This window comes from Myotis daubentonii, chromosome X, assembly GCF_963259705.1.
Source record: "Myotis daubentonii chromosome X, mMyoDau2.1, whole genome shotgun sequence".
Classification (NCBI taxonomy): Eukaryota; Metazoa; Chordata; class Mammalia; order Chiroptera; family Vespertilionidae; genus Myotis; species Myotis daubentonii.
In genome coordinates, this window is record NC_081861.1 from 27,146,439 (window position 1) to 27,290,617 (window position 144,179).

Consider the following 144,179-nt stretch of genomic DNA (forward strand, 5'->3'; position numbering starts at 1 on the left):
AGAACATGAAGATATATGTGAGACATAAAACAATTCCAGTTCATCCATACACTGTGATACTGTTAAACAGAATGTGAGGACTCTAGTTGTACTGATACCTTGTAATGCTGTTCAAAGAAGACAAGGTGCAGGACTGTAGGTACAGCATGATCCTACTTGTGCTGAAAACGTGTTTGTTATATATGCACACGAGCATTTAGAAGACTACACATCAAATACGGAGGAGTAGGCTTGTAGAAAAGGGAAATTTTCATATTTTGCTTTATATATCATTGTATAGTTTAATTTTATACAATGAAGACATTACTTTTTAAAAATTGAGGTAAAATTCACCCTTTTAAAGTGTATGATTTGTGGGTTTTAGTATACTCACAAAGTTGTATAACCATCACCACTATCTAAGATGTTTTCATTACCTCAAAAAGAAACACTGTACCTGTTAATAGCCATTTCTCATTCCTTCCTCTGCAGCCTCTGGAAACTACTAATCTGCATTCTGTCATTATGGACATGCCTATTCTGGACATTTCATATAAATGGAATCATATAATATATGACCCTTTGTGCCTGGCTTCTTAGTATAATGTTCCCAAGGTTCATCCATTTTGTAGCTGGCATAAGTATTTCATTTCTTTTTATGACTAAACTAGAAGCCTGGTGCATGAATTCGTGTACCAGAGGGGTCGCTCAGCCTAGCCTGCGGGATTGCTCTAAAACCGGATCTCCAACATCCCCCGAGGGGTCCTGAATTGCGAGAGGGTGCAGGCCAGGCCAAGGGATCCCACCGGTGCATGATCAGGGCTGGGGAAGGATGCAGGACGTGGGCCAGCTGGGGAGGGACCGTGGGAGGACTCCAGGGCATGTCCAGCCCGTCCCACTCAGTCCCAATCGGCCAGACCCCAGCAGCAAGCTAACCTACCGGTCAGAGCATCTGCCCACTGGGGGTCAGTGCATGTCATAGTGAGCAGTTGAGTGGCCCTAGCATATCATTAACATATTATGCTTTGATTGGTGAACAGATGACCGGACACTTAGCACATTAGGCTTTTATTATATAGAATGTGAATTTTTAAAAAATATATATCTTTCTTGATTTCAGAGAGGAAGTGAGAGGGAGAGAGAAACATCAATGATGAGAGAATCATTGATTGGCCACCTCTTACATGCCCCTTATGAGGGATTGAGCCTGCAACCCAGGCATATGCCCTTGACCAGTATCAAACCCGTGACTTTTTAGTCCACAGGCTGACACTCTATCCATTAAGCCAAAACCGGCGAGGGCTAGGATGTGAATTTTATAAATAAAAAATCTATAAATAGCTCTGATTTTAAAAATACTTATAAACAGAAAAACCTTACCCTTTTGTACAAATCCCTTTATAAAAACTCAGCAGCTCAAAATCCAGTGTCCATATTAAACTACAGTTTATTTCTATTGCCATGTTCCTAACACTCCCTTGAATATCTACTCCATCAGGTCCATTTTATCCAGCTGCATCTTCTCTGTCTCCCTGCCACTGCCCCTACTTCCAATATAAAAACACATTTATACCCACAGAGAGGTAGATATAGCCAAAGGTATAATCTGAATGTCTATGGATGTCTTATCTTTTGACAGGACCCAGATCTGAATGACTGACTTGACTTCAGTACACTAACCATATACAGAACATGTCTTCTATAGTGTGGTATTTTATAGTTTTCGTCTTCTGAAAAAAAGTCAAGAATAAAATTTTTCCTTATGTCCTTAATGTAGTTATGTCATTATCTTAATAAGGCAAAATTATGTAACATGGGTTGTAAGTAAAGCAGCACTGTGTCTAAATAAGACTCCAATATATAAATACTAGAGGCCCGGTACACAAAAATTTGTGCACTCGGGGGGGAGGGGAGGTCCCTCAGCCCGGCCTGTGCCCTCTCGCAGCCTGGGACCCCTCAGGGGATGACCACCTGCTGGCTTAGGCCCGCTCCCTGGGGGATTGGGTCTAAGATGGCAATCAGGCATCTCTCTGGCAGCCCAGCAGCCCTTGGGGGATGTCCACTTGCCAGTGGGGAGCAGGCCTAAACTGCAGTTGGACATCCTTAGCGCTGCTGAGGAGGCAGGAGCGGCTCCCACCACCACTGTTGTACTGGCAGCCATCAGCCTGGCTTGTGGCTGAACAGAGCTCCTCCCATGTGAGAGCGACCTGAACACCAGAGGGCAGCTCCTGCATTGAGACTCTGCCCCCTGGTGGTCAGTGTGTGTCATAGTGACCAATCATTCCCAGTCTTTCTGCTGTTAGGGTCAGTTTTCATATTACCCTTTTACTGTATAGGATAGAGGCCTGGTGCACGGGTGGGGGCCAGCTGGTTTGCCCTTAAGGGTGTCCTGGATCAGGGTAGGGGTCCAGCTTGGGTGCCTGGCCAGCCTGGATGAGGGGATGATGGCTGTTTGCAGCTGGTCACACCCCCTTCAGGGTGGGGGTCCCCACTGGGGTGCCTGGCCAGTTTGGGTGAGGGGCTGAGGGCCGTTTTCAGGCTGGCGGGTGACTGAAGCTCCCAACCTCTCCTTTTTTTCTTTTTCTTTTTTATTCTGGGATTTATTTACCTTCTATGGCTGTCACTGGAGCTGAGAGTCGGCTTTAGCTCTGAGGCTCGGCTCCAGCTCTGAGACCTCGGCTGCTGAAAGCAGGTATCTGGATTTGTTTGGCTTCTATAATTGTAACACTGTTGCGGTCCTGCTGGCTGAAGCCCGGCTGGCTGAAAGCAGGTTTCTGGGGATGGTTTTGCTTCTATAATTGCAACATAGTTGCTTAGACTGCAGCTCAGAAGCCAGCAGCGGCAGGCGGGGAACCTTGGCTTCCTCCATCACTGGAGCAAGCAAGCCTCCTGTTCGCTTCAGCTGCCTGGCTGGCGGCCGCCATCTTGGTTGGCAGTTAATTTGCATATCTTGCTGATTAGCCAATGGGAAGGGTAGCGAAGTTACGGTTAATTACCATGTTTCTCTATTATTAGATAGGATAAGCTGGATTGGGTCCTGGCCAGGTGGCTCAATTGGTTGAGCTTCAACTCATGTACCGAGAGGTCACTGGTTCAATTCCCAGTCAGGGCACATGTCTGGGTTGGGAGCTGGATAGTCAGTAGAGGGCATGTAGGAGGCAGCCAATAGATGTCTTCCTCATCGATGTTTCTCTCTTTCTCTCCCCCTTCCCCCCTCTCTCTAAAAATCAGTAAAGCAAATATAATTTTAAGAAAAGATGTCCCAGCCAGCATGGTTGTGGTTGAGTGTTGACCTATGAACCTGGAGGTCACCATTTGATTCCTGGTCAGGGCACATGCCCAGGTTGTGGGCTTGATCCCCTATGTGGGGCGTGCAGGAGGCAGTCGATCAATGATTCTCTCATCACTGATGTTTCTATCTCTCTCTCCATCTCCCTTCCTCTCTGAAATCATTTAAAAAATATAAAAAAATAAAATAGAAACAAAAATTTGAAAAAAAAATGGATTGGGGTTTTCTCTTACAAAGACAAACTGGCCATTTGCTGGCTGTAGAATTCTCTTAGGAAATTCTACCAGATTTATGTTTTGGAATGTCCTCAGCAATTGCTGATGAGTGCAGCTGAGAACCAAAACAAAGCAAAACACCAAACACAACAACCCAGCTGTCAGTAGTTTAAATTAGCTAAAGAAAGCCACATACATCCCTTCTCCATAATTTTATAGTGGTAATTAAAATGAAACTAAATTATGGATTTTACACACACACACACACACACGCATGCATGCACGTTTGCACAAACCACTATTAGGTAACATTTTCAGAAAAGCACACCATCAAAAGTTCCATCATTAATCAGAACCTACTGCTTGATATTTTCCCCCCTCTTGAGTAGGAAGGCAGGTTGGGAATTGTGCGTATAGAATGAGCATATTCCACTAATTAAAACTTTGATTTCTGCCTGAATATGATCACCTCAATATATGAGTACGGTACTAGAAGCAAGCTGTCCATGGTAAAGGGAGTAAATTTAAATCTATAAAGTGAAATCCCTTCATGACAAAGATATTAATTCTGTACCCTTATTACCAATCTGATCAACTATATTAGGAATTTTGGGTTATTTTCAAAATCACCTTTTAACTAAGTTGTAGAAGATGTGATTTAGGCCATAGGTACTAGTATCTGAATCCATCCTATCTAATAAAAGACAAAAGGGTAATTGACCATACCTTTGCTACACTTCCCATTGGCTAATCAGGGTGATATGCAAATTAATGGCCAACAAAGATGGTTAATTTGCATATGTAGGCTCCAAGGTGGAGCGAAGCCAAATGTACCCAAAGCCTCAGCGGAGCCAAGGCCTCACGGCCCAGGGATCAGTGGAGCCCCAAGGCCTCATGGCCCCAGGATCAGCGGAGCCAGGAGGCCTCACGGCCCGGGATCAGCGGAGCCGCGAGGCCTTATCGCGCCGGGATCGGCGGAGCCAGAAGGCCTCACCATGCCAGGATCAGCGGAGCCGCGAGGCCTCACACCCCCGGGATCAGTGGAGCCGGGAGGCCTCACGGCTGTGGGGGGGCTCTAGCCGGAGCCCAGCCAGAGCGAAGGCCTGGGTCCCGGTTGCCAGAGGAAAACTGGTGCCAGCAGCCAAGGGAAGGGAAGGCCTATTGCACGAATCTCTTCGTGCAACAGGCCTCTAGTATTATAATAAGAGAACTAAGATGTAATGCAGTTCTATTGTATTTGAAAGATTGCTGTCTCTCCATGATAAAACCTTTTATGTTGTGAAACTTTGAACTAAACTCAAATTCAATAAAGCAAGACTAAAAGGAACACAATACTATTGCTGTTACAAATAAGCTTCATTATACCCTTTCACAAAAAAGACATACATACGAACATGAAAGTCATAACTCATTTATTGAATGAATAGTATATGCAATACCAATAAAAGGAAGCTAGTGCTACAAACTACAATTTTGAAAATAAAGCCAATATAACAGGAACAAAATATACATAACAAGAGAGGAATGTTTGATTTTGACCCCTAATGCATTCCTTATCTTTACAATTAACCTAAATGTCTGTTAGAACAAAACTGTATGCCTTGGTCTAACTTGAACGCTTTTAAAAAAAAAGCAACATTCTGGAAGAACACTTTTCTTTTGCTTTGAGATATTTAAGATTCACACATTTGTTCAAGTACATAGATTCTGATTCAACAGTAGATCTATATAGCTTGTTATTCTCTTAACATCTTGAGTAGCATGTACTCCTGAGCAAGTACTATCTGAAATTCTAAAATTGCTGACTTTTGAAATAAAATGTATCAGTTGTGGGTTTTTAATAAATTGAGATGAAAGTAAAATTCACTTCCCACCCCTCACCCCAGGAACAAAGAGTTCTTATTAAAGTATAGAAACTCAAGTCTATCTTTCTACTCTAAAGAACATTTCTTACTAACATTTCTGGTAAGGCAATAAATGCCCCAGAATAATCTTCAATATACGCTTGCAAAGATTACACTGTTTAATATCAATAACAAAAACAAAACAAAAATAGGAAAAAAAGGAAAAAAGAAAAGTTGCTTTAAAATTTCAAGCTAAAATATGCGTAAAACACAGTCATGGCAGTATTTTTTGAAATGATGTAAATGTCATATACTTATCAAATAATGTCATGCTTATTAAAACTACAGTTAAGGACTTAAGAGATGAACAGTAAATACACTGCTGAGGTCCATTTTTCTAAATATTCATACCACAATGTACTACCCAGAAGATGATGATGCTACTTGGGAACATAAGTACTGTACAATTTTTACATTGTAAGGCACTTTTACTCAGCATGTGACAAATATGGATAGAAAATAAAAATATCGGAGGTTTACAATCAAAGTTGATTTTTTCATGTGACTTCAATTTACATTTCAACTTTTAATGAAAGACTATTTAGCCAATCACACCACAGTGAGAAAAATAGGTAGCCAGCCACTTACCTAGCCAACCAAAAGGTAAAGTGCTATTCTGGTTGCTAGTGGCAGAGAAAGGGTTGAACAAACTCATACAAAATCATACACTGGATTACATAACAAATCCACCAACTAACAGCTATAGTATTTGAAGTTCATTACATGATTATTGACTGGCCATTATTACCCCTGGCACCTTCCATTTTTCCTAAAAACATCATTACAGTAGTTGTCCAAAAATGAAGGTGCTCTATTGTTTCATGGGTAAATCGATGGCATACAATGTAAAAAGGATCTAGACACAGTGATTCAAAGATTTAAAATAATGAGTTTCAAGCTGCTGTAAAGAAATAAAGTACAGATCCTTTGGGAAAAGTCACATAGCTTGGTAAACAAACATCTTGATCTGTCGTTGCACTTCAAGTCATGGTGAATTTTGTAAATTCATCACATACACATAAAAAAATCCAATGGCATATTTAGAGCAAGAAGAGCAAAACATATAGGGAGAGCAACCCACTACTAAAGCTAGTTTCTTTCTAAAAATAATAAAAAATGGTTAAAATAAAGCAATCATGGAGTCCCTTGATTTAAGTAAATGTGTGAATACACACTTGACAAATGTGTCTTTAAGGGACTAGCAGTTAAAAAAAAAAATCAGTCATTAAGCACAGTGTAATTTTCCACCTGTTATATCTTAAAAATGGTTTCCCATAAGATACAAAATATCTTGATGCACAGTCATGTTAACATGATTTTTTTGTTTGCTAATTTGCTTTAATGTGGTAGGTTAACTAATCATTCAGAAATCCCTACCCTTGATAATGAGGTGTTATGGTAATATTAGGCAGATCACAACTAAAGTTTTTGGTTTTGCCATAAAGAAATATATAAATGTGCTTCAGAAGATAAATGGAAGAAAGTATCACTAGCTAGAAATGCCAGTGTGAAAATCCTTTCTAAAAGGCTGGATTCTTAGGCTTTGAGAAACAATCCTGATGATCCATAAAACAACGCCGAGCCCTACTAGAGGAAAAGCAGGGCACAAAAGCCAATTTAATAGATAAGCAAAGCACTGAATGAAAACATTAAAAAAATATTAAATAAAGTTTCTAACATAGTGGTCACAAAATTAAAAAATAAATACTGTTTAATGCAAAGACTGTTTTTTACTCTTAGAGCACATGAGACCTCCTTACATACTTTGGGCCAATATATGAAGTGTTCCACACAACACGGCACTTGAAAGGAACGGGTTTCAGACATGGTAGCTAAAGTCCTTAGTGAGTGGTAACCCTTTAAATCTTAAAGAGGTTTAATTTGCTGTTGCCAAATGTTAGTTTAAACTTGAAAGGATCCAATAATTTTGCTAGAAGCTCTTTGTATAACATGAAAAAAGAAGAGGTTTACTGTGAAGAGGATTTTGGCATAAGCACTGGAGCTCATAGCTTACAATCACCAGTTGCTTGAGTCCATGCTGGTCAGTGAGAACAACTTTACAGGAATCAAATGAAATGCTTTAGCACACTTCTTGGAAGAAATATTTAGCAGTTGCTGTCAAAGCCAAGAGAAAAAGAAAGTTCTCTTCATTTCTAGCCTTCATTACTTGAGTGTGAAAAAAAATTCACAAATTCCCATGTGTTGCGACCAGAGGTGTGTTTGCACTGTAAAGTGAAATTTGCTTATGCTTTCCCTTGAGTATGAATCCACTAAACAAACTCAGACACTCTAAACAGAACTTTGTTCAGTACAGAAATATAGCTTACTTCATTGCAATATCTGCTTTAACTGTTGACACTATACACAGGGTTAATAGTGTTTCAATTGCTTCCCAGAAACTGCAAACTACAGCTATGTAATATCAACATGTCAAACTCTGCCATCTAGTGAGGAAGGCTCATAAAACAAACAAGACGTTTTTAGGCAGTTCAATGAAGGATCTAAGAGTTGGGCAGTAAAAAGTTACAAACCCTTTTTGATTTTAGAAAACAGTGAAAAGAGAATAGTAGTTATGGATGTCTTATTCATTCCCAGTTTTCTAACTCTGTCCCATGAACCTGTTTAAAAGATGATAAAAAAATGTAAAATATGATGCTTGAGGGGAACACAATAAATATAATGTTATTGAGGAGGGAGGATATTTTACTGACTTGACATTATAATTACATTTATTGGTAAAGTAGATAGCTTGTTTTTACTGTTACAAAATCTGCTAGTTTAAAAAACTATGCAAGCTCACACAATCCTCAGCATTCTAGTGACATGCTCAACTAAACATAACAGCATTAAAAAAATCATACCGCACACCATTACTTCAACATGTTTTTATCAATGTGTATTGTATTCTGACAACAGATCCGATATAATTAACTTTCATACCTAGTTTCCATTAAGTTGCTGCTGAGTTAGTCGTTGCTGATCAATTTCTAATCTTCCCCGGCTTTTACTCTCTCGTTCCTCATCTTCTTCATCTCTTTCATCATTTCCACTATGATTTTTACAATATAGTCTACAATGATGAAGGATAAAAAATCTCAAATTGTTTTGCTTCTGTTCATGATAATATATTTATGTCATTAGTGGATGAGGTTGGTGCCCATTTAAAATATGAGTTTCCTCATTCACCCTTAAAAACACTTCACAATTAATTACATACAGGTCCATTTCTATCTAAAAGATAGGAAAGTACTCTATTAATGAGATATTAAAAGTTCATCTGAAATAAAACCTTTGGTTTAGGATAAAAGCTATCAAATAAACCCAAATATAAAGCAATTTATCATTTTCCCCAATGAAATTAAAACCAAAGTTTTTGATATAAAATAATATTGCATGTCAACTGTAATTAAAAATAAAATTTTAAAAGAGTTTTAAGGCTAAAGAAATAAAAACGAAGTTTTGGCCAACTTGAAAATATCAATTTTAAGGTATAGAGATGAACACTCAAATTCTGTAATGTTTCATATTCATTATTTAAAAGCACATTCCAGGAAATTATATATAACTAGAAGCCTGGAGCATGAATTCATGCATGGGTGGGGTCTGGCCGGCCCGCCTTGATGGAGGCTGATTGGGGCCGGCCAGGGAGAGGAGCTGCGGGCAGTTGGCTGGCCAACACATCCCTGATGGGGGTAGGGGGCCCGCCAGAGGGGAGGGGCCGTGGGCGGTTGGCCAGCTGGGATGAGGGGCTGTGGGAGGTTGTGGGGGGGGGGGGCAATTGGGGTCCCCATTGGGCTGGTTGGCTGCCGCAGTGTACATCATAGCAATTGGTCATTTGGTCGCTTGGCTTTTATATATATAGATTACTTTCTGTTCAAGATCTCATGTGACAATTTTATTCAAACTCTTCAAATGCCTTTTCATTATTAGTGCCCTGGTCTTCATTAGAATAACTTTATGGATCACCTGACAGTTTTCCAGGAACTACATTTGGCTATGTCTCTTTTAATCTAGATTGGTTCCTCTAAAATATTTCCCCTATGATACTCTTTTGAGAAGAGTTAGATTAGATACCTTGTCAGCTATACCACACTCTGGATTTGTCTAATCGTGGTACTGTTATTTGGTTCTCCCTCACACCATATTTCCTATAAACTGGAAATAAAGCCCAAGGGCTTGGTTAGCTTTAGGTTCAACTTTTTGTATGCAATCCTGCATACTTCAGGAGGCATGTAATTTCAGAATGTTCCATTTTAGTGATGCTGTTTGATCATTTGGTTAAGGTGGTGGTGACAGCCAGAGTGATCCATTGTAAAGATAGGTTTTCCCCTTTAAAATTAGTAAATAATCTCTGAAGTGATACTTTGACATCATGTAGTTCCAACAATCTTTTATTTGGACTCAGAAGATACAGTATAACTGAAATTCTTTGTTTTTTTTTATGAAAATGGCAATGCAGGTGATTTTGGACCAGGATTTAGGCCACTTTAATGTATATGTACCAATATATATTTTTTTTATAGCTAACCAACCCTACTATAATCAAAGAATGGGCTGATCTGAGCTCAGTTTTAGGTAAATTACAATCATGTGCTGCATAACAATGTTTAAGTCTATGACAGGCCACATATAGGAAGGTGCTCCCATAAGATTATAATGTAGCTGAAAAATTCCTATTGCCTAGTGACATCATAGCCACCATAACATCATAATGCAACATATTCTTCACATTTGTGGTGATACTGGTGTAAATAAACTTACTGTGCCGCAAGCTGTATAAAAATATAGCACATAATTATGTACAGTACTTAACAATTGATAATAATAAAGGACTTCTACTGGTTTTTGTATTTACTATACTATACTTTTTATTGTTAATTTAGACTATACTCTTTCCACTTATTAAAAGAAAGTTTGCTGTAAAATAGTATGTTGTATTACGCAGGCAACTGCCTCATCATACATCTCATGTTTACAGTGTCTCTTGATTGCATCATTTTCTCTTGTATTGTTTTGTAGAGTAACATGCTGTACAGGCTTGTAGCCTAGGAGCAATAGGCCATACCATATAACCCAGGTGTGTAGTAGACTATACCATCTAGGTTTGTATAAGTGCAGTCCATGATTTTTGTACAAGATGAAATTGCCTAGCCACCTGTTTCTCAGAACATATTCATGTCCTTAGGTGGCAGATGACTGTATACAGGATGAGAAGACAGAATAATTCTTAAAAAATGTTCAGTGGATGCCCTCTTGTGGTCAGCAATGGATAAAAGATGATCATATAGGAATTCATCAGCCACAAATGATCTAGAACTGAGTTTAACATGAGAAGTTTCTAACATGTACATAGAATAAAAGATAGGCATGGGGTTGTGGGGGAACAACAATAACAACTGACTTCTGACCTAGTTTTGTTCATTACTCCTTTATTCTCAAAATTTTTCCAAAGAACTATGGAGAATTTGTACTCTTCAAACACTGCACATTGGGAATCATGAGTTCAAATACCAAGAGTGAGATTCCTACATATTGCAGCTATGAAGTATCTTCCCCAAAATATAACCTGAATATAATTAAACCTCTGAACCAACTTATAGTTTATGGGAAATATGGAGGGGTAGAGAAATGAGGCAATAGCCTCATTAAAAAAGCAAATAGAGCCCAATTGGCCATGGCTCAATGGCTGAGCGTTGACCTATGAACTAGGAGGTCACAGGTTGATTCCCGGTCAGGGCACATGCCCGGGTTCGATCTCCAGTGTGGGGTGTGCAGGAGGCAGCCAATCAATGATATTCCCTCTTCACTGATGTTTCTTTCTCTCCCCCTCTCTCTCCCTTCCTCTCTGAAATCAATAAAAAAATATTTTTTTAAAAAAGCAAATAGAAAAGTATAGAATGTAAGACTTTTAGAGGACAACTTATTGAGGTTCTTCAACAAGTAGGGGCAAAAGTTGACATGGAGCAGAGATTTCTCTAAATTAAGAGAGACTTAAGTGACACATCCATCAAATGCAATGTATGTATTGAGATTTGAGCAAAGCAAATCTAAAAAGATACTTTTAAGACAATTGGAGAAATGTGATCTGAATATGAGATGATGCGAAGAACTTATTTTAAAAAGTGTGACAATGGCATAGTGATTAAGTAAGGAACACCCATATTTTAAAGAGATGCATACTGAAGTATATAGGGATAAAATAACGAAATCTGGGATTCTGCTTTAATATACCCCAGATCAGTGGTCGCTAACCTTTTGGACTTCACGGACCACCAGTGGTCCGCAGACCACCGGTGGCGACTGCTGCCCCAGATAATATGCTTTAATCTGGGTATATTAAATCATAGATGAAACAACTATAACAATAACTTAGTACCCCTGAGATAGGGAGTTCATGTGTAGGATTCTATTTTTGTATACTTTCGAAATTTTTATAATAGAGTTTTATCTAAAAGGATAACCCCTTTGTTATTAGAACAAATTTTAATCTTTTTATGGGATTATTTTTCACTCAAGTACTATTTCCCATGGGCCCATTACATGTCCTTCACCAATCTAGACATCAAGGCCACAACTGTCGATTGGACAAACAAGATCACTGCTGTCACAGAACTTACTTTTTTATGGTGGGAGACTGAAATTTAAAAAATACATATTTAAATAGTTTAAAAATATAATAAAGATAATAAAATAGGATTAAAAACAATCATTATATATGAGGGGAAGCATGGGACTTGGTTGGAAGTCTGTAAGGAGGATTCTTCGAAAGGTCGGAGGCCTCTAGGGGAACCTTGCCAAAGGTGGCAGACCCTGCCTTGACTGTTCCAAACAAGTCTGAGCCCGTGGGTGCTTTACTGGAATCTTTATGTTTAGACCCCAGACGTCCTTGCTTAAAGAACACTGCAGATGCATGTGTTTTCTCAACAATATTTACCCTGCTGATAGCATTTAGAAGTTAATTTTAGTTCAAGCTGTTGCTACAGTAAAAGCCTACAGTAAAGGTGAACGTGGCTGTCTGGTTCCTTTAGCCAGGCAGTCCCTTAGCCCTCTCTTTCACAGAAACATGTGTCAGAGTAATCATTCATCCAATCATTTATCCGTCGCTCAGGGTCTGCTAGTCAGCCCTGGCAACTATATAATCTTCCTTTGCCCTTTAAATATAAATATATTCAGGATCCAGAAAAGGCTGGTAAATAAAACAAGCCACACAGAATGAAGCCACTTCATTCAGAAATATTCCTCCTTGTATTTCCTATTTGTCTATGCTTCTTTCCCTAAAGTACTGTATACATACGGACTATCATTTGAACTCAATGGTCTCTATGATAAAATAATCTGGAATCCACATAAGTAGATTTTAGAAACAAATTTAAATGTAAAAAAAAAATAAAAAGAGCCATTCAAATCATCATGGATCCCAGTGCAAATATTTTTGTTTAGAGATGGTCACTGCAACATGGTTTTCTAATAGTTAAAAAGTAAAAACTACCTAAATGTCTAAGAAAGGAGTTGATTAAACAATCTGATATACCCATGCAATGGAATATCATGCAACCATTAAAATGGTGATGTCAAACTAATGTCACAGAAAAAATGTCTTGGGGATAGTAAGTGGAAAACAGATTATAAAACAGTATAATAAAATCTTGTTTTTATAAATATGCACACATTTATGATCACACAAATGTCTGAAGAAAGTATTCCAAGATTTAAAATTGTTATTTCTAGTGACAGAATTAAAGTTGACATTAAGTGTTTTTCCTTATCTATTTTTTTCCAAAATAAAAACAGGTAACTCTTATAATAAAAAATACCTAAATAAAATTAAAATATACAAATTCTTCATATATCAAATTTTAGATGTTTAAAATGGGTCTGTTATTTTAAAATATTAATGGCTACTTTAAATAATGATGTATTACTCATAAAACTATCCAAATACCACAGTATAAAAGAGACTATAAAATTGCCTCTTCACCTCCATCCCTCTGCAATGAATGAGAGGTAACAACTGTTTACTAAATAAACAGAACATTTTTCTATGTAAGTGAAAATATACACATATATTGTACACATCTACAACTTATCCCCCCCCTTACTCTATCACAGAAATACCTCTTTACAACTCTACACATGGAGCTACTTCATTCCTTAATTGTGGCATAGTATTCCACTAAATGCATGAACTAAAATTTATTAAGTCTCCTGATGAACATTCTGGTTTATTTTATTTTGCTATTGAGGGTAAAAGATTAACAAAAATCTTTTCCCTTTCTGCATGAGAATTTCACCTTTGGTTAACTCTCTGGCTCTGTTCCACTGGCAACTTTGAAAAATGGGTATGTCAACTATTTCACTAAGCTATGTTACCCTCAAATTGGTAGACTCTATCTTCATTGGGAGAATTATAAATATTCTGATAAGAAGCCATCCTTGGTCCTATTTATGATATAATCTGAAAATTACCTATCCCTATATAACTTATAAGAGGCACTGGCTATGATGTGGTATGAGGCTTTTAAGCCAAGGTGGTGGATCCCATGACCACTCCATGTGGATCAGATCTTATTAGTCCTGAGCTATACTGCTATTCTGACTACTGCAAGGACTCCCACGGAAGTGGAATATTTGATGTTACCCTCCTGGCATGCTACCGTTCCTGTCTTGAGTAGACTGATGCCACCTATGGTAACCTGGTCAGTCCTTAGTATAGTTGATTCTAAAATGTCCTAGTGCAGTGGTTGGCAAACTCATTAGTCAACAAAGCCAAATATCAACAATACAACAATTGAAATTTCTTTTGAGAGCCAAATTTTTTAAACTTAAACTATATAGGTAGGTAAATTGTTATTAACCTAATTAGGGTACTCCTAAGGCTTAGGAAGAGTCACACTCAAGGGGCCAAAGAGCCACATGTTTGAGCCGCAGTTTGCCGACCACGGCCCTAGTGGATATGGCAGTAATCATTAACAATAATACAATGACACTCTTGCACATATATCTTTGTACTATATTATCTGCTCACTTCCCTGAGATAAATCCCTACAAATAGACTAGCAGCAAATGCATTATTTCAAGGTTTGGTCTCCAATAATAAACTGCTCTCCTAAAAAGTTGTACCAATTTACATTCTACCTGAACATCCCTTGAGAATGCCTGTGTCTCTAGAACCTAGCTAACAGTAGCTAATATGAATCCTACTAATCTTTGCCCATCTGATAGGCAAAAATTGCTAAGATCTTGTCTTAATTTGCATTTCCTTAATTACTAATAAGGTTGAACAGCTTTTCACACGCTTATAACCAACCCATGGCTATTTCTTTTACATTTCTAACTAGTTTTTATTGCAATTGTTTTTAAAAATTCACCTCATATGCATTAACCTTACTGAGCAATTAAGTTTAATAAATTCAGAGTTGATTCCTTTGGATTTTCTTGGTAGACAATGGTATCAAAAACACCAACAGCTTTTTCCCTTCACAATATTTATTATACATTTTTCTTCCTATTCTTGTTACACTGGTTTAACACTCCAGAAGAACACTAAAAACAATGTTGGTAGTTGGCACCTTGTCTTGTTCCTGATTTGAATGAAAGTATGTTAGTGTAGTGGTTTTCAATTAGAGGTGAACATGAGAATCACCTGGGGAGTCACAAAAATACATAGTTTGGGTCTCTGCCTACTGAATTTAAATCTCTGAGGGTGGGGTCCAGGCAAAGAACATTTCTAAAGAAGCCCCTATCCACCCCCAGGTGATTCTGAGGCTCAGCCATGAATAAGGACCATTGTCCCTTTAACAGTAAATAAGCTATCTGCTGTTTTTCTCTCATAAACATTCTATTAAGACTCCTAGCTTATCAAGAGCACTCTTGTTAAGTTTAAAATTCATGGATATTAAATGGTATCAAACATTCTTTCACTATCCACCAGGAGGTGATAGGATTATTCTTTATTAATTATAATGGACCACATTAATATACCGCCTAATTTTGAACAGTCTTTAAATTGTTAGAAAACAGCACTTGATTTTATAATATTTTATTTAGGATTTTGGTATATATATATTTATAAAATGGTCTATTGTTTTTTTGTTTTAAATGTTATTTTTTGTCAATTTTGGTGCCACAATTATGCAAGTTTCACAAAATGAACCAAGAGGTTTTCCATCTTTCGCTTTGTGCTGGGTGGACCTCTTTAAATAACACTGGAATTATTTGTTCCTTAAAGGCTTTATAAAACTCACTTGAAAATCATCTGTGCCTTTATTATTAAAGAAGGTTTTGCAAATTTTATAGGTTAACACTCAACCACTGAGCCACGCCAGCTGGGCAACTGCAAATTTTATAATACAGCATTAGCACCTCATGCAGAAACTCAAATGACACGGTGATTGTTTATGTAAATTGTTTTGTACACAAAAGAGTAAACCCTGAGTCACTGGTTCATTGCATACTGAGAATGTGAGAGTAAGGAAGTGCTTTATAATTTGCACAGGCAAATAAAAAATTCAGGGATCCTTACCAACTTATTCTCCATTCAATTAAATACATGGAACCATTATAGATGCACATTGATAATACTAGCCCAATGCAGCACATGGAAGACCCATAAAAAAGAGGGTAGCTTATAATCTCAAACCGTCAAAGTTTACTCTTTCATCATTCTTCTGTGAGTATCTTTTGACTTGTATCTTCATAACCCTATCCTATTCTAAGCTCCCAACAATTGTCACCTAGACCCTCAGCAGTAGCCTCCTAACTCACCTCCCCATTTGTACTCTTGCTTCTGCCTACAACACTTTCCCAACACCCCCACATTCATTTTCACCCTTCATATCTCAGTTCAAGCACTATGTCCTTAAGGAAATTCCTAAACACTCTCCCACTATGGACTAGGTTAGGTCCTCCTTGTTATGTGTTCTCACAGGGCTTGGTAATGTATCCTTTATAGTACTTATGTAGTTTGTAATTGTGTACTCAGCTATGTGGCCAAAGAATTAATAGGTCTCTCTCACTAAACTGTAAGCTTCATGAAGGCACAATTCATGTCTGTTTTGATCATTATTGTATGCTCAAATCCTGGTACAATGCCTGGCACATAGTAAGCATAATATATACAAGTTGAATGAATGCTAATTCAGGGATGCGTAGTTAGAGGAAAATGCTATTTGCAGTACTCATTTCTTATACAGAGTCCTCAGCATTCTATACTTTGCTAAATACCACCTAAAAATAGTGATTAAGTAAACTAATGCCATCTACTTAAGGGCAGTTACTTACTGACAATGGAAAATGGACAATTGTTCTCTTACTTGTAAATTCCTCGTGACATATTTTCAATGTATTTAGCTTTGTCTTGTACTCCACAGTGGTAATGGTAAGTCTTAACACAGGCTTTTATTTCACATCCAATAGTAGCACCGGGCTGACTGCAAAGTGTACATTTCTGTTTAAGGGAAGAGAAAGAATAATCATAAGCAGTATTTCAAACTCTATGCAATCTCATTTTTTTCTATTTTAGCCATATTTCAGCCAAACATTCCAGCTTACAAAGAAAACAGCCAATTTTCTATTAAAAAGTAATGCACTGAACTTATATAGCAATATATCAAATAATGCAGCAATTTCAACCATACTTTGATAGTCTTTCTAATATTAAGTCATCCCCTGTTAGAGATATGACATATAGACATAAATTAGACACCTCTTAATACCGCCAAACACAAAAAGAATGGTATTCTATATTTTAGTGGTCGGCTTCTTTTCTTCCCTGAGATCAGTTCCTTTCCTATTATGGAATGAGAAGATAGGGAAGCAATTCCCCTAGAGAGGGATTGCTACCAAGTAGGCAAAAGGGCAGAGGGACACTGAAAGAGCTGAAGTATTTTCAAGACCTCGATCTGGCCTAGATCAGCTTTGCCTTAAGAATGTTAGAGATTAAAAGGTGACTGATGACAAAAGGATGTCATAGTCAAAGAAATTTGAGAAATGTTAGTTTTAAACAGATTGTTCCATGGAAGGACTTCCCACAATGTTTTCTCCAGGAAGGAGGGTACAGTAAACAGTTCCCAAGTTTACTGAACTCCAGATACTCTTATTTTTGGAGGGCTGGGGGAGCATCTTGATGGGCTAATTTCCTTTGGAGCACACTTGGGGAAATGCTAGGTTATTGCTTGCCTTAACATTCAATAGTGCAGAGGTAAATAAGTTGGTCAAAAGAACTGAATTATTATCCCTATTTGGACTTTAGCTATATCACACAACAACATTGCTCTGTATGATATGATGAAATGATTTCCCCTTTTTTAGTCTATACATTGTTTTAAAGAAGTTTCATTTTTAAAAGTGTAATCGAAGTATAAATAAACTGAAATTGATTTAAATGGAAGAGAGAACATCAACAGTCTTCACGCCTTCAAAAGTGTGAATTAAACTTCAAAAGTGTAATTCCCCAAACAAATGGTCATTCCTAATGGATTCAGACAAAGATCATCAATGTTTGAAACCACTAGATGAAAGACTGAAGGGGAATTTCAAAACAGAGGGATCAGACTCACTGCCTGAATGCAAAGATCAGACATTATGAGTTGTCTGATGCGATAAAATATGGATGATATAGTACCACCTGTAAAGTAGTTCTTACCCCCCAAAATGCTGAAACTGAATCTAATCAAGACTTTACATCTAACTTCATTTTAAAAGAAAATCTAGCAAATAGAGGCACAAGGTAAATGGCATCATGAAAAAGCAAACAGACAAATAAAAGCATGTGGGATAGTCTACAAGGCAATTAAGTTTCTTCAACAAGTCAATGGCATACAACAAAACCAAACCAGAAACAACAAACACAGGGAAGAGGGTGTGCCCTGGATCACTGAAGGAATGTATAAAAACCACATGTAATGTATGAGCCTCCTTTGGGTTCTGATTAACGCAAATGAATTTTAAAAAGATAGTTTTGAGACAACTGGGGAAATACAAATACAAACTGGGTATTAAATGACACTGAGGACTCATTGTTAATTTATAAAGAATAATGACATTGTGGTTAGGTAAGAAAATGTCCAACTTTTAAGAGATACATACTGAAATATGTAGAGGTGAAATGATATCAAGTCTCAGCTCTGCTTTGAAATACTTCAAGCAACAAGATTAAAAGGCATAGATGAAACGAGTGCCGCAAATTCTTGATAACTGATGAGTCAAGGTGATGGATAGACGTGTGTTACTAATCTTTCTAATTTTGATATGTTTGAAAATTTTCACAATTAAAAAAATTTCAAAAATTAAAGTCATTTCTAGAGGTAATTGCTTTCTTAATGAAAAGATTTTGCATTCCATTGATATTTTATAATATTCATAAATTGTAAAGGAATGATGAATAAAGATGCCAATATTACTTAAAGCTATTTATTAGTAATTCAGTATACTTAAAAACATGAGACTCAGGCCCATTTTAAAGAAAACTTTAAGGTTTTGATAAACATTTTAAGAAACATACTATGTATGTGAACTTTAACTAAAAAGAAGGCTCTGAAAAAACTCTTCCTTTTATAAAAAAAATGAACTACAACATGGGAGGTTCTCAATGCTCTATTGGGGTTTTGGAATTTTTCTTTAGGCAAGCTTAAACAATATTAACATTTTAAACTTAATAAGTAGCATTACATTCACATCATTTTTTATTAAAAGACTCTCAAATACCCTGAAAAATAAATCTCATTATAATTCTCTTAAGTAATGAAGTTACATAGAAAAAGGAATAAGTTTCAGTAACATCATCATCCTTTATTATATTACAAATAAGTCAAATAGATACTGTGCTTTAACTACTTTATATTACATTTTTTGATGGCTGGATAAATTTAGAACTGTTCTATAATTAAAGCAGAACATCAGAAGAGAAACGTTGCATAGCATAAATATAAAACCACAGACCATTCTCTTTCCTCGCTTAATCTCTTGCAGAACAGTTTTAATATCAAAATCTCCAAATTCTGCTCTTGATGTTGTTGTGAGCTGGACTGTGCCAGAAGAAAATAACTAGAGAAGAAAAAAATGAAAGAACATTTAATATTCAGAATCCTTTTTAGAAAAAGATTAAACATAATAAGAATGTATTACATTATTTCAATGTCCTGAGAAAGAGGACTTTTCCTTAATAATCAATTACTGATTCAAATATTTTTAATATATTACTATGTCTGATTGAAATATAACCCAAAATAAAAAGAATGAAATAAAACTAATGTTGCCAGTATGGAGCCAAGATCAAATACTTTATTAAACAATGTAGATTTCAACAGTGTCACACTGTCATCTCAACTATTACATTTAGACAAAGTTTTAAGAAATAGTTTCAATTGGCAAATTTCACCCATTGATGCAGATCAGTATTACCTGAAGATTTCTTTCCCCCAAATAAGACATGTTTGGGATCTACTCCAGAGATACATATTTTGGAAAAAACTCCCAGGTAAATCTAATATGCATCTCAAGTTAAGAACTTCTGGTATAAATAATATATATTTTAGAACCTAATCATATATGGGATGAGTAATTCAACACAATCTATCTAAATAATAAACATTTATGTGTATTTATATTTCAGACCTATAACTAAGGATGCAACGATAAGATATAGTTCTTATCCACAAAGAATTTAAGAGTCTATTAGGGAAGAGAGGTTCATAAATAGCTGCAATACAGTGTATGAGGTATAATAAGAGAGGCATTTACTTGGTTATAGTGGAGACTGAATATATCTTTCATAACAAGTTTATAAAGCTGAAAGTTTTACAGTTTTGAGTTAATTATAGATTATCTAGAATATGATAAGTATAATCAGAATTGATTTAAATCCTACTAAATTATAGAGGCTACATATTTTTAAAAAGCTGAGTTATGAAGATGTGGGACTGCAGGATAGCCTATGTAACAAAACCCTAATATGCAAATTGACCAAACAGCAGAACGACCAGTCACTATGATGCGCACTGACACCAGGGGGCTGATGCTCAATGCAGGAGCTGCCCCCTGGTGGTCAGTGCACTCCCACAGGGAAAATGCCGCTCAGCCAGAAGTCGGGTTCATGCTAAGGAGCAGCGAGCCCGGCTTCTGGCTGGCAAGCACAGTGGCGATGGCAGGGAGCGGGCCTAAGCTGGCAAGCGGACATCCTCTGAGGGGTCCTGAACTGCGAGAGGATGCAGGCCGGGCTGAGGGATCCCACTCCCCCTCTCCCCCCCTGTGCCAGGACACAAATGTCGTGCACCAGGCCTTTAGTACTATTCATAATTATAAAATACTAATGCTGGGGGGAAAGTGCCATACTTGATTACTAGCTAAATGCTTTTCAAAAAACTTGGGTTTAAAAGCACATAAAAGAAACTATGCTTACCATACACTTATAATGTGCAGCTGCCTTCTTGGCATTAAATATATGCAGCTTTCCTCTTGCTTCATTTTCTTCCTCCCCTACATGACAAAATCCACATTTAGGCCTGGTGTCACTAGGGCTGCTTCTGTGTGGAGACCTATCTCTCTGCAAATGAAAAGAGAAAGAAACTTTTTTAAAAAATCCATGAAAATATGCTATTAGTAACCTCAAGCTTAGTTAACATTTCAAATGAGGAATTTTACCTATAAACACAGTTTAAATGAAATATTCATAGTGCAACAAAAAGTAAGAATAAAGCATTTTTCTACTTACATAGGAACTACTTTCCATTTCATCTGTTCCATGGGAGGATGTGGACCTGGTATCTTCCGATAGCCCTTTAAAATTAGTTTTTCGTGGCCTTCCTTTGCGACTTTTCTTTTTACTTTTAGGTGATGAGGGCTCCAGTTCATGTTCATTAAAACTTTCTTCTAAATCAGCTGTTTAAAAATGAACAAAAACTATACATGGACCAATCTTAAAATGAGCATTAGTTCATGAGCATTAGATCATAGGTTTCTCCTTAGAATAAAACTGCCTTTGGAAATAAGGAGAAATGGTCTGTGATATGTTCAATATAGCAACCTAAAGTTTCACATAAATGCAAAAAAATCAAACAAAAATACTTTTATTATAAGAATTGAAAATTATTTCATTGAACTTATAATTCTATAAAAATGGGTTTTGTGATCTTATCTACATAATTCAGTAAACATCTCTAAACTCTGATAAATTAATTTTTAGAATTAGCTCATTTTTTTTTTACCATAGGTTTCAGAGTCTTACCTCACACTGTTGGTGAAATCAGAACTTACCTAGAAAATAAACTTAGAACAACTTGGAAAACTAAATGAACATAAAGTAGGTATATCTGTGCTGTATAATATAGTAGCTACTAGCAACATGAGACTTTTTAAAATTTAAGTCATTTATAATTAAGTAGAATTAAACCTTCAGTTTCTCAATTGCCTTGAAAACATGTGGCAAGGTGTGTCTCTAATGGACATCACAGACAGAATGTTTCTATCACAGAAAAGTCTACTGGACAGTACTGCTCTAGACAGCTAGTTCTGTAAACTATCATGAAAATGAAATGATCAAATTTAACAAGGAAATCATCTACAAATGAACTAACTGAACAAGTAATTAAACAAGTATCCTATCTAATAAAGAGGTAATATGCAAATTGACCATCACTCCAACACACAAGATGGCCACCCCCATGTGGACACAAGATGGCCAGCAGGGGAGGGCAGTTGGGGGTGACTAAGGCCTACAGGGGAGGGCAATTGAGGGGGACCCAGGCCTGCAGGCGAGGGCAGTTGAGGGGTGACTAAGGCCTACAGGGGAGGGCAGTTAGGGGCAACCAGGCCAGCAGGGGATGGCAGTTAGGGGTGACCAGGCCAGCAGGGGAACAGTTAGGCATCGATCAGGCTGGCAGGGGAGTGGTTAGGGGCAATCAGGCAGGCAGGCAGGCTGGCAAGCGCTTGGGAGCCAGCAGTCCTGGATTGTGAGAGGGATGCCCGACTGCCCTTGAGGGGTCCCAGATTGGAGAGGGTGCAGGCTGGGCTGAGGGACACATATCCCCATGCACGAATTTCATGCAGCGGGCTTCTAGTTAACTATAAAAGGAATTTCTAACGTAAGCAATAGAAAAGCTATGTTGTAGGTTAGCAGTACATACTTTAATGGATTAAACAAAGTATATGTAGAAATTTTAGAACTGCATTTCCCAGCAATTTGAAAATAATTTCTACCATTAATGGAAGGTGTTTCATTTAGTTATCCACTACAAATATTTTATTTATTGAAGGCCTACTACATATAAGACAATGTATTTAGTTCTAAAAAGGTATAAAAACCAAATGTTCACTTGACTTGGGGTCAAACTACAGAAACTTTAAGGCACAGAGCTAATACCTTCTTCATTTCTTTTGTACCATTAGTTATTGATTATAATTCCAGGGACTAATTTTTTCAATGAAAAAAGCATATCAACTTCTGTGCAGATCTTTCCTAATAAATACAGTGGGGCCTTGACTTACGAGTTTAATTCGTTCTGAGACCGGGCTCGTTAAGGAGCTTGTTAACTCAAATTACTCTATCAACTCAATGCAAAAAATCGGCTGAGAGACAGCTGGTATCTCAAAAAACTTGTTAGTCGGGACACTCATAAGTCAAGGCCTCACTGTACTTGAAAATTTTTATTTTACAAATAGAAGCATATTTATTATGATTTTTTTAAAAGGGTAATTTGTCCTGGTTGGGTGGCTCAGTTGGCTGGAGAGTTGTCCTGTACACCAAAAGGTTGTGGGTTTGATTCTCAGTTAGGGTACACACCCAGGTTGCAGGTTTGATCCTTGGTTTGGACAGATGCAGGAGGCAACAGATCAAGGTTTCTCTTTCACATCGATGTTTCTCTCTCTCCCTTCCTCTCTCTTGAAAAATATATTTAAAAAAAACATATTCTCGCCCTAGCCGGCTTGCTCAGTGGATAGAGCATCAGCCTACGGACTGAAGGGTCCCAGGTTCGATTCCGGCCAAGGGCACATGCCTGTGTTTCAACTGAAGGGTCCCAGGTTCGATTCCAGCCAAGGGCACATGCCTGGGTTGCGGGGGTTGATCCCCAGTGGGGGGTGTGCAGGAGGCAGCCAATTAATGATTCTCTCTCATCGCTGATACTTCTATCTCTCTCTCCTTCTCTCTTTCTCTCTGAAATCAATAAAGAATATAAAACAAAAACAAAACAAAAAAAACCCATATTCTCAGGTGAGAATTAAAAAAAGAAAAAGGTAATAAAAGGCAATTCAATTAATATACCTAAATATATAAAATTCAGGAATTGAGAATTTTAGACTGTTTGCACAACAGTTAATAAAAATTTGCATCAATACAATTTTACATAACTATTGTAGGATTTGAGGGAGAAAACAAGGGGAAAATGTAAAAGTGGATAGTATTTTACAGGCAATAAGACAAATTCATGTGAATAAATCTCCTTGTGAAGACACACAAGTCAATTAAAGATATCTTCTGATCTTAACTCTATAGCAAATTTCATTATCAGAACATACCACCTACTTTAAACACTCAAACTGACAATTTTCATACAGAATTTAATTAAAGCTGCTAGAATTACTTACACTGGCTAAAAATTAAAAATTATTAAAATGAAATATCATAAACAAGTATTTCAATCATTCTGATATATCACATCTGATATACATAATATTCCGTTTATAATGAAATAATCACTAACATTATAATAACACTATATTAAACATCTATAAAGCAAATACTCTGACTTCATTATCAGGCCAATATGTTTAGTTTTCCACATGGCATATTTATCTGTCCTAAATATGGAATCATTCAGTATAAAATTTTAGAGGACTTCATAACAGCAACAGTAAAAAACAAATCACAATTGATAGATTTAACTTTCAAACTTGCGAAAGTAAAAAAACTGATAAAATTATAAGGCAACTGAAAAAATATCTGCTGTACCTATGACAAAGGATTAGTATCCTTATAATATAAGCTCTTAAAGATTGACTCCAACAGAAAAATGGATCAAACACATGATTAAATATCACAGAATATAAACATGCTTTTAGAAAGTTTGACTACTCTAGAATCAAACAAGTATAAATTAAGTGACATATCATTTTCACTTCTCAAAATAGCAGACTTAAAATAGCTGTAAAAAGCTACAATAAACCCAACAGCGTGTTAAAAATTTATATATATAAGAGCCCAGAGACCAGAATGGCGGAACGACCAGAACAACCAGTGGCTATGAAGCGCACTGAGGCAGCCAACCAGCCTTATCCGAGCCCTGACTGGCCCTCCCCACAGCCAGCCCGGCCCCTGATCAGCCCCCAACACCCTGATCAGGGGTGGTGCTGGCCAGCCAACTGCCCACAGCCCCTCTCCCTGGCTGGCCTCGCCCCGATTGGCCCCCTCATCCTGATCAGGGGCAGGGCCGGCTGGCCAACTGCCCACGGCCCCTCCCCCCCGCTGGCCCAGCCTGATGGACCCCCATTGGGGCAGGCCGGCAGACCCCACCCATGCACGAATTCATGCACTGGGCCTCTAGTAAAAATATAAAGAAGCCCCACAATAATGTTCAGATAGACCATGTTTCTGGATGAACAGGATCAACAACAGAATGGTATCAGTTCTCACTAACCTAATTTAACAAAACTCCAATAAAATAAAACTTATAAATTGATTCCATGGAAGAGTAAAAATACAATTCATAAGACTATCTTTAAAAAAATCATATATGTGTGTGTGTGTGTGTGTGTGTATGTATATTTTAGAAAGAGGAAGGGAAAGAGAGAAACATCAATTGGCTGCCTCCCGCCAGCTCCCTAACCTGGAATCGAACACACAACCTGGATATGTGCCCTAACAGGGACTTGAACCTGCCTTCTATTGGTGTGTGGGACGACGCTCCAACCAACTGAGTCACACTGGCCAGGGCAAAAATACACTTTAAAGCAACAGCAGTTAAAACAGTGGCACAGGAAAAGTTATCAGCAGAAGAAAAAGCAAGATTGAAAATTGTCCCATAGAAATTGCATTTGAATTAAAAACTACACTTAAACCTAATCTTTTCAAGCATGCTCTCTTTCCACTGTTATGGTCTTTTTAGATTCCCAGTAAGCCTCACCACATATATTGAAGTAAAAGAAATTTCATAATCTACACTAATAAAAGAGAAAAATGGTAATTGGCGTACGACGCTACCCTTTTCATTGGCTAATCAGGGCTATATGCAAATTAACTGACAACTAAGATTGGCAGTTAATTGGCAGTTAACTCCTGCAGTCCCTCCCCAGTTAACTGCCAACAAGATGGCGGTTAATTTGCATATGTAGGCACAATGCAGGGAGGCGAAAGGGAAAGCAGGAAGAAGCCCCCTGCCACTGACAGTGATCAGAAACCCAAGGGGAGCTAAGAGCTGGGGGACAGGGCAAAGGCGCAGAGAATCAGGCGCCTTTGCCGCCCTGGCCAGTGATAGCAGGAAGTAGGGGTGGAGCCAGCGATGGGAGCTGGGCACGTCGAAGCTGGCAGTCCCAGAAGCGAGGGGTCCCTTGCCTGGGCCTAAAGCGGAGCCCACTATCGCAGGCCCACTGCAGCTGTGGGTCCCCACTGTTCGGGCCGGACGCCTCAGCCAGAGGCGTCCTGCAGGGGCAGGGGTGGAGCCCGCACGATCGCGGCACCCCCCGCTGCCACTGCAGGTCCCCGCTGGCTGGGCCAGACGCCTAGGCCAGAGGCGTTAGGCCTGGGCAGGGGCGGAGCCTGCAACCGCGGGGAGCTGGGGGTCCCCTGCCCAGGCCTGATGCCTGGGCCAGAGGCATCAGGCCTGGGTGGGGGGCAGAGCCGGGGATTGGGGGGATATGATGGTCCCCTTGCCCAGGCCTGAAGCCTGGGTCAGAGGCGTCAGGCTTGGGCAGGGGGTGGAGCAAGCGATCAGAGGGAGATGGGGGTCCCCTGCCCAGGCATGATTCCTGGGCCAGAGGTATCAGGCCTGGGTGGGGGGCTGAGCCGGGGATTGGGGGGATATGATGGTCCCCTTGCCCAGGCCTGAAGCCTGGGTCAGAGGCGTCAGGCTTGGGCGGGGGGTGGAGCAAACGATCAGAGGAAGATGGGGGTCCCCTGCCCAGGCATGATTCCTGGGCCAGAGGCCTCAGGCCTGGGCGGGGGCCAGAGCCAGTGATTAGGGGGAGATGGGGGTACCCTGTCCAAGCCTGACACCTCTGGCGGAGGCGTCAGGCCTGGGCAAGGGGCCGATCAGGTGATCGGAGGGTGATGGGTGTCTATGCCTCTGGCCGAGGCTTCAGGCCTGGGCAAGGGGCAGAGCCAGCAATCGGAGGGGTCTGGGGGTCCCCTGCCCAGGCCTGACGCCTGGGCCAGAGGCATCAGGCCTGGGCTGGGGGCAGAACCAGTGATGGGGGGAAATGAGGGTCCCCTGCCCAGGCCTGACGCCTCTGTCAGAAGCGTCAGGCCTGGGCAAGGGGCCGATCCTGCGATTGGAGGGTGATGGGGGTCAACGCCTGAGGGCTCCCAGTATGTGAGAGGGGGCAGGCTGGGCTGAGGGACACTCCCCCCGCCCCACACCCAGTGCACAAATTTCGTGCACCGGGCCCCTAGTAATAATAATAAAAAAATAGACCCATGTACATATATGAGGATCCAGACCAGTAGTTCTCAACCTTCTGGCCCTTTAAATACAGTTCCTCATGTTGTGACCTAACCATAAAATTATTTTCATTGCTACTTCATAACTGTAATGTTGCTACTGTTATGAAGCGTAATGTAAATATCTGATATGCAGGATGGTCTTAGGCAACCCCTGTGAAAGGGTCGTTCGACCGCCAAAGGGGTCGTGACCCACAGGTTGAGAACCGCTGATCCAGGCTATGATGATGGTCATTTGAAATGAGTAGGGGAAAGACATAATGGCACAGTTGGCTCTACATTTAGAAAAAATTGAGATTCATTTCTCATACCACAGGAAAATTAGAGATGAATTTAAAAATCTGATCATAAAAAAAAACTATAAATGTAACAGAAGCAATGAAGGAGAATATTTTTTATAATCTTAGGGTTGGGACACCTAAGAAGCCATAAAGAAAAAGATTGAGAGATCTCACTAAACTTGTGTGGCACAAGTACCATATACCAAATGCAAAAACAAATGATAAACTGGGAAATCATTTGCATTTAGTGACAGAAGAATAATCCTATATAATAAAAGGGTAATATGCAAATTGACCCTAACAGCAGAATGACCGGTGGCTATAACACGCACTGACCACCAGGGGGCAGACTGTCAATGCAGGAGTTGCCCCCTGGTGGTCAGTGCACTCCCACAGGGGGAGCTCTGCTCAGCCACAAGCCAGGCTGATGTCTGCGAACACAGTGGTGTGGCGATGGCGGGAGCCTCTCCCGCCTCCTCCGTAGCCTAAGCCGCAGTCGGACATCCCCCAAGGGCTCCCAGAGGGATGTCTGAATGCCAGCTTAGGCCCGACCCCCTGGGGAGTGGGCCTAAACTGGCAGGTGGACATCCCCCGAGGGGTCCCGGACTGCGAGAGGGCTGAGAGACCCCTGCCCCTGAGTGCACGAATTTTTGTGCACTGGGCCTCTAGTATATATATATATAAAGAACACTACAAATCAACTTTAAAAAGACAAGCTTCAAAAAATAATAAGCAAAGGATAGGAACTGGCAAATCACAGAAGAAATATAAATGACTTAAAAAAGGTAGCAGAAGCCCAACCTTACTAGTAATAAAATAAAGGAAATTAAATGAGATAAGTAGGAAATTGGGTACTCTCATACACTGCTGGTGGCAGCATAAAGTGGGTACATGTGACAGTAGTTATTTCCAATGTTAAACGCATAGACCCCTTCACCTGGCAACTTCATTTCTAGGACTCTATCATATAGAATCATACACACACACACACACACACACGTATAAGGGAGATCAGTTTTATATATACTTGTGAAAAATGGATATAACTGGTTTTTGTTAAGAGAAATCCTTAAATAAATCGCACTTCTATTTATTTTAGGGGACATAACTTAAAAAGAATGAGTTTTATCTGTATGCACTGACGTGAAAGAATGTCTGTGATATACCACAGAATGACAAAAGCAAGTTGCATAACATTACTATGTATACTATGATGCCACTGTTTTTTAAAAGTATTTATCCTATATAATAAAAGCCCAATATGCTAAGTATCCGGTCATCCAGTCAGCTGTTCAACCAATCAAAGCATAATATGCTAATGATATGCTAAGGCCTCTCAACTGCTTGCTATAATGTGCACTGAACATCAGGGAGTAGACAGTCGATCGGTTGACCAGTTGCTATGACATGCACTGAGCACCTGGGGGCAGATGCTCCAACCAGAAGGTTAGCTTACTGCTGGGGTCTGGCCGATCAGGACTGAGAGATACAGGCCGGACATGCTCTGGAGCCCTCCTGCAGTCCCTCCCCAGTTGGCCAACCTCCTGTGTCCCTCCCTGGCCCTGATCGTGCACCGGTGTGGTCTCTTAGCCTGGCCTGTGCCCTCTCACAATCCCGGACCCCTCGAGGGATGTCAAAGAGCAAGTTTTGGCCAGACGATGGAACGACCAGTTGCTATGATGTGTACTGACCACCAGGGGGCAGATGCTCAACACAGGAGCTGCCCCCTGGTGGTCAGTGCGCTCCCACAAGGGGAGCACCGCTCAGCCAGAAGCCAGGCTGACGGCTGGCGAGTGCAGCGGTAGCGCTAAGGATGTCCAACTGCCATCAGTCAGACATCTCTGAGGGCTTCTGGACTGCAAGAGGGCACAGGCCAGGCTGAGGGACCCCACCAAGTGCACAAATTTCATGCACTGGGCCTCTAGTATGTATGTGTGTGTATGTATATATATAAGATTGTACACATGTAAGATTATATACATATAAAAAAGGCTTTGGGAAGATATACACCAAACTGTTATTACTAGAGAATGTGATTTCAGGGTGAAGAGAGTAACTTCTTAAACTACTTTAATTTTAACAGTACTATTTTTTTAAATTTTACTTATTTTTAAACTTATTTTTATTGCCGAGAATATTACAGATGTTTCCTAATTTCCATTCTCCACCCAGATCTCATCCTACCCCAGGCCTTTACTGCACTGTTATCTGTGTCCTTGGGCTATGTATATATGCATAATTCTTTGATTAATCTAATTTTTTTAAACAATGGGAAATTTACTACCTTTGTAATTAAAAGAATTTATAATATCCAATGTGATGAAAGGAAGAGGGTAAAGTCATTCACTGTTGATGGGAGTATAATCTAGCACAATCTTTCTAGAAAGCAGTATGGGAACCTTAAAAAGATTGAATCCTTTGACCCAGTGATTTTACTTTTGGGAACTTATCCTTTAAAAAAATTAATTAAAAATGCACATGAAAATGTGAGTACAAATCTACTCACAGAACCTTTGTTTAAATTTTTCATGGTTACTTATTGGCTTTCTTTTCCCAATTCAAACTTTTAAAAATGTTTTAACCTTTTATAAAATACTAGAGGCCCGGTGCACGAATTCGTGCACCAGTGGGGTCCCTCAGCCTGGCCTGCGGGATTGGGCCGAAACTGGCTCTCCGACATCTCCCAAGGGGTTCCAGATTGTGAGAGGGCACAGGCCAGACTGAGGGACCCCACCGGTGCACGATCAGGGCCTGGGAGAGATGCAGGAGGTTGGCCAGCTGGGGAGGGACCGCAGGAGGGTTACAGGGTGTGTCCAGCCAGTCTCGCTCAGGTCCCAATCAGCCAGACCCGAGGAGCAAGCTAACCTACCAGTGGAGTGTCTACCCCCTGGTGGTCAGTGCACATCATAGCGAGCGGTTGAGTGGCCTTAGCATATCAGTAGCATATTATGCTTTGATTGGTTGAACGGATGACCAGACACTTAGCATATTAGGCTTTTATTATATAGGATTTTTTTTCTTTCATCATAAAAGATCTGCATAAAAGAAATAAAAAAATCTTCCTTTCCACCTTCCAATTCCACCTGTTCTGCACTCCCAGCTGACACCCTAGCTTTCTTGCTTCCCTTTCTTCTTACAAACTCTCTTCCCTCCCTCTTAAGGTAACCACTGTTACTGCTTCCTTTCTCAGTCTCAAGGGTTGAACCTGGTTTTGAAACCTGTATCTGTCATAGACTTTGTGTCCTTAGACGTGAGACCTACCTCAGAGGACTCTTGAGTTAAATGAGTTAGTAGTTCATGGAAAGTACTTAATTCAGAACAGTGCCTGGCATATAGAATGCTATCAATAAATGTCAGCTACTATTTTCTCTGTGTGTGCAAATGTGTTTTTAAAAGGATGTACATCCCTAGCTGGTTTGTTTCAGTGGGTAGAGTGTCGGACTGCAGACTGAAGGGTCCCAGGTTCGATTCCCGGTCAGGGCACAAGCCCGGGTTTCGGTCCCCAGTAGGGGGCATGCAGGAGGCAGCCGATCAATGATTCTCTCTCATCATTGATGTTTCTAGTGCGCTCTCTCTTTCTCTCTTCCTCTATGAAATCAATAGAAATATATTTTTAAAAAATTTTAAAAAAGGATGTACAGACAAATGGCATTCTAAGAATACTGTTCTGTATCTTGCCCTTTTCCACTTCAGATATGAATTGGAAATACTCAGAGTTTTGAATATACCATATATGCTATGCAGTCTGCATGCTTTATCTCATTTGAGCCTCACAACAACCCCATGAGGTTGTATCAGTCACCATACCCATCCCCCACTTTATAGATAAGGAAATAAATTCAGAAAGGTTAAATAATTTTGCCCAAGGTCACAAAGCTAGGGAATGGCAGAGCTGGGACAAATATATGTCAGTGAGTTACTACATGCTGTTAAAGTGGTAATACCTATTGTCATAGAAATACATATTTCAAGTTAGAAAGAGAATAGTTACACATGCTTAGGTATGCACAGAATTGCTCTAAAAGGATACATAAGAATCTGATAGTAGTGGCTGATTTTAGCAAAGGAATTTGGAAATTGAGATGCAAGGGCAAGGATGGGAGAAAAGCTTACAGTGTACTGCTAATTTTTGTACACTGTTCCTATACCTATTCAAACAAATTAATTTGATAAAAAATAAAACCTTACCTTGCATTCACAGCTGCAAACTCTAAAAATCCAGGTTGATAAGGTAGGTGACAAAAGAATATTGTCCTCCTTCTATGCCGCACCAATCCTCCCAATCTTTATGAGCACAGCCCCCAGATGTTTGTCACTTCAGAATGGCCAGGTTAGCCTTCTGATTGCCCCTATGAGGCACAGGAGTGACCAATTTACCAGGAAACTAACTCTCCTCCTAGTATTATAAAATCCTATCTGTCCCTTTACCAATTCATTTCTCCTTCCTAATCAGTATTTTGCTCATCTTCTACCTCCTTGGTTTAAGCTATATTTCCCTCCCCATCCTAAATTCTCACATCAGTTAAGAGTATGAAGAAGAAAGAACCCCTGGACAGAAAGTCAGAAAACTGCCACTTACTGGGTCTTAACTTGGTAAAGTTACTTAACATTCTCAGGGCAAAGCCTTGCAGTATATCAAATGGCAATAATTATTAACATCTTCCTGAAAAGGCTGCTTTAAGACAATGTTTGTGAAAAAAAAATGCTTTGTAAACTATAAAATTCAATTCAACTGTTAATTATTACTCTTGTTATATCTCAAGTAGATTGTAAGCTCCTTGTCCACGGGAACTACTTTTCCAAATTCCCTAATGTGCCCACACCTAGCAGGCACTCAATAAATGTTTGTTGGATTTTTTTAAGAGAAAAAAAAAAAACACGCCAAACATTAACACCACCGCTGCTTTGAATCTTTAGGGCTCCTACAAAAGGAAGACTGAGGTCGCTTGCCCTGTCTTCTCCAGTGGAAATGTTATGTGCATTTGCTCTGCATTCTCTATGTCACTAGTAAACTCTGAATTCTGCTTTTTCAGTAAAGATATCAGATAATTTTTTTATTTTATGCATATATATATATATATATATATATACATATAAATACATAGCACAGTAAGGATGCTAAAATGAAATATGATGTTTGGCATTTAATTCAAAATAATACAGATGGAGGAAGTGGGTGGGGAGTATAGATGAAACAAGATTGACCATGAACTGATGACTGCTAAAGCTGGGTGATGGGCTTTGTTTCAAACACACTCTTGCATATGTTTGAAACTTCTTACAATGAAAGTTTGTGAAGTGTGCTAAATCAAAGGTGAGCATAAATAATGCCTGGCACAGCACTTTGCACTGCACATGGGTAGTCAATAAATCTGGTGAATCCATGAAAGAATATGGAGTCAAATCTAATAAAGAGCACAAAATGAATACATTACTAAAATTTTCCAAGTTAAATCACAAATGCAATTTAAATGCTATTATCTTCCAAGGAAGAACACATGAAAAAAAATGATTGGCAATAAAGGTGGGTAGTTTTCAAGGAGTAATAGCATAGAACATAGTATTTACTGAGCAGTCACTATATTCCAGGAACAGTGCTCAGAGCTTTATATGCATTACTTCATTTAATCCTTATAATAATCCTATGAGGTATTTTTATAATCACCACCTGAGGATATGTTTATTGAATTTTTTTAGAGAAAGGAAGACAGGAGGCAGAGAGAGTGTAAGAGGAAGGAAGTTGGAGGGAGTGAGGGAGTGGAAAGGAGAGTGAGAGAAATATCAGTGTGAGAAGGTTGCCTCCCATATGTGCCCTGACTGGGGATCGAACCCGCAACCTAGGATTGTGCCCTGACCCAGAGTCAAACCCAACCACCTTTTGGTGTATCGGACAACGCTCAACCAACTGAACCACCCAGCCAGGACTGAGATGGGCTTTTCCCCCAATTTTACAGATATAGTATCTATGGTTCTAAGGGATACTAAATAACTTGCTCAAGATCATGTAAATAGTAAGTGGTAGAGAAAAGATTCAAATACAGTGGGGCCTTGACTTATGAGTGTCCCGACTAACGAGTTTTTTGAGATACGAGCCGTCTCTCGGCCGATTTTTTGCTTTGAGTTGTGAGCTAAAATTCGGGTTATGAGCCAGCTTCAGATACCCCACCGCTAGTTGGCGCAGCGAATGTCACAGTGAACGCTACAACATCAGTCCAGCATCACGTGTCTCACTCGTTCACTTCTTGATTTGACATACGAGTAATTTGAGTTACGAGTTCCGTCACGGAACGAATTAAACTTGTAAGTCAAGGCCCCACTGTAGAGATCTGATTTCAAAGCCCATATTCAACCAGTGTATGAAACTGCCTTTCTAGTACTTCATAAATCTATTTAATGCTACCTAATTTAAAAGGTTTTGAAAGACTTTGACACCACATTAAAATTTCCCTTAAACTCCCACATAGTAAAAGTAGTGAAGATTTGAAGTTGTAGCATACTCTAGAGAAAATGAACAAGGGAAAGAAAATACTAAGGAAATATTAAAGTATGCAAAGGCTTTGAATTACACAAATGATAACATACTTTCAACATACTTCTAACAAAGCTTCTGAATTGTCTTAGGGCAGTGGTTCTCAACCTTCTGGCCCTTTAAATATAGTTCCTAATGCTGTGGCCCAACCATAACATTATTTTCGTTGCTACTTCATAACTGTAATGTTGCTACTGTTATGAATCGTAATGTAAATATCTGATATGCAGGATGGTCTTAGACGACCCCTCTGAAAGGGTCGTTCGACTGCCAAAGGGGTCACGACCCACAGGTTGAGAACCGCTGTCTTAGGGCATCCACCAGGTCTCTGAAAATCAAGGTCAGAGCCTCCAAGGTTAGACAGAAACAATTCCTTTACATTCTCTCAGAACATGTGGGATTTTATGGTCACTATAATTGTGGCACTTATCACTTACAATACCTTTTTAGGTAATTTCATACTTATTAAAATTTGTAAAAAAAATTTTCTATATATCCTTTACCCAAATGTTAATATCTTACCACATTTGCTTTAGCATTCATTCTAAAACTTCATATACTTTTTTTCTGAAAGATTTAAGAGTAAGAAGCAAATGCGATACCCCTTTACCTCTCTAAGTACTTCCATGTGTTACCACTGTATTGTAATCAGTTGGTCACATATCTGTCACTAAATTGTGTCCACCCCACCCTCAAAAAACTGAAACCCTGTTTTATTTATTCATCTTTCTCTACTAATACTCAGTGCAAGAGAAGTTATAGGACAACTAATTATCACCCCAAATAAGTGACATGGTAAATACCGTGCTTAGATTTAAGCCAAAGAAAATAAAGAGGTTACAAACATTTCTTGAACACTCATCCCATGCAAAACATTATATATTAGGTAATTTAAAAAAAAGAATAAAGCACAAGTTTGGCTCTTTACAATTTCAAGAACCTAAACTGAGCTTAGGTTACATTTGTGACGATGATAAATCCTATAAGTAGGTCCTCGGGTTATGTCAGAGATCCATTTCTACGGAGCAACATATTCACCATAAGTCGGAACCCAACTACATAAGTACCTACGTCACTCACCTGGAGCACATACAGAGTAGTAATGAAGTGAAACAGTAAAAAAAATTTAAAAGAAAGATAAGAATTCCTGACCTTTACTTGTGGTAAATTAATAATAAAAAACATAAAGCACATATGTACATATGTCGAAATGACGGAAGTTTTTTTTATAAATAAATGGGAGATGGCGACGTAACCATGAAACGATGTACGTAGAGTCCGTAACCCAAGGACTGCCTGTACATTATTACTGTGAATGACTAACACTCAGCATCTATTCTAGATACCACTTTTTATCTCAGCACAGATTACTTTGCTCAATATAAATTATTAAAGACAAAGGCTTTAACCCCTTAATGAAAATGTTTTTAAAAGAACCACTATTCAGCCCTGGCTCAGTTGGTTGGGAGCCATCCCATGCACTGAAATGTTACCAGTTTTATTCCCGATTCCTGGGTTAGGGCACATACCCCAGGTGTAGGCTTGATCCCTGGTGGTGGGGTGGCAGGGTGGTGGGGTTGGGGGTGTGGGTGGACTGTAGGAGGCAGCAGATCAATGTTGCACTTTCACATCAAGGTTTCTATCTCTCCCTTTCCCTTCCTCTCTCTTTCTGAAAATCAATAAACTATTCTTTAAAAGAAAGAAAAAAACTATTATTCATGTCATCATAGTTTCTTGTAGGAACTCAAATACTTAGTGATGACAAGCTATCATATTAAAACACTTCTATAAAACAGACAGTAGCATCAGTTACAAGGTAGAGCTATTTGCTATTATCTATGTTTGACATTTTTGAAATATTGCTTTAAAAAAGGCAAAGAATATACCTATTATCTAAACACAGGACAACAAAAGAAAAACATAAGGTGTAGGATTTAATTCTGGTTATTCCTGTCCATTTTAATTTTGGCTGTTCCTGGTCCACAGACTATGCTATCTTCTTCCCCTTCTTGTTGCTAACAATTACCAACTCCCAATCATTCTGCCTCACCAATCAGACTTTCTTTTTAAAAAAAAATATTTTTATTGATTTCAGAGAGTAAAGGAGAGGGAGTGAGAAACAGAAACATCAATGATGTGAGAGAGAATTATTGATTGGCTGCGTCAAAACCCAGGCATGTGTCCTGATGGGGAATCAAACCATAACCTCCTGGTTCATAGGTGGACACTCAACCAACTGAGACACACTGGCCGGGTACCATTTTGTTTTAATTTCCCCAGGTCAATGTTAGTTAAATTTCCCAAGACCTCGCCATTCTTCCTTCAAAATGCATCTGTCAAGTCCCATTTTTTTCTATCACCATTGCTACTGCCTGGAGTCAGGGTCATATTTCCTCATATCTGTACTAGGGCAACATCTTTCTAAATGATTTCCTCTCCCTGCCATACCAGCAGTGCACCAATCAGACTTTCTTTAGCACACAATTCATAGCCCTTTTCTCCATCTCAACCCCTGTCATCATCCTGGATGATTTCAACTGTCCAAATGGACAACCCCAGCAAAACCTAACCAGTCAATTCTTTGATCTTCAATAATGTCCATTAACCTTCCAATCCATATAATCATCCAAAACAATTCTGCCTCTGAAATAACTTTATCACACACTGGGACCATAAAAGCTTGCTTTCCCAAGTACTTTCATTCTCATTGCTCTTCAACTTTGTCAAGACCTCCAGGCTATAATTCCTTCCTGTTTTTCTTTTCTTGCCTTCACATCCCTATCTTAGATTTCTCTCTTGCAAATACCCTAAATTCCCTCACCCCTTTATTTCTTTGTTGAGCCCACTAAGCAAAATCAGGATTCTAAATTAAACAAATAGCCACTTTCTCTATGCTACACCCAGGATCCTGAATTGCTGGAGGAAAGCCACACAAACTGACTGATGATATCACTATGTAAATTCATGGTTACCAACCTCAAATGGTCCTTCAACAGTCTAGAAACATTACATTTCTCTAGGCAAACTTCCTCTCCTGGTCTTCACAACTATTCTTTCAAAGCTTTCTCCTTGGGGGGATAAGGACAAATGTAATACCTTAATCAATAAAGAAAAAAATAAACAAACAAACCAACAATAAAACCTTTTCCTTCAACTTCCAAACATCATTCTTCTTTCTACAGTCTCCCTCAGAGTGAAAATAGACTGGTAGGAACTGCCTATCCTCTTCCTTAATTCCTATTACAGTGTAAATATCCTCCTATTATAGGACAATTGTTCCACTTCTACAATGAATCCTCCTTCCTGTACCTCCAATCTCTTCTTGTCTATAGGATCTTTTCTCGTAAGTATTTATGTATCAATTAACCACCCCCTCTCAAAAAGGCCAATTAAATGAAAGAATCCAATCTGAAAAGGCTATATACTGTACAATTCTAGCTATATCACTTTCTGGAAAAGTAAAAACTATGGGAAGAATAAAGAGATTCTAAAATTTAATATTTCAAAACACAGTTCATGTTATGTCAAACTAACATGATAGACTGAATTATACAGTATTTATCATTTTAAGTATTAGCAAAGTAGGTATTGAGCCACAGATGGCAAATGATGAAAATGCCACAGGTACCAATTCCTCTTTGATGTACAGACTAGTACAGTACAATTTTCAAACAAAGACAGTCCCTAAAATTCAACCTTATAAACTCCCATCATAAATTACAATCATAAAGTAGAACATGTTTCCCATTAGAACAATGAAATAATGGGAAGTTCTGCTTTTGACAAAAAACAAATAAATATAATAACACTAGAGGCCCGGTACACAAAAATTTGTGCACTCGGAGGGTCCCTCAGCCCAGCCTGTGCCCTCTTGCAGTCTGGGACCCCTCAGGGGATGACCACCTGCTGGCTTAGGCCCACTCCCCGGGCGATTGGGCCTAAGCTGGCAGTCAGACATCCCTCTGGCAGCTCGGGAGCCCTCAGGGGATGTCCACTTGCCAGCGGGGAGCAGGCCTAAGCTGCAGTTGGACATCCTTAGTGCTGCTGAGGAGGCGGGAGAGGCTCCCACCACCACAGCTGTACTGGCAGCCTTCAGCCTGGCTTGTGGCTGAGCAGAGCTCCCCCTGTGGGAGCGTACTGACCACTAGGAGACAGCTCCTGCATTGAGCATCTGCCCCCTGGTGGTCAGTGTGTGTCATAGTGACCAGTCATTCCCAGTTGTTCTGCTGTTAGGGTCAATTTGCATATTACCCTTTCATTATCTAGGATAGAGGCCTGATGCATGGGTGGGGGCTGGCTGGTTTGCCCTGAAGAATGTCCCAGATCAGGGTGGGGGTCCTGCTGGGGTGCCTGGCCAGCCTGGGTGAGGGGCTGATGGCTGTTTGCAGCCTGGCCACAGCCCCTTCAGGGTGGGGGGTCCTGCTGGGGTGCCTGGCCAGCCTGGGTGAGGGGCTGATGGCTGTTTGCAGCCTGGCCACAGCCCCTTCAGGGTGGGGGGTCCTGCTGGGGTGCCTGGCCAGCCTGGGTGAGGGGCTGAAGGCTATTTGCAGGCTGGACACAGCCCCCCGTGGGGACCCTCACCCCATTAGGGTGTGGCCATCCTAGGTGAGGGACTGATGGCTGTTTGCAGGCTGGCCACAGCCCCGAGCTACCCAAGCTCCCAGTGGAGGCTGGCTGGAAGCAGGTATCTGGGATTTATTTAGCTTCTATAATTGAAACTTTGTTGCCTTTTGCGGAGGCCACAGCCAGCCAGAGCAGGCGGGAAGCTTGGCTTCCTCCATCATTGGGGCAACCAAGCATCCTGCTTGCTCCAGCTCCATGGCTGATGGCCGCCATCTTGGTTGGGTTAATTTGCATATAGTCACTCTGATTGGCTGGTGGGAGTGGCCTGGGTGCAGCGAAGGTAGGTCAATTTGCATGTTTCTCTTTTATTAGATTAGCTATTCAACATAAATGAATGTTATAAAAATCAAAGTTCAATAAATATGAACTCTGTAATGCTTTACTTTTTTAGTGTGCTTTCTTTTTTTTGGTTAATCTGAAAAGGAAAATGGCGGGGGCGGTGGTCTTGCAACCTAGTTCAGTATCTGGTTAAAACTGTAGTCTTAACTTCCCCACTCTGACTAACTTGGGTGGAGCTGCAGAACCTAACCCCAGTGCCCCACCAAGACTGACTTGGGTCAAGCTGTGAGCTGTGGGGACCCTCAGGGGCCTGCCACAGGAGGAGATATATAGGTCAGAGCCTCCCCACAAGTTCAGTTCAGGCTTTGGATCCGGAATTCCCCTGGATTAGCAGATCTGTGAAATAAAGGTTAAATTTTCCTCTCCCAGAGTGCTGGCTGAGCATTCTCCCATCCATTCTGCAACAACAAATCCTCACCTGAGGATATTTTTCAATTGATTTTTAGAAGTATTGGAAGGGAGGGGGAGAGACACAGAAAGAGAAACATCCATGTGAGAGAGACACATTGGTTGGTTGCCTCCTGCAGGAGCTCTGACTGGGACCAAGGATTGAGCCTGCAACTGAAGTACATGCCCTTTACCTGCCGGGAGCCGGTCCATCCTTGCTGTTTCAAGGGACCTGGCATATATGGCATACTGTTCTTTATATGTTTGCTCACCTTCTTGGCGCTGTGTTTTAACCAAGGTCACCTCTCCTAGAAAGGTTGAATCCCCAGGTAGGGATTTTCCCCTGAAGTTAGGGAGGGAATAAAACCCCTCAACTAAGTGCCAGGCTGGTAATTAATCCCTTTAACTATGAACAATCATGCTTAAACTACATAATCTTTTCTCCCTGGAATGGAGATAAGAAACGCCCTAACCTTTGTAATAGAGATTGATAGGATTGAATCAACTGGTATAAATACAGTTGTAACAAGACAGAAACACACAGAACTCAGAACACAGAACTGAGAACACAGGGCTTGGAAGAGAGGACCAAGAGAGACAGAGCCTAGGCACAGAACCTACACAGAACGTTCTCTAGGGACAGAAGAACTTCGCTGGCGAGAGCATGCCGGAGGATCCTGGACAGGGACTGGCCTCGGAGCCTGGAGGCGGAGCCTGGCGAGAGAGCATGGCAGGGGATCCTGGACTGAACCTGACTACAGAAATTGGCAAGAGAACCTGACTAGAACCTGGTGACTGAACCTGGCTGGAGACCCTGACAAGTGAACCCAGCTATGATGATCAACTGAACGCTATCTCTGTATCGTTCCTTCTTTGCCGACCCCGTCCACACCTTAGGGGACCCCTGGACCTGCTGGGGTTGGACCCCGGCATTTACCAGAATCAAACAAAAGATCCTTAAGTCTGCAGGCCAATGCTCTATCCACTGAGTGAAGCTGGCTAGGGCTGTAATACTTTTAAATTGTCAAATTATGCTTCAAGTTCTACAATTTGAGTATAAACACAATGTGTATAAAAGTACACAAAACTCAACAATCGAATCAATTGTATCAAAAATTTGAATTGTAGTAATCTTGCCAGTTACATTAAAAGAAAATTCATCTTGAAAAGTATGTATTTAGATAGTTCTCATTAATATGTTTCTCAAAGCATAAAGTGGTCAAAATTATTCAACTTTACATAGTCTGCAGTGACTTTCCTCCACCACTAGATGGTACTATCAGCTTCAGAAATCTAAAGAATAAAAGGGGAGATGTCTAAATCATTTGCTGCCATCCTCAAATTTCCTGCCTCAGTATGCTCATATACTTGTGTTCATCAGGTCATAAGTCTCAATCCTTGGCTTGCCATATATGGTCACTACAATCTTAAAGGGAATCAAATAAATACACTGTTAAAATCTGAAGTAGAAGATGGGAAAGCTTACTCTTAACTTTTCACAAAAGGTTTTCAATTCAATTCTAGAATTAAGTAAGGAAGAAACTGAAGAAAAGCACTATAAAAGTTGCCCTTGCCGGTTTGGTTCAGTGGACAGGACATCAGCCTATGGGCTGAAGGGTCCTGGATTCGATTCCGATCAAGGGTACTTGCCCAGGTTGCAGGCTCAATCCCCAGTAGGGGAAGTGCAGGAGGCAGGCAATCAGTGATTCTCATCATTGATGTTTTTATCTCTCTCTTCCTCTCCCTTCCTCTCAGAAATCAATAAAAATACATTTAAAAACAAAACAAAACACTATAAAGGTTTATCAGTTGCACTTTAGCACTTCAAAAAGTTTGCTATTGTTTTTCTAATCTGTTTATGTTAAAAACAAGTTTTTGCTAACGACTGTATTTTTAACCAGCACTTTTATTTTTTTTTAATATTTTTAATGATTTCAGAGAGGAAGGGAGAGGGAGAAAGAGAGAAACATCAGTGATGAGAGAATCATTGACCAGCTGCCTCCTGCACGCCCCCTATTGGGGATCGAGCCCACAACCCGGGCATGTACCCTTGACCGGAATCGAACCCGGGACCTTTCAGTCTACAGGCCAATGCTCTATCCACCAGCGAGGGCTAACCAGCACTTTTAAAGTATTTGGACTAATCTGGAGTCCAGAGTAGAAGTAATACCAGTTTGTATTTTAAAATCAAGTTCTCTAGAACCTGGCTAGAGAACCTGGTTAGGCTGATGATCAATTGAATACTGCCTCCGTCCACACCTTTGGGAACCCCTGGACCTGCTGGGGTTGGACCCCAACAGTATCCAGCGCCTACAATGTATCAGTACAATATCCAAAACACCAGAGCAAACAGCCGGTATGTGAAGAGGGAGAACAGTGGGTATAACTAGACACAGAGATAACCCAGACATTTGAATTAGCAAACAAGGACTTAAGGTTACTCTTATAACCATGACAAAAAGAACCTGCAGGAAAAGAGAGTTGTAATGGTGGCAGACAGGGGAGATTTCGGGTGATACTAGTATATATAAAGGAGAATACAGGAGAGAGATGGAAACCGGAGGGAGGAGGGTGGAAAAGTGCCTTAAGAGATACATCAGCCCAAAGCAACTTGTGGTTCCTGTTGGGATCCTGACTGAAATAAAGCGACCGTAAGAACAAAACAGAAAAAAAAAAATCAAGTTCTAAGAGATCAAAAAAGACAACAAATACCCTAACACTGATAATTAGGTAAATCTTTTCTTTAAAAAATATTTTTTATTGATTTCAGAGAGGAAGGGAGAGGGAGGAAAGAGAGATAGAAACATCAATGATGAGAGAGAATCATTGGTTGGCTGCCTCCTGCTCGCCTCACACAGCAGATCAAGCCTGCAACCCAGGCATATGCCCTGACCAGGAATTGAACCTGTGACCTCTTGGTTCATATGTTCTGTGCTCAATCACTGAGCCATGCCAGCTAGGCTGGGTAATTCTTTATAAAGAAACAACTTCCTAAAACAACAGGCTCAAACTATTCTAATTCTAAGCAACATGTTCTAGGAAACTTAAAAACAAAACACTTTAAAGATCATTAATCTAAATGGAAGGATAGAACAATATGAGATGAAATTTAAGCCTTTTTATATTACACTAGAGGCCTGGTGCATGAATTCATGCATGGGTGGGGTCCGGCCGGCCCACCCTGATTGGGGCCGATAGGCCAGGCGGGCCAGGGGAAGGGAACACGGGAGGTTGGCTGGCTGGCCCCACCCCCTGGTCGAACTCCGGGTAGAACTCCTGATAGAGGGGACAATTTGCATATTAGCCTTTTATAATATAGGATGTAAAAGTGTCAAAGCCACCTGTTTGAAAAAGTTTAAAACAAGTGAGAATTCAATTTGAGAACTGTCCCATACCTTTTAAAAACCAAGTATAACTTGGCTAACTTTACATAAAAATAATTAACCTGGTCTTGTATAAATTTAAATAAAAAGAAACTATAAAGTAATTTTAGGTTTATATTTAAAACTTGATTATTTCTTATCAACATGTCTGTATTTAAAAAAAAAACCAAGTACTACAATGTAAATAAAAATTTAACAGAAAGCCCGGTGATGACAAAATGTACTAGTATCCTCAGTTCACATTTCTATATTAGACAGTAGGCCAATTATTAACTCTATAATCCACTAAAACATTTATATAAACACAGAAATCCCTAACCATTAGCTTCATTTGATTAACTCTTTACAAAAAGTTTAAGATAAAGTTTTTTAAAAAATTCAGATCTTTTTCACTATTGTACATTAGTTTATCCTAATGCTTTTCTTAATTCTTCAAAATGTATTCGATATTGAGGTACATCCAATGATAAAAGTTAATATAATTTACTCATATTTTACTCAAATTTCTTCTTGCAATTGACAATTGACTGAATGACGTACCTTCAGAGTTATGTGCAGTTTTCTTGTGTTTCCTGCAATAAACCCTATAAAAATGAAGAAATTAAAAATTATCAAGTAAACAAACTAAACCCATTTTTCAAATTTAAAAAATGAGGAATACACTTTACCCCAATTACAAGCTAGATTCCCAAAACCTTACTATTAAACTTTATATGCCATTTCACCAAGCATTAAATTACTTACCAAAAACACTCTTTACGATGATGAAATATTTTGAAATGGGGAAGTTTTTTAAAAAAGCCTAAAGAAAGTATAACTTAAAAAATTTTAAAGAGAAGTTGAATAATTACATGTAAATTCCTTGTGAAGGTTTTTCTCGTATTTGAGCTTTATCATGCAATGCACAGTGGTAGTGGTACGTCCTGTGACATGTTTTCACATCACAACCAATTGTTGCTCCAGGACAATGGCACAAAGAACACATCTACAGCAAAACAATAAAATATTATTAGTGTGTGATTTTGCTAAGGCAGTGTGATATCAGGTTAGAGGCATATTAATCTCTGTCAAGGAAAACAAATTGGTTAATGAAAAGTTGTGTAACTTAATGCTATTTTTCTTGGGTTCATGCCAAGAAGTAATTCGAATACAATTCTACCAGGGGTGCTTTTTTCCCATGTTAAACAATAACAAAATTAATGGAATATTAATGTCTATTGTTTCACTGTGGTCAAGAGAAAATTTGAAATGTTGCAGATAAGGGATGTAAACTGTATAGAATTAAGAACTATTCACAATCCAGATCTTCCTAGAAATGTAAATTATAACTGGTGAAAATGCCTCATACCAGAAAAAAATTTCCTTTATATTTCCACATAATCAATGAGAATCTTTGGGAAAAAACAACCTTCACATACTATTTGGGAACCTGGTAAAATCAATTTTAAGTGAGGGAAGGAAAGAAGACAAAAAGAATTAGGTAGATTCTAAATGCCTTAAGCTCTAAAAATATTTTGTGATGTAATCTGTTACTTACCTCTTGCATTATGAATTCAAACAAATAGATAAAAGAACAGATTCTTTCAACATATTTTAATATACCTTACCTTATGACTTTATTGAATAACTCATATTGTTTAACTAGCTCATGATCTAAAACTAGGAAAAATTATTTTTAAAAAGTAGCATAACAATTATGTAACAATGATTGTTAGTGGTTTGATTAACATATTACAATATATTGTGCAGAGTGGCCTTTTGATAAGGCTATCTTCTAAGCCATAAATGCCATGCCAAAATAAACTCATAATAAGGTAAATCTTAAAAACTGCTCATTTGTTTTTAAATTGCTAGATACCTCATTCAAAACTGTCCTTATTCCTCTTTATTCATTTTAACATAAATAACATTTACCATCCTAATTTTAGATTACTTGGCCCTAAAGCAATTTGATTTACCAAGAGGCTAATATAGATTCCAATAAATTTTCTTGTGTTGCTCTAAGCAAGTCAAACACTCAAAATCTTTTTCCAGCTATCATTCAAAAAATACTCATATATAAGTCAGAAACAGAAACATTCTCAATACAGGTACTTCCAAGAAAACATGAGGGCCAGTGTCAATTATTAATACTAGTGAAATACTCCACTTCCTTAAATAAATATAGAAACTTTTAGTAAATTACATTTCCTTTTTTAAAATATATTTTTATTGATCTCAGGAAAGGAGAGGGAGAGTTAGATAGGAACATCAATGATGAGAGAGAATCATTGATGGGCTGCCACCTGCATGCCCCCCACTGGGAGTCGAGCCTGCAACCTAGGCATGTGCCTTGACCAGGAATCAAACTGTGACCTCCTGATTTATAGATCAGTGCTCAAACACTGAGCCATGCTGGTGGGGCAAGTAAATTACATTGCTAATCAAAACACATAGACTTATTATAGAAATTTTGGAAAACACAAAAGAGCACACACAAAAGATGAAAAATCACTCATACCAATCAAGCAGAGATTCTCTTTAAGTGTTGAATGCTTATGTGAAAGTATTTTCCATGTAATTTTGTATGTACCATTTTGCGAACTGTTTTTTTCCCCCGTTTTTTTTGCAACCTGTTTTTTTTAACCTAATAAATCGAACATTACCCCATTTCATTAAAAACTCTACTGCAAATAGTTCATCTTGAAATTACATCTAAAATGAGTTTGCATAAGTACATTTTGAAAAATGTATTAAATTCAATTAGCAGGCAAAAATGAAAGGAGAGATATTATTAAAAACTAGAGGCCCAATGCATAAAATTAGTGCAAGCTCAGCCCCAGCCATCGAGGCAGCTGCCTTTGCCTCAGCCCCCGCTGTCATGGCTTCATCTGGAAGGCCATCCAGAAAGATGTCTGGTTTAATTAGCATATAACACTTTTATTATCACAGATTGTACTAGGGGCCCGGTGCACGAAATTCGTGCACTGGAGGGGGGGTGTCTCTCAGCCCAGCCTGCCCCCTCTCACATTCTGGGAGCCCTCAGGGGATGTCCTACTGACAGCTTAGGCCCACTCCCTGTTCCTCTTGGGGAGCCGGCCTAAACCGCAGTCTGGCCTCCCTTTGTGGGAGGCGACTGGGCGGATCAGGGGAAGGCACCAGCCCCATCACCCCACTGCTGCAGCCACTGCCAGTCACCGCAGCCACCAAGGTGTTTTTATCAACACAGACTCCAGTCCCTTCACTATGAAAAAATGACAACTTTCTTTAGGCATTTTCAAGATTTGTCTTTCATAGGATATGACATTTCTTTCTTTATTATTTTTTTTTTATCCTCACCTGAGGATATGTTTCCATTGATTTTTAGAGAATGTGGAAGAAAAAGGGAAAGACAGAGAGAAACATCAAAGTGAGAGGAATACTTTGATTGGTTGCCTCCTGCATGAGCCCTGACCTGGGCCCCAGCCAGAGAGGAGCCTGCAACCTAGGTACATGCCCTTGGTCAGAATTGAACCCCGACCTTGCGGTCGGCAGGCCGAGGCATTATCCACTGAGCCAAACCAGCTAGAACAGGATATGACATTTTCAAGATGTGTCTTTCATAGGATATGACATTCCAGCAGCAGACCTTCATTTTTTTCTCCAGAAGTGTGGTGGAAAGACCCTAGATCACCTTTTTGGATTCTTATTACCCAAGTTACTAAGAATATTACCAGTGGCATACAGGGAACTTAGCCAATGAGCGGTCAGAAAAGGTGTTTCCTCTGTAGTTCACTCCGATCGCCGGCTCCACCCCTGCCCAGGTCTATAGCCTCTGGCTGAGGCTTCAGGCCTGGACAGGGGACCCCCCAGCTCTCTCCGATCGCGGGCTCTGCCCCTGCCCAGGCCTAACGCCTCTGGCCAAAGCGTTAGGCCTGGGCAGGGGACCCTTAGCTCCCTCCAATTGCCAGCTCTGCCCCTGCCCAAGCCTAAGGCCTCTGGCAGAGGGGTTAGGCCTGGGCAGGGGCCCCCTCGGCTCTGATCGCAGGCTCAGGCCCTGCCCAGGAGCCCCTGGCACAGGCCCTTCCTAGGCTGCTCAGGGCCCACACGTGACCTACCTCGGAGTGACCTGGGTGCCCGATGATGTTCTCGGGACCCAGGCCACTGGGCACTTTTGCATGCAAATTAACCACCATCTTTGTTGGACTAACTTGCATACTCTCCTGATTGGCTGGTAAGCATAGTGGAGGGACAATTTACATGTTTGTCTATTATTATAGACTAGAGGCCCGTTACACAAAGAGATTCGTGCAATAGGCCTTCCCTTCCCCTGGCTGCCAGCTCCGGCCAGAGCCTTCAGTCTTCGCTGCTCCAGCCGGAGCCTTCAGTCTTGGCTCCGCCACTTCGCGTCTATGTATACAAATTAACCACCATCTTTGTTGGGTTAATTTGCATACTCTCCTGATTGGCTTGTGAGCGTAGTGGAGGGACAGTCAATTTACAGGTTTTCTATTATTAGGTAAAACAGTGTACTGTGATCTGGATTAAAAATGGCGGCAAAAACGGCATGGATGGAACTGGAGAGCATTATGCTAAGTGAAATAAGCCAGTCAATAAAGGAAAAATACCACATGATCTCACTCATTCATGGTCAATAGAGACCATTATAAACTTTTGAACAATAATAGATACAGAGGCAGAGCTGCCTCAAACAGATTGTCAAACTGCAGCGGGAAGGCCGGGGAGGGTTGGGGGGCAGGAGGTAGGGGGGTAAGAGATCAACTAAAGGACTTGTATGCATGCATATAAGCATAACCAATGGACATAAGACACTGGGGGATAGGGGAGGCTAGGGGACTGTCTAGGGCGGGGGGATAAAATGGATACATATGTAATACCCTTTGTAATACTTTAAGCAATAAAAAAAAAAATTTAAAAAAAAATGGCGGCAAATTGGAAGGATGCTGCAGGGACATGCTCCCAGGAACAAGCTGGAATTACAACTGAAATATGGAAAGGCTTCCTGATTAATCAATGGAAAACTCACAGGAGAGAACCCTGATACCCAAGGACTGAAGGTGGAGACCACATAGAGACTGGTAGGAGGGGCGGAGGCGCAAAAGGGCTGGCTGGGCACCCACAGACAGCAACTGAAGTCCTGGAGAGTTATCTCAGTTGTGGGGGTTGCCACTGAGATCTAATCCCAAAGCGGGTTCCTCAGTAGAGAGCACCAATCTGAGGAGGGTACTCACATAACATCTAGCTGTGAAAAGCTGTGGAGAGCTGTCTGCCAGGGAGTGGCAGCTGAAAGTTCGGGCACCCTCTTAAAGGGCCAATGCACAAAAATTCCCAGTGGAGCCACCCACCTTGTGCTCTGGCAGAGGGAGGGTGAAGTGGACTGGAGCTGTGAGGGCAGAACCCAGGACTGGGAACTCGGAGGATAGAGCTCAGAAGGCAGATACCCCAAGTTTCCTGGGCCGAGTCATTCCCTCACAGAGCGGAGGACATCTTTCCCACATAGATATCTGCCTTGCCTGGGGGAAAGGCAGTCAATACACCCTATTGGAAAACACCTTGTCCTGAGGCCACTTAACAGAGTAAAAGTAACAATTAGCCTCCAGGCAGAAGCAACTGCCCCACCCTGTTGAAAAAACTCTTGCCACACCTAGGGACTACTGCCTGGGGGCAATTCAAGTCAGAATCCTATTAGTCTGTAGGCAGAGGTGGTCTCTGGAGGCTGAGTCTTAGCCTGATCCAATTAGTCAGAAACAGCCTTTAATACTGTCCTGCACTAGAGACTGAGAGGTGTAGAGCAGGGGTCCTCAAACTTTTTAAACAGGGGGCCAGTTCACTGTCCCTCAGACCATTGGAGGGCCGGACTATAGTTTAAAAAAAACTATGAACAAATTCCTATGCACACTGCACATATCTTATTTTGAAGTAAAAAAACAAAACGGGAACAAATACAATATTTGTATTTGCATGTGGCCCGTGGGCCGTAGTTTGAGGACCCCTGGTGTGGAGGAACTACCTAAAACATAGTTACAAACCCAGACAACCAAAATGAGGAAACAAAGAAACATCCCCCAAATGAAAGAACTAGAGAATTCTCCAGAAGAGATAAATGAAGCAGAGATAAGAAATTTATCTGAAACAGAGTTTAGAATAATGATCTTAAAAATGCTGAACAGTATGAAAAAAGATATAGTAACTATAAAAAAGAACAGTCTGAGATAAAGAATGACATAACACAAATAAAGAACACATTGGAAGGAATACACAGCAGATTAGGGGAAGCTGAGGATCAAATCAGTGAATTAGAAGACAGAGTTGAAAATATCACTCAATCAGAGAACCAAAAAGAAAAAAAACAATTAAAAAACAGAGGACAGCTTAAGGGAGCTGTGGGACAATGTGAAACGTAACAATATTAGAATAGTAGGTGTGCCAGAAGAGGCAGAAAGGGAGAAAGGAATAGAGAAGGTGTTTGAAGAAATAATGGTAGGAAACTTCCCTAACCTGGTAAAGGAAAAAGTCACACAATTTCAGGAGGCTCAGAGAACCCCAAACAAGAAGAACTCAAACAGACTCATGCCCAGACACATCATAATTAAAATGCCAAAAATTAAAGACAAAGAGAGAATCTTAAAGGCAGCAAGAGAAAAGAAAACTGTTACCTACAAAGGAGTTCCCATAAGGCTGAAACCTGATTTCTCATTAGAAACTCTACAGGCCAGAAGGGAATGGCATGAAGTACTCAAGGTAATGGAAAGCAAGGATCTGAGACCAAGATTACTATATCCAGCAAGGCTATCATTCAAAATAGACAGTCAAATAAAGAGCTTCCCAATTAAAAAAAAAGGCTAAAGGAGTTCATCTGCCCAAAGTATAACCAGTTAACTACAGCAACTTAGGGCTGATACTTTTTTTTAACTGAGAAGAAGATTGCCACTTTGGTCAATTTCTCTCAAGGAAGAAAAGAGGAAGACATACCAATAAAATGTTTTCAGAGAGTGAAAATTCTTTTCAAGTTTAGGAGCAGGAATTTTTCTCAATTAGAATTTATAGGATCTATTTTATACAACATTCATAAATAAACAAATACCTTCTTGCATATGAAATTCTGGCAAGGTACTAAAAAAATAGCAAAAATTATCCACAATAAAACTATAAATTTTAAATCTGTTTGTGTATCTATGAATACAAAATGGGAACATAATTATTACCTATAAGTCTACTATGTTATATTCCAACCCCTGAAATAATTTTCCCCCAAACGCCTATGGGACTTAAGATACAGTATTCATGTTGGCTCTTATCATTTTACTTCCACATATAGTTTATTATCTTTATAAATATATAGATTTCTTCCATTAATTATGTCTAGACTGGATTTTTTGGAAGACTAACACTATACCTTACAAAATAGTTAATTTTAAGCTTACTCTGTTATTGAAGACTTTAATATCTTAAGGCAAATCTTTTCTCATTCACATTTCTAATACCTGCAGATTTGGCATAATTATCTTCAGGTATGCCTGCAAATATTTAAACAGTCTGATCTAGGATTTGGAGAAGAACAATCAGTTGAAGCGGCACAGAATGAGTAGAGGCAAGAATATTTGGGGGGAAAGATTAGCTCTGTTAATAAACAAGGTCAAAAATAAGGAAGAGAGCCCTAGCCAGTTTGGCTCACTGGATAGAGCATCAACCTGGGGACTGAAGGGTCCCAGGTTCGATTCTGGTCAAGGGCATGTACCTTGGTTGCGGGCACATCCCCAGTGGGGAGTGTGCAGGAGGCAGCTGATCGATGCTTCTCTCTCATCAATGTTTCTGACTCTCTACCCCTCTCCCTTCCTCTCTGTAAAAAATCAATAAAAAATATATTTTAAAAAAATAAGGAAGAGATAAATATGTTAGGAAACCAGATATGTGGAACATTATGGAAAATACAAAAAAAGGACTTTATTTGAATAATAGGGAAATGGGGCCCTCCACCACAGCAAGGCAGCAGTGGTGGGACCTGAGTAATGTTATCCTGTATTCCACTTTACATAAAACATTTGCCCTCCAATTTGTCACAGTCCCTGCTGAGCCCTCAGCAGAATGACTGTTGGTTGCCATTTAATGTCATGCTTGCACTTTACCCATGGCTCTCTCAAATGTGGAAAAAGGAAAGTTAACCTGACAGAAACATGTTTTTCAAAAACAATGGTGGACCCCTTCCTTCCTGAGAAAAGGTCTGTCCCACATACCTAATATTTACTGAGAGCTAATTACCTGTCCCCAATATAGGTATGTCAATTCTTAGCTTATCCTGCTTGTATCCTCAATTTTAAGTTCTTGATTTAAATAGAGGTAAAAATTTCTTTGTTGATAATTTGTTTTACTCCTCTATTCAGTTTGCTATCTAGTAGACCTAGTAAATCTCAGTAATCAATTACCTCTTCCAACATGGGGAAAGTGTAAGAAAAGGTCCCATTTTATTTCAGATGTTTGAATGTCATCTTTATATTATGGTTAGAAGCTATACTATCTTTATTTTTAAATAAAATTATATATACTTAAGGTATACAACATAATGTTCTTTTTGGGTGCTTTAGTTTGGTCAGTCCTCACCTGAGGATATTTTTCCATTGATTTTTAGAGAGAGTGGAAGGGAGGGGGAGAGACACAGAGAGAGAAGCATAGATGTGAGAGACACATCAATTGGTTGCCTCCCACATGTGCCTGGAACCAGGGCAGGGTCTGATCCTACAACCAAGGTACGTGCATGCTCTTGACCAGAATCAAACCCGGGACCCTTTAGTCCAATGGCTGACACTCTATCCACTGATCCAAACAGGCTAGGGAACATGATGTTTTACTATACATATACATAGTTGAAATGATTATTACAGCCAAGCTAATTAATGTCAATTTTTTATATAGCTACCATTTCTTGGTGCATGTGGTGAAAGCACCAGAAAATCTACTCTCAGCAAATTTCCAGTATATAATATAGTATTATTAACTACTGTCATCATGCTCTACCTGAAACCTCTAGACTTATTCATCCTACATAATAGCAACTTTATAGCCCTTGACCAACATCTCCCTAGGTTCCTCATCTCCCCACCCCTGGTAAACACTGTTCTGATGTCTGAGAAGCTGTACTATGTTAAGATTAGGTTATGCCACATAACCAGAGTCTTAAGGAGCTGAGCCACTCATGAAAGAGGAACCAAGTCACGCATGAGAGGAGATAACAGAAACTGAAAGGACCATGACTTAGCTAAAAGTCCCACAGGGGCCGAAGGCTGGGACATACCTTCTCCTCAGTCAATTGAACCAGGCAAGAATTGAAATTCAGTTTGCAAAAGGAAGAAGTCTTAAGGAATAAAAGGAAAAATACTGCTTTCTCAGTAGCTAAGGAAAACTCATCTAAGACCACAGATAGATATAAAGTAAAACTAAAATAAGATCAATATCTTCTAGAATAGGGAAAAAGAGAAGGCTCTTGGGGAAAAGCTGAAATCTGATGGCTAGATAGAGTCAAGGGAGAGAGGGCTCTCTAAGATTTAGATTTGCCCTGATTAATTGCTCTATATCTATGATATACATCAGTAACTGACCACAGTATATAGATATAAATAATTCTCACAGCTAAGTAGTTACTGCTCTCAAGACACCTGCTCCAAGAAAATGGCTACAAATGTTCAGAGAATGTTCTTGAATCTGAAGGCAAAGAAAAAATACCAAAAGTGCTTGGAGTTGGAAACAGGGTACATAGGATATTTTTATAGGAAACGAGACAAAAAGTGAGAGCAGTTAACCTTACACTGGTGTTTGTTTTTAATAAAAGCAGCACAGTGTAGTTGGGGCAAGTTTTCAGAGCTGCCTAAAAATGCTCTTAACTCCGGGTTTATTGCTTTATTTATAGTAATACCTCACATATCCAACACAGAAAACAGAGTAAGTTCTGAATTATCTAGTTAACTGACAGTTATCCCATTTATTTGTTAAAATTTTCTAAAAGTAATACCATTTAATGGGAGGGTAGAACATGATCTTATAACCATTTCTGGTTTATCATTATAGCTACAATCCTATCTAATAATAGACAAACATGGTAATTGACCATACCTTCGCTACGCCTCCCATTGGCTAATCAGCACGATATGCAAATTAACCACCAACAAAGATGACGGCTAATTTGCATACTGCGGGCAGGGCAGGACAGTGCCATCACGCCTGCCCTGCCGCCATCTGGGCCTGCTATCTGCGACCCAGGGCGCAGACCCGGGGCGGCCAGGCAGGGCAGCGAAGGCTTGAAGGGGGCTCCGGCTGGAGCGAAGGCCTGGGTCCCGGGTGCTGGAGGAAAACCAGTGCCGGCAGCCAGGGGAAGGGAAGGCCTATTGCACGAATCTTTTCATGCAACAGGCCTCTGGTATATAATAATTAAGTCTAAATATAAAGCTAGAAAGCAAAAATAAAATCTGAAAGCTGTCAAAGTCACTGAAAAGTAAAAAACCTGATAGATTAGGACCTTAAATTCCAAGTGCTTCTAAAATAGAGAACTTCTAAAAATTACTTATTTTACTAGAGTAACAGACTAAATCCAAGCAGTTACTGAATAAATCTTTTCAAAAGTCTTTTGGAAATTGGAGGGCAATGAACTAAGTCTATTAAGTTCTTACTTAAACTAGTCTCCTGACCTTGCTCTGAATATCACATACTCCTATCCATATTTATGAATCATCATTGACAAGAAGTAAATTCCCTTATTGGAGCTTTTCAAGATTCTTTTTTCATCTGAAAGATCAGACAGACTTTTTCTGAGCTCAGATCATTAGGTTTAGGTTCTTTCTAAGGTGTAAGTCTTTCATGCTAAAATATACGCTAAACTGTGATGCTGTTGCTATACTTCATTTGTGAAGAACCCCAAATATCCATTCATGCTTAAGTACCGAGTCACCCCCTCAAAACCAGACATGGACTATTTTTTATTATTGGTTTGCATTCTCCTCCATTAGCACAGATAAATAAGAAGTAATTATATAATGAAATAAATTGACAGTATTCCAAATTACAAAGAAGTATTAAATGAAGGCAAAGAAAAAAATGTTTGAATTAAAAAAAAATTTAGCTAATTCAGTAATAGTCAAAGACCTGATTTTCTCCATCATTAGACTTCAAGTTTCTCTTTGGACTTCATTCATTCTCCGTAATTACTTCCAAAGTAAAGCAAAATTGATTTTAATATAAACAATGTAAAATACCTGCACACAAGTTAATCTGCATGTCATAATGAGAGCTTTTTAAAAAAATTCACATCTATATGAATACATTAATGATTCATGTACACTTAGTTACATAGAAAATTTACCTGTTTCCCTGCAAAATACCTTAAGGTGGAGTCCTGCAAACCCAATCCAGACCACCACCTGTTTTTATAAAGTTTTATCAGAACACAGACATGCTCATTTTTTTGTGTACTGTCTGTACCTATGACTGAGACCATATGGCTGGCAAAGCCTTAAATATTTATCTGGTCCTTTACACAAAGTTTGCCAACTCCTATCCCAAGGCAATGGTCCATGCCCAAGAGTGTTCATTAAAAGTCACTTGGGACCTTTTGCAAAAGATACCTGTCTGTAATCCCCTACCTCCCCTTTCTGATTTCATAGTTGGCTAGGTACCACTGTTGGTTAGTAACACTATTAGTCACCTTCTGCTCCTTTGTATGCAGTTAGCAGTGCTAGCATTTTTACACTGTGGGTGCTCCATTTTGTCCTTCATTAATGCTAAATGAGCCACACACTGTAAACAGCACTACCATTCAATACTTACTTAATACTTTAACCACTTTTTCCTCCTTGAAACTATTCTCCCTTTGACTTCTACAGCATCACTTTCTCAGTGGAACACATTTCAAATGTCACTTTCTATGAAGCCTCTGCCTTCTCAGGTAGAATAATGGCGCTCTTTCCCAACTCTCCTGTGGCATTCTTCAGATATTCCTAAAGCTAAACTATATTCATTCATGGTTGCACCCAAAGTGTTTCCATTTGTGCACGGTACAAAGTAGACACTCAATTAAGTATCTAACAAATGAACAGATACATGAATTCTAGATGCAGGTCTTGACAAATAATATAATGCCTATGTAAACAAAAATAACACCATACTGGATGAGTGAAAGCTGAAGAAACAAACAAAACTCCCATTTGAAGCATACACTGCTCTCTACCATCCTGAACAAATAACCAACCTGATTTTTCCCTCTAGATTTCTCTCCTTCTTTTTCAAACTGCTGGAGCTGCAAACAACACTAAAACACAGATTAACCAAAACAGGAATTTTAGGCTATACCATTACTTCCGTGGTCAATTTACACCTAGCTCATTATTAAGGCTTCACACTATTATCCAATTGAAGCTCTCTCTTTCAAATTCAACCAACAATTAATAAGTGGCCATTATTTATTAGAACACTATTGAGCACAACTGAGACATCAAGCACTGTGCTAAGTGTTTTCCATGCATTATCCTCACTTAATCCTATGCTAAGCAAGCAGAATAGTTTCTATTCCTCCAGAGTTCACAGATGAGTGGGGAAGAAAGGCTTGAGAACATGTAACAGATACAGTGTATATTGTTAAACTTTATGACAGAGGTAAAAGCTCAATAGGACTCAAAAAACAGAGAAAACTGATCGAGGAGATGAGTAACATGAGCACATATGCAGCAGTAGAGACAAGCAGAGGATAACTGGGAAACTGAGAGGAAAGGGAATGAGTTAAGGAATCGAAAAGGTGACTTAAGATATGACTTCTGAAGGGTACGGTGAGGCCTCTGGATATTGCTTTCTATGCAGTAAGGAATCAGGAAGATTTTTACTCAGAGAGTGACATTAGGTTTTAAAAGTAGAGATCAAATAATTACCAGTAGTATGTTGGAAGGGTGGGAAGAGGAAGACTGCATTTAGGAGGCCATTAAAAAAGAAAAGAAGGCAGAGACAACCCAGAAATAGAACCAAGTGACAGATGTGTAAGTATAAAGAATTGAAGGTAAAGAATTCGGAAAGAGAATCAGGTTTCAGGGTGGGGAGTTAACGAATATTGGTTTAGACAGGTTGAGTTTAAGATGCCTGCATGACAACTATGTATACCAGACAAATATGCAGCCATTCTCTTCCATTCTCCACAGTGACTACTGTATATCACTTATATCCTGAAAAATAATGCATTGTCCTTCCCCATCCCCTCCAATCCAGCTGAAATTCCTTTTTAATATTTAAAGACCCTGCCCTAGCCAGTTTTGCTTAGTGGATAGAGCATCGGCCTGCGGATTGAAGGGTCCCAGGTTTGATTCAGGTCAAGGTCACATATCTTGGTTGCAGGATTCTCCCTGGCTCCGGCCCTGGTCAGGGCTCGTGCAGGAGGCAATCAATCGATGTGTTTCTCTCACATGGATGCTTCTCTCTGTCTTTGCCTCTCTCTTCTACTCTCTCTTAAAATCAATGGAAAAATCCTCAGGTGAGGATTAAAAAAAAATTTAAAGACCCTGCAATCATCTCACATTACTCAATTCCAATCCACTACTGCCAGTCTCAATGACCCAGTCTAATATACCTAATCTGTTTCCTTGACTTATCCCTTTTTCTTAACCTTACGATCACTAGGAGGCAGTCTTAACCACCTAAATAGGCAAGAATCCTCACCCATGGGGAAATTTAAAAAGTGTATACTATAAATTGTCATATATGCAGATTCATGACATGCCCAATATCTAGATCATAAACTCTTGAAAATCATGCATACTTTTTCTCTGAGGTGCAGAGCACTCCATTGGTACTGAATAAATAACAAAGTAGTGGGAGTGCAGGAGGCAACTGATCTATGTTTCTCTCTCATCAATGTTTTTCTCTCTATTTGCCTTTTTATTTTCAGGGGCTACAAAAAATATCTTGAGTGCAACACAGAATCAGAATATTCTTATACAGTATGTGTATACAGGATTTTTGCCCTAAAAACAGTAAGTTAATGCTAATAACAGAATATATTAATATGAATCTGATTATGTCCTAAATGAGGTACTATGTCCATCTCTGTTAGAAAACTCCTAAGCTCTAATCATGACATTTTTAAATGTGGTATTTTGTTAGGTAGCTTAAAATGCAGGCTAGTATAATCTAATGATTAAGAATTCTGGCCAAAACCGGTTTGGCTCAGTGGATAGAGTGTCGGCCTGCGGACTGAAAGGTCCCAGGTTCGATTCCGGTCAAGGGCATGTACCTGGGTTGCAGGCACATCCCCGGGTTGCAGGCACATCCCCAGTAGATGTGCAGGAGGCAGCTGATCAATGTTTCTCTCTCATTGATGTTTCTATCTCTCTCCCTTCCTCTCTAAAAAATCAATATAATATATTTTTAAAAAAAAAAAAGAATTCTGACTTTGTAGTTAACTGGCCCTGGATTCAAATTCCAGCTCTGCCACTTACTAGCTATATAATCACGGCCAGGTTACTTAATTTCTCGAAGCCTCAGTTTCCTTGTTTGTAAAGTGAGAATGAATACCTTCCTATTTCAGTGTATGATTATGAGATTAAATAGGATCATGTACTGAAAGTACTTATCCCAGTCCCTAACACATTTAGTGTTCAATAAATGTTAGCTGTTTCTACTATTGAAAAAAGCAGGAGAATATTCAGAGGATTTCTTAATACATGTGAGTAAAATTTAGTTTGAAAAGGGGAAAGTTTAGGAGTGACCTGAGGATAGTCATGAGATACATGAGGAATTTTTCATTTTAAAAAAATGTTTTTATTGATTCTTTAGAGAGACAGAGAGGGAAGGAGAGGGAGAGATAGAAACATTGATGAGAGAGAAACATAGATCAGTTGCCTCCTGCACTCCCACTACTGGGGACGGAACCTGCAACCTGGGCACAGGCCCTGACCGGGAATCAAACCCGTAACCTCTTGGTGTGTGGGACAACATTCAACCAACTGAGCCACACTGACTGGGCGAGAATTTTTTATCCTATATAATAATCCTCTATAATAAAGAGGTAATATGCAAATTGGCCATCACACCCTCACACAAGATGGCTGCCCCCATGTGGGCACAAGATGGCCACCACAAGATGGCCTGCAGGGGAGGGCAGTTGGGAGCAACCAGGCCGGCAGGGGAGGGCAGTTAGGAGTGACTGGGCTGGCAGGGGAGGGCAGTTGGGGGGGGGTGTCATGCCTGCAGGGGAGGGCAGTTAGGGGCGACCAGACTGGCAGGGGAGGGCAGTTAGGGGTGACCAGGCTGGCAAGGGAGTAGTTAGGCATCGATCAGGCTGGAAGGCAGAAGTGGTTAGGGGCAATCAAGCAGGCAGGCAGGCAGGCGAGCGGTTGGGAGCCAGCAGTCCTGGATTGTGAGAGGGATGCCCAACTGCCCTTGAGGGGTCCCAGATTGGAGAGGGTGCAGGCTGGGCTGAGGGACACCCCCCCCAGGGCACAAATTTCATGCACTGGGCCTGTAGTTTTTAATAATAAAAAAACAAATAGTTCCTTGATTGGAAAAGGATCTAGCATAAATGGCTTTAAATTAAGCAAGATGGCCCAGCTGAAGTGGCTCAGTGGTTGAGCATCGACCTATGACCAGGAGGTCACAGTTTGATTCCAGTCAGGGCACATGCCTGGTTGTGGGCTTGATGCCCAGTACGGGGCCTGCAGAAGGCAGCTGATCAATGATTCTCTCTCATTACTGATGTATCTATCTCTCTCTCCCTCTCTAATCTCTGAAATCAATAAAAATATATTTTTTAAAAAATTAAGCAAGATACTTGAGTTATACAGAAGGATTAATTTCTCGACTCTGAAATTTGTTATATAATAGTGCTCCTGTTTCAGATTGCTTGGGTAGAATTACAATTTCTTGATATATTTAAGAATAGGACAAAAATCTTACATTGGATGGCTTCTAGCAGTCTTGCCTAGGAGTAAGGAAGGAGAATGAAATAGCCTTTTGAACTCCTTTTGTTCCTAGAGTCTGTGACATATCTGACCCAGGTACTAATTAGAACAGTAACTATCTGATGTAGATACTCTTTTTTTTAACATATATTTTATTGATTTTTTACAGAGAGGAAGGGAGAGGGATAGAGAGTTAGAAACATCAACGAGAGAGAAACATCAATCAGCTGCCTCTAGTTTTTTTCTTTACTTTTTCCTTTGTAAATTTGTCTAAGTAATAAAAGGACCATAAATCAAATAGGAAGGGAGAGAAAAGTGAAGAACTTCATGTAGGTAGATAAGCTACATATAAACTAGATAATCAGCGTCCCTAATTGAGTTTTTAAAGCATTTTATCCCACTGGGGATGTGCCCGCAACCAAGGTACATGCCCTTGACCGGAATCAAACCTGGGACCCTTCAGTCCGCAGGCCGACGCTCTATCCATGGAGCCAAACCAGTCAGGGCTGATGTAGATACTCTTAATGATCTCACCACCAACTTCATCCAGAAAGAGTACATTCTTCAAATATACTGCTTTCAAGTGTCTCCTTAAACAAAATGAAAATAGTGGCAACTCATAATTTTATTTGGAAATTTGCATTTCTTGGCTAGATGGTTGGAGAATAAGAGTAGGTGGTACAGATGTGGTGTCTCCATAAGGCTTCAATAGGAACTGGAAACCATTCTGGAAAAATATATATCTGTCTTAACTGCAAAAACAGAGTCTCAAATTATAAAAACCTCAGTACTCTGCCAAATTTCTCCTGGTCCACCTTGGGGCTATATAGTTAAAGGTGATGTAAAAAGAGATGAATACATTCTTGTGGAATGGTTTTTCCTCCCCTGATCCTTGTGGCAAACATGAAAACCTTGGAAATTTGCCTTTGGCAGCATGAACATAGAAACCACACAACCATACCTACCGCTCTACTGCAACCTCCCATCCTCTCAAGACTCACCCATCTGGCCACCTATATCACTTTCCTATCAAGCCCTAACCGCTTCTCTCTCTACTTTTCTTTGGGGCAAGTGAGCAACTCTGGAGCCAACACCAAATATAGACTAGAACCTGCCTTGAAAGCACCCAGGGACCAGCACTCCTGTTTTCGATTATTTTCAATGAGTATTCATGACCTACTTTTCACCTAGAAATCTAGATAAACAGGAGCCAGGACAAATAGGCTCACAGGATAAAATGCTTTAAAAACTCAATTAGGGACGCTGATTATCTAGTTTATATGTAGCTTATCTACCTACATGAAGTTCTTCACTTTTCTCTCCCTTCCTATTTGATTTATGGTCCTTTTATTACTTAGACAAATTTACAAAGGAAAAAGTAAAGAAAAAAACTAAAATTTGATATTTTGGTTACTTGATAATACTTCATATAAAATGATATAATGGAAGGAGCAAAACTAAAGGCTAAAAGGAGACTTCAAAATAATTTCAATGTTAAACATATAAATGCTACTCTAGTCCTGTCCCCTATGTAAGTTATTTAAATTTTGACATTGTGGGAGGAGGAAAAGGAGCAAAATTACATACTCAGGCTCCAAAGTTCTCTCCTCCTGCCATTATTCTTCAATGCCAGATGCCCACAGCCTCAACATGGCTTCAAAACACCTAAGGAAACTCTGTATATTTTATAGCACTTTTTGTTATGCAACATCACTGTTTAGTAAGCAGTGATACAGCATTATCTGTTTACCATGGGTGAAAAAATAAGTTAATGACTTATCTAAAGTTACATAATGTATCAGTGGCAGAGTTATTTAAAAAATAGGCTCCGTGACTTCCCAGCCCAGCATGCTCTTCATTAGCCTATGATAATATTAGCTGGACCTTATTATTTAAAATTAATACCTAGAATGGTGGCTATTATTTATCAAGTCCTAACCACATGCCAGGCACCATGTTTAGTCCTGTATAGTCTCTCTCTTAATTCTCACATTATCCCTGTGAGAAAAGTACAAGGACTGTTGTTATCTTCTTTTGGCAGGTGATGAAAACATGGCGTAGAGAAGTAAATAATTTGCCCAGGGTCAACCAGCTAATAAGTGACAAAGCTGGGATTCAAATACAAAACTTTTACTATAGTTTGTGGTTTTTATCTCCAATATTGTTCCACTCCCTAGATCAAGGAATAAGTTATGTATAACTCACTACACTTGAGGAGGGGGGAATCAACTCCATACACTATACCATTAAAAATTAATCAAAACAACTTATAATAGTGAAACCTGCACAAAGTTCTGATGCTTTCTTCACACACAGTCCAAATAGATTAAATCTCCATTGAATTTACCAATACTGCCAGATGTATGCTGCTGCTTCATGTAAAACTAGGCCATATATAAATATATATATATCTAAGTGACCATTATGACCAAACGACCAGCCGGTAGCTATGACGCACACTGACCACCAGGGGGCAGTCGCTCAACGCAGGAGCTGCCCCCTGGTGGTCAGTGCACTCCCACAGCCAACCTCCTGCGGTTCCTCCCCCTGGCAGGCCGGCTCCGATTGGCCCTGATCGCTGGCCAGGCTGAGGGACCCCACCCATGCATGAATTCGTGCACTGGGCCTCTAGTTTGTTACTAATATTGTAACAGTAGGGACCAAAACTGTTCCTGCTCTAACTAGACAAAAAAATTGTAACAAGTCAGGATGTGGAAGCATTTTCCAGACATTTCATAGTGCCAAGGAATAAATAATGGGCTGATAAGGCTTACAGTACACCCACCATCAAGTAAATAGTATTCTTTCTTTGTATCTGATTTTGTTTTTAAGGATGAGGAAATAAAAACATGCTGTTCTGGTTCTCAGGTCAGTAAGCCACAGTAACATGAAATCTAAAGCCACATTTAAACAAATAAAAATCAAATTAAAATGGAGCATTCTATTGGTATGTACAGTTTTGGGAGTGGGGAAGATAAACATTTTCAGTTAAGATCTCATTACAACAAAAATAGTCTGACTTCTAAATTTCCATTTGTGCCAGTACTGATTCTAGGATTTAAGACTATTTATCTTAAAGCAAATCTCAAATGTTATCCTTGAACTTCTTCATATTATTTTTTCTAATACTAAAAGATTGACTACTTTTCAAAATAATTCCTGATCATCAAAATGATAGCTTCCACTTCCCATCAGATTCTTTGTGAAATGAGATTACTTAGTTCCCAAGAGCAGAGATATATGTTCTGTCAAACCCATCTTTAAAATAATGAAACACTTCATAGTGAAGCTACTGGAGGTACATTTACAGATGCAATTTCACTAAGGAGTTCAAAGGAGAAAAATAATCAAATGAAAAGAAACTGTTTTAATGCAAACCATAATGTATCATAAATATATCAACTGAAATGACACTACTTTTCCAATAGAACAATATAGTATCTTGCCAATCTGGTTACTGGTAGTGAAGACAGCTATAGGAACATTACTCTAGCATAGCTTCAGAAAAACTGTAAAACTCACCAAAAGTTATCAAAAGTCATAAATGCTGGGTTATATACCTGAATCACAGTTCAATACTTTGTTCAGCAACTGCTGACATTTTTCTGTTGAAAGATTACTGCCATCTTCATTTGTAATGACAATTACTTTATGATAGGTGAAAACACATCAAAATTTAATTGTGAAAATATACTTAAATGAAAACTTTAACACATAATACATTCAAATTAAGCAAACTGCTTGTTTTCTAAGTCAATACAGCCTCCAAGAAGATTTTAATTATTTTTTAAAAGAACAAAAATGAATATTGATTCACTTCTTTTTTTACATTTGCTATTTTTAAATAAATTTATTGGGGTGATGCTGTTTAATAACATTATATAATTTCAAGTGATCCACTCCTTTTGTTAATTGGTAAGTTAAATCCAGCCTTGAAATTTGCTGATTTGGGGAGAAAAAAAGACTGCAATTTAAAATTAAATTCAGTTAATAAGGTAATACACTTTAAAATACGCAATTTCTTTACTAATGAGCTTAAAATAAATTTTATTCGCAAGAAGCAGAAATACCAACTTACCAGCTTCGTGCCTCTTTTAATTTCCTTTTGGACATCTTCAATAGAAAATCCACCAAGACTCTCATTATCAGAGTGTGATGATACCAAAGCAGATGAAAAGAGCTATAAATTACATTTTAAAAAAAATTAAGGTTCATATATAAAGAAATTACAGTGAAACAGTGAATAAGATGTTAAACTTAAAAGGAAATACTCTTAAAATTTAACTGAGTTTTTCTTCATTTTTTTTAGAATTCAGGACTATTCATTGTTAATATTCTTATGGCTTCAAGTCTCTCCGTTGCTGCTGGTATACTTACCATGCACTTATGGTGTGCTGCCACCTTCTGGTTTTCAGATATTAGTAACTGTCCACATTCCTTGTCTCTATTTGACTTACAAAAGCCACATTTGCGCTGTCTTGTAGGCCCTTTTTTCTGTTCAACTGAACTTGACATGATTTTTAAGTTGCCTTTAGAATGCCACTTTATAAGCCCCAAGAAATGCTACAGAGAATAAGAAGAGCAACAAAATGGTTAATTTCATTTAAAATCAGTGTACACATAGTCAGGTAAGTTGTTTAATATCGTAATTAAGTTCTAATATATGCATTTTAAATGGCTTTTTAGTGATTTTAGACAAATCACTATTAAAACTTAAGATGCCTCCATAATGAAAAAAATATGTATTTATGTATAATTTAATGAAATTCAGAAAAATCAAACCACTCCCAAATTAGGGGATATGTGAATTAGAACTATTTCTGCCTGGATAAGTAAAAAATGTACAATGTGTGATATTAAATCCATCATCTGCTGACAAAATTAATGCAACATATTTTTCATGTATAGGCAGATGCTCCTTCAAAGAAACAAAATATTATATATCTAAGAAAAGAACAAAAACTACAACTACACAATGCCCAGAATGAACAGAATTCTGTAATTCCTTAAAGTTTACATATTGGTAAACAAGAAAGAAATAAATGTACTTAATGATAACTTTGGAACACTTATTTTTAAACTTGAATTATTTTCAAGTTAAAAATCATGTATATGTCTTTAATAAGTTAATTTTTGCTATTGTATTCCATTTTTAAGTAAAGAAAAAAATTAGGCTTATAAAAGTCTATTCAAAAATGTAAACTTTAGAAATTAATTATTTATAAAAATAACTGTATTATCTGACTCAGATTTACTCCAAAAGTCTGCTTATTAAAGTTGTAAACTAAAAGTAGCATTCTAAATACAATAACTTTCACATTTACTTAGTAATATTGTATAAAGGTAGGAACATATTTCTGAATGAGTCTTAAATTCAGTCAAACTATAATTATAGGTAGGATAGTCAAACAAAAAAGGGAAGAAAAGCTCTAACATAATAAGGTTTCAGATTTAGATCATCAAGCTCAACACAGATTCTTCAGAAGTATTAAACAAATGTAAAATCAGTTACTTGATTTGTGTAGTTTTTCCAAATCAGCAGAACTAAGCAGTTCAGGAACCAGGTTGCCACAAAATAAATCGCAATGAATAAAATCTCAAATTTTTGTCTTAAAATTTACTATATTTTTCCATTTTTGATATATTTTAATATTTTCATAATACCATGTTGAAAAAACAGACTCACTAACACAATATTGTAGCTTTCTGAGATGCACTTACCAAGAACAGTAACACTGGATGTCAGCAAGGTAGTAGGTACAAACCATTTAGCACTTGAATATATAAAAATGCAGATACTTAATCAAAATTTAAAGTGAAGCCACAAAGAGTTCTTATCAATTTATATCTAGATTTTTCTTTTTAACAAAACTTCAAAGGCCCTGAAGGTCTCTGTGTAGATGGGTTTAACAAACTTTTAATGCCAATTTTAAATACCTCAGTCTTCCAAATGGCATAAAATGGTACTGTATTCACAGCACTGGTTATAAACTGTGAAACTGATTGAAAATAGGCAGCAAATACTTTTAAGATTAAAGGAGAAAAAAGAACATAACAAAGAAACAAAAGAAACAAAAGAGGAAGTGTGTTTGCATTTGATCAGGCAAATATGTGTTCAGTTGCTTTATCAAGAATATAGCTGCCAAAATCTTTAGAATTAACTATTCAAAACACCAAATTAATAAATAGCATCAAAATTTGCTATTTGTGTTCTAAATTAGTGTTTTTTTCTACTATGCAATAGCAGGCACTATGAAACCATTGTAATACATTCAGCATTTCTCCCGCTCATCCTTGGCCAGTTGAAAGGATGGCACATTGTGAATCTAATTTGTACAGGCATCATTAATGTGTAATTTCTATACAATGGTAGCTATCATAGGATATAAAATCGGCTTAAGATAAAGAAAATTCCTAAAGTAGAAAATCACTTTTTATTATTGAGATTAATTCTGAAAATGGTACCCTCAAAATTTTATCCATATTGAATTCTGCCTCTTTCAGTTTATAAACAGGTAAATTTCTCATCCTAATTTTGAGAACCTGCTTTTCTGGCTATCAAATATCTCAAATTCCAAGAGATGAAAGGTATATTTTATTTTGCATTCAAAGATATTTTGGTGTATTTTTTCTGTAATCAGTATAAATATAATTTGTAAAATGAACAGAAACACACAAAAGTGCACAAAACCAATAAAAAACTTTCCCCAATGTGCAATGACTGAATGGATTTTTCCACTAAAATTCAAATAATGCATCTGTGCACATCTTGCTAATTTTTTTTCAGCCTCCTTATAAAACATGAAGTGGAGATCATCATGGAAACAATGAGTCCTAGCAAAAATGTCTATCATAAAAATATAGATTTTTATCTAATGCTGTCACATTTGTGGTCTTCTAGTTAAGGAGAATAAGGGCATTCCAAGGACCAATATTAAGGGGTTCATAGTAATCCACACAGCTACATGGCATTTTAATTTTAGTTTAAAATGTTTTTCATGGCATGCAAAGATCAAAGTTTGATGCCTTCACCCAACAATGAAACCTTTTCCATAAAAGAAACATCACATTATAGGCAATGTTATAAAGCAGAAATAAAGAGGCAAAGATAATAGAGGTGAAAAGCAATTTAAATGTCTGAAAAATATAAAAGCACGATTAGTTAAGCTGAAACAACCAATGCATTTCTGATTTTCCAAGATGCTGTGAAACACCAAGGTAGAAATAAACTGAAACATCAAGGAGAGCATTCAAGAGCTAACTCGAGAGCACATTCAATGTCTGGTATCTGAAAGACCATTTTCACAGAAAAACACACAAACAAAAACTGCAGTACCAGAAGATCAAACAATTCTACACGCAAGCCAGTTGAAATATACAGATCAATATATATATATGTGATCCCCACAAAAGCAGTATTTATGTCAGGAAAGTTACAGTGGAGAGAAATAAACGAATAAGAAATGAACCGGAAGGGCACCTGAATTTGGTTGCACGATATTACATGCTTCGCACTGCTTCTTGCGGTTATTCAAAAGGAAACTGAAGGAATTTTCCAGTTGTTTCAAACCCAAGGGTAGAGAAAGAATTTGATCTGTATGAATAAGACCTGATATTAAGTCCATAAGCCGATGAAAAGAAAGGGTTTTTCAATTACTAGAGGATTTTTCAACTTCCACACAGAATATCGAAAGGAACAAATTTCAAAAGAACGCCGTGCTGTTCGTGCATATAATAAAGGATAGTACCCATAACGTACCGGATCCTCCCCGTTATTTATTCAATACACACTAGACTCCAAGATCTCCTTCTAATCTAGCGCTAGATAAACTCGCAAAACTATCTTCCTCTAAAGCACTTTAGCAGGTTCCTTTCTGTCGTAAAGTCAGGGTCCCCTAACTGTCCTTTTCCAATCCACCAGAATCCAGGAAAATATCATCCTACCACTTTCCTTAACCCTCCTCCCCTAGGAGTTCGCCCTCTAAGTCTTGGTTTCGTATCTGTTTCACCCCTAATCCCCCCCCACCCCGGAGTTTTTCCTCTTTCTGTAAGGCTAACCTTCTTGCCATCCTAACAATTCTTCCTCTTACTCTTCCCAAACTGGGAGTCTCCCTCCTTCCCAAATATGTACTAAGCAACGGCAAAGACTAGAAATACCCAGTATTTTTCCTCCCTAAATGTTGCGCCCCCTCCCCCGAAGTCTAGACTTAAGCCTAACCTCTCCCTTATCTCCTCTAAATTACTTTTCTCAGCAGCCTCCAAGCCAAGTGCCTTCAATGAGCGGCGCTTCTGGGGTCCCCGACAATAAAGCGAGACCACCAAGATTCCCCCTTAACAACGGGCAGGGGCGGCGGCCTGGCTACCGCCATCCTCCTTGTCTTCTCCCGCCAGGCATAGAATGGGGGGCCCCAGGGTACTGTGGGGACTCACCGGCGGGGCCCAGAGGCGAACGGCAGGGGAGAAGCGCCAATGAGGGGAAAGAGAAAGAAGTCGATCTCGGTTCTCCAGCAGCGCCTCAGAGCGGGGCTCTGTCGCCGGAGGTTGTTTCCTTTCATTCGAGGAGACGAGCTCGCGGAGTGCCCTTACGTCGCTCCCCCCAGCACGCAACGACTCAAAGGGCGTTATACGCCTGAACGCGCCGCGGGTTCTGATTGGCTGTAGTGAAGGGACAACTGAAGCCGCAGAACCACAGCGCATGTGCACCCACCGCCCCCAGTTAGGAGCTGGGCAACAGGCCCCGCCTCCTGCTCGCGCGCGCGCGTACCTTCTATTCTCTGGTCCATCGCTTAGCGAAGTGTTTGGGTCAGGATCCGAGGAGATACAGAAAGAGATTCAAAGCTGTGGGTTGGGTGAAGAAGCAGCAGGGTTAGGATCAGAAACCACTGGGTAGGGATCCTGGGTGACCAGTTTTCAACAGTGATTCATATGGGTAGGCCTTATCCCTTGCACTTGTTCACCGAGGCCTTTTCACATCCATTATTTCATTGTACTCTCATGGCATCACTTTGAGATCCTCCGTCCTCTCATTTTACTGCCAGGAAAGACTGAGAAGCTCCTAGCGGAGTCTGTCTCAAATGCAATCCTTGGGTAAATCATTTTAATCTCTGTACCTTAATTTTCTGTCTTTAAAATGGGGATTAAAAAAGTAGTATCTAATGGGTTTATTCTGAGGAAGAAATGAAATAATCCAAGTGTGTATTAGCGTCCCTGGCATATAATAGGCCCTCTATAAATGCTGACATTATCATAATCAGAAAAGATCCGTGATTTTTTTTTTTACAACTCACACAGGTAAACCAGACATTTAAACGAAACACTTACCTCTTTGATGTATGAAGCAAGGATGCTTGGGTTTGAATCCCAGCTCCCCCACTCTAGCTCTATGAGCTTGATCACGGTGCATTTCTTCTCTCTCCCTCAATTTCAACAAGTCCAAATCTCCTAGGGTTGTAATGAGAAATTAGAGAAATGAGTTAATATATGTAAATTACATAGAATAATACTATGTAATAATATTATTACATAGAATAATATAGTATGCTCTATATAAGGGTCAGCTTTTATTATTTTCTACTTGGCTCACTAGTGCAAGCCCGTGGTTTAAGAGAGGGGGGAAAAAGCCCTAACAAACAAATGAAAATGTAAAGATGCCCTTTAAGTAGCTACTTTTCCTGACAGAAGGGGAGGCAGTGGCTTTCCATTGCTTTGATACAATGTTGTTTCATACTTCATATTTTCTCCTGCAATGTCAGCCTTAAATTGTAATCCTCAAGGAAACAGTAAACACATTGGGATAACACTGTATCCCATATAAGCAGGTACTCATAGTAGCAGTCATTTAACCGCATGGTACTCTTACCCTTTTCACCCAGGCCCTGTACAATGAAAGGGAGTGGCTTGAGATTTACCAAGACCCAGAATGTATATTCAAACATTTACAGTGTATTTGAAAACAGGTCCCTGAGTATAATTTTCCACCGGCTTTACACACTTATTGATGTCAAAATGAGACTGATGATTGTGTCAGTAACAAAATGTAGTGCCTATCCACTGGGTTTTTTTTTTTAAGATTTTTCCCAACACTCCCACATTTTGCTATCTTTTATTCATTCTATCATCCATGCATTCATTTCAACAAAATTTGATTCAATAAACATCTGCAAAACTAATTTCCAAACACAAGAGAGACGTAGATTGACTCCTGACCTTGAGCTCATGGTCTATAAAGGCAGACAGAAAAACAAACAAATACACAGTATGATATGATAAATGTTACATTAAAGGTGTGTGCCTGGTGTAGACATCCTCTGCCTATTACGTACAAAGCACTATGCTAAGGTACAACACAACAGTGAATAAGACACAGCCTTTGTCCTCACCTCTTTACAGTCTAACAAGAAAAAGACAAATAGCTACCATAGGAGATGGACTGTGGTAAGTGCCTTAAAAGTTGGAAACCCCAACTTTTTTTAGTTTCAGACCCCAAGCCTGATAGCCAGTTCCAATTAGCACAACTGATAGATGCAGCCTGTTATTTCAAGGGCTACAGGAAGGAGTCAGATTGTGATAACAGGCTCTTAACAATGCCTGAGGATATAGCATAGGATCTTTTAATCTCTTATTGATCTATCACTACACTCCTACCAACACTCTTCCTGCCTTTTTCTTCAAGCTCTAGTTATCACTTACTGTACCTCATTCCCAGCAAAGGCCTAACTTCCTGACTGAGTAGGGCCATCTGAGCTAAGCAGTATCTTCTACACCCATCCTTTTTTGCTTCCTTCAAGACTCACAGAAAGAATTGTCCTTCTGATTTTTAAAGCTAAAGCTGTGGTTTTAATCACATCTCTTCTGTGCTCTGGAAGGACTGATTTCCTACTTGTTCCCTGCTCCAGCAGCATCAATTGCCTGGCTCTTGTTTGCTTTAAAACACATAGGATTCCTCTACCTTCACTGCCAGACTGTGTTCTTTGCTTCCAATTGCTCTCTGATCACTCATTCAGCAGGCATTTGCAGATATTTTTTGTATGCCAGGTATTATGCCAGACATTGGGGATTTGGAAAGGAATAAGACAGTTCCTGCCTTCAAGGAAATCTCAGTCTGAGGAAGAAAATCGGGTATTTATAATGAGGAAGAAAACAGAATTTCAGTACAATAGGTAAAATGCTATAATAGAATTGATGAACTTGGTCCAGAGGAAGAGGAAATATATCCCTAGAGAGGAAATGCTTTGAGTTGGGTCTCGCAGGACAGGGTCAGGCTCCACAAAATCTGGATTTCATCTCTACCTTTGCACAACATTTCTCTACCTTCATTCCTTTTTTTTCTTTCTTTTCTACCTTCATTCTTGACATCTCTGTTACACTGAACATTTTTTAGCTATGTCCTTGCTCTTAAACTTTCACTTACCTCAGTTCCTAACAAGGACTCTAACCCTGGCTCTCTGGTTGCTATTTAAGTCTCTTGGAGGTTTCCCTTCTCACTTTATAATACTAGCTTTGCTCTAGAGGAGTCTTAGGCCTTCTGGTGGTCTATTGTTATTCCACCCCAGGGGTTCTTAAACTGTGGAAGTGAGAATTACTTGAGGAGCTTGTTAAACATACAGATTTTTGCATTCCCCTCCCCCCAGTTTGAAGGTCTAGGTGCACGAATCTGCCTTCTCAAACTGCCCAGCTATTCTGATTCAGACTGTTGAGAACCACACATTAAGAAACTGCCCTCCATTCTTTGTGTGTGTGTGTGTGTGTAGAGATTTATCAATTATACAATCTCTTGACTTCACTGTAACCTGTAGACAACTGCTTAGCAACTGCATCTGCTCTGCTTAGATCAGCCTGTCCTTGAACTTCAATCACTAAGACCAGTACAAGCAAATTCATTCTCTCCAGCAACTAAAAAGTAATTCCTTTTCCCATCTTCAGTGTTTCCATGTAAAATGCCGCTGGCATTCCTGCTTCTGCTTAAAGCAAAGGCTAAACCTACCCACATGCCTATGACCTCCCTTCTGGCTGTAATCAACAACAGTGGATCATTCATTCATTCATCAAGTACATTTTGATCACTTATTATGTGATAGATAAAAATGGACATGGTCCAACTTGATGTAGCAGCAGAGACAGACCTTAATCAAGTAATCACATAAACAAATATAAAATTACAACAGTGACTAGCGCAAAAACAAATACTGTAAATGGCATTTAAATGGAACCAAAGTTTATTTGCATTTTATATACTGGGCACGTTAAAAATAAAGAATAAGAAATATTAAAAGTGGATGGATTAAGCATTTTAAATGTTTCTGTGAAAAATAAAATAAAATTGCCCTAGCTGGTTTGGCTCAGTGGATAGAGCATCAGCCTGTGGACTGAAGGGTCCTGGGTTCGATTCCAGTCAAGGGCACATGCCCAGGTTGCAGGTTCAATCCCCAATAGGGGTCATGCAGGAGGCAGCCGATCAATGATTCTCTCTCATCATTGCTGTTTCTATCTCTCTCTCCTTCTCCCAAATCAATAAAAATATATTAAAATAAAATTCTATCTATTTGTGAGATGCTGCATAAGAGTCTGAAGACCTAGGCTTGTGACTCACTGGCCTTCCACCAACTAGCAGAGTGACCTTGGGCTATTCATTTGAATTCTTTGAGCCTTCGTTTACATATCAGTTAAATGAGATTAATATTCCTAGCAAATTTATTTGGGGCACAAGAACAGAGAATGACATATGCGAATGTTCTTGCCCCACTAACTATGAAGAACAGATTATTTTTTCATATCTCTTAACTGCCATATCATTTGATAGATCTACCTCATAATGTTGGCTCTCAGCAGTTGGTCCCTATGCTCTTCTACTTAGTTTTCATGGTTGTTGTTTATTTTTTAACTTCCACTTATTGTATTGGTGAGGTTTCATAAAATTCTTAACTCTGTCCAGCTTATGGAGCTACTCAGATACCTAATTGAGGAGCTGGGAGCCTTGATGGACTTTGTTGTTGATGTCTCTTCCTGTTTCAGCAACTTGAAGCTGGGTATGATACAGGAACTGCCCAGGAAACACAACTGTGGTAGGGGAAATGCCTTAGAGACGCAAGAATATCTCTAAATTGCTGTTTGTTGAATGTTGAATAAACAAAGAAACTGAACTCAACATCAATGGCAATATTGGCAAAATAAACTTTGTAATGCTGATGCTTGCAAAACAATAAGAGTTAACTGACTTTGGACAATGTACCAGGCACCCTGCTAAATACATTATGTGCATTATCTTATTCAATCTGTACAACAGCCCTGAGCAGGGACTATTATTAGTCCAGTTTTTACAGACAAGACTCTTGAACAATTAAGTAACTTGCCCAAGGTCACACAGCTAGGAAGAGGAAGAACCTTTTGTCAAATCTACATTTGTTTTGACCCCATTAGTCAAGCTCGTTATCACTGTGCCCCTTATTCATTTCTCTATGTGTTTATTATCTCTCTTCATCAGGGCTTTGTTTTGTCTTTTTCACTGCTGTATATCCAGCCCACAGAACTCTGTACCTGGCCTATAGTAGGTACTCAATAAATATTAAAAGGCCTTGGAGAATGGGGAAGAGAATGTAATGAAGAATAGAAGTGGAATTGGAATGGAATGAAATCATTTCATGAATTTGTTAATAATACAGCAACCCAAGCCCTACCACAGTAATTCTGGCATACATGTGATATGGGGCCCAGCAACTATATTTTTAATAAGCTCCCCAGGTAATACTGTGACATACAAAACATGTTTGAGAACCACTAACCTGCAGCCATCAAGTTGAAAACAAGAAAAAACACTTATCAATTGTGCATTTTATAAGTTACATCTGAGTGCTTGAGAGACTTCATTCTGATCAATGCCATTCTTAGACGTATATTTTAGTGAGGGCATTTGCTTATAACTGGCTTTGCCATTGGGTAATCTTGATCATCTTTGTTCCTTTTGGCTGTTAGTTAAATAACATGATCATACAGATCTACACTAATCATAAATGTTATGATAATAAGTCTAAAAACTAGAGGAATTAAATATAGATTTGTTGGGTGCAAATATTCACAATGAGATATAATCTATACTGGAAGGCAAAAACCAAATGGCCTAGACGCAAATCCTAAAAATCCTGGTTTCAGGTTAACTTCTCAGTGCTTTATTTTCCTCATCTGTAAACTGAGGATGATGGAAATACCTTTTCAAGGATTTTTTGTTGTCATTGTTCTTTTTTTTTCTTCTTCTTGCCCCAGATTCTGAGTTCCTCAAGGGAAGAAATTGTATTTTTTTCATTTATTTTAATATAGTTAACAAACAATATTGTACTAATTTTAGGTATACATGTGATTTGACATTTATTCCACTTAAGAGTAGCTATTGCCCTAGCTGGTTTGGCTCAGTGGCTAAAGCATTGGCCTGCGGACTGGAGGGTCCCAGGTTCAATTCCTGTCAAGGGCACATGCCCAGGTTGCGGGCTCGATCCCCAGTAGGGGGCATGCAGGAGGCAGCCGATCAATGATTCTCATCATTGATGTTTCTCTCTTTCCCTCTCCCTTCCTCTTTGAAACCAATAATACAAAAAAAGAGTAGCTATTAATTGTTTCCAGTTTTTCTGAAATATGAGATAGGGACAGAAGGTCTTTGTCTCTTTATTCATGCTGTTCTTATTTCCTAAAACTCCTTTTACAACTCTTTTTGAACTAGCTAGGATATAGTGGCCTTCAAGATTCAGTTCAGGTGTCAGCCCTTATTCTCAAAAGCTTTACTTATCCTTTCTTTCCTTTTTTAAAATCCTCACCTGAAGATATGTTTATTGATTTTGAGAGAGAGAGAGAGAGAGAGAGAGAGAGAGAGAGAAAGGGAGAGATCGAGAGAGATCAGTTGCCTCCTGTATGTGCCCAACTGCAGATCAAACCTGCAACCCAGGTATGTGCCCCAACTGGGAATTGAACCCACAACCTTTTGGTGAATGGGACAATGCTCCAACCAACTGAGCCACACATCCAGGGCTTAATTGCCCTTTCATTGGGTGAAGCTCCCCTCTGCTTTCATACACTCTCTAGCCAGACCTCTCTCATCATTTACCACCATTATGTTGAAATTATATGCACTTCTGTCTCTCTCAATGGACAGTGATCTTTGGGGGAGAAGAGACCATGTTTTATTATTTTTTATACCACAGGCACCTAGCACAGTGCCTACCCAATAAATGTTTGCTGAACTTACTCAAAGAACATGTCAGGGAGCCAATGGTTACTACTATGGGAAGACTTTTTCTTCTCTAAGATAGCTGTCTTGTACTCTGGGCCTTGGCTCCTGTACCTCTCTATTGCACTTAGTCACACAATGCAATTTAGTACTTAATTATATACTGTATATTATTCTCTAATTGCTTCACATGTTAATCTACCTCTTGTTTCCTCTCCCCTCAGGCACAAAGAGAAGAAATTATTATAAATTGAAAGTGGATGGTTGTAGGAAGCTGATATAGGGTTAAGCCTCAGACTGACCTGTGGGCAAAGTCACAAACATTTCCCAGCTTAGAGGGCACAGTCCTCTTAGCATAATTAGGCTTGACCTTATAACACTCCCTAGATCTTATCTGGGAAGCTAATGGGCTGAGGAAGTGCAGGAAGTATAACCATGGTGTAAACAAGTGAAACTCACAAGAACAGTGTAACTTTGTAACCACTACCTTGTTTACCTCTCACTATAAAATAAAGGCTCAGCTTGCCTTGGGATCTCTCTCTCTGTGGCCTCAGCCAGGCACAGGGAAGATCCACGGAGACTAAGGAAAGCTAGAGAGTTCTGAACGCTGTCTCTGTGTAAAACATTCTTCGCCGACTCCGTCCACACCTTTGGGAACCCCTGGACCGCTGGGGCTGGACCCCAGCAGATGGTCCAGATGTAAGCCACACCCAGTTGTCAGTCAACTCTGCTTATTGAATGCTGCAAGGATTGTGAATCTATTACTATTACTCTCCAGAGGCAAATGCAGATGAAAAAGTTGCAAGATTTACCATGAATGACTAGAAGAGTACCTTCGCATAGTAGGCCCTCAGTTAAAATTTGCTGAATGAATGAATAACTTAGTGAAAAAGTAATGTGGCTAGAAATCAGGACCTCTGTTTTCTAAAATGAGATCTCTATCTCTTCATTTTAAACTTAAAAAGTCACTTTATCATCCTGGGACATACTTTTATGTTCTGAAAAACATGATGGAATCAGACTAGATGATCTTCCAATTTTAATATGCAATTATTCCTCCCAATATTTTGAAACTTTCACAAGAGTAAGCACAGTAAATATCTCTTACCTTCTCCACAGCACCTAGCACACTGCTCAGTATGCAGGAGGACTTGATAAATACTTATAAAGTCAGAACCATGATCCTCCATAGTCACTCTGAACCAATTTTTTTTTAAAGCACAACCAATGGACACCAAACTCTTCCATGAGACATGGTTCATCTCTAAAAATGTGAAGTGAAAGAAAAGTAGGAGAAAACCTGAAAACCTTTTGGAATTGTTTCATTTCAAAATCTTTAAAACATTATGACTTGAAATCCTAGTCTCCAGTTGACAATCAAGTAATTTAATTAATACAAATAAAAACTTGAGGGCATGCAGAGTATAATTGCAGCTCTATCTTAGGCCCTATTCTCTCTCTTCCTTGATAATCATCCACCTATTGGGATTGATAACACTAATTTTTGTCTCTAGACAGCATATCTCCTCTGAATTCCGGGACCATGTATCCAACTGCCTATTTGAAATTGCTTAGTCGTCTCAAAGGAATTTCAAACTTACTATGTCTTTATGTTTAATATATATTTTTTATTAATTTCAGAGAGGGAGAGAGAGAATCATTGATTGGCTGCCTCCTGCATACCCCTTACTGGGGATTGAGTCTGCAACCCAGGCATGTGCCCTTGACCAGAATCAAACTCAGGATGCTTCAGTCCCCAGGACGCTCTATCCACTGACCCAAACAGGTTATGGCAAATTTACTGTCTTAAACAGAACTCAGGGTCCGCTCCCTATAAACCTGGCACTGGCCCATTGTTTGCTAACTCACTGAATGGCACCTCTAACCACCCAGTTCTGCAGGCCAGAGATCAAGGAGTCATCCTTGACACCACCCTCCATTTCACTTTCCCCAATCATCACTCTACCATTAATCGTGGCAATTTTTGCCGCCTAATTATTTCTAAAATCAGTCCACTTTTCATTATCTCCACCATCTCTATCATCTCTAATCTGGACCCTCTACTAGCTTACTGACTTGCCTATCTGATTAAATTTTTCCCTCCTCCAATCTACACTCCTGCAAATGTCATCAATTCATTTATTCATCAAAAATATTTATCGAGTGCCTATGATGTGCCAAGCATAGAGGATACAGCAGTGAACAAAACAAACAAAAGTCCCTATTTCTTGAAGTTTACAGTTTAGTAAGAGAAACACACTAAAAATAATATGTAAAATAATAGTATGGGAGATTTACTTCCAGCATGATGAATTAAGGAGGTTAACAAAACTTCTCCCCCAAAAGCAGCTGTAAAACTGGACAAAATTGTCAAAAACAAACCTTCCAGCGCTCTGAGGGTGACCAATTATCCTTATTTCCTTGGTACTGTCCCAGTGTTATTACTGGAAACTCTGCATCTCAGGAAACTCCTTTCATGTTTGGAAAAAAAAGTACAAAACCCATAATATGGCTCAAAAAATAGGGGCTGAATGCAATGCTGTTTTTAGTGTCCAATAGATATGACATTATCCATTGCTGTTAATCCTGACCACTGATGTTGAAAACCATGATTTGCAATTCACAATAATAGATCACCTATTGTTGCATCATGTGGTGGGGGGCTACTTTAAGTTTGCAGCTTAAGTGCATTGCAATCATGATTTGTAACATTCTATCTCTAACTTTGCCTATGGATTAATTGTTGTGATTTGTATGGAGGTAGTGCTACATTAATTTTTAGCATTATGAATATTGTGAGTATGTGTTCTAAGTGTTCAGATAAAGAAAATGAAAATGATTACAATACCAACCATAGCCTGACCCAGAAACCACACACAAAAAAAGAAAGCTAAATGACCTTGTTATTTTGATGACAGATGGAAGGACACATATAACTGGATTAGGGAAGTAAGCAACCAAAACAGAACATACTGAACAGTAAACTGAAAAGAATTTGGAATTGGGCCTGGCAGAGAAGGGGATGTGAAAGCACATATGGAGACTGACTCTCACAAGGCCAGGATGAGACAGATAAGTGCCTGTAAATGAATAAAAAGCTTTTGGTCTTCCAAAAGACAATAATGTTCAGGTAGATTTGGTAGCCACTCATTTAGCCTAGACATATCTCATGAACAAGCATGCATTATTGTACGATTCTCTTGAATGCCCTTTGAAAAAGTTGCATTTCCTGATTCAGACTTTGCAACTGAAATGTTCTGTTGGTGAACAAAAGGGGAAATTTTGTTTGAAGATGTGTTGGTCTTTACAGTGTAGAGCTGATTCTATCAGATCTTACCAAGGGTCATGCTTTCTACAGTAATATCAAGTGATATGTCAAATCACAGCAACTGAAAACTGTTCCTCCTAGCTTTTAAGTACTTTTATTTGAAAAGTAGAATTTTAAATCATCTTCTCCATTCTGATGAAGATTATAATGAAACCATAAAAAATATAAAAGTTTGTTGAAATTTAGTCTAACTTTGCTATCTGCATATTCAGCAGGCAATACCAATGCAAATTTTGGAAATCAGACAGCTTTAGAACTCAAAATAAAATGTCACCAGAAAAGGCAGTCAATTAAATATGACTTCCTCAAATTCTTATGAAGACTCTGTCTAACTTATTTGGAATTCAGTTTTGATTTCACAATTTCAAGTTACCTCTGTGCTTGATCCATTCTCCCTGAGAAAAAGTGGGTTAGCATGATGGCATCCAATATACTTTAGGATGTTTAAAAATGATGGACATTTTATGTATGTATGTATGTATGTATGTATGTATGTATGTATTTAAATCCTCACCCAAGGATTTACCCAAGGACATGTTCACTGATTTTTTTAGAGAGAGGGGGAAGGATAGGAGGGAGGGAGGGAGGGAGGAAGGGAGAGAGAGAGAGAGAGAGAGAGAGAGAGAGAGAGAGAGAGAGAGAGAGAGGTTTGAGAGAAAAACATTGATTAGTTGCCTCCCGTACTCGCCCCAACCGAGGGATTGAACCCGAAACCTAGGTATGTGCCCTGACCAGGAATCTAACCTGTGACTTTTTGGTGTATGGGATGATGCTCCTACCAACTGAGCCACAATAGCCAGGGAAAAATTATGAACATTTTAGACATGGATAAGCCTACATGATGAATTTATAGGTTCCAAAGAACATGATTAGTAAACAGCTCATTTCCCAAAAGTAGCTTGATGATTCAAAGTGAATGTACATTTTTGGAGAGCTAGAAACTAATTCTTACAACTCTGAAAAACTTATGTTTTTATTTAGTAAAATCTAGGTATTCTATGTCCAACACTTTTGTTGAGAGGATATTTTAGATCTTAGATTTAAGTTTTGGTCAATTTTTGGCTAATTTTTGTATATGGTGGAAGGTAGGATTTCAACTTTTTTTCTTTTGCATGTGGATATCTATTTGTCACAACACCATTTGTTGAAAACACATTATTTCCCCATTCATGGTGCCCTTGTTAAAAATCAATTGACTGTAAATGTGAGATGTTATTTCTGGACTCTTAATACTTTTCCATTGATCAGTATGTTTATCACTATGTCAATACCACACTGTTTTGATTATTATAGCTTTGTAGTAAGTTTTGAAATTAGCAAATGTAAATCTTTAAAGTTTGTTCTTCGTCGTAACCGGTTTGGTTCAGTGGATAGAGCATCGGCCTGCAGACTGAAAGGTCAAGGTTCGATTCCGGTCAAAGGCATGTACCTTGGTTGCGGGCACATCCCCAGTAGGGGGTGTGCAGGAAGCAGCTGATTGATGTTTCTCTCTCATCGATGTTTCTCTCTATCCCTCTCCCTTCCTCTCTGTAAAAAACAAAAAAAAATTAATAAAATATATATTTTTTTAAAAATAAAGTTTGTTCTTTTGCAAGGTTGTTTTGGCTATTCCGGGTCCTTTGAATTTACAGATAAAAATTAGGATTGGCTTGTCAAATTTGGCAACAAAGCTAGCTAGAAGTTTGATAAAGGATTGTGTTAAATCTGTAGATCAATTTGGGGAGTATTGTCATCTTAACAATATTAATTTTTCTGATCTATAAATATGAGATGATTTTTAATATTTCAGGTCTTTAATTTTTCAACAATATTCTGTAGTTTTCAGTGTACACGCCAGCATTTCTTTTGTTAAATTTATTTCTAAGTGTTTCATTCTTCTTGATGCTATTACTAAGAGAATAATTTTCTTAATTTTATTTTTGACTTGTTCATTGCTAGTATGTAGAAATACAAGTAATTTTTATATATTGGTCCTGTGTCTATAACCTTACTGAACTCATTTATTAATTCTAGTAGATTATTAGTGTATTCCTTAGGATTTTCCATATACAAGATCATGTTAACTGCAAATAGAGATAGTTTCATATACTTCTTCATTTCCAATTTGAATCCCTCCACCCTTTTTTTCTTGCCAAAGTCCTGGTTAGAACTGCCAGTACAATGTTGAATAGAAGAGATATAGTTTGAAGACACAAACTTGCAGCTGGTAGATAAATAAGCCCTGGAGCTCTAATGCAGAGTACAGTGAATACAAACAATAATTTTGTATTGTAATTGTCTAACTTACTAAGCGACTAAAACTTAATTATTCCCACCACAAAAAATGATAATTATGTGATGTGATAGAAGTGCTATTACTTACAATAGCAATCATATTACAATATATAAATGTATCAAATCAACATGTTGCACACCTTAAATTTACACAATGTTATATGTTAATATATTTCAATTTTTAAAAATGTTGAGTTGAAGTGATAAGAGCAGACATCCATGTTACATTCCTGATCTTAGGGGTAAAGCTTTTAATGTTTCACCATTAAATATAATGTTAATTGTGGGTTTTGCAAAGCTTGTCCTTCATCAGGTTGAGAAAGTTTCCATCAATTGTTAGTTTGTTGAATGTTTTTATCTTTAAGGGATGAGTGAATTTTGTCAAAAACTTTTTCTGTATCTAATGAGATCATCATGTGAGTTTTGTCCTTTATTGATATAGTGTATTACATTAATTGATTCAGGGATGTTAAAACAATCTTGTGATTCTGGGATGAACCCCCCTTGGTTGTGGAGTATAATCCATTTTATATGTTGCTGGATGCGGTTTGTCAGTATTTGGTTGGAGATTTTTGTTTCTGTTTACATAAGAGACATTGATCTTTAGTTTTCTTTACTTGCTATGTTTTTGTCTGATTTTGGTGTCAGAGTAATACTGGTCTCATATAATGACTTAGAAAGTGTTCCTTCCACTTCTATATTTTGGAAGAGTTTGTGAAAAATTCCTATTAACTCTTTTTAAAATATTTGGTAGAATCCACCAGTGAAGCCTTCTGGTCCTGAGTTTTCTTTGTGTGTAGTTTTAACATTATTAATTCAGTCTCTTTCCTTATCATAGGTCTATTAAGATTTTTCTCTTCTGTCAGGTATGGTAGTTTTTGTCTTTCTAGTAATTTGTCCATTTTATCTAAGTTACCTAATTTGTTGGTATATAGTTGTTCACTGTATACACTTGTAATCTTTTTTATCTCTGAAAAGTTTGTAGTAATGTCCTCTTTCATTCTTGTTTTTAGTAAACTGAGCCTTCTCTCTTTTTCCTTGGTCAGTCTAGTTAAATGTTTTTCAATTTTCTTGACGTTTACAAAAAACCACCTTTAAAAAAATATAAAGACAAATTTAAAAAGAAAGAAAGAAAACAAAGAACACCTTTGGTTTCATTGATTTTTCCCTATTCTCTTTGTATTCTCTACTACATTAATTTCCATTCTAATCTTCATTATTTCTAATTGCTTTCAGTTATTTTCATCGTTTCTAGCTTCTAAAGGTGAAAGTTTAGGTCATTGATTTAAATCTTTTTTAATGTAGGTATTTACAGTTATAAATTTTCCTCTAAACACTACTTTATCTGCATCCCATCCATTTTGGTATGCTATGTCTACATTTTCATTTATCTCAAAATATTCTATAGTTTCCTTTGTGATTTCTTCTTTGGCCCATTGATTATTTAGGAAGATGAGGTTTAATGTCCACATATTTGTGAATTTACCAATTTATTTATGTTAATTTCTAATTTCACTTCATTGTGATCACATAACATAATTTGTGTAGTTTCAATTCTCTTAAATGGATTGAGTTTGTTTTATTGCCTATCATATGGTCTATCCTAGAGAGCATTTTATGTGCATTTGAGAAGAATATATATTCTGCTTTGGCTTTGTGGAATGTCCTCCCTCCCTTCCTCCTTCCCTTCCTTTCCCTCCCTTCCTTCCTCCTTCCTATCGTCTATCTCCTTTTGATCTTCTGCATAGTTTTTATTCATTATCAAAAGTGAGACATTGAAGTCTTCAACTATCATTGTTGAATTGTTTCATATCTCCCTTCACTTATGTCAGTTTTTGCTTCATGTATTTTGGGGCTCTGTTGTAGATGTGTATATCTTTATAATTGGTACTAGAGGCCCAGTGCACGAATTCGTGCATGGGGGGTGTCCTCAGCCCAGCCTGCACCCTCTCCAATCTGGGACCCCTCGAGGGATGTCCAACTGCCTCTCACAATCCAGGACTACTGGCTCCCAACTGCTCACCTGCCTGCCTGCCTGATTGCCCCTAACCACTTCTGACTGCAAGCCTGATCACCCCCTAACCACTCCCCTGACAGCCTGATCAACACCTAACTGCTCCCCTCCCAGCCCGATTGCCCCCAACTGCCCTCCCCTGCTGGCCCGGTCACCCACAACAGCCCTCCCCTGAAAGCCTGGTCCTCCTCCCAACTGCTCTCTCAGGCCTGGTCCCCCCTCAACTGCCCTTCCCTGTAGGCCTGGTCACCCCTAACTGCCCTACCCTGCTGACCCGATTGCCCCCAACTGCCCTACCCTGCTGGCCAGGTCACCCCTAACTGCCCTCCCCTGCTGGCCTGGTTGCTCCCAACTGCCCTCCCCTGCAGGCCTGTTAGCCCCTAAATGCCCTCCCCTGCAGGCCTGGTCCCCCCACTGCCCTCCACTGCTGGCCTGGTACCCCCTAACTGCCCTCCCCTGCTGGCCTGGTTGCTCCCAACTGCCCTCCCCTGCAGGCCTGTTAGCCCCTAAATGCCCTCCCCTGCAGGCCTGGTCCCCCCACTGCCCTCCACTGCTGGCCTGGTACCCCCTAACTGCCCTCCACTGCCAGCCTGGTCCCCCCCAACTGCCCTCCCCTGCAGGCCTGGTCCCCCCCAACTGCCCTCCACTGCCAGCCTTGTCCCCCTTAACTGCCCTCCCCTGCAGGCCTGGTCCCCCCAACTGCCCTCCCCTGCAGGCCTGGTCCCCCCAACTGCCCTCCCCTGCAGGCCTGGTCCCCCAACTGCCCTCCACTGCCAGCCTGGTCCCCCCAACTGCCCTCTCTTGCAGGCCTGGTCACCCCTAACTGCCCTCCTCTGCTGGCGCAGTCGCCCCTAACTGCCCTTCCGTGCAGACCTGGTCCCCCTCAACTGCCCTCCCCTGTTGGCCCAGTCACCCCAACTTCCCTCCCTTGCCAGCCTGGTCCCCCCCAACTACCCCCCCTGCCGGCCATCTTGTGGTGGCCATCTTTGACCACAAGGGGGCAGCCATCTTGTGTGTTGGAGTGATGGTCAATTTGCATATTACCTCTTTATTAGATAGGATTTGTCTTGGTGGATTGACTTTTGTCGATATATAGTGTCCTTCCTTGTGTCTATAATGATTTTTCTCTTCATGTTTTTATTATCGCTACTATTTCCATGATGTAGCTTTTTCCATCTTTTGGATTTTACCTATTTGTGTCTTTGAATCTAAAGTGTGACTTCTCCAGTAGATAGCATATACAATAGTCTCCTGTATCCATGGTTTCACTTTCCACAGTTTCAGTTACCCTTGGTCAACTGTGGTCCAAAAATATTAAATGGAAAAATCTAGAGATGAAAAATTCTTAAGTTTTAAACTGCATGCCATTCAGGGTCCCACCCTGGACATGAATTATCTCTTTGACCAGTGTATTCACACTGTATACACTACCTGTCCTTTAGTCACTTAATAGCTATCTTGGTTATCAGATAGGCTGTTGTGGTATTGAAACTATTGCTCTAGCCCAGGGGTAGGCAAACTTTTTGACTCGAGGGCCACAACGGGTTCTTAAACTGGACCGGAGGGCCGGAACAAAAGCATGGATGGAGTGTTTGTGTGAACTAATATAAATTCAAAGTAAACATCATTACATAAAAGGGTACGGTCTTTTTTTTCAATAGTTTTATTCATTTCAAATGGGCCGGATCTGGCCCGCAGGCCGTAGTTTGCCCACGGCTGCTCTAGCCAGTTTGGCTCAGTGGATAGAGTGTGGGCCTGCGGACCAAAGAGTCCTGGGTTCAATTCCGGTCAAGGGCATATACCTAGGTTGCAGGCTCCTCCCCAGCCCGGGCCCTGGTTGGGCAAGTCCAGGAGGCAACCAATCGATGTGTTTCTCTCACATTGATATTTCTCTCTTTCTCTCTCTCTTCCACGCTTTCTAAAAATCAATAGAAAAATATCCTTGGGTGAGAATTAAAAAAACAACAAAAAACTTAAGAAATTGGATAGAAATGAAATTTTCTCAGACCAGACCATAACATAATTAAAATAGAAATCATTTCCAGAAAGATAACAACAACAAAACTGTCACAGCTCTTACAAATTCAGCAACAGATTTCCATATAATCCATGGGTCAAAACAGAAACCAGAAAGTAAATTAGAAAATATTTTGAATAAGTTAAAATGAAAATATATCAAAATCTGTGAGATGTAGCTAAAGCGGTGGTAAAAGGGGAAAATGCCTGCTTGTCTTTCCCCAATTTTTCTATAGAGTTGTATGTCTTTTTCTTAATTATTTGTAGGAATTCTGTATATATTTTGGATAAAAGCAGGCCCTTTGTCAGTTATATTATACAGAAATATCGTTTCCCACTGTGCCTTGCTTTTTGCTTTCTTAATAGTGTCTCTGAACAGAGAGAATTTCTTAAATGTAGTGCAGTCCAGTTTGTCAACTTTTGTTTTCATGGTTAGGGCCCTTTGATCTTTTAAAAGAAGTCACTGCCTTTGTCAAGGTCAGAAAGATATTTAATCATTTGCCTCCTTGTGGAAGTTTAGTTGATCTACTAATCTCATTTAGATCTATAATACATCTCGGTTATTTTTGACTCTACATTTTCATATAAATGTTGTAATCAGTGTGTCAAATTCTTTTTTTGTTTGTTTTGTTAATTCTCACCAGTGGATATTTTTCCCTTGATTTTTAGAGAGAGTGGAAGGAAGGGAGACACAGAGAGAGAAATATCAATGTGAGAGAAACACATCAATTGGTTGCCTCCTGCATGCGCCCAGACTTGGGGTTGAGGATTGAGCCTACAACTGAGGTATGTGCCCTTGACTGGAATTGAACCTAGGACCCTTTGGTCTGCGAGCCAACGCTCTATCCACTGAGCCAAACCAGCTAGGGCAGTGATGGTGAACCTTTTGAGCTCAGCGTGTCAGCAGTTTGAAAAACCCAAACTTAACTCTGGTGCCATGTCACATATAGAAATTTTTTGATATTTGCAACCATAGTAAAACAAAGACATATTTTTGATATTTATTTTATATATTTAAATGCCATTTAACAAAGAAAAATCAACCAAAAAAATGAGTTCGCGTGTCAGAGGTGTCATAGGTTCGCCATCACTGAGCTAGGGCAATGTGTCAAATTCTTAATGTAATAAAACAATTTATTGGGATTTTGATTGCTATTGCATTGACTTTATGAATCAATTTGGGGCGAACAGACATTGTTACCATATTAAGTATAGTAATCCTCAAACATGGTATATCCTATTTCTATTTCTTTTTTTAAAAAAAAATATTTTCTAGTTTTCGGTATACAACTCTTGGGCATCTTTTGATAGATTTATTTCAAATTATTTGATGTTATTTAAAACTATTGCAAGTGGTATCTTTAAATTTTTCATTTCATATTTATTTGATACTGGTTTATAGATAGATATTCACTTGATTTTTTAAAATATATTTTATTGATTTTTTACAGAGAGGAAGGGAGAGAGATAGAGAGTTAGAAACATCGATGAGAGAGAAACATTGATCAGCTGCCTCCTGCACATCTCCCACTGGGGATGTGCCCGCAACCCAGGTACATGCCCCTGACCGGAATCGAACCCGGGACCTTTCGGTCCGCAGGCCGACGCTCTATCCACTGAGCCAAACCGGTTTCAGCTACACTTGATTTTTTTTAAAATAAAAGCTTTCTGGCAGTTTTACTAAATTTGCTAATTAATTCTAATACATTTTCTGTAGATTTTTTGGTGTAAAATCATGCTGTTATAGTAAATAATGACAGTTTTATTTCTTCCTCTTCTACCATATATTCTTTTTTAAAAAATACACTTTATCGATTTCAGAGAGGAAGGGAGAGGGAGAGAGAGATAAACATCAATGATGAGAGAGAATTGATTGGCTGCCTACTGCACTGCACGCCCCCTACTGGGGATTAAGCCCACAACCCAGGCATGTGCCCTTGACTGGAATTGAACCCGGGACCCTTTAGTCCACAGGATAAACCAGGTAGGGCCTACCATATACTCTTTATTGCTTTTTTCTGTTCTATTATATTAAGCTCCATGTGTGATGTTGACGAGAAGTGGTGATAACAGACTTCTAGATGTCAGAGGGTGAAATTTTTTAAAAATTTATTGATTTGAGAGGGAGAAACAAAGAGAGAGAAACATTGATTTGTTTTTGCACCCATTTGTGCATTCATTGGTTGTCTCTTGTATGTGCCTTGACTGAGGATCAAACCCACAACCTTGGCATATGGGGACGACACTCCACCCAACTGAGCTACCTGGCCAGGGCAGGGGGGAAAACTTTTCAACAATTCATCATTAAGCATGATGTTTGATGTGCTTTTTTAAATTGATTTTTTAGAGAGAGAGGGAGAAAATCGATGTGAGAGAAACACTGATTGGCTGCTTCCTGCACACCTCACTTCTGAGGATGGAGCCCAAAACGTGGGCATGTGCCCTGACCTAAAATTGAACCAGCGACCTCTTGGTGCATGGGACAATGCTCAACCAACTGAGCCACACTGGCCAGGGCTGATGAGGGCTTTTTTTGGTAAATACAGTTTAAAAGGTTAAGAGAGATTGTTTTTATTAGTAATTTGCTAAAAATATATTTTTAATCATGAATGAATGTTTTAAAATTACTTTTATTTTTTAATTACAGTTTACATTCGATATTATTTTGTACTAATTTCAGGTATAAAAGGAAAAAGATTTATGCAATCTGAAAAGAAACCCATTCCCCCAACTCTCCCCTCTCCTCTGGCAACCATCAGTTTGTTCTCTGTATCAATGAGTCTGTTTCTGTTTTATTTGTTGGTTTATATCAGTGGTTCCCAAACTTATTTGGCCTACCGCCCCCTTTCCAGAAAAAATATTACTCAGCGCCCCCTGGAAATTAATTTTTTTTAATTTTAATAGCAATTAAACAGAAAGATATATGTATTAATGTTTCTACCTTTTTCGTAAAATATAGTAAAGAAAGGTGTAAATTAGAAACATTGAAGTTTGAAATTATGAAACTATTTATTGAACTCAGAATAGAAAGGTAATACAAAAAACGTTAAAACAAATGCACCTGTGGCCATCACCGCCCCCCTGGATCGCTGCAGCGCCCACCAGGGGGCGGTAGCGCCCACTTTGGGAATCACTGGTTTATATTATTCTTTGAATCACATGGTATTTGTTTTTCTCTAACTGACTTATTTCACTTAGCATAATATGCTCTAGTTTCATTCATGCTGTGGCAAGTGGTAAGATTTCATTCTTTTCTTTAAACTCTATTAATTAATTAATTTTAATTTTCTTAATCCTCACCCAAGGATATTTTTTTCATTGATTTTCTTTTCGAGATAATGGAGGGGAGGAAGGAGGGGGAAGAGAAAGAGAGAAACATTGATGTGAGAGAGACATTTTGATTGGTTGCCTCCCACAAGCACTCAGACTGGGGTGGGAGATCGAGCCTCCCACTGAGGTATGTGCCCTTGACCAGGGATCGAACCCATGACCCTTCTGTCCATGAGGGGAAGCTCTAACCACTGCAGCAAACCTGCTACCGCTAAACTCTATTTATTTTTGTGTGCCTCCTTTCTCTGGCTATCACCACACTGTTGTCTGTGTCTACGGGTTATGTAGATTTAATCTCTGGCTATTCCCTTCACTCTTTTTCATCCTCTCCCCATCCCCCTTCACTCTGATAGCTTTTAGTCTGTTCTATGTATCCATGCCTCTATTTCTATTTTGCTTTTCAGTTTATTTTGTTCATTAATGTCCACATATAAGTGAAATCATACAGTATTTGTCTTTCTTATGGCCAAGTGATATTCCATTGTATATAAGTACCACAGATTCCTTATTTTCTCATCTATTGATAAATGTTATATTTTTATTTTTTAAATGTTAAGTTTTTAAAGATTTTTCTGTATACATCAAAATGATCATAAGATTTTTCTTTAATTTCTATTTATATGGTGACTATATTTATTGATTATAGAATGTAGATTTTTACATTCCTAGAAAAATGTCACTTGTTTCTGATATATTATCTTTGGTATATAGCTCTTAATTCATTGGTAAATAGTATACTTGGGAATTGGCATCTATGCTCATGAGAGAGATTTTCCTGTAATTTCCCTTTATTATAATCCTTGTCTGGTTTTGAGAAGGTTATTTTGGCCACATAAAAAGAATTTGGATGTGTTCACTCTTTTTCTATTCTCTGGAAGTATTTATGAAGATTTGCTTTTTATTTTTTCTTCCTTAGATGTCTAGAGGCATTCACTGGTACAGTCATCTACATCCTGGGGTTTTCTTTGGGAAGGTGTTTAATAAGGTGCTTCAATTTCTATAACACACTCTTTATTTAGATAATATATGTGCTATTTACTCTTTTGTTACCTTTGGTAATTTTTTTCTATTGAGCAATTTATGTTTCAGACATGTTGTCAAATTTAATGGCCTAGAATTTTATTTATACTATTCTGATATTGTTTTTTCAGGTTTAAATGATATACAGTGATGTGGGCTTTTTCATTCCCATATTGCTGGTTGGTGTTTCCCCTTTTTTTCCCTTGGTTAATCTTGCTAGAGGAAGATATATGTATCTTATTATTCTTTTTACAAAACCAACTTTTTTCTTAACTGAATTTTTTCTACTGTATGTTAGATTTTTATTTAACCAGTTCTTATTACCTTTATTATTTCATCCTTCTACATTCTTTGGTACTTATTTGCAGTTTTTTTCTAGCTTCTTGAGATGGAAGCCCAGATTATTGGTTTTTGTCTTATTCTTTTTAATGTATGCATTTAAGGCTATAAATATCTTTTAAAGTATTGCTTGACTGTATGAAATGTTGCATGCTCATTACCATTTAATTAAAATACTGTTAATTTCTACTATGATTAACTAACTGATCCATTAGTTATTACAAAATATGTTGCTTACTTCCCAAGCAATTGAGAATTTCAGCCATCTTTTTGTTATGGATTTCTAGCTTTATGACTCAATATATGTTCAATTTTGTTAAAAGGTTGCATTTACATATTAGAGGAATACACACTTGAGGGGTGCTCTTCTTTCCATGAGCATGCCCACGCCTTTCTTCCCTTTCTACTTCCCTCTTCTTCCCTTTCAAGCTGTGTCTCCTAAACTCTAAGGGACCCCACAAGACTTGGGGGGAATGGAATGTGGTAGCTTGTCCCACGCAAGCCCCCTGAACCTGTCTCCAAGAACCCTTTTCTCCGACTTTCCAGTGAGCTGACAGCAGCCCCGCCTTGGCTCACTTCTTTCCTATAATGTTTCTAGGCAGCCAAAGCCACCCGTCTTGGCTCTCTCCTGTTGCTTTTTGTCCTAGGCCCTTCTTAGTTTCACTGTCCCCAGCTTTAATAAGCATACCCTCATAATCACCTGGTCTCTTGTTTTGAACTCATTCTTAAAAAAATTTAAATTGAAAGAATACACACTCGAAATACCAGAGAGAAGATGGCGGCTGAATAGGAATACCTTTCTTGTACCTCCTCCCAGGGCCAGACTGGAAGTACATCTAAATTGGGGAATATTCATCCAAAATTACCAACTGAGGTCTATGTGAGAAGAAGACATATTAAGGAAGTACAGAAAACACTAGAGACTGGTAGAAAGGGTGAGGTCCCGAGAGGGGCTGACCCAGCTTCCTCAGCTACGGAAGGGTCTTTTCCCTGAGAAAATAGAGACCCAGAACCCAGGTTGGGCTTCACATACCAGAGTACCAGAACCCAGAACAGTGGTCTACATAACATCCAGCTGAGAAATGCCATAGGGTTTCTGGCTTCCCGGCAGACTGGAGCTGGTCAGAGAAAAGGCCTCAGTTTGTCTTTAAAAAAACACACACACACAAAACCCCAGAGCATAGGCGTTTCATTTGAAGCTACTCACCCGAGGCTTTGCTGGAAGAAGGGCAGTGCGGACTGAAGGTGCCTGAGGAGAGGCTGGGGTGGGAAGAATGTGGGGGAGACATGGAAAAGCAGCAGTCGGGCATCCTGAATTCGATCATAACCTCCCAAACCAAAACGGCCATTTTCCCTGAGAGGCTCTAGTCTAGCCCCTCCCAGAAGCCACGGATCAGGAAAAGGAAAAAAAACACACACCAAAAAACCGCCCTAGGTGATACAGCCCGCCCTGCCCTCATGATCCCTGCCTGCCACAACCTGCCTCTTGACCTTTGCTGAGGAGCAGCAGCAGAGGCCTAGCCTACGGGCTTAAACAGTCCCAGGAGCCTCAGAGACTGGATTGGGGGTGGGGCCGTCCACTGCACTATCAGGGAACCTGACTGGTGCTTCCCCCTCCTTGGAAAGCTGATAGAAACTCCTGGTATCCAGCTGATCCCACTGGACTGCATATGAGGGCAGAGTAATATTCTGGGACACTCTCAGAGGAGCAGCTCTGGGATGGAGAAACACATGCAACACTTTCCCTGAAATCTGAACAGCACCTCTCCCTCAGGGGAGACCCAGAGAGCTATACTCCCAATTCCACCTAAAGCCCTTTCCAAAAAAGACATTTAAGTTATTAAGATTCACAGCTGGCGGGCAGGCAAAGGTGGGCAGGTGAGGAGCCTGGGGAATCTGGGAAAATTTGCTGACCATACCTGGGCCCCTGCTGCTAACAAACTGGCCTTAGAGTGCAGCTTGGCCCCTCCCACTCGCAGCCAAGTCCTGTGGAAACAGACACAAACTGTGGATTGCTTGGAGCTTTAAACAAGTTGCTGAGAGCCAAAGGAGGACAGATTCTGACAGTGGTTAGCACCTAAGTAGCTCTCAGGAAGCTCAGAATTGCCAGACAGAACAGTCAGCTGCGGTCATCAGAAGAGCAGGAACCAAAGGGAGCTCCCAGGAGGTACAAAACTCTGCTGGGACAAATGTCACTTCACTTTTTCTTTTTTTTTCTTTTATTTATTTTTTATTGCTTAAAGTATTACAAAGGGTATTACATATGTGTCCATTCCCCCCCCCCCCGCCCTAGACAGTCCCCTAGCCTCCCCTATCCCCCAGTGTCCTATTCACTTCACTTTTTTTCTCCCCCCCCACTTTTTATTTATTGTCTTTATCTATCCGCTTTATTAATTTATCATTTTAGTCTACATTGTTTCTTTACATATCAAATTTTTGGTTACCCTTTTCTAGTTACTTGAGAAAAGCCTGTAATGCTATGACTTTTCCTATTAGCACTGCTTTCACTGGGCTGCACAGATTTGGGTTGTTGTATTCTCATTTCCATTTGCTTCAAGGTATATATTTATTTCTTACTTGATCTCATTGTTAACCCATTAATTGTTTAGTAGCATGTTATTTAACAGTATATCCTAATATATAAAAAGCCAGGGGCCATCACTACCAAAACAACCGGGCAACGACCAAACAGCAGGCTGTGTGGGGCAATCAGGCCAGCAGGGGGGGCAGTTGGGGTGACCAGGTCTGTGGGGGGGGGCAGTTAAGGGTGACCAGGCCGGTGGAGGAGGGCAGTTGGGGGCACCAAGCCAGCAGGGGGGGCAGTTGGGAGCAACCAGGACAGCAGGGGGCAGTTAGGGGGCGATCAGGCTGGCAGGGGGGGGCAGTTAGGGGTGATCAGGCAGGCAGGCAGGTGAGCAGTAAGGAGCCTATGGTCCTGGATTGTGAGAGGGATGTCAGACTGCCGGTTTAGGCCTGATCCCCAGGGGGTCCTGGATTGGTGAGGGTGCAGGCTGGGCTGAGGGGACCCCCCCCCATGCACGAATTTTGTGTACCAGGCCTCTAGTCATTGTATATTTTTCAGTTTTTTCTTGTGATTCATTTCTACTTTTATACCATTACTAGTAGCCGGGTGCACGAAATTCGTGCACTGGGGTAGGAGGGGAAAGGGGCCCCTCAGTCTGGCCTTCACCCTCTCCAATCTGAGACCCCTCAGGGAATGTCCAACTGCCTGTTTGTGCCCACACTTTTAACAGATAACAGCTCCATTGTTGTTTCTTTCTTATGCTTAAAACCATTGGAATTAGTAGGTATTCAAAGTGTGTATACATTTTGTGGGGACACCCTGTATATCTCTAGTCAGCGGTGAAAGAAACCAACAGCAGATTTGGAACCCCCAGACAGGGAACCTCGCTCATTCTCCACATGTCTCCCTACTTCACTTTCAACCTTCATGGGCAGCAGGAGAATCAACATTTTCTCTCATTAATTCAGAAAAGCACGTCCTGTCACCCGCTGCCTGGCAGGAGTGTGCTAGGCCCCAAGCAAGCGAGGCTCAGTCAGGGCAGCCTTCGCTCATGGGTGCTGGCACCCAAAGTGCACATTCCTCCTCTACAGTCGCCCCGACTATCCCACTGTTTCACTGAGAGGACGGAATTCCTCTCCGCCTCTGGGTTCTTGATCTTGAACGCTGACCGAAGGCACCTCAGCGAGGGCCACCCGCGCCTACCAGGTGTGTCTGTCTGCACCTACTCCTGCCTCAGCACCTGCATTAACCCCCCAGAGGTGATCTCATAGCTGCACTGGCCTCCGTGGGAACAGGGCATCACCACTCCGCCCTCTCACTGTTATCCCACAGGCGCCCACCATCAGCACCCAGAACACCCAGACACTCTCCAAAGGACATGAGCACATCAGAGGGGATGTGTGCACATCCTGTGGGGGTGTTAGGCATGCCGGGTTGATGGAAGTGTGGTGGAGAGGCGGGGGGAACTTGTGCACGCCTTAGTTTGCAACTGTTGCAGGCATGGGAGGGTGACAGTGTGCTGGGGGATGTTCGCATGCCAGGGGGGGATGTGCACACCGGAGGCCTCTGGCTTGGCAGATCCGCAACCCCCCGTGGTACGGCCAGGAGGACGTCAGTCTGGCCCGCCATGGTGGCTGTCCCTGTGATCCTGCACCTTCTAGGCCAGGAGGCGGATCTTGCGCAGCCACTCCTGGGCGCTGATGGCCTGCAGGCGCTACTTCAGCTCAGCCTGCAGGCCTGCTTGTTGGCGCGCTCACAGCTGTCACCACTGTCATGTGGGGAGTATAGGCCGCCCTCCGCTGGCCTGCCTCCCCTGTCCAGAGGCTCTCTGCGCTGCTCACCTGCCCAGAGTGACTGGGGCTGGGCGGAAGTCAGGCGTCCTGCCCTGCCCAACCCCGGCCGATCCACCCCTGTGCGAGCTGCCGCCCTGCCGGGAAGGGTCACGGATCCGGGTCCCGGGACCGTGGACAGCCTCAAGCACTTCCCCCCCGCCAGCCAGGTCACGGATCCGGGTCCCGGGACCACGGACAGCCTCAAGCGCTTCCCCCCACCTGGCAAGGTCACAGATCCGGTCCCAGACTTGGGACAGCCTTGCCCACTGCCGCCCGCCTTCAGTATGCAAATTAGCCACCATCTTTTTGCTACAGGGTGGGGGTCCCGCTTGGGTGCCTGGCCAGCCTGGATGAGGGGATGATGGCTGTTTGCAGCTGGTCACACACCCTTCAGGGTGGGGGTCCCCACTAGGGTGCCTGGGCAGTCTGGGTGAGGGGCTGAGGGCCGTTTTCAGGCTGGCGGGTGACTGAAGCTCCCAACCTCTCCTTTTTTTCATTTTTTTCTTTTTATTCTGGGATTTATTTACCTTCTATGGCTGTCACTGGAGCTGAGAGCCGGCTTTAGCTCTGAGGCTCAGCTGCAGCTCTGAGACCTCGGCTGCTGAAAGCAGGTATCTGGGTTTGTTCTAGAATTGAAACACTGTTGCGGTCCTGCTGGCTGAAGCCCGGCTGGCTGAAAGCAGGTTTCTGGGGATGGTTTTGCTTCTATAATTGCAACATAGTTGCTTAGAGTGCAAGCTCAGAGCCCAGCAGTGGCAGGCGGGGAACCTTGGCTTCCTCCTTCACTGGAGCAAGCAAGCCTCCTGTTCGCTTCAGCTGCCTGGCTGCCTGCCACCATCTTGGTTGACAGTTCATTTGCATATCGCCCTGATTAGTCAATGGGAAGTGTGTCAGAGGTACGGTTAATTACCATGTTTGTCTATTATTAGATAGGAATGTCAGAGAAGATACTTGATATGATTTCAATCTTCTTAAATTTATTGTCCCCCTCTACCCAGTCCCTGCCCCACCCCTGGTCTTTGCCACCATATTGTTTGTGTCCATAGGTAATACATATCCTATATAATAACCGCCTAATATGTGAATCGATCGAATGGCGGAATGACTGGCAGAACGACCGGTCATTATGATGCACACTGATCACCAGGAGGCGACGGGCGGTGATCTAAGGGTGGGGCTAGCCAGTGGGTGGTGCCAGGACACCAGCCAAGGTGGGTGCCAGTGGGGGTCCCTCTGATCGCTCTGCCTGCTGGTCGCCCCCACAGATCAGCCCTGATTGCCGGCCAGGCCTAGGGACCCTTCCCTATATATTGGGAACAGTCTCTTAGATTTAAAAATTAAAACCTGGCAAGGCTACTCTGACACTGAAAAAACAGGATGATGCAGAGATAACATGCATGGGCTCTGGCTTGCACATTTTGTGGTCAGCCCTGATTCTGACACTTATAACTGTGTGACAAAGCCAATTACTTAACTTCTCTCTGCTTCAGTTTTTCCAACCATGAGATGGGGAAAATGGTACTACTGCCTCAGAAGGATCATGTTATGTACTACTTTTTATAATTGGGATCAAAAAATGTAGCTGCTCATACAACAGCAAGATACCTTTCACCTGTATGAAAAGTATGGTTATTGGTGCATGCAGCGTCCCGGATTGAGAGAGGGATGTCCGACTGCCAGTTTTGGCCCGACATTCCCTAAGGGTGCAGGCCAGGCTGAGGGTCTTCCTCTCCCCTTGTACAAGAATTTCATTCACTGGGCTTCTAGTCTATATAATAAAAGCCTAAGTAACCGTTACAGCGGAACGACCAGAATGGCCAGTCGCTATGATGCCCACTGACCACCAGGGGGCAGACGCTTAATGCACGAGCTTCCCCCTTGTGGTCAGTGCACTCCCACAGGGGGAGCGCTGCACAGCCAAAAGCCAGGCTCACAGCTGCCAAGCACAGTGGAGGTGGCAGGAGCTTCTCCTGCCTCCATGGCAGCACTAAGGAGAACTGAGCTGAGCTGTAAGGAGTGAAGGGTCCCAGACTGCGAGAGGGTGCAGGCCAGGCTGAGGGACGCCCCCTCCAGTGCACAAATTTCGTGCGTTGGGCCTCTAGTATGCATATAAGGTCTTTGTTTAATCTCTTCCCACTCTCCCCACAACCCCTCCTCCTGAGAATCATCAGTCTGTTCCATTTCCATGCCTCTAATTCTATTTTATTCACCAGTTTATTCTGTTCATTAGATTTGTTATTCATTTATTTGATTTTTGGGTTCAATTGTTGATAGGTATGTATTTATTGGCTTTTTATTGTTCATATATTCTTCCTTCTTCTTCTTCTTCTTCTTCTTCTTCTTCTTCTTCTTCTTCTTCTTCTTCTTCTCCTTCTCCTTCTCCTTCTCCTTCTCCTTCTCCTTCTCCTTCTCCTTCTCCTTCTCCTTCTCCTTCTCCTTCTCCTTCTTCTTCTTCTTTTTCTTCTTCCTCTTCTTAAAGAACACTCTTCAACATTTCATGTAATACTGATTTGGTGGTGATGAACTCCTTTAGCTTTTTCTTGTCTGTGAAGCCCTTTATCTGACCTTCAATTCTAAATGATAGCTTTGCTGGGTAGAGTAGCCTTGGTTATAGGTCCTTGCTATTCATCACTTTGAATATTTCCTGCCACTCCCTTCTGGCCTGCATAGTGTCTGTTGAGAAATCAGCTGACAATCATATGGGCACTCCCTTGTAGGTAACGAACTGCTTTTCTCTTGCTGCTTTTAAGATTCTCTCTTTGTTTTTAGCCCCTGGCATTTTAATTATGATGTGTCTTGGTGTGGTCCTCTTTGGATTCCTTTTGTTTGGGGTTCTCTGAGCTTCCTGGACTTGGAAGTCTATTTCTTTCACCAGGTAGGGGAAATTTTCTGTCATTATTTCTTCAAATAGGTTTTCAATATCTTGCTCTCTCTCATCTTCTGGCACCCCTATAATTCTGATGTTGGTACACTTGAAACTGTCCCAGAGGCTCCTTACACTATCTTCGTATTTTTGGATTCTTTTTTCATTTTGCTTTTCTGGTTGGGTGTTTTTTACTTCTTTGTATTTCAAATCTTTGAATTGATTCTTGCGTTCCTCTGGTCTGCTGTTGGGAGTCTGTATAATATTCTTCATTTCAGTCAATGTATGCTTAATTTCTAGTTGGTTCTTTATTACAACATCGAGGGTCTAATTAGATTTCTTGAGGATCTCACTACATTTATCGGCGGTCTCACCAGTCTTCTTGAAGATCTCACTACAGTTATTGGTGGTCTCACCAGTCTTTTCGAGGGCCTTATTAAGTTTATTGGCGGCTTCTAGACAGTTCTTTAAAGACCTTAAAAGTGTGGTTTTGAACTCTATATCCAACAGTTTGCTTTCCTCCAATTCTGTTGTTTGTGTCCTGTTTCTTTGTCTATGCATTTTTTTATGCTTCACTGTGTCGATAGAGTGCCTTTCTGTGCTAAGTGTCCCAATTACCTGAGGTAGACACTCTTGGTGCACCCCCTTTTGGGCTTTGTGCACAGTCTTGTTGTAGTTAAGCCTTGATTGTTGTAGTTATCACTGGGAGGAATTGACCTCCAGGCCAATTGGCTGTGAGAATCAGCTGTGTCTGCAGTGGGAGAACTTCTGTGCTGGAGACACCCCTCTGGGGCTAGACTTGCTTCAATGGGGCTTTGGTGCTCACTGAGTCTGCCCCCTGAGTGTGTCTTTTATGGTTCCACGGAGCTGCAAACTGGATGGTCCCACTCTGACCTCTGGGCTTCCCGGCTCCTGGATCTCTAGGGAGGTGCTAATTTAGCCTTTGCCTGAGGCTATCCAGCAAAAGTCTCCCTGCAGGGCTTGGGCGGGGCGGGTCCCACGGGATCAACAAGGTGGGGTTAGCAATTATGGCTGCTCTCAGTCTTGCCCTCAGAGGCTCTGCTTCTCAGTGTCCCCGTAATCACTGCAAGCCCCACGGAGAGAAAGCTGCCCTAGGGTTCTGAGCGATGCCAGACATTCCTGCTTCTCCCATATGAGTCTGGGTCCCTTGAGACTTGCCTGGAACTGGAGCTCAGAGCCTGAGACTCCCTCCCAATTGAAAACGACAACTGCACTCTCAGCCGCCAGCCTGCTCCGCATGCACTCCGCACCTTAATATTTTACTTCAGCACTGAGCCTCCTCTGAGTCTCAGTATGTTTTTCTCTTTCCTCCTAGTTTTAGAACTTCCACTCGGCCAGTCTTCCTGTGGTTCTGGATGATGTCCGTTCCGTCTTTTAGCTGTATTTTTGAAGTGGTTGTTCGAGGCAGCAAACTCCGGTGTTTACCTGTGTCACCATCTTGGTTTCTCCCTCCCAACTGGGTTTCTATACAGAGTAGATCACAGGAAACCTCTATTGCTCCTGGTGTGTGGCTGATATTGGTACCCACTGCCCTTCTTCCTTGTTCCCAGCCATCTCTATACATCTCAGCTTTGCTGGTGTCTGGTTGAGATGAAAAGAAAATGGATCCTTCATACAGTGCCCTGAAAAGCTGGAGAAGCTGGTCGTTTACCCTGATGTCCCTTTCTTCGTGAGGAGAACTCTTTCTAGATGAGGAGTTTCCTTCTGGCACTGAACAGGATGGAATAGAGTGGGCAAAATGAAGTGTTTCTTCCTTCCCTTTTTGTGTGATTATTCTCAGTTCTTTTTTTTTCCATTCTGTTGTTGAAGCTTCTTAAGTGGACCCCTGACCTCTCCCAGAACTGTGTTTGTTTGTGGAAGCTGTCTAATTATTGATCTTTGTGGGTGGATGGAACCTGGGTTCACATACTTCTATATCTTGGTGATATTATCCCCCCCATTCTTTATTTTTATTTATTTATTTATTTTTGAAAATATATTTTATTGATTTTTTACAAAGAGGAAGGGAGATGGATAGAGAGTTAGAAACATAAATGAGATAGAAACATCGATCAGCTGCCTCCTGCACACTCCCTACTGGGAATGTGCCCACAACCAAGGTACATGCCCTTGACCGAAATTGGACCTGGGACCCTTGAGTCCTCAGGCCGACGCTCTATCCACTGAGCCAAACTGGTTAGGGCAATCCCCCTAATTCTTTATTATGTATTCCAAGTCTCTGGTGAAATTCTTATCATCTATTTTCTCCAATGCATTAATCAACATCATTTTAACGTTCTCATCTGTTAACTCAAATTTGTGGATCTTCTGTAGGTCTATTTCTATAGTCTTTATTTTTCTCTCTCTCATGGCATACCCAGTAATTTTTAGTGAAGTGCTGGACATTGTATATCAAAAAGTATGGAGAATCTGACTCCTGCTGATGTTCTTTTCCTTCAGAGTGTCCATCCTTTTCTCTGCTAGGCAGATATAATGGTTGGTAAATCATTTTAACCAACCGGAGGCTGAGCTGATTAAGACTGGATTGAAGTTTGGCAATTATTAGACTGCTTTGTTTTATTCTTTTTTTAAAAAAAAAATTAAATCTTTATTGTTCAGATTATTACATTTGTTCCTCTTTTTTCCCCCCATAACTCCCCTCCTCCCAGTTCCCGCCCCACCCTCCGCCCTCACTCCCCACCCACTGTCCTCATCCATAGGTGCATGATTTTTGTCCAGTCTCTTCCCGAATCTCCCACACCCCTTTCCCCCCAAGAATAGTCAGTCCATTCCCTTTCTTAGTCCCTGATTCTATTATGATCACCAGATTATTTATTCACTTGATACTTAGATTCACTTGTTGATAGATGCATGTTTGTTGTTCATAATTTGTATCTTTACCTTTTTCTTCTTCTTCCTCTTCTTAAAGGATACCTTTCAGCATTGCATATAATACTGCTTTGGTGGTGATGAACTCCTTTAGCTTTTCCTTATCTGTGAAGCTCTTTATCTGACCTTCAGTTCTGAATGATAGCTTTGCTGGATAAAGTAATCTTGGTTGTAGGTTCTTGGTATTCATCACTTTGAATATTTCTTGCCACTCCCTTCTGGCCTGCAAAGTTTCTGTTGAGAAATCAGCTGACAGTCGTATGGGTATTCCCTTGTAGGTAACTGAGTTTCTTTCTCTTGCTGCTTTTAAGATTCTCTCTTTGTCTTTTGCTCTTGGCATTTTAATTAAGATGTGTCTTGGTGTGGTCCTCTTTGGATTCCTTTTGTTTGAGGTTCTCTGTGCTTCCTGGACTTGTAAGTCTATTTCTTTCACCAGGTGGGGGAAGTTTTCTGTCATTATTTCTTCAAATAGGTTTTCAATATCTTGCTCTCTCTCATCTTCTGGCACCCCTATAATTCTGATGTTGGTACGCTTGAAGCTGTCCCAGAGGCTCCTTACACTATCTTCGTATTTTTGGATTCTTTTTTCATTTTGCTTTTCCAGTTGGGTGTTTTTTGCTTCTTCGCATTTCAAATCTTTGCCTTGATTCTTGCGCTCCTCTGGTCTGCTGTTGGGAGTCTGTATAGTATTCGTTATTTCATTCCGTGTATGCTTAATTTCTAGTTGGTTCTTTATCATAACATCGAGGGTCTCATTAGACTTCTTGAGAATCTCACTACATTTATCGGCAGCTTCTAGACAGTTCTTAAGAGACCTTAAAAGTGTGGTTCTGAACTCAGTATCCTCCATTGACAGTTTTGTCCTGTTTCTTTGTCTCCGCATTTTTTATGCTTTCTTGGTGCACCCCCTAGTTGTCTTTGTGCGCAGTCTTGTTGTAGTTAAGCCTTGATTGTTGTAGTTATCACTGTGAGGAATTGACCTCCAGGCCAATTGGGGGTGATTTGACCTCCAGGCTAACTGGCTATGAGAGTCCGCTGTGTCTGCAGTGGGAGAGCTTCTGTGCTGGATCTCTAGGGCGGTGCTAATCTAGCGTTTGCCTGAGGCTATTCGGCAAATGGCTCTGCACAGGGCTTGGGCGGGGCGGGTCCCCGGGGATCTACAGGGCGGGCCAGAGTGAGCAGTTATGGCTGCTCTCAGTTCCGTCCCTAGGGGCTCTGCCTCACAGAGTCCTAGCAACTGCTGCAAACCTCGGAGAGAGAGCTGCCTTCGAGTTCCGTCTGAAGCCAGACAGTCCCGCTTCTCCCGTTTGAGTCTGGGTCCCTAGAGACTCACCCGGATCTGGAGCTCAGAGTCTGAAACTCCCTCCCGATTGAAAACAACAACCGCGCCCTCTGCCTCCAGCCTGCTCCATGCACACTCCGCACCTGAGTATTTCACTTCAGCACTGCGCCTCCTCTGAGTCTGGGTATGATATTCTCTTTCCTCCTAGTTGTAGAATTTCCACTCAGTCAGCCTTCCTGTGGTTCTGGAGGATGTCCGTTCCATCTTTTAGTTGTTTTTTGAAGTGGTTGTTCGAGACAGCAATCTCTGGTGTTAACCTATGCCGCCATCTTGGTTTCTCCTTATTCTTGTTGCTAGAGCATAGTCTTCTAGGGCTTGCAACAATTACTGGGGCTTTCCCCATGGAGAGTCGTTAATACTGATCTTTACCTCTGTAGACCCAGGAGACTCTGGTTCTGACAGGTTTTTCTCTCAAATTTTAAACCTCTTACCTTACTTAGTATCTTTTTTACTTCACTTGTCTTCAGCTTTCCATTCTTTGTTTTCCCACCCAATTTATTCTCCACCTGCTTCCTGATTCATTATAAAATAAATAAACATTTGTCATCACATAATTCCCCTTCTTGAAATAAATCAAATACTCCCTATTGCCTTCAGGATAAAGCCCAATCACCTTAGCATGATTTATGAAGTCTTTCATGGTTATGATACAGATTATTTTCCACTTGAATGGTTTCATCCTATAGTCCATCCATACAACATTATTCATATTTCCCAAAATAATCCAGCTCTCTTTTTCTTTCTGGTCTTAGAACATGCTATTCTCTCTGCAGTGAATTCCTTTTCCTGCCCTTTTCAACAGGCTTACTACTCATCCTTTAGAATTTACTTGGTATGTCATTTCCTAGAAGATTTCTATAGCCCTGCCATCTCTCCCTCTGCTTGCCACACTGTCACATCCTCAGTTGGGTTAAGGTTGGGTTTCTTTCCTCTGAGCTTTCACAGAACTCAGTGCTTTACCCTTATCATAGTACTTTTCACATTACAGTATAAATGCCTTTTCTTTTTTTTTAATTCTTTTATTGATTTTTTACAGAGAGGAAGGGAGAGAGATAGAGAGTTAGAAACATCGATCAGCCGCCTCGCCTCCTGCACATCTCCCACTGGGATCAGCCGCCTCCTGCACATCTCCCACTGGGGATGTGCCCGCAACCCAGGTACATGCCCTTGACTGGAATCGAACCTAGGACCTTTCAGTCCGCAGGCTGATGCTCTATCCACTGAGCCAAACCGGTTTCGGCCAGTATAAATGCCTTTTCAACTGTCTATCTCATTAGACTATAAACTCCATGAGGACAAGAAATATGTTCATCGTATTTACCACCATCTTCTCAGAGCTTAACCCATATGGTACTCAGTTAATGTTAACCGATTGATTGAATGAATAAAAACAGGGATGGAAGGACACAAACACAAGGAAAAACACATAAAAAGATATCATAGCTAATTATGAATAGTGACAAGGAGCTCTGAATGATCTGACATTTGCAATAAGTGCTGAAAACAAAAAACACTCTAGAGTTTATATACAGAAAGTAAGGAGAAGGAAGATTAAAAATGTTATATACCTGGTGCTTAGGGCTGATGATAAAATTAGAGGGATGACATACTAAATGAATAACTCTTCATCTATTAGTGTGCTTCTTTCTTCTCTAATTAAGGAATTGTTGGAGAAAAAAGATGTTCTCCAGGAGTAGAAGTAGGCAAAACAGCTTGGAGGAATAAAGGCAAACACTAGAACTAGACAACCTTGTGGTGAATTCTGGCTCTGATACTTACTACCCAGTAGCCTTGGTTAGGCCACACAAATAATTCTCAGAACCTCTGTTCTCCCATGTGTAAAACAAAGATATAGCTAATGTTCAAGGTAAGGATTTGGATATGTGTGTGGTGCTTAACATACTATAGAGTTTCCCTCAAAAGAGAAGGTAGCTCCCTTAAAAATAACCTGATATTAATAAAATGATTAGTTCTAGCAAGGATTATTAAAGGAAAATGTTTTTGAATATTTGGAAGGACCAAGAAATGTATGTTTATTGATACACTAGAGGCCCAGTGCACGGATTCATGCCCAGTGGTGTCTCTAGCCTTGGCCTGCGGGATCAGGCAGAAACTGGCCCAGTGCATGGATTCATGAACAGGTGGGGTCCCTCGGCCTGGCCTGTGGGAATCGGCCTGAAACTAGCTCTCCAACATCCCTGGAGGGGTCCTGGATTGCAAGAGGGTGCAGGCCAGGCCCAGGGATCCCACCAGAGCACGATCAGGGCTGGGGAGGGAACATGGGAGGGCTACAGGGCATGTCCGGCCCGTCTCGCCCAGTCCCAATAGGGCTGATCAAGGCTGGCAGGCCAGGGAGGGACTGCAGGAGGGCTCCAGGGTGTGTCTGGCCTGTCTTGCCCAGTCCCAATCTGCCGGACCCCAGCAGAAAGCTAACCTACCAGTCAGAGCATCTGCCCTCTGGTGGTCAGTGCATGTCATAGTCACTGGTCAAACAGTAGAACAGTAAGACACTTAGCATATTAGGCTTTTATTATATAGGACTAGAGCAGCCGTGGGCAAACTACGGCCCGCAGGCTGGATCTGGCCCGTTTGAAATGAATAAAACTGTTGAAAAAAAAGACCGTACCCTTTTAGGTAATGATGTTTACTTTGAATTTGTATTAGTTCACACAAACACTCCATCCATGCTTTTGTTCCAGCCCTCCGGTCCAGTTTAAGAACCCATTGTGGCCCTCGAGTCAAAAAGTTTGCCCACCCCTGGACTAGAGGCTCAGTGCACGAAATTGTGCATGGGTGGGGTCTGGCCTGTTCAGCCCCAATTGGGTTGGATTAGAGCTGGGCCTGTTGAGGGAGGAGGAGACAGCAGGAGGTTGGCCTGCCAGCCTGCCCCAATCTGGGCCCAATCAGGGCCAGGCTGGCTGGGGGGAGGGGCCACAGGCGATTGGCTAGCAGGCCCCGCCCCTGATTGGGGTGGGGGAGCCGAATGGGGTCAGTGGCTGGGAGAGTGGCTGTGGGAGGTTGGCTGGCCAGCCCTGTCCCTGATCAGAGTTGGGGGCTGATCTGGGGTGGGGCTGGATGGGGGGACGGGCCATGGGCCGATTGAAGTGGTGGGGGCCCATAGGGGGAGGAGCCAGCCAGGGGGAGTGGCTGCAGGCCCATTAGGGTGGGGTGGGCCGATCGGGGGTGAGGCCAGCTGGGGGGAAGGGCCATGGGTGGGGGGCCAGCCGGCCTCACCCCCCGACTGGACTGCTTCACTGGCCACAGTGGCATCATAGCAACTAGTCATTCTGGTCTTGGCTTTTTATATATACCCTAGAGGCCCGGTGCACAAAAATTTGTGCACTCGGGGGGGAGGGCTAGGTCCCTCAGCCCGGCCTGTGCCCTCTTGGAGTCTGGGACCCCTCGGGAGATAATGACCTGCTGGCTTAGGCCTGCTCCTGGGTGGCAGAGGGCAGGCCCAATCTCTAGGTGCAGCCCCTGGGTCAGGCTCAGAGCAGGGCCGATTGGGGAGTTGGGGCGCTGCCCCCTGTCATGCACAGAGCAGGGCAGATCAGGAGGTTGCGGCACCACCCCCTGTCACACTCAGGGTAGGGCCGATTGGGGGGTTGTGGCACCGCCCCCTGTCACACACAAGGCAGGGTCGATGGGGAGGTTGCGGCGCCATCCCCTGTCACGCACAGAGCAGGGCCCATCAGGGGGTTGGGGCTCCGTACCCTGTCACGCACAGAGCAGGGCACATCAGGGGGGTTTGGGCTCCCCCATGTCACGCACAGAGCAGGGTCGATCAGGGGGTTGGGGAGCTCCCCCCTGTCATGCACAGAGTAGGGCCGATAGGGGAGTTGGGGCGCCGCCACTGTCACACCCAGGGCAGGGCCGATGGGGAGGTTATGGCTCTACCGCGTCACAGAGCAGGGCCCATGGGGTGGGGGGGGGCGTTGGGACACCGCACCCTGTCACACACAGAGCAGGGCCCGTGGGGTGGGGGGGTTGGGGCGCCGCACCCTGTCACACACAGAGCCTCAGGGTGATCAGGGGGTTGGGGAGCTGCCCCTATCAGGCACAGAGCAGGGCCGATCAGGGGGTTGGGGCGCCTTCCCCTGTCAGGAACAGAGCAGGTCCAATAGAGAGGTTGTGGCCCCGCCCCCTGTCACACACAGAGCCACAGGGCGATCAGGGGGTTTGGGCGCTGCCCCCTGTCACGCTGATCCCGGTGCCGAGAGGCCTCACGGCTCCTCTGATCCCGGTGCTGGGAGGCATATTACCCTTTTACTATATAGAATGGAGGCCTGGTGTATGGGTGGGGGCTGGTTGGTTTGCCCTGAAGGGTGTCCTGGATCAGGGTGGGGGTCCCCACTGGGGTGCCTGGCCAGCCTGGGTGAGGGGATGATGGCTGTTTGCAGCTGGTCACACACCCTTCAGGGTGGGGGTCCCCACTGGGGTGCCTGGCCAGTCTGGGTGAGGGGCTGAGGGCTGTTTTCAGGCTGGGACTGAAACTCCCAACTGCTCCTTTTTTTATTTTTATTTTTTTATTCTGGGCCAGCTTTAGTTCTGGCTCCAGCTCTGAGGCCTCAGTTGCTGAAAGTAGGTATCTGGTTTGTTTAGGTTCTATAATCGAAACTCTGTATCAACTCCAGCTCTGAGATCCCAGCCATCTGAAAGCTGGTTTCTGGGGTTTTGTTTAGCTTCTATATTTGTTACAATGTTTCTTAAACTGCAGGCTCAGAGGCTGGCAAGGCAGGGGGGAACGTTGGTTTCCTCTGTCACTGAAGCAAGCAAGCCTCATGTTAGTTTCAAGCTGCCTGGCTGCTGGCCGCCATCTTGGCTGGCAGTTAATTTGCATATCACCCTGATTAGCCAATGGGAAGGGTAGCGGTCGTACGCTAATTACCATGTTTCTCTTTTATTAGATAGGATACATAGATAGATATATAGACATCGAACTAACTTCACTTCTTTCTTTGATAAAGTAATTTAGGCAGGTTGGATTAGATTACAAAACTGGCTCATGACAAAATGGAGACAAAGGGCCTCCATACTTCAGCAAATGTTTTGACAAGGACTCCTTGACAAGTGGGGAGATAGGGGTTGTTGTTTTTAAAAATTACTTTTTAAAAAATTTCTTTATTGATTAAGGTATTACATATGTGTCCTTATCCTCCCAATGCCCCCCACCACCCCACTCATGCCCTCACCCCCCCTGTTGTCTGTGTCCATTGGATAGGCTTATATGCATGTATACCAGTCCTTTGGTTGATCTCTCCTCCTTACCCCCACCCTCCCCTACCTTCCCTTTGAGGTTTGATGGTCTGATCGATGCTTCTTGGTCTCTGGATCTGTTTTTGTTCATCAGTTTATGTTCATTGTATTCCATAAATGAGTGAGATCATGTGGTATTTATCTTTCTCTGACTGGCTTATTTCACTTAGCATAATGCTCTCCAGTTCCATCCATGCTGTTGCAAATGATAAGAACTCCTTTTTCACTGCAGAGTAGTATTTCATTATGTAGATGTACCAAAACTTTTACTCTACTTATTTGCTGATGGGCACTTAGGCTGTTTCCAAATCTTAGCTATGGTGAATTGTGATGCTATGAACACAGGGGTGCATATATCCTTTCTGATTGGTGTTTCTAGTTTCTTGGGATATATTCCTAGAAGTGAGATCACTGGGTCAAACGGGAGTTCCATTTTCAAATTTTTAAGGAAACTCAATACTGTTCTCCACAGTAGCTGCACCAGTCTGCATTCCCACTAGCAATGCACAACGGTTCCTTTTTCTCCACATCCTCACCAGCACTTGTTGTTTGTTGATTTGTTGATGATAGCCATTCTGACAGGTGTGACATGGTACCGCATTGTCGTTTTGATTTGCATCTCTCAGATGATTAATGACTTTGAGCATGTTTTCATATGTCTCTTGGCCTTTCTTTTGTCTTCTTTTGAAAAGTATCTATTTAGGTCCATTGCCCATTTTTTGATCGGGTTGTTTATCTTCCTTTTGTTAAGTTGTATGAGTTACCTGTAAATGTTGGAGATTAAACCCTTATTGGTGATAACATTGGCAAATATAGTCTCTCATGCAGTAGGGTTTCTTGTTGTTTTGTTGATTTTTTTTCTTGCTGTGAAAAAGCTTTTTATTTTGATGTAGTCCCATTTATTTATTTTAGTTTCCATTGCCCTAGGAGCAGTATCAGTGAAGAAATTGCTTCGGCATATGTCTGAGATTTTGCTGCCTGTGAATTCCTCTAGTATTTTTATGGTTTCCCATCTTATGTTTAAGTCCTTTATCCATTTTGAGTTTATTTTTGTGTATGGTGTAAGCTGATGGTCTAGTTTCATTTTTTTTGCATGTATCTGTCCAATTTTCCCAACACCATTTATTGAAGAGACTGTCATGCCTCCTTTGTCGAATATTAATTAAGCAGAGTGGCTTTGGGTAGATTTCTGTGTTCTCTATTCTATTCCATTGATCTATGTGTCTGTTCCTGTGCCAGTACCAGGCAGTTTTGAGAACAGTGGCTTTGTAATACAGCTTGATATCTGGTATTGAGATCCCACCTACTTTGTTCTTCTTTCTCAGGATTGCTGCAGCTATTCGGGGTCTTTTTTTTATTATTATTATTCCAGATGAATTTTTGGAAGGTTCGTTCTAGGTCTGTGAAATATGCTGTTGGTATTTCAATGGGGAGTGCATTGAATCTATAGATTTCTTTGGGTAGTATGGACATTTTGATGATGTTGATTCTTCCAATCCATGAAGATGGTATGTTCTTCCTTCTGTTTATGTCTTCCTCTCTCTCTTTTTTCAGTGTCCTGTAGTTTTCCATGTATAGGTCTTTTACCTCCTTAGTTAAGTTTATTCCTAGGTATCTTAATTTTTTTTGGTGTGATGGTAAATGGGATTGCTTTTTTAGTCTCTCTTTCTGTAAGTTCATTATTGGTGTATATAAGTGCCATAGATTTCTTGGTGTTAATTTTGTATCCTGCTACATTGCCAAATTAATTTATTAAGTCTAATATTTTTTTTATGGAGTCTTTAGGGTTTTCTATGTACAGTATCATGTCATCTGCGAATAAGGACAGTTTTACTTCTTCTTTTCCAATTTGGATGCCTTTTATTTCTTCTTGTCTGATCACAATGGCTAGTACTTGCAGCACTATGTCGAACAGGAGTGGAGAGAGTGGGCATCCCTGTCTTTTTCCTGTTCTTAGGGGAAATGGTTTTAGTTTTTGCCCATTGAGTATGATGTTGGCTGTGGATTTGTCAGATATGGCTTTTATTATGTTGAGGTATTATCCTTCTATTCTCACCTTGCTGAGAGTTATTATCAAGAAAGGGTGTTAGATTTTGTCAAATGCTTTTTCTGCATCAATTGATATGACTGTGTGATTTTTGTCTCTCAATTTGTGTATGTGATGTACCACATTTATTGATTTGTGGATATTGTACCATCCTTGAATCCCTGGGATAAATCCTACTTGGTCATGGTGTATGATCTTTCTGATGTACTGCTGGATCCGATTTGCTAGAATTTTGCTGAGGATTTTGGCATCTATGTTTATGAGAGATATTGGCCTATAATTCTCTTTCATTGTGTTGTCTTTATCTGGTTTGGTATTAGTGTGATGCTGGCTTCATAGAATGAGCTTGGAAGTGTTTCTTCATCTTGAAATTTTTGGAATAGTCTGAGGAGGATAGGTTTTAATTCTTCCTTGTATGTTTGGTAAAACTCACCTTTGAAGACATCTGGCCCTGGGCTTTTGTTTGCTGGAAGCTTTTTGACGACTGCTTCAATTTCTTCCATAGTTATTGGCCTATTGAGATTTTTAGATTCTTCCTGATTGAGTTTTGGAAACTTGTATTTTTCTAGGAATATGTCCATTTCCTCCAGGTTGTCCAGTTTGTTGGAACAGAGTTGTTCATAGTATTTTTTAACAATCCTTTGTATTTCTGTGGGGTCTGTTGTTATTTCTCCTCTTTCATTTCTGATTTTGTTTATTTGGGTCCTCTCTCTTTGTTTCTTGGTGAGCCTGGCTAGAGGTTCATCAATCTTGTTTATCCTTTCAAAGAACCAGCTCTTGGTTTCATTGATCTTTTGTATTGGTTTTTTTTGGTCTCTATGTCATTTATTTCTGCTCTGATCTTTATTATCTCCTTCCTTCTGCTCACTCTGGGCTTTTCTTGTTGCTCTCTTTCTAATTAGTTGAGTTGTAGAGTTAGATATAAAAATTATTTTGGGGGCAAAGTATACTGTAATGTTATTTATAATGATAAATATATATTTCTTATGTAGAGATGCTAATGGATGTTCTAGAGCCAGAAAACAATGTATATGCTGATATAGATAAACTCATTTTTATTTGTAAGTAAATTGCTTTCCAACTGGTCAAGAAAAGTCTTAGTAGATTTGTTTGGGGGATGTTTTTCACAGTAATTATTTTCTTACCAAAAGATAATTCATTTCACAACAGGCTTCTCAGGGAAAGGTTAAACAAAGGACAGATACCATAGTAGGTGGCAAAGGCACTCTACTGTTCATGAACTAAATTGATACCTCATAATCTATTTTTTAATATCTACTGAGAATTCTAATGGCATGTAGTAAGTAACAGAATCATAGCTTATAAAATCAAGTCAAAGTACAGTAGAACCATTTTACCATGTTTTCTTTGACCTTTGTGACACAAAATATATAATAATACCTTCTGATATACTTGTGTAACACCTGACTATTTACAAAAGTGTTCACATCCCTTCTCAGTAGATCCTCATAACAATCCTATTAATAGACAATATTATCCAGATCTTACAGATAAGGAAAGTGATATTTAAAATATTTCAGTGATTTGCCCAAGGTATTATAATGAGAAAAGGCAGTTAGTTCCAGGACTCTAACACAAGATGCTGATTCTGGGCCATTAACTGACACAAAGCTGTCATCCTTTATTTCCTGAAGGAGATATTCAGCCTAGTGACAATCTGTTGGTCCATTAGTAACAAAGCCATGCTGATTAAAAGTCCAAAATGCAAAAAAACCCTTAAGTTGAATTTTTCTTCAATAGAAAGAGTTATAGCAAGTATTATAATTTTAAAATATTTGATATTTTAGTTATGACTTCCCAGAATATGTATCAATGTGTAACATGAGAACAGAAAAGTTATGTGATTGTCTTATCTGGGTACATAAATTAGTCACTAAGCCCTATTTATTTTCTTACATATGGAAGAAGTAATACATCATAATTATATTACTGTGTCACTCAATAATAATTGCATACAATAACAATAACACATTTGATATTGAGCATCTGCAGTATACTGGGCACTCTATGTACATTTCCTCAAGGAACTCTCTGTGAGGTATATAAATATGTATCCCTCTGAAGTGATATAAGTATTACTCTAATTTTACAGACCAGGTATTCAAGATTCAGAGAGGTTAAATAATAAGACTGAGATCACACAGATAATATAGGGAAAAGCTTGAATTTAAACACAAACTATCTGACTTCAAAACTCATTCTATCAACCAATATGCTACACTGTTTCTAACATAAAGTGAGTATGGAACCATACATGATTCCAAAATGAAAGGAGATTTTTAAAACTTAAGAAAAAGAATAAAAGCAAGAGCACTTAGTCAAATTGCTGGTTATTTTGAAAAAAGCTTTTTACTTTAAAAAATATATGTTTTTATTCATTTCAGAGAGAGAAAGGGAGAGGGAGAGAGAGAGAAACATCAATGATGAGGGAGAACCATTGATTGGCTGCCTCCTGCATACCCCTTATTGGGAATTGAGCACACAATCTGGGTAAGTGCCCTGACTGGGAATCAACCGTGACCTCCTGGTTCATGGGTCCATGCTCAACCACTGAGCCACACCAGCTGGACTGAAACAACTTTTTGTTGTTGTTATTGTTAATCGTCACCTTGGGTATTTTTCCATTGATTTTTTAAAGAGAGTTGGGAAGGAAAGGGGAGAGACAGAGAGATAGAAATACATATGTGAGAGAGACACATCGATTGGTTGCCTCCCACATGGGCCCAAACCAGAGCCAGGGATTGAGCCTGCAACTGAGGTATGTGCCCTTGATTGGAATCAAACCAGGGACCCTTCAGTCCTCAGGCCTATGCTCTATCCACTGAGTCAAACCAGCTAGGGCCTGAAACAACTTTTAGAGATCATTTCTTATTTTATTTAATAGTGCTCTCTCTCTCTCTCTCTCTCTCTCTCTCTCTCTCTATATATATATATATATATATATATATATATATATATATATATATATTTCTAGTTAAATATAATATAGCTATGTATGTATATAATGTACTAGAGGCCCGGTGCACAAAAATTTGTGCACTCGGGGTTGGGAGAGGAGAGGAGGTCCCTCAGCCTGGCCTGTGCCCTCTCACAGTCTGGGACCCATCAGGAGATAAGGACTTGCTGGTTTAGGCCTGCTCCCGGGTGGCAGAGGGCAGGCCTAATCCTAGGTGTAACCCCTGGTCGGGCTCAGAGCAGGGCCCATTGGGGAGTTGGGGCCCCGCCTCCTGTCATGCACAGAGCAGGGCGGATTGGGAGGTTGCGATGCCACCCTCAGTCATGCTCAGGGTAGGGCCGATTGGGGGGTTGGGGCACCACCCCCTGTCACACTCAAGGCAGGGTCCATAGGGAGGTTGCGGCGCCACTCCTGTCATGCACAGAGCAGGGCCGATCAGAGGGTTGGGGCTCCGCACCCTGTCACACTGATCCCGGTGCTGGGAAGCCTCGCTGCTCCGCTGATCCCAGGGCCAGGACGCCTCTCAGCTCCCCTGATCCCTGGCCCGGAGGCCTCTCGGCTCCGCTGATCACTGGGCCGGGAGGCCTCTTGGCTCCCCTGAACGCGGGGCCGGAGGCCTCTCGGCTCCGCTGATCGCGGGGCCTCCGACTCCGCTGATCACGGGGCCGGGAGGCCTCTGGACTCCGCTGATCACCGGGGCTGGGAGGCCTCTTGGCTGATCACCGGGCCGGGAGGCCTCTGGACTCCGCTGATCACCGGGGCTGGGAGGCCTATGGACTCCGCTGATCACCGGGGCTGGGAGGCCTCTCGGCTGATCACCGGGCCGGGAGGCCTCTGGGCTCCGCTGATCACCGGGGCTGGGAGGCCTATGGACTCCGCTGATCACCGGGCCGGGAGGCCTCTGGACTCCGCTGATCACCGGGGCTGGGAGGCCTATGGACTCCGCTGATCACCGGGCCGGGAGGCCTCTGGGCTCCGCTGATCACCGGGGCGGACTCCGCTGATCACCGGGGCTGGGAGGCCTATGGACTCCGCTGATCACCGGGCCGGGAGGCCTCTGGACTCCGCTGATCACCAGGGCTGGGAGGCCTCTCGGCTGATCACCGGGCCGGGAGGCCTCTGGACTCTGCTGATCACCGGGGCCAGGAGGCCTCTCGGCTCCGCTGATCGTGGGGCCGGGAGGCCTCTGGACTCTGCTGATCCCAGGCCCTGAGGCCTCTCTGCCCTGCTGCTTCAGGGCTGTTTGGCTTCACTCTGCTTGGAGCCTGAGTATGCAAATTAACAGCCATCTTTTAGCTTCCATAATTAAAACATTGTATCTTTTGGAGTTGTTGCTTCAGGAGCTCAGAGCCCTGCAGCTGCGGGGATCCTTGACTTTCTCCGTCGCTGGGGCAGCCAAGCCTCCTATTCTCAGCTGCCTGGCTGCCAGCCGCCATCTTGGCTGACAGTTAATTTGCATATCTCGCTGATTAGCCAATGAAAAAGGTATCGGTTGTACGCCAATTACCATTTTTCTCTTTTATTAGTATAGGATGTATAGAGATATATATCTATATATATGTATTTAATATTTTCTAGTCAACATACCAGTTTTTCCTTTAATTTTGGAGAAATTGTGTGCATACTGATACTCCAATCTAACACTACAAGGTACTTCTTGCTTTCACCCATTTTATAATTTTATCTCCCTACCTCCAGCAAGAAACCTGGTTTCAAACATTAATTCATTTACTTCAGTATGCATAAAATAGTTTCAGAATTGCTGCACTCATACTATATAAAATAAACCTATTTAAAAGGATTGAAGCTTTGTATGTAGTTCTTTTTATCCCTAATCTGAGGATCTATAGATCAAGTGCTGTGTTCAAAAGTGACTTGGATTAGTTCTTTTCAATGTGATTATGTTATTCATTTGAAATGCAGTTGGGTTTATCTGTTTCTATTTGCTTTCAGTTTTAGGTTTCCCCCCCTCCCCCCCCCCATCCTGTTGATTAAATTTTATCTTTGAAAATGTAGAACATTGGCAGGATTTCAGAGGTCAAAACTCTGCAAAAATGTATCTTCAGAAAAGTGTGACTTCCTCTCCTATCTCTTCCAACATGTTCCCTCCTCCCTGAAAAAGAAACTTAGACAGTACAATGATTGTGGCCTTCCAAAATTCAACCCTACCTGATAAAATCTTATTCCTTAGTATTTAATTGGGGGTGAATTAGAAAAAACATGTCTAAAAAGTCTTCTTGGGAGGCAATAATGAAAAAAAAGTCCAGAAACACTGCACTAATCTGTTCTCCATCTTTATAATTTTTTCATTTTGAAAATGTTAAATACATTGAATCATACCGTATATAACCTTTTGAGATTGGATTTTTTCACTCAACATTCCTTGAGATTCATTCAAGCTATGGATATGAAAACTTCTTACTTTTGTATTATTGAGTAGTATTCCATGGTATGAATATACCAATTTGCTTAAACACTCATCCATTGAAGATCTTGTGGGTTATTTCCAGTTTTTGGAGATTATGAATAAAGCCGCTATACATATTTCCATTCAAGTTTTTGTGTGAACATAAATTCTCATTTTCTCTAGGATAAATGCTAGGAGTAAATTGCTGAGTTGTATGATAAGTGTATGTTTAATTTGATAATAAACTGACTATATTCCAGAATGTCTGTACCACTTTAGATTCATACCAGCAATGTATGAGAGATTCAGTTTCTCTACATCCACACCAGCATTTTATATCATCAGTATTTTCATTTTAGTCATACTCATAAGCGTGTAATAATATCTCATTGTGGTTCCAATTTACATTTCTCTAATGGCTAATGTTTTCATATGCTTATTTATAGTTTTTAGACACAGATCTTATACTTGCTTTGTTAGAATTATACCTAGGTATTTCATTTTATTTGATGTTTTGTGTTTGTAATTTTTGTTTCCATTTGCTAGTTGCTAGTATATAAAAATACAGTTAATATTTGTGTGTTTGTCTTGTCCTGGTGGCCTTTGCTGGATTCACTTATTACTTCTCAGTGCTTTCTGGTTGATTCCATGGGATTTTATGCTTGGACAACATGACATGTGCAAATAGAAGCAGTTTTATTTTCTTCTTTCTAATCTGTCTTTTGTTTCTTTTTCTTGCCTCTAGGACGTCCAGTACTTTGATGAAAAGAATGGTAAGAGTCAACATCCTTGCCTTGTTCTTGTTCTTGGGGAAAAGCATCCAGTATTTCACCATTAAGTGTTATGTTAGCTGTAGGTTTCTTTTGTAGATAATCTATCAAATTGAAGAAGTTCCCCTCTCTTAGTTGTGTGAGAGTTTTTATCATGAGTGTTATGGACTGAATGTTTGTGTCTCTCAAAATTTAAAAGTTGATGTTCTAATCCCCAATGTCATGGTCTTTGCAAGTGAGGTTTTGGGGAAGTAATTAGAGTTAGAATAAATGATGAGAGTGGGGCCCTGATGATGGAATTAATTCCTTTACAAAAGAGGAAGCAACATGAGATCTCTCTCTCTCTCTCCACCATGTAAGGATACAGAGAAAAGACAGCAATCTGCAAGCCAGAAAAAGTTCCTCAACAGGAACCTAATTAGCTGGCACCTTGGTCTTGAACTTCTCAGCCTCATGAGCTCTGAGAAACAAATTTCTGTTGTTTAAGTTTAATGATATTTTGTTACAGCAGTCTGTGCTAAGACAATGAATGAGTTTAGAATTTTGTCAAATGCTTTCTCTGAATCAGTTGACATGGTGATATTTTTTTCTTTTGCCCGTTGTTTAACTGACTTTCTAGGCTCAAAGTGGAACCACTTCTGCCAGGGGTTCCATGTCAGCAAATAAAAACTTAGATAATTTTTGTGTCCCTATAAATGCTCCACTTGACCAGAAATGCAGTTTATTCAGTCAGTCAACTCTCAGGTGAGTTGTGTACTATTTCTAGGGATTAGCTAACCCTGAGAGGGGCTGTCCCTCCAGTTTCAGTAAGGCTCCAGAAGTCAAAGTATCAAAATACAGAAAATAAAAAGACATGGTAAATACTGGTATTTATACAAGGATAGCCAAATAGTCTGATGGAAGAAAATAGAGAATCCAGAAACAGACCTTTATACTAGTATACTAAATCACCTGGTTTTTGACAAATGTGCTATTTTAATTGAATGGGTGTGTGTAGGGGGAGGAGGGAATGATCTTTTCAATAAATAGTACCTTATTTGGAATACATATGGAAATATATAAATTTGGATCCTTACTTCACACAACACACAAATATATATTCCTAATTGATTGTAAAACTAAACTGTAATAAGTAAAATAAAATTTCTAGAAGGCAAAATAGGAAACTATCTTCATTAACTTGGGAGTAGTAAAAGACTTCTTAAACAGGGAATAAAAAGCAATAACCAAAATAATAAATATTAATAAATTGGTCTTCATTAAAATAAAATAAAAACCTCTGTATACCAAAAGACACCATTTAAAAAGTTGAAAGGCAAGCCATAGAGAGACAATATTTGAAATATATTTATCTGACAAAAGACTTCTAGTATGACTATACAAAAAATTCCTACATATCAAAGAGATAAAGAAAAGCAGTTCATTTTTTAATTTTTCAATTACAGCTTGCATTCAACATTATTTTGCATTAGAGTAAGATGTACAGCACAGCAGTTAGAGGCAGTTCACTTTTTAATGAATAAAAATATTGAACAGATAGTTTAAAAATTAGAATCTACAGATGGCCAATTACAGGTGCTTAACATATTTTTTTCTCAAATTAAAAGCACGATTCGGCAATATAACAAAACTATCAGAAAGTCTAAAATTTAAAAGCCTGATAATAACAAGTGTTGGCAAGTATGTGGAGTAACTTTTATACTCTGCTTATTCTCGTAAAAATTGGTACATCCACTTTTGAAAACTTTTTAGCATTATCTACCAAGCTCAACACATGTGTATCTTATGACCTGGCAACACCAGTCCTAAATATATACCTAAGAGAATTATGGACATATATCCATCAAAAGACACCAAAAAAAAAATGTTCATGGCAACATTATTCAGAACAGCTCCAAACTGGAAATCACCCAAATGTCCATCAACTGTTAGATTCATAAATGTATTGTAGTATATTTATACAAAACAATTACACACACACACACACACACACACACACACACACGTGTATATTTACTAGAGACCCGGTGCATGAAATTCGTGCATGGAGGGGGGTGTCCCTCAGCCCAGCCTGCACCCTCTCCCATCTGGGACATCCCTCTCACAATCCAGGACTGCTGGCTCCTAACCACTTGCCTGCCTGCCAGCCTGATTATCCTCTAACCACTCCCCTGCCAGCCTGATCAACGCCTAACTGCTCCCCTGCTGGCCCGATTGCCCCTAACTGCCCTCCCCTGCTGGCCTGGTCACCCCTAACTTCCCTCCCTTGCCAGCCCGGTTGCCCCCAACTGTCCTCCCCTGCAGGCCTGGTCGCCCCCAACTGCCCTCCTCTGCTGAGCCAGTCACCCCCAACTGCCCTCCCTAACTCCCCTCTCCTGCTGGACTTATCACCCACAACTGCCCTCCCCTGCCAGCCATCTTGTGGTGGCCATCTTTGATGACAAGGGGGTGGGTGGCCATCTTGTGTATTGGAGTGATGGTCAATTGCATATTACTCTGTTATTAGATAGGATATATTTTTTAAGTTATACTGCAAGCAACAATGTGGATTTGTTTCATAGATATAATGTTGAAACAAAGAAGGCCCACACAAAGTAGTATACTCTCTGGTTCCATTTATATAAACGGGCAAATTAATCAATAATAATAGGAGTCAGAATCACAATTATTGAAAGTCAGTTAGTGACTAGACAAGGCAGGCTTCTGGGATGTTGGTCATGTTCTTTATTTTGATTTGAGGGGTGATTAAATGGGTATGTCACTTTGTGAAAATTCATTGAGCTGTGCATGTAAGATTTGAGCACCTTACATAGTATGTAGGTTTTACTTCAAAAGATAATTTGTGGAAACGTTGCCTTTAAACATTTTAATAGAGATAGATGGAATCAAAGAGAGAATAGGGAGAGAAGGGAAACCATGTTTTATTATTTTCTGTGATTTCGATTAGTATAAAAATACATTTTCCTGTAAATACTACATGGATATAGTTTTAGGTGGGACATGTTTCCTCTGTCTTTATAGTTGGAGTTGAGAGTTGATCATAGGAAGGATAGTAAAAGGAAATACAATGTGTATTCTAAGGGTCAAATTAAATCATTTTCCACCTATCCAGTTCACCTCTTTCTGACTATAGCACCAAAATCCATGATTTTCTAACAGGAATGAGACAGTGTTAAAGGAACACAGGTCCTGGAGACTATATATATATATTGATTTCAGAGAGGAAGGGAGAGGGAGAGAGAGAAACATCAATGATGAAAGAGAATAATTGATTGGCTGTCTCCTGCATGCCTCTCACTGGGGACTGAGCTGAAACCCTGGCATGTGCCCTTGAATGGAATCGAACCTGGGACCCTTCAGTCCACAGGCCTATGCTCTATCCATTGAGCCAAACCGGTCAGGGCTGGAGACATTTTGAAAACATTTGTTTTGGTAATCTTCACCCAAGGATATTTTTTCCTTTGAATTTTAGACAGAGAGGAGAGAGAGATAGACAGAGAGAGAAAGAGAGATTGGTATGATAGACATCGATTGGGTGCCTCATGCATGTGCTCCGACGGGGCCAAACCTGCAACCCAGGTACATGCTCTTGACTGGTAATTGAACTCCTGGCCCTGTGCTGCACAGGCTGATGCTCTAACCATTTCGCAGCACTGGCCAGGGCCAGACTAGTTTTGAATCCCCATGCTGCCACAAGCTTGCTGTGTGATCCTGCGCAAGTATTGTATTCTCTTGAGCTTCATACTGTTCTACATTAAAGGCAGACTAATAATACCTACCTCATAGGGCTGTTTGTCAAGTGCCTAGCCCCTAATGCCCATTCAATAGATGGTAGCCATTTTTATTTTTATCATTACTGTTAGGTGCAGTGGCTTCACTAGTTGGAAGTATGGGGATAACTGTTCTATAGAGATGGGGAGGAAAGATGTTGGAATATGTCTATATCCCCTAATCCCGTCCTTTCTTGGAAAATTTCTATATTAATAGTTGTATGCCAAGCAGCATGGAAATGATGTGACCCCAATGCTTAGAATCCACTTTTGGCAGAAACAAACAAAAGGCTAGACACACACCAAAAGGCTTCATGGACAGTAGACCTAGAAGTGGACTAGGACTAAAATATAAAGATCAGTTACATCTGAGCTTGATTGTGGTGAGGGTCTGGGAACAAATTGTAATGTGGAGTAAATGATAAAAATCCATGCATGGCCCCAAATTCGGGTGAGAAATTTAGACGCCAGGAAGACTCTGCAGCAAGAAAGGAATTTAAACTTGCCAGAAAGACTGGTTATCCCAGTAATTCCCTGAATAATTACCAGCAGCAGGAACTGTTGTCCAAGTGGGGGTGGTGTTCAGGTTAGAGTTTACATACTTTTCAGTACACTCCCAAAGAAGGGAAGAAAAATAGGGCTGACAAATTGTCTAGGAAAAAGGGCACGACAAAATAGTCAGGACAAGGACCCTGGTGGACTGAGCACTATCATCTGCAAACAAGCAATCAAAGCAACTTCTAAAAGCTTAACATAGATCCTGCCCTTATTTATTGTCTGCTGCAGTTGCTAAGATTTTCGATTTCTGATTATTTCATCTTCCATGATGAAACTGTTCCTTCTATCAGTTTATCAGATGTATGCTGTATTTCTTCTGTGCATCCACAAGGGGCAACAGAATGCAATAAATTTTAGCTTAGCCTCAACAAAACCCAATCTTTGAGGGATCTTTAAGAAACTACACTTCATGCCAGTATGAAGACTTCATTCAGCAATTGAAGTTAAGGGAGGTCAATTGTTTGGAGGAGTACATAAAGAGAATGAGCCAGAAAGACCCCTTCTCTTATGGCCTAACCCTCACTCTTGCCTGTCTTTTTTTCTGGACTCCTAGGTACCATGCTCTTGGTTGAGAACAAAGATAATCCATGTTCTTAAAAGTTACCATCATACAACTGTCTATCTGCTTCCTTTCATCTGACTTCTCATTTAACTGATGGTGAACTTAATTTCTTAGTGGCTGAATCACTATATGAAGTATTGATTTATGATTCTGTACCCTCCATGAAAAATAAACGAGAAAAGTACATCAGTCATTTACTTATTCAATACACATTTTTCAGAATCTACTATTGCATAATTCTCTCAGATGACAATGTGGGGTAATTGTTACTGAATTGGCAGGAAGCCCTGCAGCATTAAAAATAAGCTAACTGGTTGGCAAAATCATTATACATAAACCTAAGTATATTTATATTCTCCTATTTGAGTGTAAAAACAAATGCCATAATCACAAACCCATGGGATTTAAATAACAAATCAGAGCATGTCACTTCACGACACAGCATTAATTCTCTTTCATTGGCCAGAAACCTGTGTGGGATTCAGCTTCTCATCAAAGACATGATCAGCTCGGTGGCATGACTTATAGCCCAGCTGAAGAGGAAAACTTTCTAGAACAACCTATACATCTAACTTCTGGATAAAGCATGAAACAAATACCATTATGCTTTTAACAGAAATTGTTGGAGAAAGCAAAACATACTTTACACATTTCTGGGGAAATTATTAGAGGAGTGTGTCATTAAAATTTGTCCTGCAGGGTCCTGGAGCACAGCCATTTCCAATTAGATGCTGGCTTTATCAGGAGCCTACTCCTTCCCCTTCATAGAGAAAATAATTGGCACCTTAGGAGAATCTGTGACAACATCAGCAATTCCATTTGCTTGGTAGTGGTACTTTAATAACACTTCTCCTTTTCTTCCCTTTTCTTTCTAACATATACAATTCACATGCCACATATCATTTTATTTTTTAAATTTTTAAATATTTTTGTATTAATTTCAGAGAGAGAGGGAGAGAGAGAGAGAGAAACATCAATGAGGAGAGAGAATCATTGATAGGCTGCCTCCTGCACACCCCACACTGGAGATCGAGCCCACAACCTGGGCATGCGCCCTGACCGAGAATTGAACCGTGACCTCCTGGTCCATAGGTCGATGCTCAACCACTGAGCCATGCCAGTCGGGCCCACATACCATTTTAAAGTGTAAAATTTAGTGCATTTTAGTATATTAACAAGGTTATACAACCATGACCTCTAATTTACTTTCTGTCTCTATGGATTTGCCTATCCTGGGCATTCAAATGAATGGAATTGTCAATATGTGTGTGGTCTTTGTGTCTGGCTTTTTTGACAATATAATGTTTTTGAGGTTCAGCTATGTTGTAGCAAGTATCAGTACTTCATTTCTTTTATGGATGATTAATACTCCATTGTATGGATATACCACTTTTTGTTCATAAATTTATCAATAGACACTTGGATTATTTTCACATTTGGGCTATAACACACAATGTTGCTGTAAACATTCATATACATGTTTTTGTAAGAATGTATATTTTTATTTCTCTTGTGTGTATACATAGAAATGGAATTGCTAGGTCATATGGTAACTATATTTAACATTTTGAGGAATTGTCAAACTGTTTTCTAAATTGGTCATACCATTTGCATTACACCAGCAATATATGAGGGTTCAGTTTTCTCTATATCCTCACGCACATTTGTTACTGTCATTTTTTTATTATAGCCATTTTAGTGGCATCTCATTGTGGTCTTCATTTGCATTTCCTTAATTATTAATGAGATCCAGTATCTTTTCATGTACATTTTGGCCAATTATATATTTTCTCTGGGGAAATGTCTATTCAGGTTCAGTGATTGTTTCTAATTGGGTTGTTCATCTTTTTGTTGCTGAGTTGGAAAAGTTCTTTTTTTAAAAATTGTTTTATTGCTTAAAGTATTACAAAGAGTATTACATATGTCTCCTTTTTTTTCTCCCCTTGACCTTCCCCCAGCCTCCCATACCCCACAGTGTCTTGTGTCCATTGGTCATGCTTATATGCATGCATACAAGTCCTTCGGTTGATCTCTTACCCTCCCCAACCCTTCCCGGCCTTCCCGCTGTAGTTTGACAGTCTGTTCCATGTTGCTCTGCCTCTGTATCTATTTTTGTTCATCAGTTTTATAATGGTCTTAATTATCCATAAATGAGTGAGATCATGCGGTATTTTTCTTTCATTGACTGGCTTATTTCACTTAGCACAATGCTCTCCAGTTCCATCCATGCTGTTGCAAATGGTAAGAATGCCTTCTTTTTTACAGCAGCATAGTATTCCATTGTGTAGATGTACCACAGTTTTCTAATCCATTCATCTGCTGATGGGCACTTAGGCTGTTTCCAGATCTTAGCTATGGTGAATTGTGCTGCTATGAACATAGGGGTGCATATATCCTTTCTGATTGATGTTTCTGATTTCTTGGGATATATTCCTAGAAGTGGGATCACTGGGCAGGATCACTCACCTGCCTGCCTGCCTGATTGCCCCAACCACACTGCCTGCCAGCCTGCTCACCCCCAGCTGCCCTCTCGCTGGCCTGTTCACCCCCAACCGCCCCCTCCACCAGCCTGACCACCCCCAACTGCCCCCCTGCCACCCTGCTCATCCCCAACTGCCCCCCTGCTGGCCTGCTTGCCCCCAACTGCCCCCCAACCAGCCTGCTTGCCCCTACCTGCCCTCCCCACTGGCCTGCTTGCCCGTAACTGCCCCCACTGATGGCCTGCTTGACCCTAACTGGCCCCCCTTCCAGCCTGCTCACCCCCAACTGCCCCTCCCACCAGCCTGATCACTCCCAATGGCCCCCCACACCAGCCTGATCACCCACAACTGCCCTCCCCTCTTGGCCCCTAACCGCCTCTACCTCGGCCCTGCCACCATGTCTTTGTCCAGAAGAACGTCTGGAAGGTCTCTTGGAAGGTCTCCCAGTCTAATTAGCATATTATACTTTTATTAGTATAGATAGAGGCCTGGTGCACGGGTGGGGGCTGGCTAGTTTGCCCTGAAGGGTGTCCTAGATCAGCATGAGAGTTCACTTGGGTGGCGGGGCGGCCTGGGCGAGGAGCCTGTGGTGGTTTGCAGGCCAGCCATGCCCCAAGTGGGGTGGGGGTCCCCACTAGGGATGGTGCCATCCTGGACAAGAGGCTGGGGCAGTTTTCAGGCCAGCCATACCCCCATGGGGTGAGGGTTCCCGCTGGGGGGGCGTGGCCATCCTGGGTGAGGTGTTGAGGGCTGTTTTTGGGCTGGCCACACCCCCTTCAGGGTGGAGGTCCTGGCTGGGGTGTCTGGCCAGCCTGGGTGAGGGGCTGATGGCTGTTTGCAGGCTTGCCACGCTCCCCAGTGGGGACTCTCAACCTGATGGTGGCATGGCCAGCCTGGGTGAGGGACTGAGGGCTATTTGCAAGCATCTCCTTCAGCAGCTGGCCCAGGCGACCCAAGCCTCCCACATGCTCAGGCTGGCTCCATGGCTGCCGTCCACAGGCCCCTCCTTCCGCAGCCAGCACAGGCTTCCTCCATCACTAGGGGCGACCCAAGCCTCCCGCTCACTCTGGCCTGCTCTGTGGCTGCCGCCCACAGGCCCCTCCTTCAGTGGCCAGCCTAGGCTGGTGGGAAGCTTGGCTTTCTCCATCACTGGGGGTGACCCAAGCCACCTGCCCACTCCAGCTGGCTCCATGGCCACTGCCATCTTTGTCCTGCTAATTTGCATATTCCCTCCTGATTGGCTGTGGAGCATCATGGAGGTATGTTCAATTCACATATTTGTCTTTTATTAGTGTAGATTAGTTGGCAATATTTTTTTCCAGTTCTTTAAATGCCATCCCACTGTTTTTTAGCATTCGTGATTTCTGATTAAGATACATCCTGATAAAGGACCATTATCCAAAATATACACAGAACTATTAAAACTCAACAATAGAAAAATAAAACAACCCAATTAACAAGTGGGAAAAAAGCCTTAACAGACACCTTACCAAAGAGGATATGAAACTGGCAAATAAGCATATAAAAAGAGGCTCCACATATGTCAACAGGGAAATGGAATATTATTCAGTACTAAAAAGAAATGAGCTATCAAAGCTATGAAAATATATGGAGGAAGCTTAAATGCATAATTTAAGTGAAAGAAGCCAATCTGAAAAGGTTACCAACTATATGGCATTCTGGAAAAACCAAAATTATAGAGACAATAGAAAGATCAGTAGTTGTCAGGTGTTAAAGGAGAATGATAAATAGGCAGAACACAGAGGATTTTTAGTACAGTGAAACTACTCTGTATGAAACTATAATGGTGGGTACATGTTAGTATACATTTATTCAAATCCACAGAATGTATAATACCAAGAGTGAATTGTAATATAAACTATGGTCTTTGTGTAATTATGATGCTTCAATGTAGGTTCATCAGTTATAAAAAATATATCATTCTTGTGGGAAAGGTTAATAATGGGAGAGGATGTATGTATACACACATATTTTTACTAGAGGCCTGATGCATGAAATTTGTGCACAGGTAGGGTCCCTAAACCTGGCCAGCGATCAGGACCTATCAGGTTCCCTGCCTCCTGGCCTCTTCACTTCTTCCTTCCCTCACTCCCTCAGTGCCCCACCACCACCGCTGGTCTCCCACCATATTCTGCATCACCCCCTGGTGGTCAGTGCATCATAGTGAGCGATTGAACTCCCAGTCTCCCAGTTGAACTCCTGAGGGGACAATTTGCATATTAGCCTTTTATTATATAGGATAGTTGTGTAAATATTTTGATGCATATATTACTACAAATAGAATATATGTCTATGTTTAAAAACAGTTTATTTAGAAAAAATTAATAGCTTTATGATGTTTCCATAATTTTTAATGTTATGGACATTTCAAAGATGAAAGAAGTCCAAAAGTTGTAATTTAGAGAGTTACCTACATCATATCTGTAGATGAAAAAATATAGAACAATATTGATAACAATAACATACTATCATTTTTATTTAAAATAATTCTACATATATTTTGGTATAATATAGCCTGAATATCACATTCAATTAATTCTAATAAAGGTGTATGGATAGAGGGGAAAAAAGAATGTATTTACATTATTTGAGTTTTATACAATAAAAAATATTGTTTCAATTTAAGTACATATATAACTAAAAAAATAATAGGAGAGGATATGCATGTGTGGGAGTAGGGCCTATATGGGAAATTTCTGTACCTATTGCTCAATATTGATGTGAACATAAAACTGTTCTAAAATAAAAAGTCAATTTAAAAAATCTGGATAATGCAAGATGCATTTAAGGAATAATGCTAAAGAACATGCATATGTCTTACATTAATTAATTATATTTTAATGCAATTAAAATATAATTAATTAATGTAAGACATAAAGCAACCAGAATGACCAATGACCAGACCACCAGCCAGTAGCTATGATGAGCACTGACCCAGACCTTGCTGTCGGCATCCTGACAGCCCTGAATCCGTCTCACCCGCACCCCTGACCCTGGCAGGAGCGAGGAGGGAGCTGGATACCAGCACCCTGGACCCTGACAGCAGGGAAGTGAGAGCCCCATTCCTCCCAGAACCGGCCTTGGTCAGCTTGCTGTTGGTGCCCTGGCAGCTCCGAATCCCATTCACCCGCGTCCCAGACCCTGACAGCAGGGAGGAGGGAGCCCCATTCCTCGCAGAATTGGCCTTGGTCAGCTTTCTGTCGGCATCCTGACAACCCCTAATCCCATTCACCCTAACCCCAAACCCTGACAGCAGGGAGGAGGGAGCCCTATTCCTCATGGAATCAGCCGTTGGTCAGCTTGCTGTCCGTGCCCTGACAGCCCCGAATCCTGTTCACTCACACCCTGTACCCTGACAGCAGGGAGGAGGGAACCCCATTCCTTGTGGAATTGGCCATTGGTTAGCTTGCTGTCCGACCCTGACAGCCCAGAATCCTGTTCACCTGCACCCCAGACCCAGACAGGAGAGAGAAGGGAATATGTCTAAAGACCAACTATTGGCACAAAGTACCTCTAAAGCTGAAAGAAGCCAGTGTTGGTGACAGAATGTATCTGAAGACCAACTATTGGCACAAGGTACCTCTGCAGCTGAAAAAAGCCGGCATCAGTGATAGAATATGTCTAAAGAACAGTCATCAACAAGTACTACCAATACTGGTAGGAACTGCCTTCAGAGTGAAAATGGAGTAAATGAGGATGCAATTATCAAACACAGTTGTGATGGAATGACTGTTACATATCAATTTTGCCTATCACTAAATTTCTCTGATGAAAAACCATCTGATGGAAAATTTTCTTGAAGTTGTAGCAAAGGTAAAATTTGTTCAAATGATGTACATTTTCCAGAATACCCGGAATATTTTAAAAAATTAATGATAAAGATTCTGACAGTAAAAATTTCATGGAAAATATTCATTCAATAAATAGTTCTTTTGCTTTTGCTTCAATGGGTGCGAATATTGCATCACCATCAGGATATGGACCATACTGTTTTAGAATACATGGTCAAGTTTATCACAGTACTGGAACTTTACATCCTTCAGATGGTGTTTCTCAACTCTATTTTAGATATGGCTAAAGTGACGAGTAAAAGATTAGCAATGCCAGAAAACCAAGGTTGTTCAGAAAGACTCATGATCAACATCAACAACCTCATGCATGAAATAAATGAATTAACAAAATCATACAAGATGCTACATGAGGTAGAAAAGGAAGCCCAATCTGAAGCAGCAGTGAAAGGTATTGCTCCCACAGAAATAATCTACACTAATAAAAGACAAACATGCAAATTGACCTAACCTTCGCTATGCCTTAAGCCATGCCCACCAGCCAATCAGAACGACTATATGCAAATTAACCCAACCAAGATGGCGGCCGGCAGCCATGGAGCTGGAGCAAGCAGGAGGCTTGGTTGCCCCAATGATGGAGGAAGCCAAGCTTCCCGCCTGCTCTGGCTGGCTGTGGCCTCCGCAAAAGGCAACAAAGTTTCAATTATAGAAGCTAAATAAATCCCAGATACCTGCTTCCAGCCAGCCTCCACTGGGAGCTTGGGTAGCTCGGGGCTGTGGCCAGTCTGCAAACAGCCATCAGCCCCTCACCCAGGATGGCCACACCCTCATGGGGTAAGAATCCCCACTGGGGGGCTTGGCCAGCCTGCAAACAGCCATTAGCTTTTAAGATTCTCTCTTTGTCTTTTGCTCTTGGCATTTTAATTATGATGTGTCTTGGTGTGGTCCTCTTTGGATTCCTTTTCTTGGGGGTTCTCTGTGCTTCTTGGACCTACAAGTCTATTTCTTTCACCAGGTGGGGGAAATTTTCTGTCATTATTTCTTCAAATAGGTTTTCAATATCTTGCTCTCTCTCATCTTCTGGCACCCCTATAATTCGGATGTTGGTACACTTGAAGCTGTCCCAGAGGCTCCTTACACTATCTTTGTATTTTCGGATTCTTTTTTCATTTTGCTTTTCTGGTTAAGTGTTTTTTGCTTCTTCGCCTTTCAAATCTTTGACTTGATTCTTGCGCTCCTCTGGTCTGCTGTTGAGAGTCTGTATAACATTCTTTATTTCAGTCAGTGTATGCTTAATTTCTAGTTGGTTCTTTATCACAACATTGAAGGTCTCATTAGATTTCTTGAGGATCTCACTACATTTATCGGCAGTTTCTAGAAAATTATTGAAAGACCTTAAAAGTGTGGTTTTGAGCTCTATATCTTCCATTTCTGACATTTGCGTCCTGTTTCTTTGTCTCTGCATTTTTTTTTATGTTTTCTTGGTGCACCCCCTAGTGGTCTCTGTGCGCAGTCTTGTTCTAGTTAAGCCTTGATTGTTGTAGGTAATACTAGGGGGGATTTGACCTCCAGGCCAAGTGGCTGTGAGAATCAGCTGTGTCTGCAGTGGGAGAACTTCTGTCCTCTAGGGAGGTGCTAATCTAGCCTTTGCCTGAGGCTATCTGGCAAATGCCTCTGTGCAGGGCTTGGGCGGGGCGGGTCCCAGGGGATCTACAGGGTGGGCCGGAGCGAGCAGTTATGGCTGCTCTCAGTCCCGTCCCCAGGGGCTCTGCCTCTGAGTCCCAGCAACCACTGCAAACCTCAGAGAGAAAGCTGCCTTCAAGTTCCGACCGAAGCCAGACAGTCCCGCTTCTCCCGTTTGAGTCTGGGTCCCTAGAGACTCGCCCGGATCTGGAGCTCAGAGTCTGAGACTCCCACCGGATTGAAACAGACAACTGCGCCCTCAGCCGCCAGCCCTCTCCACATGCACTCCACACCTTAGTATTTTACTTCAGCACTGCGCCTCCTCTGAGTCTTGATATGCTTTTCTCTTTCCTCCTAGTTGTAGAACTTCCACTCAGCCAGCCTTCCTGTGGTTCTGGATAATGTTCATTCCATCTTTTAGTTGTATTTTTGAAGTGGTTGTTTGAGGCAGCAAACTCCGGTGTTAACCTATGCCGCCATCTTGGTTTGTCAATGTTGTTTTTATATCATGTTTTTGTTGTTTTTATATTATCTTTGTTGTTATTGTTTATTAATAAATTTATATATTATTTATATATATATTTTACTACTTTTCTTTAATCTCTGACACTTCTATTATAGAGAAAGGGCAAATAGCGATAGTAAAATATTTCTTGTAATTAATTCCTTTTCAATGTGCATGAATTTGTGCACCAGGCCACTAGTGTACATATAATATTATTTGTGGAACTATCACAGTAAATACAGTTAAGATCAAATATTTTTAAAGTCGTTATCTTTTGAAAAAGAAGACAACCCCCATAATCACATATTTAATTAAAAAACCCAAAGAACAAGGATCTTTATCTTGAATGAAGGTTTTAAACCTTTGTGTAAACCCACTAATATACTGCCCTTGGTTCTTCTGACTGCTCTTGCTATCAAAAAATATTTTGTAGTCTTCTGCTAACAGTATATTTTACCAGGTTTCTATTTATCCTCCTATTTTCAAAAGGTATGCAACTTTTCAAATATATATTATCAGTCTCACGAAATGTCTTTACTTACAAATACAAGGTCTACCTTTCCAATGGATCTCAAAACTACTCTTGAAAAGGTTTATGGGAGAAATCTTAGACTGTACTCAGGTATAAAAGACATCAGGTTAACTTCTGTCTAGGAATTCCTTTCTCCCCTTATATCTTCCTGGAAGCAATTTTTTTTAGTAAGTGGCCTTAGTCATATCCCCGAAATTTCAAGTCTATTTTCAAAATATTCTATATCAATTAGAAACTGAAAACAATCAATTGTCCATCAGTAAGGTATGGTTAAATGAATTATGGTGCATTTACCCAATGGAATATTATGTAGCTGTTAAAAAATAAGGAAGTTCTCTATGTACTGATATGAAAAGATATGTTGTTAAATATTAAGAATCAATGTGAAGGACAGTGTTTAGAGTATGATTCTTTCATGTAACAAAGGGGGAGAGAAAATATATATCAGAAACACTAAAAATATAGTAGAAATGAGGTGAAAGGGGAGAGTTGGACTTTTCAATATATATCCTTTTTGCACTTATGATTTTTGAACCATGTAAACCATGTATTACCTTATTAAATATTGTATTATTAAACTAGTAAATAAAATAGGAAAAAAGGACAAGAAATTGATTACTGTGGAGGAGTAGACATAGAGTGGATGTGTCAGAAGACTGATGTTTTGCATTATAGGCATTTTCGGTAGAATTTCAGTTTTTTAAACAATGTGTGTGCTATTTAGAATTAAGTGGATAACCACCAGAAGAATTAAAAAGAGTATGGTTAAAAATGGTTACTTCTAGGAAGTATGTCTGAAAATTGAGGAAAGGGGGGGCAAAGGACTATTGCATGTCATTAAAGCCTGCATACTCTTTCATATGTTTAAGCTTATGCTTGTATTACTTTGATTAAAAAAAATAAAACACCCTCAATCCCCTCAAACAGAAAGCATAAAATGGAGGCTTTATTGATAAAAAAAGAAAAAGATCTACCATTCACAAAGAGGGACTGTGTTTACTCTGTAAGTTTTCCTAGTCCAAACTCTAGTTCTGGGTTAAGATGATGTCTTTTGGATAAAGCAATCAAAACGTAGCCTCTGCAACAGGAAAAACAATGTCCAATTGTGTTAAAGATACAATTAATTTTAAAGAAATATACACATCGCCCGGCCAGTGTTGCTCAGTGGTTGAGCATCAACCTATGAACCAGAAGGTCATGGTTCAACTCCTGGTCAGGGCACATGCTTGGGTTGCGAGCTCAATTCCTAGTGTGAGGCATGCAAGAGGCAATCAATCAATGATTCTCTCCCATCACTGATGTGTCTATTTCTCTCTTCCTCTCCCTTCCTCTCTGAAATCAATAAAAGTATATTTTAAAAAATAAAAAAAGAAAAAAAATATATACATCAAAAACCATTCCATTTCAGTTCATATAAATTAACTTTATTTTTAAAGCTGCTGCATTTTTTTAAGCTGCTGGAGATACTGTAATTAAACTGTTGTTTCCAGTGGTTTACTGTTACAAACAATACTACAGTAAGCATCCATGCACATCACAAATTATTGAGCCCATGTGCAAAGAATAGATTCCTAGAAATGGAATTTGTGGGTCAAAGGGCACATTCTATTGTCTAGATTTTCTATAATGAATAGGTATTACTTTTACAACCACAAAAATATAAACCTAAAATATTAACTGTAAGGTGAAGGTCTTGTTTTTCTAGTATCTTGTAATATGTACAATACAAGATTTTAACTTTCAGATCCATGTAAGCCAAGGGAAGAAGGCGTGGCCTGAGATAGATCATGGTGATCTGTGATGACTGGCTTATTGTAAACTATAGTCACTGCCGCCTCAGACACACAGACATGGCTAGGAGGAAGCTGCGTAGTAGGGAACATTTCACTTTATTTTACTAGAATTTTAAAGAATTCTCTGAACCCATAGCTTTAAAATGAAATAAAATAAAACGTGTAGCAATAATTTTCTATGCTTATGAAACTTTGCTTTTTTAACATTGAGTGAGATTTGATAAAAGTTTTTTTTTATCAACTGGGTTCTAATTACTAAAAGACTTAAAGGCCCAAATTATAATGCTCCCAGTATGAACCTTAAGGACCATGGTGTCATTATAACCACTTACATTTAGGTAGTATAGAAAACTTAACAGAAAAATTTTCATTTTACCTAAGAGTTAAGAATTTGGTCTTGCCGAAACCGGTTTGGCTCAGTGGATGGAGCCTCGGCCTGCGGACTGAAGGGTCCCAGGTTCGATTCCGGTCAAGGGCATATACCTGGGTTGCGGGCACATCCCCAATAGGGGGTGTGCAGGAGGCAGCTGATAGATGTTTCTCTCTCATCGATGTTTCTAACTCTCTCTCTCCCTTCCTCTCTGTAAAAAATCAATAAAATATATATTAAATAAATAAGTAAATAAATAAAATAAACATTAATATTTCAAGAAAGAAGAATTAAAAAAAAAAAAAGAATTTGGTCTCGTCCAAAACATCCATGGAGACATTTGGTCCGTAGTCAATGTAAATCCTGCTCTTCTGCACATTTCACACCCTTACCTAATTATCTATAACCCCATGTGCCATGAGTGTTATCATTGTGGGAGAACATGAGATTTAGAATTAGGGTGTGCATGAGGGTTAGTTCCAAGTTGGGGTAAAGGTAGGAAGATAATGGAAGAAGCCAGTTGTTGGCTAATTCAGTCAGTTCTTTTATATTCCTACTAGAGGCCCGGTGCACAAAAATTTGTGCACTCAGGGGGGGAGAGGGGGTCCCTCAGCCTGGCCTGTGCCCTCTCGCAGTCTGGGACCCCTCAGGAGATAACGACCTGCTGGCTTAGGCCTGCTCCCGGGTGGCAGAGGGCAGGTCCAATCCCTAGGTGCAGCCCCTGGTCCGGCTCAGAGCAGGGCCGATTGGGGAGTTGGGGCGCTGCCCCCTGTCATGCACAGAGCAGGGCAGATAGGGAGGTTGCGATGCCACCCCTAGTCACGCTCAGGGTAGGGCTGATTGGGGGGTTGGGGTACTGCCCCCTGTCACACTCAAGGCAGGGTCAATAGGGAGGTTGTGGCGCCACCTCCTGTCACGCACAGAGCAGGGCCAATCAGGGGGTTGGGGCGCCACCCCTGTCACATACAGAGCAGGGCCCATCAGGGGGTTGGGGCTCTGTACCCTGTCACACACAGAGCAGGGCCAATCAGGGGGTTGGGGAGCTCTCCCCTGTCACGCACAGAGCAGGGCCGATCAGGGGGTTGAGGACCTCCTCACTGTCACACACAGAGCAGGGCTGATCAGGGGGTTGAGGAGCTCCCCCCTGTCACACACAGAGCAGGGCCGATGGGAAGGTTATGGCTCTATCCCGTCACACACAGAGTAGGGCCCGTGGAGGGGGGGGGTTGGGGCGCTGCACCCTGTCACACACAGAGCAGGGCCGATCAGGGGGCTGGGGCGCCTTCCCTTGTCACGAACAGAGCAGGGTGGATAGGGAGGTTGTGGCCCCACCCCCTGTCACACACAGAGCCACAGGGCTATCAGGGGGTTTGGTCGCTGCCCCCTGTCACGCTGCTCCAGAGGCTAGGAGGCCTCGTAGCACCGCTGATCCTGGTGCTGAGAGGCATGTTACCCTTTTACTATATAGGATAGAGGCCTGGTGCACGGGTGGGTGCCGGCTGGTTTGCCCTGAAGGGTGTCCTGGATCAGGGTGGGGTTCCCCACTGGGGTGCCTGGCCAGCCTGGATGAGGGTCTGAGGGCCGTTTTCGGGCTGGTGGGTGACTGAAGCTCCCAACCTGTCCTTTTTTACTTTTTTTTTCATTCTGGGCCAGCTTTAGCTCTGAGGCTTGGCTCCAGCTCTGAGGCCTCGGCAGCTGAAAGCAGGTATCTGGTTTGTTTGGGTTCTAAAATTGTAACACTGTTGCAGTCCTGCTCACTCCAGCTCTGAGATCCCGGCTGGCTGAAAGCAGGGATTTGCGTTTGTTCTATAATTGAAACAATGTTGCGGTCCTGCTGGCTGAAGCCCGGCTGGCTGAAAGCAGGTTTCTGGGGTTTTGTTTAGCTTCTATATTTGTAACATTGTTTCTTAGAGTTGCAGCTCAGAGGCCGGCAAGGCAGGCAGGGAACATTGGCTTCCTCTGTCACTGAAGCAAGCAAGCCTCCTGTTTGCTTCAAGCTGCCTGGCTGCCGGCTGCCATCTTGGTTGGCAGTTAATTTGCATATCACCCTGATTAGCCAATGGGAAGGGTAGCGGAGGTATGGCTCATTACCATGTTTCTCTTTTATTAGATAGAACTAGGGGCCCGGTGCACGAAATTCGTGCACTGGGTGTCTGGCGGGGAGTGTCACTCAGCCCAGCCTGCCTCCTCTCACATACTGGGATCCCTCAGGCGTTGACCCCCATCACCTTCCAATCGCAGGATCAGCCCCTTGCCCAGCCTGACACCTGGGCCAGAGGTGTCAGGCCTGGGCAGGGGACCCTCATTTCCCCCCATCACTGGTTCTGCCCCCAGCCCAGGCCTGATGCCTCTGGCCCAGGCGTCAGGCCTGGGCAGGGGACCCCCAGACCCCTCCGATTGCTGGCTCTACCCCTTGCCCAGGCCTGTCGCCTCCGCCAGAGGTGTCAGGCTTGGACAGGGGACCCCCATCTTCCCCTGATCACTGGCTCTGGCCCCCGCCCAGGCCTGATGCCTCGGCCAGAGGAGTTGACCCTCATCACCCTCCGATCACCAATCACCGGATCGGCCCCTTGACCAGGCCTGAGGCCTCCGGCAGAGGTGTCAGGCCTGGGCAGGGGACCCCCCAGCTCCCTTCGGTTGCAGGCTCCACCCCTGCCCAGGCCTAACGCCTCTGGCTTAGGCATCGGGCCCAGGCAGCAGGGACCCGCAGCTGCAGCGGCCCTGCGATCGTGGGCTTCGCTTTAGGCCCAGGCAAGGGACCCCTAGCTCCTGGGACTGCCAGCTTCGACCGTGCCCAGCTCCCATCGCTGGCTCCACCCCTACTTCCTGCTATCACTGGCCAGGGCGGAAAACGCACCTGATTCTCCGATCATGGCTGGGGGGCAGGGCAAAGGCGACCCCAGGGCCGCCTTTGCCCTGCCCCCCAGCTCTTAGCTCCCCCCTGGGTTTCCGATCACTGTCAGTGGCAGGGGGCTTCTTCCTGCTTTCCCTTTCGCCTCCCTGCATTGTGCCTACATATGCAAATTAACCGCCATCTTGTTGGCAGTTAACTGCCAATCTTAGTTGCATATAGCCCTGATTAGCCAATGAAAAGGGTATCGCTGTACGCCAATTACCATTTTTCTCTTTTATTAGTGTAGATTAGAGGTCCAGTGCACAAATTCGTGCACAGGTTGGGTCCAGCTGGCCCAGCCCCAATTGGGGTAGATTGGGGCCAGGCCTGTTGGGAGGAGGAGATGACGAGAGGTTGGCTGGCCAGTCCACCTCAATTGGGTCCTGATCAGGGCTGGGCCAGCTCGGGGGAGGGTCTGTGGATGATTGGCCGGTGGGCCCCGTCCACGATTGGCGTGGGGGGGTTAATTAGGCATGGGCCTGGCAGTGGGGAGGGGCAATGGGAGGTTGGCTGGCCAGCCCCACCCCTGATTGGTGTGTGGGGACCAATTGGGGGTGGAATTGGTTGGGAGGAGGGGCCATGGGCAGAATGGGGTGGGGGGCCAATCAGGGGCCAGTGGCCTGGGGGAGGGGCCAGTGGTGGTTGGCTGGCCAGCCCTGCCCCTGATAAGAGTGGGGGTTCAATCAGGGGTGGAGCTGGTGGGGGGGAGGGGCCACGGACAGATCGGGGTGGTGGGGACCCATTGGGGATGGGGCTGGCCATGGGGAGGGGCCGCAGGTGGTTGGCTGGCTGGCCCTGCCCCTGATTGGGGTGGGGGTCCAATCTAGGGTGGGGCCAGGCAGGGAGGGGCTGGAGGAGGTTGGCTGGCCAGCCATCCCCGCCCCCTATTGGGGCAGGGGGGGCAATCAGGGGTGGGGCTGGCCAGGGGGAGGGGTTTTGGACTGAGTGGGGTGGTGGTGACCCATCAGGGGTGTGGCCAGCCTGGAGAGGGGCTGCAGGAGGTTGGCTGCCAGGGCCCCCCCACCAAATCGGGCAGTTTGCTGACTGCAGTGGGCGTCATAGTGACCTGTCGTTTGGGTTGTTACTGTGTTCTGGTCGCTGGCTTTTTATACATTTACTAGTGGCCCCGTACATGAAATTCATGCATGGGGGAAAGGTGTCTCTCAGCCTGGCCTGCACCCTCTCCAATCTGGGACCCCTCGGGGGATGTCCCACTGCTGGTTTAGGACTGCTGGCTCCTAACCTCTCACCTTCCTGCCTGCCTGATCACTCCTAACTACTCTGCCTGCCATCCTGTTCGCCCCCAACTGCCCTCTTCTGCCAGTCTGATCACCCCAACTGCCCCCCCGCCAGCCTGCTTTCCCCCAACTGCCCCCCTGCCAGCCTAATCACTCCCACCTGCCCTCCCCTGCTAGCCTGATTGCCCCCAAAAGGCCCCCCCCGCCGGCCTGCTCACCCCCAAATGCCCCCTGTGCAAGCCTGCTCTCCCCCAACTGCCCCCTTGCCAGCCTGCTCACCCCAACTGCCCCCCTTGCTGGCCTTCTCACCCCAACTGCCCCTCCTTGTTGGCCTGCTCACCCCCAACTGCCCCCCCGCCAGCCTGATCACCCCCAATTGCCCCCTTGCCAGCTTTCTCACCCCCAACTTCCCCCCTTGCCAGCCTTATTGCCCCCAACTGCCCCCCTGCCGACCTGCTCACCCCCAACTGTCCCCCCCAGCAGCCTTATCACCCCCAACTGCCCTCCCCTCCTGGCCTGATTGCCCCTAACCGCCTCTGCCTCGGCCCCACCACCATGGCTTTGTACAGAAGGATGTCAGGAAGGTCTCCCAGAAGGTCTCCTGGTCTAATGAGCATATTACCCTTTTATTAGTATAGATAGATTTAAGACACCATCTTGAGCAAGGAACCTAAGCATGTCTTTGTGAGGCCAACTCAGGAAAGTGGGCCAATCAGGCAACAGCACAAGAAGTTAGAGGTTGATGGTCTAGACCAGTGGACGGCAAACTGCGGCTTGCGAGCCACATGCGGCTCTTTAGCCCCTTGAGTGTGGCTCTTCTACAAAATACCATGTGCGGGCACGCACGTACAGTGCGATTGAAACTTCATGGTCCATGCGCAGAAGTTGGTATTTTGTGGAAAAGCCACGCTCAAGGTGCCAAAGAGCCGCACGTGGCTCATGAGCCGCAGTTTGCCAACCACTGGTCTAGACTACAGCAAAAGAAAGTTTAAAAAATGATAAAGTCTGATTACTTCCTTTCACTGTCTTGCTAAAGTAACATCAGAAATAAAACTAGTGAGATATAAGTAATGTACTCAATTTTTCACAAATTGATTAGAGTAATAATGTTTTATGCAGTTAAACACAAAGAGGACAGTGTATATATTAGATAGTAATGGCCAGTTTGTAACAATCGAAAATTTACATATATGTCTTTGTTTAACTTTTATTTTTAGTTGTCTAATTCTATTTTTGATTAGGTTAATAATAAAATTTGTTTTTGTTTCCTAAGCAGCCATCAATGATCATGGGGTATCTATATATATGAAGAGGTAATATGCTAATTGGTCCTAATGGTGTCCGAGTCACGACCAGGCAGAAGCTGGTGGGCGGGGACTTCTGCCCCCAGTGCAGGTGCACACAAACCTGCCCAGTGCTAACATCAAGCTGCCTTGGAGGTGGAGGCTGCTCCCTACTGGTGCACGGGGATGGGGCCAGCCAGCCAATCCTGAGTCTGGCTTTTGGCAGGGCGGCAGGAGCCCAAGGCCACCCCAATCCCCGCAGGTCCTGGGCCAAATGGTGGCTCAGTGGCATCTCCATGCACTGCACCCGGGGGTGGCTGCGAGGGGTGTGGGGCCTTGCCACTGGCTGCTGTGCCTCCGCAGTGGGAGCTCGGAGGCCTGGAGTCGGAGTGGGTGTGCACAGACTGCTGAGCCTGCTAGCGCTGCACGCCTCGCCTGCCCCACCCCGCCCCCACCCTGTGCTTGCCTCCACAGCCCCCGCCTGATGCTTCAGGCAGGGAGAAGAGGCTCTTGGCCGCTGGTGCCCTAGGCTGCACCACCTGCAGCCACCTGCCTGGCTGGCAGGAACCAGAGCATTGTGGGCAAGCTTCTCTCACCCCTGGTGGTGGAAAGGGGAGGAGGGCACTGGGTGCAGGGAGGGGACCTCAGCCGGGGTCTTCCCCACGCCAGGAAGGGGCCCAGCCTGGACCCAGTGGGGAGCTTAGGAAGTCTGGCTGAGCAGGTGCTGTTACTCTGCCATCTTCCTCCAGCTCTCCAAGCTAGCCCCCCTGCCCCACCTGCCTAGGGGAATGGGCTCCAGGCAACCTCCCCGAATGCAGACTGTGGTCCCGGAGACTCAAGCAAGAGTGCCTGCAGGGGCCTGGGCGGGGGGTCAGTGCAGAACTACCAGGGCAGAGCTGCTTTGGTGTCTCAGTGAACTCTGCAACCGACCCAAGGAGGAAACCAATAGGGGAGAGGCCGGGAGCTCTGGATTCCCAGCGCTTTAAGTCACTTGAAAACAGCCTCGTTTGGAATGGGAGGCGGCTGTACATTCAGCTGAGAAGTGAGGGGGCTGAACACCACCATCGCTGAGCTCCGGTCAGTCCGAGGCCCAAGTGTCCACCATGAGAAAGAAAAAACTGAGGGAGGGGCCCGGAGGAAGGGAGGACAATTGAAGGAAACGTGTCTAGACTTTCCCCAGCCCCCTCCCTCTTTCCACTGCCTACAAAAGCCCCAGGCCCAGCGACAGTTCTGTCTCCACCTTTTAGTCCCCTGTTCTCCAACCACAGAGGAAAAAAATTAGGAAGGAGTCTGTGCTGCCTCAAGAGAGTATCTATATACCTGATCTGCCAATCGCCTCCTGCAGAGGGAGGCCAGACTGTGGCTTAGGCCCACTCCCCACGAGCCTAAGCCATCAGTAGGAAATCCTGTGAGGGCTCTCAGACTGTGGGGGGAGGGGCAGGCCAGACTGAGGGACCTCCCTGTGCATGAATTTCATACACCAGGCATCTAGTATCTACACTAATAAAAGAGAAAGATGCAAATTGACCATACCTTCGCAACACCCACCAGCCAATCAGGAGTGTATGCAAATCAACCCAACAAATATGGCCGGTTAATTTGCATACACAGGTGGCATGGCAACGACACAGGCATTCTGCACTTCCCCAGCCACTCAGGGCCTCTGGGAAGCGTGGGAAGGCAGAAAGGCAGCTCCAGGCCAGAACAAAGGCAGAAAGGCGACTCCAGGCCGGAGCAAACGTAGTGCCGGCAGCCAGGGGAAGAAAGGCCCATTTTTGCACGAATCTTCATGCATCAGGCCTCTAGTATGAATAATAAGGATGCAAGTGTGATATTAAACCAGATGGTGAATAAATCCATGATGTAAAAAATTTACATGCTGAGAATTAAACATCAATTTTCTATTAAACACACTCAGTATTCCTTGACAGTTTAAACATAAAGTTACCATATGACTCAGGAATTTCACTCCTAGAGAAATGAAAACATATGTCTCACATAAACTTATACATGAATGTTCATATCAGCATTATCCATAATAGTCAAATAAGTGGAAACCATCTAAATGGCCGTCAACAGATGAATGGATGAACAAAAAGTGAATATCAATACAGTGGAAGTATTATTCACCCATGAAAATGAAGTACTGATACATACTACATCGTGGATGAATCTCAAAAACATTAGGTTAAGTGAAAGAAAACAGACATAAAAGGTCACATTTGTATGTTCCCATTTATTTATTTTTATTTTTTTGATTAATTAAATCTTTATTGTTCAGATTATTACATTTGTTCCTCTTTTTAGCCCCCATAAATCCCCTCCACCCAGTTCCCACCCCACCCTCCTCCCTCCCTCCCCACCCACTGTCCTCATCTATAGGTGCACAATTTTTGTCCAGTCTCTTCCCGCACCTCCCTCACTCCTTTCCCCCCAAGAATAGTCAGTCCATTCCCTTTCTATGCTCCTGATCCTATCTAATAAAAGAGAAACATGGTAATTAGCATATGACTGCTACCCTTCTCATTGGCTAATCAGCAAGATATGCAAATTAACTGCCAGCCAAGATGGCGGCCAGCAGACAGGCAGCTGGAAGCTAACATGAGGCTTGCTTGCTTCAGTGATGGAGGAAACCAACGTTCCTCTCCTGCTGCTGCCGGCCTCTGAGCTTGCAGTTTGAAACATTGTAACAAATATAGAAGCTAAACAAAACCCCAGAAACCCGCTTTCAGCAGCCGGAATCTCAGAGCTGGAGTTGATACAGTGTTTCGAGATTATAGAACCCAAACAAACCAGATACCTGCTTTCAGCAGCAGAGGCCTCAGAGCTGGAGCCAGAGCTAAAGCTGGTCCAGAATAAAAAAAGAAAAAGAAAAAAAGGAGCGGTTGGGAGCTTCAGTCACTCACCAGCCTGAAAACAGCCCTCAGCCCCTTACCCAGACTGGCCAGGCACCCCAGTGGGGACCCCCACCCTGAAGGGTGTGTGACCAGCTGCAAACAGCCATCATCCCCTCATCCAGGCTGGCCAGGCACCCCAGTGGGGACCCCCACCCTGATCCAGGACATCCTTCAGGGCAAACCAGCCAGCCCCCACCCATGCACAAGGCCTCTGTCCTATATAGTAAAAGGGTAATATGACTCCCAGCACCGGGATCAGCGTGACAGGGGGCAGCGCCCAAACCCCCGATAGCCCTGCAGCTCTGTGTGTGACAGGGGGCAGGGCCACAACCTCCCTATCCGCCCTGCTCTGTTCGTGACAGGAGAAGGTGCCCCAACCCCCTGATCAGCCCTGCTCTGTGCCTGATAGGGGGGAGTTCCCCAACCCCCGATCACCCTGCGGCTGTGTGTGTGACAAGGTGCGGTGCCCCAACCCCCTGCCCCTCACGGGCCCTGCTCTGTGTGTGATGAGGTAGAGCCATAACCTCCCCATCCGCCCTGCCCTGAGTGTGACAGTGGCGGTGCCCCAGCCCCCCGATCGGCCCTGCTCTGTGGGTGATAGAGGGCGGCGCCCCAACCCCCTGATCTGCCCTGCTCTGTGTGTGACAGGGAGTGGTGCCTCAACTCCCCTATCGGCCCTACTCTGTGCGTGACAGGGCGAGCTCCCCAACCCCCTGATGGGCCCTGCTCTGTGCGTGACAGGGGATGGCGCCACAACCTCCCCATCGACCCTGCCTTGAGTGTGACAGGGGGCCGTGCCCAAACCCCCCAATTGGCCCTACCCTGAGCGTGACAGGGGGTGGCGCCGCAACCTCCCGATCCGCCCTGCTCTGTGCATGACAGGGGGTGGCGCCCCAACTCCCCAATCAGCCGTGCTCTGAGCCCGACCAGGGGTTGCACCTAGGGATTAAGCCTGCCCTCTGCCACCCGGGAGCAGGCCTAAGCCAGCAGGTCGTTATCTCCCGAGGGGTCCCAGACTGCGAGAAGGCACAGGACAGGCTTAGGGACCCCCCTCCCCCCCCAGTGCACAAATTTTTGAGCACTGGGCCTCTAGTTCTATTATAATCACCAGTTCATTCTGTTTATCAGATTATTCACTTGATTTTCAGGTTCACTTGTTGATAGATGTGTATTTGTTGTTCATAATTTGTATCTTTACCTTTTTCTTCTTCTTCCTCTTCTTAAAGGATACCTTTCAGCATTTCATATAATACTGGTTTGGTGGTGATGAAGTCCTTTAGCTTTTTCTTATCTGTGAAGCTCTTTATCTGACCTTCAATTCTGAATGATAGCTTTGCTGGATAAAGTAATCTTGGTTGTAGGTTCTTGGCATTCATCACTTTGAATATTTCTTGCCACTCTCTTCTGGCCTGCAAAGTTTCTGTTGAGAAATCAGCTGACAGTCGTATGGGTACTCCCTTGTGGGTAACTGACTTTCTTTCTCTTGCTGCTTTTAAGTTTCTCTCTTTGTCTTTTGCTCTTGGCATTTTAATTAAGATGTGTCTTGGTGTGGTCCTCTTTGGATTCCTTTTGTTTGGGGTTCTCTGCACATCCTGGACTTGTAAGTCTATTTCTTTCACCAGGTAGGGGAAGTTTTCTGTTGTTATTTCTTCAAATAGGTTTTCAATATCTTGGTCTCTCTCTTCTTCTGGCACCCCTATAATTTGGATGTTGGTACGCTTGAAGTTGTCCCAGAGGCTCCTTACACTATCTTTGTATTTTTGGATTCTTTTTTCTTTTTTGCTTTTCCAGTTGGGTGTTTTTTGCTTCTTCGTATTTCAAATCATTGACTTGATTCTTGCGATCCTCTAGTCTGCTGTTGGGAGTCTGTATAGTATTCTTTATTTCAGTCAGTGTATGCTTAATTTCTAGTTGGTCCTTTATCACAACATCGAAGGTCTCATTAGATTTCTTGTAGGTCTCATTAAGTTTATCAGCAGTTTCTAGAAAATTCTTGAAAAACCTTAAAAGTGTGGTATTGAACTCTATATCCAGTCGTTTGCTTTCCTCCATTTCTGTCATGTGTGTCCTTTTTCTTTGTCTATGCATTTTTTATGCTTCCCTGTGTTGATAAAGTGGTTATCTGTGCTAAGTGTCCTCTAGGGACCAGTGGTTCAGCCTCCCCAATTATCTGAGGAGGACACTTTTGGTGCACCCCCTTGTGGTCTTTGTGCACAGTCTTGTTGTAGTTAAGCCTTGATTATTGTAGGTATCACTGGGAGGAATTGGCCTCGAGGCCCATTGGCTGTGAGAATCAGCTGTGTGTGCAGTGGGAGAACTTCTGTGCTGGAGACACCCTTATGGGGCAAGACTTGCTTCAATGGGGCTTTAGTGCTCACTGAGTATGCCCCCTGAGTGTGTCCTTTTTGGTTCCACAGAGCTGCAAACTGGATGGTCCCACTCTGACCTCTGGGCTTCCTGGCTCCTGGGTCTCTAGGGAGGTGCTAATCTAGCCTCTGCCTTAGGCTATCCAGCAAAAGCCTCCCTGCAGGGCTTGGGCGGGGCGGGTCCCACAGGATCAACAGAGTGGGGCTAGCAGTTATGGCTGCTCTCAGTCCTGCCCTCAGAGGCCCTGCTTCTCAGTGTCCCGGCAATTGCTGCAAGCCCCTCTAAGAGAAAGCTGCCCTCGAGTTCTGACCAATGCCAGACAGTCCCGCTTCTCCCGTATGAGTCTGGGTCCCCAGAGACTCACCAGGAACTGGAGCCCAGAGCCTGAGACTCCCTCCCGATTGAAAATGACAACCACGCTCTCAGCCACCAGCCAGCTCCGTGTGTGCCTCTGTACCTTAGTATTTTACTTCCGCACTGCGCCTCCTCTGAGTCTCGGTATGCTTTTCTCTTTCCTTCTAGTTGTAGAATTTCCACTCAGCGAGCCTTCCTGTGGTTCTGGATGATGTCCATTTAGTCTTTTAGTTGTATTTTTGAAGTGGTTGTTCGAGGCAGCAAACTCCGGTGTTTACCTATGCTGCCATCTTGGTTTCTCTGTATGTTCCCATTTATATGCAATATCCAGAATAGGCAAATCAATAGAAACAGAAAGCAGATTGGTGGTTGCTAGGGGCTGGGAGGCAGGAGGAATGAGAAGCAGCTGCTTAATGGGTACAAGCTTTCCTTTTGTGGTGATGAGAATGTTCTAAAATTAGATAGCAGTGCTAGTTACACAAGACTATGGATATAATAAAAATCATGTAATTGTATACATTTAATGGGTGAATTGTATTGTATGTGAATTATCCTATATAATAAAACTGTAATATGCAATCGACTGAATGGCCAAACAGCAGAATGACCATCTGGACGACCATCCAGATGACCATCCAGGATCAAGCTATAACATCCACTGGTGCCAGGCCAGCCAAGGCAGGTGCAATGCGATTGGTCAAGGGCCCTGCCATCGCCCCATGATCGCCCTGCAGAGGGAGGCCCAGGCCACCAGCCAGCAGGGCGATCAATCAGGGGGGTCTCCATGATCATCCCAAAGAGGGAGGCCTAAGCCACCAACCAGAGGGCTGCTGTGGGTGGTCAGGGCATCTCTCTGCAAGGGAAGCCCAGGTCCCAGGTTCTGGTGGATCGCTGGAGGGAAGCCTGGGTCCCAGGTGCCAGAAGGGAGCCGGTGCCGGCAGCCAGAGAAAGGAAGGCCTACTCTTGCACAAATTTCATTCATCGGGCCTCTAGTATCTTAATAAAACTGTTACCAAAAAAAAGGAAGAAGCAAGTAGGAAAGGTCAGGAAAAGATAGCTGGTCATATATGATTGTATCTCCTTGAAAGACCTGACAGGGCTTCCCTGCAGACAAGCAGATCTAATGGTGAACCTGTGAACACAGCTACATTTGAAGTCCTTCAGGCCTCTACTCTCAGACCCTTGGATGTTTGCAGGATACACAGTTATGGTTTGTGAAGCATCTGAATGGCTCTAGTAGTTTCAGCCTGTCATAGGCTTAGACAAACATTTGAGCTGGGAGTAGCAGGTCTACATGGAAATTAGCTGGATCTCCAGCCACCTAAGCCCATGGGTAGATGAAGTGAGCTATCCAGCCAGAATCACTAATACTGGGAGCTGAGAAAATGAAAGTCACATGGTCAAGTAAGGGTGGTACCACCTGGAAAAACAAGCAGCAAAACAGCCGGTGTGGCTCAGTGGTTGAACATTGACCTGTGAACCAGAAGGTCACGGGTCAATTCTTGGTCAGGGCACATGCCTGGGTTGTGGGCTCAATCCCCAGTAGGGGGCATGCTGGAGGCAGCCGATTGATGATTCTCATTGATGTTCCTATATTTCTCTCCCTTCCTCTCTGAAATCAATAAAAATATATATTTTAAAAAACAGAAGGCAGGTGGGAAGCAAGTCCTTACCTGAGATGCCCAAGGGACAAAAATAAATGCTAAGTACAAAATTATTCAAAACAAGGAAAAAAATACATGAACACTCTATTCTTCCTTAAATCTGTACACTTGCTCACCAATCCATTGATTTAAGGCTAAGGCTTTTGCTTCCAAGTGTGAATATGCTGATAGGTTTTTCTCCTTGTCCTTCATATTTTAAATAGCACATTTATGCTTCATTTGATTTCCAGTTGATTTAATTTTTAAAAATTTTTTTAAATATATTTTTTATTGATTTCAGAGAGGAAGAGAAATATCAATGGTGAGAGAGAATCATTGATCAACTGCCTCCTGCATGCCCTACACTGGGGACTGAGCCTGCAACCCAGGCATGTGCCCTGACCTGGAATCAAACCCAGGACCCTTCAGTCCACAAGTCAACGCTCTATCCACTTAGCCAAACCAGCTAGGGATCCAGTTTGTTTATTTTAAATGATTAAAAGACTTAGAGCCTTAACTGGTTTGGCTCATTAGATAGAGCGTCAGCCTGTGGACTGAAGGGTCCCAGGTCTGATTCCAGTCAAGGGCACATGCACAGGTTGCAGTCTCGATCCCGTGCAGGAGGGCAGCTGATCAATGATTTTCTTTCATCATTGATGTTTCTACCTCTCTTCCCCTCTCTCTTTCTCTCTGAAATCAATAAAAACATATTTTGAAAAAAGACTTAGAGGTATGGACAAAGAAAACTGGGAGCAGAATATTTATAGATTTTCATATTTCTCCATCGTTACAGATATCTCAACCATAACTAAATTGACAATGATGCAACTTTGATCATTTAATATAATTTCTATAAGTATTAAACCTAATTATAAAACAAATTTTTCATAACTGTATCTATTCAATTTATATAATATTTAGTTATAAAATAATGTAATTACAATAATTGGTGTTTTCAGGTTTGGGGACTACTTTGATCTGAATGTGCCCCTCCAAAATCCTTGTTTGAAAATCCCACCCCCAAGGTGATGGTATTAGGAGCTGAGGTCTTTGGGAGATGATTAGACCATGAGGGTAGAGCCCTCTTGAATGGGATTAGTACCTGTATAAAAGGGGTTTCAGAGAGCTCTTTCAGCCCTTTCACTATGTGAGAACATAGTGAGAAGTTGGCAGTCTGCAATCTAGAAGGAGGTGTTCATCAGTATGTGACTATGCTGGCACTTTCATCTGGACTTCCAGCTTCCAGAAGTGTGAGAAGTAAACTAGTTGGTTATAAGCAACATAGTCTGTGGTATTTTGTTATGGAATCCTAAATGGACTAAGACAGGTACAAACTCAACCCACCCAAATGAACTGAGGCATACCAACCAAGGTTCAACATCCAACCAAGACAAGGCCCTTGGTTGGGAAAATCTGGCATAGATGGAGTATTCTGGGTGAGAGTCCAAGATTTTGACTCTCTAGATTTTTACTCTCTAGATTTCCCTGAACTTTGTGCATTAGTAGACATGGGCCACCCCATCCCTCTTAAGAGGTAATACCCTCTCCCCCTCATGCTGGAAGACCATGGAACAGCCTCTCCTCACAGGCAACTTGTGTTCCCTCTCAGGACTCACTCCTACCTTCTTTTCTGGGTATTAGTCTGATAGTTAGGGCAAGTCTAAGCATTACCCATCTTGGTATATGCTAGACCTGATAGGAAGGAAATGGATTATACTCCAAAGAAGCTGCAAGAAGTATCTGGCTTGGACCAGAAGGAGAAAGGAGAATATAGGTGAAACTGGATTGAGTGCTTGATCAAGGTGGGAACAGATACACTCAATAAGAGGTTTATTGAATGCTTTCCTGAGAGGCAGTATTTAACATTCTGTTAAGGACTCCAGGAAAGGGTTCTATTAGGATGGTTTCTAGAAGGAAAATGTGATAACTATGCTGACTGGAGCTGAAATGTCAGAAATGCTGTGGCAAATAGTTGAGGATGGGATTAGAAGGCTCAAGGAAGTGGGTGGGCTGCTGGAATGAATATTTCCATGTTCAGCCACAAGACCTACTAGAAGACTGCACTCCATGGGAAGAAACAGAAGGTACACTATTTAACAAGGCCATCAGGAATGCACTGTTTGGAGGGACATCAGCATCACTCAAAAGTTCAGCATTAATCTCTTATGCAGTCCAGGATGGACAATAGAAAAAGCTGTTATAAACTTAGCTCACTGATAGCATTGTAAATGATAATACCCAAGACAACAGAGGCCAGGAGGTGGTGCTTAATTTCCAGAAGCCAAAAGCTTGAAATTATTACAAGACAGAGTTCACATGGCAGCCAAGGGGCTTGGTCCACAGAGTTATGGAGATGGTTAATATAACATGGCACTCCCTAGAGGCAAAATTTATGGGCAGCTGAAAAGGGTACTACTCAGCTTGTAATAGCAGAAAAGGTCTGGGAGTCTGAGGGCAGTCGTTTCAATAAAAAAATAAATAACTTATATGCATATATGCATAATCCATGGACCCAGTGTGGTAGGC

The 144,179-nt window shown here is 41.6% G+C and overlaps 1 protein-coding gene across 3 annotated transcripts; it reads right to left on the reverse strand.

Moving 5' to 3' along the window:
* Window positions 1-4,878: 4,878 nt before the first annotated feature.
* PHF6 (PHD finger protein 6) lies at window positions 4,879-67,089 on the reverse strand. 3 transcript variants are annotated; one of them, XM_059680217.1, is made up of 11 exons: window positions 66,908-67,089; window positions 62,855-63,040; window positions 62,556-62,657; window positions 43,427-43,560; window positions 43,116-43,159; window positions 21,097-21,263; window positions 20,785-20,928; window positions 19,326-19,430; window positions 16,700-16,833; window positions 8,328-8,457; window positions 4,879-7,502 (listed from the first exon to the last, which is right to left on the reverse strand). In XM_059680217.1, the coding sequence occupies exons 2-10, from the start codon at window positions 62,990-62,992 to the stop codon at window positions 8,328-8,330; spliced, it is 1,098 nt and encodes a 365-aa protein (XP_059536200.1). In that variant the 5' UTR covers window positions 62,993-63,040; window positions 66,908-67,089; the 3' UTR covers window positions 4,879-7,502. The 3 variants fall into 3 exon arrangements, with proteins under 3 accessions (XP_059536200.1, XP_059536198.1, XP_059536199.1); XM_059680215.1 differs by having other exon boundaries at window positions 4,879-8,005; XM_059680216.1 differs by adding an exon at window positions 65,958-66,071 and having other exon boundaries at window positions 4,879-8,457.
* Between the last annotated feature and the right edge of the window lie 77,090 nt (window positions 67,090-144,179).

What these genes read in the sequence shown, in the direction of transcription:
- PHF6 (XM_059680217.1), bottom strand. Translation starts at nt 62,992, where the DNA reads ATGTCAAGTTCAGTTGAACAGAAAAAAGGGCCTACAAGACAGCGCAAA. An exon ending in TTAAGCGAGGAAAGAGAATG is followed by an intron (nt 16,834 to 19,325) that starts GTCTGTGGTTTT and finishes TCCCTTAAACAG; the next exon opens with AAATGTACACTTTGCAGTCA. An exon ending in ATGTCACGAGGAATTTACAA is followed by an intron (nt 8,458 to 16,699) that starts GTAAGAGAACAA and finishes TCATCATTGTAG; the next exon opens with ACTATATTGTAAAAATCATA.